Raw genomic sequence first — 144179 nt, 5'->3', positions numbered from 1 at the left:
GAAGTCACACAGAAACAAGTATAAAAGGAAGCTAATCTTTCAGATAAGCGATGATCATTAAATTAGTTCCAACATCTCTGTCATAACTGTTGAATGTTACTTCAGAATAGCTTCTGGAAAAATAATTGGAATGGAACGTCCAAGCAAAAGATAGAAGCAAAACTTTTCTTGACTTCTACAAGTACTTGTTTGAATTTTAGGTATGGAAAATAATGCTACATTAGGATAAAAAGGCTGGAAAAGATAGGATCTTTCTTAGGAGGCAAATTTCTATTATAGTATTATGAACATGGTGTTTGGAGATAATGGTGACAAAACTGCTCACAAATAAAGCATGTGCTTTTTAAAAAAAGTATTTTTGCCCCTCATGTGGAGATAACTGTGGAGACAGAGAAAGGTTTTCCTCTAAGGGGGTTACAAGTCATTTAAGCACATCCCTTCAGCTTATTTCTCTGAGCAGTTCATAGCGCTGTGAACATTCCTTTTACTGACAAGAACATGCAAGGCTAGTCTGGGTTTATCTGTTACTTTGTGGATTATACTGGTGGCAATTAATGAAGCAAGGAGGATCAGCTATTAGAAGGAGTTATGTGAGATGGTTGACCTGTGGCCTATACTTCAAGGATTGCTTCTTTATCGCTCTCATACAGATTTACAGTATGCCATGTTCTCCTTGGGCTAGTGATCCAACCATTTCAAGACGTCATCAGAGAGCTAGAAAGAGGCAGTAGTTCCAAGGAAGCGACAACCCTAAATCAAAAGATGCCGAAATTATCAATCAGGCCCAATTAAAAGGGTTACTTTGTTTGCAAGAAAGCAAAACACTTTGAAACCCAATGTCAAAAGGTAGTACAAGATTTTTGAAAAAAATCTGATCATAGTTATGCTAATACAAGCACTTTATTTATTTATCTTTTTCTCATTATTGTTATCTGCCTTCAAGACATTTCCAACTTAAGACAACTCTAAAGCAAACCTTATCTTGGTAAGCATGAGTGTTTTTAGCAACATTTGTCCAAATGGGGTTTGTCACCCCACAGAGTTGACATAGGGAACATTTCAATAAAATCCCCAAATAATCAAATCTGCAAAGTCAAATCCGCAAATTCTTTATATAAATTCTTTATTGAATTCATATACCACCAGTCTCCCAAAATAGGATTCAATATTGGGTTGTTGTGAGTTCTCCAGGCTGTATGCCATGTCCCAGAAGCATTCTCTCCTGACGTTTTGCCTGCATCTATGGCAGACATCCTCAGAGGTTGTGAGACCTTTGAGGATCTCAACAACCCAGTGATTCTAGCCATGAAAGCCTTCAACAATACATGGATTCATGGTTGCTTACTATAATTTTAAGAGATCAAGCTAAAATACTAATGTACAAATGTTAAGAATGAAATACAGTATTATTTATTTATTTATTTATTTATTTATTTATATAATCGTGTTAGGAGTGACTTGAGAAACTGCAAGTCGCTTCTGGTGTGAGATAATTGGCTGTCTGCAGAAACGTTGCCCAGGGGACACCCGGATGTTTTACCATCCTATGGGAGGCTTCTCTCATGTCCATGCATGGGAAGCTGGAGCTGACAGATGGGAAGCTGTGATAGGAAATGTGAGCAAATCTTTACACCGGGATTGTGATCAGTTGACAAAAAGTGAGACAGATGCTATAGTGTAGGGTCACATCCATCAAAACTGGTGGATGAAGTGAACTAAATGGAGAAGATGAAACGACACTCAACATTAGCTGAAGCAGAGAAAGCAGGCAATTCCTCAGTTGCTTTAATTGACCAAGGTACACTGATAGGTAGAAAAAGATGAAGGCAAAAATTAAAAAATAGTGAGTAAAAAGAACCATATCTTCCAACTTTTTATGAATGAAAACAGACATATTTGAACAAGTTGGCCCTCCATATTTGTGAGTTTGACTTTTGAGGATCTGGTTATTCATGGATAGTATTAAAAAGGCCTCTATAGAAATCCTAGGTCCTCCAGTATGGCTCTATTGGTCAACTTCCCCTTGACATAAACCTAGAGATATTTTTTTCCTAGAGATAAATTTTTCCTAGGAATCTTTAGGTCCACCAATGTGATATTTCCATCAGAAATTGGTCATAGGGTTGTGCTAGAGGATTCATAGAGAATTGATGTTCTTTCGGTGTGAGCAATCTCTGTTGCAATACAAAACATCATGGAGTGATTTGATATTGATTGGTCAATTAAAATCAATTGGCTTTGCAAAAGAGCTCATGGAGATAAAAATATAAATAAATAAATTTTATTTATAACCCATCCTATCTCCCCGAGGAGACTCGGGGCGGCTGAATGTTGATGCTGGTTTATTGATACGCATCAGCACAACTGCCTGCATTTTTCAGCATTGCTGGAAGTGTATGTGTCTATGCAAATTGTTATCCTTTTTTTTTTCATGTCAGGAGTGACCTAAGAAACTGCAAGTTGCTTCTGGTGTGAGAGAACTGGCCGTCTGCAAGGACGTTGTCCAGGGTACACCTAGATGTTTGATGTTTTACCATCCTTGTGTATGGCTTTTCTTATGTCCCCACATGAGGAACTGGAGCTGACAGAGGGAGCTCAACCTGCTCTCCTCAGATTCAAACTGCTGACCTGTTGGTCAACAGTCCTGCCAGCACAAAGATTTAACTCATTGCGCCACCAGGGGCTCCATTATCATAATTATATGCACTGAAATATTTAATGTTACCCACTGTTTAGGCCCCAAAGCTGTGGGTGCAGCTTTCTAAACTTTATTTAAAAACCAGTGATTGAAGGAATGAAGACTTTTATTTTTAGCACGAAGAATTGTGTGCCCTGTTGCACACATGGCAGAACAATCAAACTTCCCCAGACCATTAAGCTGCCTCTTCTCTGTTTCAATATTAAAACAAAGGGTATATTTTCCGTTCTGTACTGCGTTCTGGGAATTAAGCCCACAACTCCAATTAACAGAAATGAATTCCCCACACAGAATATTTACCCTTAAGAGTTGGCTTGATATAATGAGTCATGTGTTTTGTGTTTAAGCTCTTAATGCCTAGAGGATTAAAAAAACCCACTTCTATTTTGATCACTTCATGTTTTCATCATTTGAAGGGAGCAGAGCGGCACTTTCTTACCCCTGGCAATTAAGCATATACATTACTAGATTAATAATGTGCAATAGACAGCTGCCTTTCTCTTTGCTCCACATCCATGTCTGTCAAGAAAAGAACAAGAATTAGATAGCTGGAATTTTATTTTTTTTAATTATTTACTACTCAACAAATATTAAAACTATAATGAAGGTTGAAAAATGTTTCTGAGATAAGCCTGCAAAACTAGTGATAGTTAACTAGAACTTTCTGGGATTTTTAATGATATGTTCAGAGCTTGGAAAAGCAACTTTATGGGGAAAAGCTCCCAAAATTTCCCACTCAACTTAGCTAGCAGGGCCACTGGCTAACCTTGTAGGCTGTTATATTCTAGGGGTTATCCAAAAAAATCACTGTAACCTTTGAATAAGTTGACCCAGGTTTCTAGGGTAGTTCATTGTGTGTAAGAATCAATATCTTATGGATTTGCTTGTGAACTTTCCAGTACTTTCCCCACAGTTTTCATTTGTAGAGGCTGAAACTAAGAAATATAAGTTACAGGTGATTTTTGTATATGGATTGTATGAGGCCAACATGGGACACCTTCATGTACATAGCATAAATAGGCTAAGAGATGCTTTAGACCACTTCTTCTTAAACTATGGATTCCAACTCTAAATGGGGTCCCCTTAGTTCAATGTTGGGATCACAAAAAATGGCAACAGTAAAAAGTTTCTGAACATCACTTATTTACACAAATATATTAGCAACAACATACAGTGTTTACAGTGGGCTCTGCAGAAAATGCATCAGCTACATACCACATAAAGGAAAATAGGCTGTTTAGGAAGCTTTTATTTATTTTTAATACATGTTTGATTTTTATACGAATTTTATGAACCCATATACCTGGGATCATGTAAAAATGTCTTGAGCCTAAAGGATTCATGAGTTGAAAAGGTTTTTAAAGCCCTGCCCAAGTTAGCAGTCTGGCTGCTGCTCTTAGGACCAACTGAAGTTTCCAAGCACTTTTCAAAGGCAGCTCTACATAGAGTGCATGACAGTAGTCCAAATGGGATGTAACCAAGGCATGTAGCACCATGGCCAGATCCGATTTCTCTAGGAATGGGCACAGTTGGTGCACAAGCTTTAATTGTGCAAAAGCACTCCCTGACACTGCTGACACCTGGGCCTTCAGATTCAGAGCCGAATCTAGAAGTAACCCCAAACTGCAATCCTGTGTTTTCAGGGGGAGTGTGACCCCATCTAATACAAGCTAACTCCCTATTCCTAGATCTGTCTTCCAACTGACCAGGAGTACCTCTATCTTGTCTGGATTAAGTTTCAATTTGTTTACCCTCATCCAGCCCATTACAGCTGTCAGGAACTGCTTCCTTGGAATTAGGTGGAAAGGAATAATAGAGTTGGGTATCATCTGCTATTATTCTTATTTACTTTATTTATACCCTGTCTTCCTCCCCAGTAGCTAACAGTCACACACTTTGATCAATTTAAAATAAAGTAAATAAAAAAAACAAAAAAAACCAATTAAGTATCGATGACACTGCATTCCAAAACTCCAGATGACTTCTCCCAGCTGTTTCATGTTTATGTTGAACAGCATGGGGGACAACACAGAGCCCTGAGGGACCCCACAGGCCAGTGGCCGAGGAGTTGAACAGGAGTCCCCCAGCACCACCTTCTGAGAACGTCTTCCAAGAAAAAATGGAGCTACTGAAGAACAGTACGCCGAAAGCCCCATCCTAGAAAGAGGACTCAGGATACCACGGTCAAAAGCTGCTGAAAGGTCCAGGAGAACCAACAGATACACATTCCCCCTGTCAAATTCTCTGCATAGGTCACCAGAGCTGTCTCTGTCCCATAACGAAACCAGACTGAAATGGATCTAGACAACCCACTTCATCCAGGAACCCTTGAAGTTGCAAAGCCACCACATGCTCCATTACCCTAGCCAAAAATGGGAGACTGAAGATTGTAGTAGCCAAATACTGTGGGGTCTAGGGAAGGTTTTTGTTTTTTTTAGAAGTGGTCTTATCACAGCCTCCGAGGACTGTGGGGACCCTGCACTGATACCAGAGAAAGACCATAGTTACCAACTATGTCATCACCAGTTTGGCAGAGAGATTCCAAATAAGCCATCTGCCACCTCAATTTTCTGATTGCTTTTAAAATGTCCCAGTTTTTCTCTTCCTCTCACATGCTACCCCTTTGTCCTGTCTTACTTCCATTTGTGCAAAATGAGCTGACAATTCAAAGGTTGTTTGCACTCAGTTAACAAAGGCTGCACCTCTCCTGTAAAGTTTGACACCACTTTAACTGCCATGGCTCAATGGTATGGAATTATAGGAGTGACAGTTTGCCATGCTCTTTAGCCTTCTCTGCCAAAGTACTGGGGACTCACCAAACTGCAACTCCCATGATCTTATAGCCTTGACCTTGGCAGTTAAAATGGTGTGAGACTGCATTAGTTCTACAGTGTAGTTGCACTCTTAGTGGGGGAAGGGGTGGGAAGCGGGACAGAATCTTGTCCTTCCCTGTAGACTATGGTAAAAGTAAACTGCTGCAGCCTTTCATAGCTTATGACCTTCTTTATCAGTAAGGTTTGCCATTTTGACCACACCTTGATCTTATTTGTCTCAGTTTTCATCTGTGAAATACTGGAGAGCATAAAATATCTTATTATTTATATAGAGTTGCAGCACATAACAGGGTGAGGTAGAAGGATATGCAACATGTGTGCTATTTTTAATATATAACATGTATTAATGTGTTTGCATTGTTTTCAATTAATGCTTTAGTTGGATTGTTGTAGAATGCTTATTGAAAAAATCATATTACAGATTATTTTTGCTTTTTTGTTTTAACTTGGGTGTGACCCTGGATTCATCGTTGAGCCTGGATCCCCAGGTTTCAGCGGTGACCCAGGGGAGCATTTGCACAGCTTAGGCTCATGCGCCAGCTGCGCATGTACCTCGGGAAGTCTGACTTGGCCACGGTGGTACACGCTCTGGTCACATCCCGCCTTGACTACTGCAACACTCTCTACGTGGGGCTGCCCTTGAAGACGGCCCGGAAGCTTCAGCTAGTCCAGCGCGCGGCAGCCATGGTACTAACAGGAGTGGGACGCAGGGAGCACACAACGCCCTTGTTGTTCCAGCTCCACTGGCTGCTGATCTGCTACCGGGCCCAATTTAAGGTGCTGGTGTTGGCCTACAAAGCCCTAAACGGTTCCGGCCCAAAATACCTTTCTGACCGCATCTCGGCCTATGAGCCCACGAGGGCCTTGAGATCATCTGGGGAGGCCCTTCTCTCGATCCCGCCAGCCTCACAGGCACGTCTGGTGGGGACGAGAGATAGGGCCTTCTCGGTGGTGGCCCCCCGGCTGTGGAACACCCTCCCTGTAGACATCAGACAGGCGCCCTCCCTTATGTCATTCCGCAAGAGCCTAAAGACATGGTTATTTGAGAAGGCGTTTAGCTAAGTGCTACACCAATTGGCAATTACGACTGGAACGGAATATGGATTACGAGATTGGTTTATGATTCTACAATGAGACGGCGCGGATGAGTTAGTGTAATTATATTGTTGTTGTATTATTGATAGTTATGTTGATATTTCGTTGTGCTATTGCTTTATTGTAAACTGTTTTTATATGTTGTACACCGCCGTGAGTCGCCCTAGGGCTGAGAACGGCGGTCAACAAATGCAGTAAATAAATAAATAATAAATAAACTTACACCATATTAGAAGGGGGAAAATCACAGCTCATCCATTGGTGTCTTTAGTTTTTTTTAAAAAGCATTAGCCATGGATTTAAATAAACCAAACGGGGAAAATTATAATGTGCCTTATACTTCCCCCTTCCCCCTACAGTTGACAACAAACACAACAACAACAAAAAGACTGGAGAGGCTATTGCTAGGAGAGAGTAAAAAGGAATCAAATTAACGTGGCACCTCAGGTCAAACTTCCTCCCTAAAGAAAAACCAAAAAGAAAGTGGCAACGCTAATGACTCTTTTTCTATTTAAAAGCCTCTGAGTTCTTAAGAGCTTGGAGGAGATGGAAGGAAAGTATTAAATTTTCATTAAAGGGACACTGCCAAATTGGACATGGAGTTTTCTTTGAAAAGAAAGGAAATGAGTTTGTGGTAGAAATGAGAACTTGTACTCTTAGATAAGTGCCAATCTGCATCTCCAAGCAAAGATGTGTTTACTCATTTTCAAACTGCATCCAAAGAAGTTGCAAAGTTTCAGTTCAAATAGATTTGTAGTGACCTCCATTTACCCAGTATCCTCCATAAAAGAAATAGGGGTCAGTCTGATTAAAGACATCTTTTCTCTTAACATTTTGAAAAGGAATATGCAAACAATATCACTTAGGGAGGCTCAATGTTGGGGTAAAAGGGTTCGGCAGCAAATAGAAAGAGGAAATCTAACTCTTTAAATTCCTGACTAGAGAGGTAGTCAAAGTGCCATATACAGTTCCTCAGCAGTGTAGTGTAGACTCCTACAAAGACTTTTCAAATGCAATTAAAATTACATCTCTAGCCAGTCTTACAAATGGGTTAGCAGCAGAAGACCCCCATGAAAGTCAGAAACTACAAATAAAGAAACTGGTTTTTTTTTAACCCGAGTAAACACCTTGCTATGACTTTCTGGGATTTCCTGCACAACTCTATGTTCAGTCTCTGCTGGAATGTGACCACATAATTATGTTGAAAGATCTAGAGATCCCTAGAGAGATGTCCTCTCTTGAAATCTCTAAATTCTTCATCATGAGTGGAGGAAGTTTTCCAGAAATTTACACTGGAGGAGCTAGAGATTCATCGAGAAACTATTTTTTAATAAATCCATGAATAATCAAATCTGCCAAAGTCAAAACCACTAATCTGGATGGATGTCTATATATCTCACAAATCCAACTGTGTTAAGGCTGAGGAGCACACAGAGTCCTCTGCAAGCAAAATATGCCTCATTTTTCTCTTCTTTATTTGGGAAGTCTGACTTGGCCATGGTAATCCACGCTCTTGTTACATCTCGAATAGATTACCGCAACACACTTTATGTGGGGTTGCCTTTGAAGACTGTTCGGAAGCTTCAACTAGTCTAATGATTGGCAGTCACAGAGAGCATGAAATTGATATTGACCCTATGTCACTGTCAATTGGCTTGACCTGTACTATTATTTTAAATTATTTTAAATGAATGTTTTAATAATTTAATGTTTTAATTACTGTTTTATTGCAATTTTTATTCATGAATCTGTTTGATGGCATCAAATTGTTGCCTATTGTAAGCCACCCTGAGTCCCCCCTTCGGAGTGAGAAGAACAGGATACAAATATGTGAAATAAATAAGTAAATAAATAAGGGGCCTCAAACAGTAAATGTTACATATGCAAAAATCTGTACAGTGTAAGCAGGATTGCATTTCCTCACTATAAAAATATGCAGGTGGGGGTGAAAATCCTGCCACTACCTTTTGTATTTGGGAGGAAGGAATCAACTGTAGCTGCTTTCCAAGCCGGATTCTTTGCTAATTTGTTGCTTTTCCATTTTGCTAATGATTGACAAGCTAACCTTGCCTACCCCTAATTTAATGCTGTCTTTTACAAACTGTGATCCTGAGACCTGTGGGGTTATTCAGACACTTATTAGTTGTACCCCAATGAGATGATCACTAATGACATATAATCTCCTCTGCAGGCAGCTAGTCCTTAATTATTGCGACTTCCTTCTCCAGCAATGCAGAGCTACAACTCAGTGGTAATGGGCTATTTGAACTCTTCAAGGGAAGGGATCAAGCCCTGTTAAAATAGCAAATGCCTACATGAACTTGCCATAGAATTTTCCACAGGAATATATAATTCTATAATAATAATAATAATAATAATAATAATAATCACAACCACAACAATATTTTATTTATATTCCTCCTTTTCTCCCCGGGGAACTCAATTCTATGTACAAAGATTTTGTGATATATGTGCTAATATGGAAGGTCTTCTTAAACCAGAATGCTATTTTCTGGTTTGAACAAGTGAACTGACATGGCTAAACAGATATTAAATTTATACTGAGGAAAGGTAAATAACACAGCACAACTGAGGAATATATGTATCAAAATATCATTGGAACTTGCTGATTGCCATAGTTTAAGCAAACCAAACGATCACTTAACTGAGGATGCCCTGCAGAAATAGTGCAGTTTGATACCACTTTAACTGCCATAGTTTAATGCTATGGAATCATTAGAGTTGTAGTTTTACAAGGTCTTTGGTGCCTCTCCAAACTACACATCCAGGATTTCATAGCATTGAACACTGGCAGTTACACTAATGCCAAACTGCAATAGATGTATATTATAGGTAAAGGTTTTCTCCTGACGTTAAGTCCAGTCATGTCCTACTTTGAGGATTGATGCTCATCTCCATTTTTAAGCTGAGGAGCCGGTGTTGTCCATAGACCCCTCCAAGGTCATGTGGCCAACATGAGCACCATTACCTTCCCACCAGAATGATATCCATTGATCTACTCACATTTTAACTGCTAGGTTGGCAGAAGCTGGGACTAACAGCAGGAGCTCATGCTGCTCTCCAAATTTGAACCAGTGACCTTTTGGTCAGCAAGTTCAGCAGCTCAGCAGTTAAACCCACTACGCCACCAGGGGGCCCCATTTATATAGTACAGATACATCTTAAGAACCATTTATGCTGGGAAAGAAAAAGATGGAAAAGAAAAATGTATCTCTGGTGGCATGTGGTTATTCTCTGAATCAAAGCTTGGAAAATATGCCTTTATAAACTGCACCTATAATGCTTGTGGGACAGGGGGAAAAACATTCTGCAACGAGCCTTAGAAGTATATTTCTTGATCACCGGTTCTCATACTGTGGATTGCTGCTGACTAATATAATCAACCCACCTTTAGAATATCTCTTGGGTATTGTGAATGTAGCATAGAATAAGAGTGGACAGATAGAAATATTAATTACTAGCTGTTCCTTGTCATGCGTTGCTGTGGCCCAGTCTGTGTATATGTGTTTTGTGGGTGTATATATGTGTATATTTGTGTATTTATGTGGTTATGCACATGCGTTGTAATGAGTTGTTTTTTGGGTTTTTTTGGCTTTTTAAGTCTCTTCTGCTGTGTTTTTCAGTGTTTTCATGAGTGACTAGCTTGACTCGCCACACATTGCTGTGGCCAACCTTCCCTCCCTCTTTGTCTCCTTCTTTCTTTGGGGGGAGATGTAGTACATGCGCTCTCTCTCTCTCTCTCTCTCTCTCTCTCTCTCTCACACACACACACACACACACACACATGGGTGTGGATATGCCAATGTCTGTGTTGAAAGAAAGTTGTGGAGAGCACCTACATGTGTGTTAATTTTACTATATTTCCTTAACTCTTCCCTCAAATGCACACAGTCACATGGGAAATAAGTGGCTCTGTTGGAGTGCATGGTGGGGATGATATTGCATGTTTTAATTCCACTATATTTTTACAACTCCACACACCCAAACACACTTAATTCTTGTTTTGCAACCTGTGTATGTTGCCAAGTTGTAAACGATAGACAGAATATTATTTTCAATTCATATAGCAGTTCAAAAACATGCAAATGTGAGTAGAGCAATAGGTACCACTCTGGCAGGAAGGTAAGGGCGCTCCATGCAGTCATGCCAGTGGCCACATGACCTAGGAGGTGTCTACGGACAACACTGGCTCTTCGGCTAATGATGAGCACCAGAATCCCAGAGCCGACACGACTGGATTTAATGTCCAGGTTAAAGTTTAAAGGTATAGGTTACTTTTAACCTATACATACACAAACACACACACACTCACACAGTGTGGATATGCTATTATGTGTTTTGTTTTATGGACAAATTGTGGGCCTGACTTCGGCCTCCAACATGAACACAGAGAAGAAATAATGCCCATAGTCTGAATCCAGTGGCTCAAGAGAAAATAGTGCCACTGCGTAATCATTGGGGGAGTACCACATGAGGCACACCGTTCTTAATGTAAGCTTGAGGAGTATGCATTATGTAAGAGGAGAAATAAAATAACACACAGACCGAGCTCAAAAGAGCGTTAGAGCACAAATTGAACGCTACTTGTTAAACAAGGTTAATTTGTTCCTATTCCACTTGAAATGGCTTCAAACACTTCTAAACTAGGTCATTTGATTGCTATGAAAGTACATGTCCAAGGCAGCTGTCTTTTCAGCAACAAGTTTATTGGAGAGTTTTGATTGCATCCCAAAAGCATGTGAGATATTTCTGACCATATCAAAGAAAACCTCAACTGCATTATCAAGGCGCTCTAATGAGATGGTTTGTTTAATTGAAATGCTTCAAATTACCATCTGGTACAGCATGAAAAAATCATTATTTTCATTAGAGGAACTCCTCGTTAGCTGGAAATTGAAGTTACAAAATAGCACGGCATGATATACTTGGAGTATTGTAAAGTACACTCAAATTCAGGTTATTAAGAGACTTTTACATATAAATGGTGCTTCGGTATTAGTTAAGTCATTGCAATCACCCAATTTATACATTTGAGTTTATTTTTCAAATCAGCTATAGCTTGGGGAATGGAGTGGCATGGGGATTATTCTGCAGATCTGTGGAAGGCCATAGGTATTTAGTGGGAGGGGAAGAATGAGCCAATATCAAGACATTTTAATATGCACAAAATACACAAATTATACTAATTCCTATTACATTATGATTTCCAGAGCTTAGAAAAGTGTCTTTTCCAAGCTCTGGCTAAATTCATTCTTCGGGCTTCAGCTTTGAGTGATCACATAGAAAAGCTAATGCTAGGCAAGGGAGGAGATGTCCCAGCTGAATCTATCCTTTATCTTCTGAATCACAGTATAAAAAGCATTTTCAAAATTATTTTTCAAGATTATATATAGATAAAGCCTTTGTAGACACATTAAATATTTTCATGTGCTGGTTCATGATCTGGAAATAGGTCACACTTAGAAAGACTCCTGCCCTGAAACACCAAATACATCTTTTTTTTAAAATATCTTTATTGAGATTTTCTTGTTACATATGAAACACCAAATACATCTTAATACAGATTGACCACCCCTTATTCAGAATTTTGAAATCCAAAATATTGCAAAATCTGAAATTGTCCACATAGGAGGCTGAGATAGTAAGACCTTTGCTTTCTGATAGTTCATTGTGCACAAGCTTTGTTTCATAGGCAAAATTATTTAAACTGTTATATTAAATTACCTTCAGGCTAAGTGTGTAAGTTGTATATAAATCATAAATTAATTTCATGCTTAGACATGAGTCCCATTCCAATCTCATGATGTGTATGTATGCAAGTACAGGTATTCCAGAATCTGAAATACAAAATGCTTCTGGTCCCTAGCATTTCAAATAAGGAATATTCAACCTGTACTCATATAGACAGAACTGTGGAAGATAAAAAGTATCCAGTCAGTTTAGTGCATAGCACTGGATACGTTGTATTGTCGAATGCTTTCATGGTTGGAATCACTGGGTTGCTTGGGTTGTATGGCCATGTTCCAGAAGCATTCTCTCCAGGCCCATAGTCAGGATTTTATTTCCGGGGGGGGGGGGGGGGGGGCTAAGTTTGGTTCGGGGGGAAGGGGGGGGGGCTGAGTCCGAGTGAAAGAGGGTCTACCCTAGCAAACCTTTTGTATTGTTACCCCAATACCCCCATGCATATGGAATATATTGAGCATGGTGATCAGATCATGATATGAATAAACATAACAGTTTAAATAATGTACCAAGGCCTTCTCGCAGACCACCATGAGAATTTGGGGGGGGGGGGCTGAAGCCCCCCAAGCCCCCCCCCCCCCCCCCCCCCCCCGGCTACATGCCTGATTCTCTTGTGATGTTTCATCTGCATCTATGGTTCCATAGATGCAGGTGAAATGTCAGGAGAGAATGCTTCTGGAACATGGCCATACAGCCCAAAAAACTTACAGCAACCCACTGGATACATTATTTTGCTTACTTCAGATTCAGTGCTCAACAATGAAATATCCATCATACATTTTGGGCAGTAGAACTCAAAAGACTCTAAATGAACTGCCTGCTTGTTACGTTCTCCAATAACCCTACATCCCAGTATGCTTCGACAGAACTTGACAATGTAGTGTAATCTGAGTATGAAACAGATCCTTCCACATATTAAGGTGGCTCTTCACTATATGACATTTGGCTGGCTCTAGGTACAATGCATTTTGATGTCGCAGAACAACATCTTGTAACAGCTGGTAATGACAGACATAAACCCATTGTCCTTCCCAGTTTACCCAATATCTTCCCATTGATAAGTTTGCAGGAACATTTAAAGGGTCACAATTGCCCCCTCTGATCTTGGTATTAGAGTTGTGCGTGGAATTTGTTTATCATGTTTCATTAATTTCTTTCAGTATTTTGGGAACACAGAACAGGACGGCCCCTCTCGGTATGAATATCAGCTTGACATGAAAGCAAGTAAGAGCAGATCCTGGCTCCTGGCCTGCTTTTTAGCATCACCAATTAATCTTTTTATTATTAATCCCCCAGTAAACAAAAAGGAAACCCTCATTCCTGGAAAATTATTTATTTATTTATTTTGGTTATTTCTACCCCGCCCTTCTCATCCCGGAGGGGACTCAGGGCGGCTTACAAAGGCACAATTCAATGCCAGCGTCAACATAAGAGTAGAATAAAAACAATATAGCAGCAATTAAACAGTTAACAATCAATTTCTACATTGCAACAATAAAACCAATAAAACCAATAAAACCGATTTCACCTAATTAACGCTTAGCGTTCGCCATCTCATAGTTACTCTCCTCTTCCAGGAGGTCATTGCTCTTCCTTACCTGAAAGTGGTAAGCCTCCTAAAATGCCTTGGAGATTGTATGGCTGGCTGCTGTGATGTAGCCCGGGAGAAGAAAGCGTGCTTGCCTGCAGCCAAGCACCTCCCAGAACTTGCCTTATTGCCTTGGAAAGAGAGTATGTGTGTAGCATGCAAGCCCAGAAAGCGCCCGCGCCTGCCAGTACCTACAACCGAGTGCCTGACCATGGTGGTCCATGCCTTAGTTACCTCTAGACTGGATTATTGCAATGCACTCTACGTGGGGCTTCCCTTGAAGACGGCCTGGAAACTTCAATTGGTTCAGCATTCAGCAGCCAGATTAATAACTGGTGAGAATTACAGGGAGCAGACAACCTTCCTGTTTAAGGCGCTCTACTGGATGCCGGTCATCTTCCAGGCCCAATTTAAGCCCTGAACGGTTTGGGACCCGCCTACCTTCGTGACCGCCTCTCCTACCACTAACCTGCATGTTCTCTATAGTCCTCTGGGGAAGCCCTCCTTTTGCCTCTTCCTTTATCACAGGCAAGACTTGTGGAAATGAGGGAGAAAGCCGTCTCCACATGGCTTCCCATCTTTGGAACTCACTATCTGGTGAGATTAGGCAAGCCCCCTCCTTAGCAGACTTCAAGAAAGACCTGAAAACCTGGCTCTTCCGTTGTGCCTTTGGAGATTGACCATTTATCCCACTTCTGTTGGCCCCATCTATAGTGTTGCCCCTATGATGCACTTTCCCCCGCTCTAAACTGAAAGCCTTACCCCACTGTTTTCTTGGGCTCTCCTCACATTTCTCTACTCCTACTTTACCCAGGGTTTTATCATTTTATCTCGTCCATTTGGCTTGACCATCCTGTTCGATTTTATATTATGTTAATTTGCTTTACTGTTTTGCTTTGCTACTGTAATTTATTTTCTGATGTAAGTTTTGTTTTTTGCATTCTGTATGTTATTGCATTGTATTGGATTTTTTGGGCTTGGCCTCATGTTAGCCGCCCCGAGTCCCCATTGGGGAGATGGTCGCAGGGTACAAATAAAGATTATTATTATTATTATTATTATTATTATTATTATTATTATTCTAGAGTAGAAACAGCAGGTAAGAGGAAGTCTCCTTAAAGTGCACGCTGGGAAGGGGAGCCTGGGTGGGAAGCCCCCTGCCATTATGGGTTGATAGAAAAAGGATTTTTCCACACCCCAGAGTGAAAACAGATTTCTGCTCTCCCGATTTTGGGAGGTTTCAAAGAAATGGATCCACAAAAGCCAGGACACAAAACAGGTCAAGGTTTACCCCGAATGCACAACTTTGCTTGTAACTTCATTTGAGAGCAGGGATTTTGTCTGGTTTGAAAAAAATCTTGACTTTCCCCTTTCTCTTTCCTGTATTGGAAGCAGCAGGACTATTGCTTGGAGATTAGTATTAGCTCTATTTAACAGTACCCCTTTTTATCCCATTTTATGTTGAATAAAGAAGCTTCATTTGTTAGCTTTAAAAAATTCTGAGATTTTAATTCTTTATCATCGCTCTCTAGAGATCCCAGTTGGAGTCCTCTCATCATCACTGATCAGTTGTGAACTTTTTTTGTTGTTTGCTCTTCACTGTTCTGTGCTTTCATCATTTTAGACAGAACCAGCAGGCATCTCTCTGCTGCAGAAACAGAGCACGTCCCTTCCGCACTAGGAAAAAACATACATATAATTCACTCAGGCCCAGCTCTTTATAACTTCCCCAAATGATACTATTTGCATTATATTAAAATGAATGTATTTCCTGTTTCAATCATAAGGGTAACCGGATTCAACTAGAGTCAACAACCAATTTCAACTTTATTTTCTGTAAATGAGAAAAGCAGAGTTGGCAAGATAATTAATCTGTAATTGAATGAAGTTCCATTTATCCATTACTGCGTGATTTCAAGAACTTTTTTTTTAGCCTCCAGTGGCGCAGTGTGTTAAAGTGCTAAGCTGCTGAACTTGCTGACCAAACGGTCGCAGGTTGGAATCCAGGGAGCAGTGTGAGCTCCCACTGTTAGCCCCAGCTTCTGCCAACCAGGCTTCAAAAACATACAAATGTCAGTACATCAATAGGTACCAATTGGGCGGGAAGGTAATGACCTGCCATGCAATCATGCCAACTACATGACCTTAGAGGTATCTGTGGACAATGCTGGCTCTTCATCTTAAAAATGGAAATGAGCACCAACCTCCAGAGTCGGACACAACTGGACTCAACCTTTACCTTTTACCTTTTTTGGATTACCTGCAATTTAAAAGGCTTTGGGAATTTTTAAAACTTTTTTTAATTAAATTTACAAGAAAACGCAATTTAAATCTATCCAATCAAAACAGATTTATTCAACCAGAGAAGTCAGCCATAGCATTTGGTGAACCAACCTGGACACAGCATATTATTTGAGAACATAGAAATACTGGACCACTCTAACAACCACTATGTCAGACTACACAGAGAAGCCATCAAAATCCACAACGATGTGGACAATTTCAACACAAAGGAGGAAACCATGAAAATGAACAACATCTGGCTACCAGTATGAAACACTCTGAAATCAGGACAGTACATAAAGAACAACACTCAGAAAACAGGGGAATTTGAGACATGAAACAATCAGGGCCAGCTAATACCTCCTTACAAAGGATCCTCCAGGCAGGAAGCAGCCAGGCTTTGAAGCTGCAGGGCCATTCAATGCTAACCAACCTGGCTAAATGCAACACTCACACTTGCCTCCAGCAGACAAGAGTTCTTTCTCCCATTCTGGACATTCCATAGATATATAAACCTCGCTTGCTTAATTTAAGATTAATACATACCCACAAATAATATAATGCAAACAATTTGAATATTTTGACTGAAATTAAAATATTTGGTCATTTTTAAAAGCTTTTAAAAATTAAAGTGGAAGTTGCACTAAAAGCATTTGGGAGAAATAAATCACCAGACACAGATGGTATAGCAATCGAGCTGCTTCAATGTACAGAGATCGAATCTACCGTACTTCTAACTAAAAGCTGTCAACAAATATGGAAAACAAAACAATGGCTCATAAACTGGAAACACGCAATATACATTCCAGTCTGCAAGAATGGTGACACCAGGAATTGGAGTAACTGCAGCACCATTTCATGTCCCAGGCAAGTAAAGGGATGCTCAAAACCCTTTTATCAGATACAATCATAATCATAATAGTTTTATTTCTTGCCCAGATGTCATACTAGATGGTTTCAGTGTGAAATATAATGAAACTATGTGATTGTATGGGCTGATCAATCCACAGAGAAAAGGATACCAATGCCTATGGACTTAAGAAAAAATGCACAGTACCCAAAGCTAGCCATGTGATTTTGTATGGTGGGAAGAAAGCCTACTTTCCTGGGAGTAAAAATGCAAAAATAGCAAATGAAATAGCTAACAGCTTGCTATGATTCCACAAATCTTCTGCTCTGAGACACACAGCTGTATGAAATTCATATTGAACTGGATTATACTATTTCAATGTGGACTCAGATAACCCAGTTCAAAGCATATATTGTGGATGATCTGCCTTGATATTCTGGGTTATATGGCAGTGTGGAAGGGCCCAGACACCTCTCTCTCTCTAATGGTCAGACCAATTTTGATTGAGTTCCTTTTACACATGCGAAAGTTCCTGCAGTAAAACTCTCCCTGTGTTCAAGGACCATAGAAATAGTTTGGTTTTGTTTGTTTACAATATGTAGTATTACAATGAAAGGGATTTTCTCCTGTAGATGGCACTCCAGAGCTAAGTAAAAAATGCAAACCCTTATCTAGTATCCTATCTTGTAGATTATTTTGTGTGTGCCTTCAAGTCACCTGGCAACTTATGGTGACCTCCATTAATGCAATAATGTTGTAAGATGCATCTGCACTGTAGAATTAATCAGTTTGACACCACTTTCACTGGCATGGCTCAACCCTATAGCTTCCATTCAAGTGCAAACTCAGATTGATGGTTAGTTTCCAAGATCAGATGGTATCCAGTGCATTTGGGGTATTTAGACCTAGATAGTGAAATATCAAAAAAGATAGCCATATATAATGAGTCAATTGTCCGCCTGCTGTCTTATTCAAAATTAATTGGTTATATGTATCATTATTTACATAAGCATCCATATAAGTCTGAATGAGGGTAATGTTGTCCAAATACATAAAGCTGTTCCACCAAGATGATCCCATATGCTCCTTTGTGTGTATATCACTGCAAACTCTAAGTATTATTTGACCTTCAGGCTAAAATAAAAGTCTGCCTTAGATATATATCTAAAGGCCCTCCCGTACAGCCATATAACCCAGAATATCAAGGCAGCTAATCCACAATACCTGATTTGAACAGGATTATCTGAGTCCACACTGCCATATAATCCAGTTCAATGTGGATTTTATACAGCTGTGTGGAAGGGGCCTGAGCAAAAGCTGCCTTATTTTACAGCAGTGTTTCAGAAGGTTTCCACAAGTTATCATTGTAGATCATGGGTAGAAAGTGACCTGCTAACTACAAGTAGCTCTGAACAGGAATTCGGGAGCCCCCAAGGCAATTTCCCAAATTCTTTGCCTCATGTTCTTTAAAATGAAGAAGGGATATTTTCAAATTTCACCTGAATATTAGGGAGAATGTCTTGATGATAGGGATTATTCAACAGTGGAGATTGCTGCTGAAGAGGCTTCTTTTCTGGAGGATTGGGAGTGTTTTGGTTGTGTGTTCACGCATGGCAGGAGGCTGGACTGGGTGGCCCTTATAGTCTTTTCCAACAATTTAATTCTATGATCTAGGGTACTTTCATTATATATTCTTGCATGGCAGGGGGTTGCAGTAGATTGCTCCTGGTGAATCTTCCAACTTTAGAATTCTATAAAAAAATACACATTTCCTCCTCATTTCCATTTAGAATATTACATATGCAAACCAACTGGAACATCACCATGAGCAGCAGAAAATGAACTTTTCATTCTAGGCTCAAGGCATTTCAGAGAGCAGTCCATCTTCGGGGGCTCTGTATCCAGATCCATAAACAGAAATGATATTTAAAATGTATAAAGGAGTTCAGATATTTTAAAATATTGTTGTGTTATGAAATAGGTAAAACAATAAACTCAAATTCACATGGTGTCTAGAAGACCTGAACACTGCATTACAAAAATGTACTTTTTTCCATTTTTTCTCCCATCATGGTATTCTAGCAGTGAATGATGCTGAAAGACACCTTGAAGACATCTGCCCTTGCGCTTTGCTACTCTGCTGCTAAATACACATGCCCAGTGTGGAACACATCTCACCATGTTAAAACAGTGGATGTGGCTCTTACTGAGACTTGCCACATTATCACATGAATGTCTATGCCCAAAACCACTGGAGAAATATTACTGTTTAGCCAGTATTGCAATACCTGACATCCGCTGGGAAGTAGCAGTCAATAATGAAAGGATCAAAGCAGTGACATCTCTGGCCCACCCCTGTTCAAATATCAGCCAGCACGCCAAAGCCTTAAATCAAGAAATAGCTTTCTAAGATCTACAGAGATACTTGCAGGAATACGTCAGCAAGTGAGAGTCCAAAAATGGCAGGCTAAAACCTGGAACCTCAATCCATGACTGATACCGAATGAGAGACTCTCCCCTGAGCACACTTGGAAAGTGCTGAACAGACTGTGCTCTGGCATCCTGAGATGCAGAGCCAAACTGAAGAAATGGGGCTATAAAGTGGAATCCATGACATGCAACTGTGGAGAAGAGCAAACCACAGACCACTTATTACAATGTAGTCTGAGCCCTGCCACATGCACAGTGGAGGACCTTCTTATAGCAACACCAGAGGCACTCCAAGTGGCCAACTACTGATCAAAGGTCATTTAGTATAATGCCAAGTTTTAAACTTAGTTTGTCTTTTTAAATACATTACAACTGTACTCTCAATTTGCTTCTGACATGATAAATAAAATAAAGTGAATGGTGGAACATGACTGTTCATCTATTTACACTTGCAGCATCAAAAATTAAACATTAAATTTAATCACAATTTATTACATTGCTTCTGTTAAGGTTCATCTCTTGAACAGAGGTGTGACATCTCTTTGACCTCTAGGATTACCAGTCCAAGACTGCTCTACTCTTTCTCCATTGATACCATCCTCTGATGATTTCCTTTTGTATGCCTCTCCTGCTAAATAGTTGAAATTCCTTTTCTAAGGCTTAATTAAATATAGCAAGAGTTATGCACTATTATGTGTTGGTCTCCTTTTCATGTGAGGAGTGACTTGAGAAACTGCAAGTAACTTCTGGTGTGAGAGAATTGGCTGTTTGCAAGGACGTTGCCCAGGGGACTCCCAGATGTTTGATGTTTTTACCATCCTTGTGGGGGGGGGGGGGCGTCTCTCATGTTCCCGTATTGGAAGCTGGAGCTGACAGAGGGAGCCCACTCTCCATGGATTCGAACTGCTGACATATTGGTCAGCAATCCTGCCAATACAGTGGTTTAACTAATTGAACCCCTGGGGGCTCCTAATATGCTGGTATTTTATATTCTTCTTTTGCGTTTGACCCACAATTGAAGATCACTGGACAGCAAATATTTGAAAAAATAGAAATAATACATTTTTAATAACCTTTTGTGTTTGTGTGTGTGTATAGAGTTGTCTATCAGTTTATGGTGACCCATGAATTCTATAGAGTATTCTTAGGCAAGCAATATCAGAAGTAGTTTTCTAGTTCCTTTCTCTGAAACATAGTTTATTGTACCCACCAGTATTCATTGGTGATCTCACATCCAATATTAACCAGGGCTGAACTGTCCAATCAGTATGCTCAGTGGCAATATTGAAGTCTCTAATGAAATGTCTTTAAGACCCGATTTTTTAAAAAAGGTTCAAAAAATCACATGAACAAAAAAAGATGAACATATACAAATTAAAAACACACAGGTCTTATATTTAAACACCAAACGTCCCTAAAAGAGTTTTCAAAAACTTGTGAAACTTTTTTTTTTACCCTGAAAGGAACTGAAGGGCCATTGCAAAGAAAGCCCACATTCCTGGTGCCATCCACTGGGTCTCAAGATGGCTGCACTCTGATCATATTGTCATGCCAGTCTCCATGCTAGTTATCCACAAGAGTTGGCACTTGGTAGAGAAAGGTGCTGACAAAAAGGCCTTTTTGGTTCTCCCATGTTCTGAAACACTGACTTTTTCTTGTTTGTGCAATTGAGAAGCTAGCCTCATGCTAATGGAATTTTGAATCAACAGAGGGCAGCAAAGAATGAAAAAATTTCTGCCTGCATTTCTTTTGGTTCTCTTGGCTTTCTATACTAGTTCTATGCCAATTTTCTTTCAATGAGTTCTTAAATCCTCTCCAGCAGGAGGTCGTAACTTGAAATTCTTCATTATTCCTGAAATATGTCCTAAGAACTTTAATATGATTTTGATAAGGGAACAATTCTGCTGTATATGTGTGTGTGTGTTTAGAAATAACATTTGGGAAGAAGTAATGAGTGCATGCATGTAGCTAGTTAATATTTCCAGTAATTGCAACAGTTTTGTGGACTGGGATCCATTAAACAAGTATCCTACAAGCAAGATATCATCCAGTGTCTCCCTCCACTAGATCACTGCTAATGCATGAGTTCTATTAGGAAAAGTGCCGAGAGAAAAAGAAATCATTGCAGTTGGGCAGAGATGGAAGTTTTCCATATTTTCATCATATTAAACACATTTCCAATCATGTACATTGCATGTTTTAGTCCCTGCACAAGTTGCCTGAGCACATCACACAACATCAGAAAGACACATCCATTGCAGGTCTGGCAATGAATGGTCATTATGGAAAATGGGGCAGTCTCCTCGGGCAACCGCTGCTGAAAGAGGACATGATATTAGGTAAAACTATCATGCAGCTTATCCTGTACATCCTTCAATTTGGCTTTCAAGTGGAATTCTCAGGTCAGTAGAGAATGCTCTTCTATTGCCAGTGCTGTTATTCCAGCTGACCTTTATACCATGAGACTATTATGTTCACAAGCATCACAGTATCTTGAGTATCCCTGCTATCTTGGTATGCACCATGAGTGCAAAGCTCTTGGGAGTGTCTGCCTGGCCTGGCCTGGCCTGTCTGTTCATCCATCTGTCCTGGGTGGCTTGAGTCCAGGCTATCTGAAGGACTGTGTCTCTTCTATCTCAGCCAATATCACAATGACTTCCTCCTCATTCAGAGGGTTATATATTCATCTTGTCTTTAGTGAACATCTTCCCTCCTGTCTTAGTACCCTAACAACCACAATTAATACTGAAGTTGTCACCTCATCACAATTTTTCTACGGCTATTCACACATAGGTAAAAGGTAAAGGTTTCCCCTGAAATTAAGTCTAGTTGTGTCCAACTCGGGGGGGGGGGGGGGGAGGTTGTGCTCATCTCAATTTCTAAGGTGAAGAGCCAGCATTGTACATAGACATCTCCTAGGTCATTTGGCCAGCATGACTGTATGGATCGTTGGTACCTTCCCATCGGAGTGGTACCCAGTGATCTATTCACATTTGCATGTTTCAAACAGCTAGGTTGGCAGAAGCTGGTGTTCACCCCACTCCCCAGATTCGAACTGCTGACCTTTCAGTCAGCAAGTTCAGCAGCCCAGGGGGCCCACACATAGTTTGCCTAAAAAACAGACCTGCACAACATTTGGTCCACATGCAACTCCCTAAAGGATGTTGGCCCAGTAGCCCAAAGAGGCTACGACATGACAACTCTTTCCTGAAGGAATGTCATGTAGGAAATGGGGAATGCTGTTTTTGCTCCACCAGAGGCAAGGGAGATCACCAGACTCACTGAAATCAGTGCTCTAGGATGCTTCCACACCATCTTCAGGATGGATCCCCACATCAGCCATCACATGACATTGTGTGATTTCTGGAGGAGGCTACCCACTACTGGGGTAGAAGCATCATTGTTTGCTCCCCCAGAACTCGGGAGGTTTCCCATGTTGTACTGGCTCCAATGGAACGAGCATGAGGCCTCTCCAGGAGGGTCATGCTTCCCCCATGTGATGCCATGGCTATGGAATCATTGGTATGGAATCATTGTAGTTTTATAATGTCTTTAGCCTTTTCTACCAAAGAGTGCTGATGCCTCAACAAACTACCAATCCCAGGATTTTATAGCATTGAGCCACAGCAGTGTCAAAGTGCATTAATTCTACAGTGAATGACACAAACAAATGGATTCAAATTGCAAAAAACAAATTAGATATGCAACCTACACATTATTACAAACATCCTGATGATAGGAGCTGTCTCATAGGGTGGTGGACTCAACTTCATTGGGGATTACTTAACTGTGGTTGAATGGCCATCTCTCAAGGGTGCTATAATTCCTGCTTTGCAGGTGATTGCTCTAGATGTCCCTGGGGTCCCTTCAAGCACTATGATTCTCAATAGAAAGACAGTCATAATAGGCATAGGATATGCCCAGAATAAAAAATAGTAGGAATACTAGCTGCTAGAATGCTCCCCTGTTTAGCTTCTGAACTTCTCAAAGGCATGATGTTGCCTACAGTGAGAACCAGGACATGGGACCAGAGGGAGCTTTGCTCTGATGCAACAGGGCTCCTTTTAGGTTCTTAAGATGATAAAGTTGAGTACTTGTCTCCTAAGACACCACTCTTTGAACCACCCCTTCTTTTTGTGCAAAAGGCTTAAGCCATCATTGCTGGCCTCAGGACCAAAGTATTTACTGGAGAGCAAGGCAAGAAGCTCCCTTCTCTCCCACAGCTGAGCATACAGCTGAATTTATAGTCAAATCAACACGGCACTTTTCTTCAAAGCTGCTGACAGCCCCACCAGTGATGCTGCCTGGTGCGCACTTGGGTTCCAGCTACAAGCGATCTACCTCCTGCAGACGTATCAGTGCAGGCAGCTGAGTAGCAGATTCTCCCAGGAGGAGATGAGGCTGGTTGGGACAGTAAATAATTAGCTTTGCTGCCGTTGGCTACAGGAATGATTATGAATTTTTAAGCGCGGCAAGCGATTGAAGAAGTTTCTGTTTGCTTTCCTCCAGCCAACTTGCAAACCTTTGCTCCAGGAGAGAGAATATTCTCCCCCAAGCAGCTAGACACACAGGTGGGAAAACATTTAAGGTGCAAGAAAGCTGAGCCAAGAGTAGGTTGCTCAGAATTAAGAGAGGGGACTGGGGGTGGGAGTGGAGGGAAAAGGGGTCACAAATGCAAGGGAGATTCCACGATAGAAATACATTTTTTTTTTAAAAAAAGGTTTCTTTCTTGTGTAGTCTTGGGTCTATCAATTAACAGATTATACTCTAGGCAGTTTGCTCCTGGGAAAATAAAATTGAGTGGGTTGTTATGAGTGCAGCCACTCATGTTTGGCAGATTTTTCAGTACTTTTTTATTTGCCTTAAATCTTTTAAAATTAAGTGTCGGTGAAAGGCAACTTGTTGACAGCTTTTGAAATGCATTTTTTTTCTAAATCTCTGTATAAAATGTTTTCAAGATGTCCTTGTTTCTCATAGATTCTTTCCTGTAGGGTTCAATATTATATTTCAATGCCATAGGATCAGATACATGTAACATGAAGTCCAAAAAGGCTAAACCAAGGAAGATAAAGTGGCTTTAAACCTTTACATTCTATAATAGCTTGGGATGGGAGGCTCCATTCTGGGTTAAATTCCAGGGTGACAATGTAATTCTTATTAGCAAGGGTAAACCCAGCCAGGATGGTCGAGGTTAATGGGAATTGTAATCCCATACATCTGTAAGGCAACTCGGCAACCTGTTCGAAGAGTCTGCCTTGGCTGAAGATTGCATTCAAGTTTGTACATATGATAATTCATGTACTACTTTATGACATCCATAAATATGTCATACATTCTAAGGCATGGGAATTGTGGTTTTGTGAGGAACTATTTGGCAGATATGGCAAAAGACTTCATCAAACTACGACTCCCATGATTCCATATAATTTAGCTATAAAGTGGTGTCAAACTTTTTTTGTTTCAGGAGCAACTTGAGAAACTGCAAGTCACATATGGTGTGAGAGAATTGGCTGTTTGCAAGGATGGTGCCCAGGGGATGCCCGGCTGTTTGATGTATAACCATTTTGTAGGGAGGCTTCTCTCATGTCCCCACATGAGAAGCTAGAGCTGAGACAGGAGCCCACCCCGCTCCTCCGACTCAATCCACCAACTTGTCGGCCAGCAGTCCTGCTGGCACAAGGGTTTAACCCCTTGCGCCACCAGGGGCTCCAAACTGCATTTATCCTACAGTGTAGACCAGTGGTGCCCAACTTTTTTTTTTTTACTTGGAACAGGGACCACTTTGACCAGGGACGACTCTCCAACATTAATACTAAAAGGATTACGAATCAGGTTTTGGTCAACTTTAGATTCGGTTTGGTTATTTGGGATGCCGATTCAGAAAATTGCATTGGATAGACCACATCAGCTCTAGTTTCCAATATAGAAAACATGCCATCGAGTAGTTGACATCTGCTCGCCCACAGAAAATCATATCTAATAATCTAGAGCTGATGTAGTAGTAGTAATCTTTCATGGATAATCAATCTCTCCTCTCCTGACATCCCCATTGCCTTGGTACTATAAAAGGGTTGCTATAGGTTTTTCAGGCTGTATAGCCATACAGCCTGAAAAACAACAACCCATGAAAACCTTCGACAATACTATAAGAGGGCTTAGCGAGACCAGTCACTCTTGTTGCTACATGTTTTTGAGGCAACAATGTAGAAATGGTAAGGCTGCAAACCATATTTTCGTTCTTGCAGACCACTGATGGTCCATGGACCGCAGGTTGGGAACCACTTGTGTAGACCCTTAGTGGGTTTACTGTTTTTGAACTAACAACTGGAACTCGTTTTACCCTCAAATGCAAATGTACGTTATCCTATCAGGATGAGAGAGAACATGAATATTATCCATAATATTCATAATGGTGGGTCCTAAATATTTTCCCTACTGCAATTTAAAAGTTTTTTTTAAAAAAAAGCATTCATTCCCTGTTTTTATTAACTCCCCAGTTCTAAGCATGTTTTATCTGGAACCAAATTTTATTGATTTTAATAGGAAACATGTGCTTAGGGGTGCCTCCTGGGTTTATATATGTATTAAGAGCTTTTCCACTGATTAAAATAAGTATTGAATTTCAATCAAAAATGCTTATTAGCACGAATGGTGCTGATCACATTTCTCAGAAATTATAACTTTTCAACAAAGAAAAAATTAATTCAGATATATTCTTCTTTTTAAGAAGACTGCAAGATTGTTTCCTTGCTTGCTTGATTTTTGGGTCCTGCCTTTCTTCAAGAACAAGGGCATCTAGTGTCACCCCAATAGGTCCATTTGGGTTTTGTAACATGTCTGAAATGACTCTCTCAGGAAATACAGACTGTTGGCATTTATTTTAAAGTTGGCATTCTAGATACAATGCACCTTTCAATCTTGGTTCTTCACAAAGCTGAGTTCCACCTCAGAAATAGGATCCAGGTTAAGTCTTTCTTAAAATTAGATCAGTGTAACTAATTAAGAAAATACTTAATTGGTTTCAGTGGGTGTATTCCGAGCATAACTAAATCTGGATTAGCATGACACATCACATGCACAAAAAAGAAGGTATGTGCAATCCCAAAAGATGGCAAAAGAGAGCATTGATTTCTATAACAGGGCATGTGTTATATTTACAGACTTTTTGAAAAAAGACATAATTTGAACAGAATTACAATATATTTTGCCTAAGTGCAGAAGACTTAGATGCTGTATGTCCATTGATTCTGATGTGAATGGTGAAATGTTCCTCCATGTGGGCCTTGGTCTTTAAGATAATTTGGACCCAAATCATATTGTTATAATACACGACTTGAAACCCCTCAGTGGTGCAATGGGTTAAACCCTTGTGCCAGCAGAATTGTTGACTGAAAAGTCAGTGGTTCGAATCCAGGGAGCGGATTCTGTCAGTTCCAGCTTTTCATGCGGGGACATGAGAGAAGCCTCCCACAGGATGGTAAAACATCTGGGCATCCCCTGCGTAACATTCTTGCAGAGAGGTTTATATATCTGTGGAATGTCTAGGGTGGGAGAAAAAACTCTTGTCTGCTTGAGGCATGTGTGAATGTTGCAATTGGCCTCCTTAATTAGCATTTGATGGATTTGTAGCTTCAAAGCCTGGCTGATTGCTTTGATATATAAAACTCACTTGGCTAGTTTCAACAGACCTCAGAACCTCTGAGGATTCCTGCCATAGATGTGGGTGAAACGTCAGGAGAGAATGCTTCTGGAACATGGCCATACAGCCTGGAAAACTCACAGCAACCCAATGATTTTGGCCACAAAAACCTTCAACAACATACCTCCTTAATATTGTGATTGTGATTGATTTTAAAATGTATTTTGTTCGACTCCATGTTGTATGTTGTTGGAGATCTAACATCAGGAGAAAGATATTAAGTACATAAATACATACACAAGCAAATGCAAGCAAGCAAACAAACAAACCATTGGAATTGAGTTTTCAGAAAGAGGATACCTTCAAAAGTAGGTTTTTCTCTTGGGAGTAATGAAATGGACTTCCAAAAAAGGGAAGTATTATCTGTAAAAGAATACACATGGCTATTCCAGTCTGGATCAAACCTCCGGGGTTTTTAAAAGAGTTTTTTTTTCTTAGCATATTAATAGACTAGAAAGTAAAATAACAGAAAGCTTTATGCAGAAGGGGAATGCACAGATGGAGCTAAACCAAACATTTCTTTCCCTTTCCTTTTGGCATAGGAAAGGCATAGGACTTGTTCCCATCAAAACCAAAGGTTATGCCCTGCGTTGTGCTGCCTGGGGAGAGACACTTTGATGTGAAAGAAGATCCTAGTGCAGGACCGGATACAAATGCCTCTGTGGAAACAAGAGGAACTTCCAGAAGCAGGAAAAAACATTATCGGGGAGAGGGTTTATTTATCCCTTCTCCATCATCACTCAGACAGTCTGGGTGGTTTCCTCCTGCAGGTCCTAGCACTGCAAAGAGACCTCTATGTTAATCATGGGGCAAATGTTGACAAATGTCACATGTCTGTCAAAGCAGAAATATCCAATCTCATGGCTGGAGCTCAATAACTAATGCAAGATAAACCTTCTTCTTCGTCTGACACAGCTGTTCATTGGGAGTGGCACAATTGATTTCAGGAAAAACCAGACAGATTTTTTTAAAAAACAACAAGTCTTAATTCCATTTTAGTTGTTAGCTATGTCCGGTGGCATATCCTATCTTACTTAATGCTAATCGTAGATTAAATTAATCACTAAGAAGGCAGGAAAAAAACTAAGAAATGAGTTCATTTGTTTATTCTTTAGTGTTTTAGTCCACCCAATAACCAGAATTTGTTAAATAGGGTGTAAAATATTGATAATATAGAACATTGTGATAAATGTAGTGACTAGAGACAGCATATAATAAAAGAAGTACAACATGACAATACATTCCAAGACCTGTTCTGGAAACCTGAAGTAGATAATAGTGAACTGCATTTATGACCATACTTGAACTGGAAGTCTACAATTCCATTAGTGGACCTCTTTAGGTTCATCAGGTTTTTTCTTTCTTTCATGTCAGGAACGACTTAAGAAACTACAAGTTGCTTCTGGTGTGAGAGAATAGGCCATCCGCAAGCATGTTGCCCAGGAGATTCCCAGATGTTTTACTGTCCTGTGGGAGGCTTCTCTCATGTTCCCACATGAGAAGCTGGAGCTGACAGATGGGAGCTCACCCCGCTCCTCGGATTTGATCCACCAACCTTTCGGTCAGCAGTCCTGCTGGCGCAAGGGTTTAAACTATTGTGCCACCGGGGGCTCTCAGTGCTTTTTTATGGTGTGTTGAGGCCAGAAAAATACCATAGAATCTCACTGGAAGAGCTAAAGTCTGGGGGGAGGATTTTCTTTGGAGCATAGGTAGTGCTCCATAGATGAACACTGAACTGGCGGATAACGGGACCTGTACTGTAAAACTAAAAACGTGTTTGTGTGTGTGTGTGTGTGTATGTGTGTTGTTGTTGTTTATTCAGTCACTTCTGAATCTTTGTGACCTCATGGACCAGCGCATGCCAGAGCTCCCTGACAGCCATCACCACCCCCCAGTTCCTTCAAAGTCAAGCCAGTCACTTCAAGTGTGTACACTGCACCAATTGGTTTGTGAAGTGAACCTAATTTGTTGTACGCCCTTAACATTGTTCTGATGAATATAATAATCATCATTTTGATTTCACATTTGTCCAATTTTCTTAGTTCAACATGATGCAAATTAAAGCTATCATTTTAGTTTTTGTTTTTTAAAGGAGATTTTGAATGGTTTTTATTCTGCACATAGTATCATGCGGTTTGTTGTTTATTCGTTCAGTCGCTTCTGACTCTTTGTGACCTCAAGGACCAGTCCATGCCAGAGCTCCCTGTCGGCCATGGCCACTCCCAGTTCCTTCAGAGTTAAGCCAGTCACTTCAAGGATAACATCCATTCCTCTTGCCCTTGGTTGGCCCCTCTTCCTTTTCCCTTCCATTTTCCCCAGCATCATTGTCTTCTCCAAGCTTTCCTGTCTTCTTATGATGTGGCCAAAGTACTTCATCGTTGCCTCTAATATCCTTCCCTTAAGTGAGCAGCTGGGCGTTATTTCCTGATGTATGGGCTGGTTTGATCTTCTTTTATTTATTTATTTGGTACACTTGTATACCGCTAATATCTCAGCCTGTGCGGCGACTCATTGCGGTTTACAACATATTTAAAATACAATATTCACTTTAAAAATATAAAATAAAATATAAAAATACATACATATACATACATAGTATTGGGCCACCAATACAAACCGGAACATCTCATAGTTAAAGTCGTAATCCAATTCGTTATCCTTGATTGCTAGTCCATGATCAAAACATCATCACATCGGAATTAGTTGAAAACTTGCTCGAACATCCAAGTTTTCAGTTTTTTCCGAAATGCCATTAGCGAGGTGGCTGATCTTATTTCAGTATTTTATTTTAGTCCAAGGCACTCTCAGAATTTTCTTCCAGCACCACAATTCAAAGGCCTTCCTTCACTTTGCCTTCCTTATGTTTCAGCTCTCATATCCATAGGTGACTACAGGGAATACCATTGCTTTAATTATGCGGACCTTCATTGCCAATGTGATGTCTCTTCTCTTTACTATTTTATCAAGATTGGTCATTGCTCTCCTCCCAAAAAGTAAACATCTTCTGATTTCCTGGCTGCAGTCTGCATCTACTGTAATCTTTGTGCCTAGAAATACAAAGTCTGTCACTGCCCATATGTTTTCTCCCTCTGTTTGCCAGTTATCAATCAGCCCGGTTACCATAATCTTGTTTTATAAATATATATATTTAACTGCAACCCAGCTTTTGCACTTTCTTCTTCCATTTTCTTTATGATTTTATATATCTTAAAGTGGCTGGGAATTGTTTTTAAAAGTCTTCATTTGAGGCTGAAAACAATGTGGGCACTAGGTGAGCCTCTCTTTAAAAGAGAATATGGCAGTTGAGATGTGCCACAAAAAAGCCTTCTTTCTTGTTACTACCCACTTTCGCTCACTTGCCAAAGGCAATTCATCTCAATATAAGCCTCAAATGTTATCCGCTAGGGACCTAAATGCAAAAGTATACAATATGCAAATTACAAACATTATAATAATTCAAAATACATTAATTGAAATGCCTAATGATGGTGAAAATGTACACATTTATTTAATTCTATTTAAAAGAGAAGTTTAAACAAATAAATGTATGTTCAGAGGCTTTTATTTTTTCAAAAAAATATGCTAGATATACCCAGGAGTGGAGTTCTGGGTGAATCAGGGAGATATTGTTCTTATTTTCAGATTTTGCCCTAAATTTCAGACGAAAGGCCTTTAGAAAATATCAGGGAAATGGCAGAATATACATTTAATATTTGTTAAATGTATGTTCTGCCATACATTTAACAAACAGCAGCAGTTTATCCATCTGTAAACTACTGGTGCTGCTAGTATTGTGTGCAGTTCTACATAGAAATAAAAGAAAACCTACCTTGTTTGAGAGGTAGATTGTGAACATACGCCTCGGTGCGGAGCTGAGCTACTGAACTTGCTGACCAAATGCTGAGTTGCTGAACTTGCTGACCAAAAGGTGGATGGTTCAAATCTGGGGAGCGGGGTGAGCTCCCACTGTTAGCCCCAACTTCTACCAACCTAGCAATTAGAAAACATGCAAATGTGAGTAGATCAATATGTACCACTCTGGTGGGAAGGTAATGGTGCTCCATGCAATCATGCCAGGCATCTATGGACAATGCTGGCTCTGCGGCTTAGAAATGGACATGAGCATCACCCCCAGAGTTGGACACGACTAGGCTTAATGTCAAGGGGAAACCTTTATCTTTACTTTTACACATTCACCAAAGTGGTTTTTGTGGCCTTTTAATACCTTGAGATGTCCTGGACTGTCCTTTCCTCTGGAGATGATGGTAAATTATATCTTTCCTGGAAACCCACCAGAGCATCATTTCACCTTTTCAGAAGGTTGCTGGAGCTCACTGACCAATTTAACAGAAAAGGCCTTGGCATGTTGGCCACTTCCTAAGTTTCAAACAATACTGATTAATGACTTCAGTATCAATGCAGCCATCAAACTGTTCCAGATTTTAGTTCAAATGTTAAAAATTCTTCCTTCATGCTGAGTACTATCCACAAAGTATATTCAGCACATTGGACAGCTATCTTAAAGTCCATTTTGTTGCCTGAGTTTGCGCTCCAAATGACAGACTTTTCCAATCCATGTTAAAAATCCAATGAATATTTCCTAACCCCTGGCATGGAAGATCACCCTGAAGGCAGCAGGTTAATGTAGATCAGTGTTTCTCAACCTTCCTAATGCTGCAACCTCTTAATATGGTTCCTCATGTTGTGATGATCCCCATAACATTATTTTTGTTGCTACTTCATAACTGTAATTTTGCTACTGTTATCAATCGTATTGCAAATATCTGATACACAGGATGTATTTTCATTCACTGAATCAAAATTGGCACAAATACCCAATATGCCCAAATTCGAATACTGGTGGGGTTGGGGGGGATTGATTGTGTCATTTGGGAGTGGTAGTTGCTGGGATTTAGAGTTCACCTACAACCAAAGAGCATTCTGAACTCCACCAACAATGGAATTGAACCAATCTTGGCACACAGAACTCCCATGACCAACAGAAGATACTAGAAGGGTTTGGTGGGCATTGACCTTGAGTTTTGGAGTTGTAGTTCACCTAGATCTAGAGAGTACTGTGGACTCAAACAATGATGGATCTGGACCAAACTTGGCACGAATATGCAATATGCCCAAATGTGACCATTGGTGGAGTTTGGGGAAAATAGACCTTGACATTTGGGAGTTGTCGTTGCTGGGATTTATAGTTCACCTACAATCAAGGAGAATTCTGAACGCCACCAATGATAGAATTGGGCCAAACTTCCTACACAGAGCCCCCATGACCAAAAGAAAATACTGTGTTTTATGATGGACTTTGGTAACCCCTTTGACACCCCCTCACAGCCCCCTCCCGACCCCCAGGTTCAGAAACATTGATGTAGGCCTTGCAGAGCAAGCTGTTGTGAACAAATCTTTCACTGACAACATTTTGCTGCCTGAGATGAATGCCTCAATGTTTCATGGCAGAGCTGGCTCTGGCTAGATAGTTTTCCATTTAAATTGTTTAGCAGCAGCAGCCATCAAACCATAAGTTAAAAAATTCTTACGAATAGCTCCTCACTTGAATATGAAAATCATAGGCAGGAGATGATAAAAATTTGAAAGAGTAGAACAGCAAAGAAATGAAACCAAAAAGGCAAATTACTAGAAAATGAATCAGTTCCCCCCTCCTTTTACCTGAGTTTGATGTTCTTCCCTTTAATCTTTCCTTATGAAGAAGCGGTGACTCTTAGCAGCCTCAGGGGTCCATAAACAACAGAAGGTGATGCACCACCTGCTCATTACTGGATGACAGGTGAATCCCCCACAAGCTTTATCTTTAGGATGTGAGCAGATCAGTGGAAAGTTGCTTCCACACATGTCCAACCCACCAAAGCACAACAGCATAAATATGTCAGGCTGTGATGGGTCCGTCTATATTGGCAAATGAAGCAGTGAACAACATTGATGTGCTTTATCATAATTTAACCAATCAGCCTCTCCTCCCACAAATTCTCCCTGTGAGATTTTGTACTTCCCAATCATATCACACAGCAAAGAATGTGGTTCACTAAGGAATCCAACAGAAAATAGAAGACTGGTTCAAATATGGTTGTGGCCTTTTGTGGTCACTCTGAAATGTGCCATGTTTGTAGGTCAGCTGGGGTACATAAAGGCACTGTTTGCTACTATTACAAGAAACAAGGCAAATGTGTGCCAACCCTTGTGACTGACTCCAATACGGACATCATTATAATTGCCATATCTGTATAAGCTGGAGCAAACTTATTCAACTTAATTAAACCCTATGGAAAGAAGCTGATAGACTCCACATCAGCTTTAATGTGAACATCTTTGAAATGGTTGTAAAGTCTGGTGAAATTTCAAACCTGTAAATGGCTCGGGAAGTTCATATTACCTCAGAAGAAGCCAAAAGAAAACTTTTCTTAATAAATCTTACCAACCCAACCCCGCAATAAGGGTTGAATGGGATCACCTTGAAGGCACAAAACAACAAAGTGTAAATTCATTAAACAATAACCAATATCAGTCCAACACATTGTTCTTCAGTAATATTTTGCAGGGACATGAGAAATTAATCTGGGCCCAGACAATTACTACACTATATTTAAAAATGGGAGCCCCCGGTGGTGCAGCGCATCAAATCACTGAGCTGCTGAACTTGCTAACTAAAAGGTCAGTGGTTGGAATCCAGGGAGCAAGGTGAGCTCCAGCTGTTACCCCCAGCTTCTGCCAACCTTGGAGTTCAAAAACATGCAAATGTGAGTAGATCAATAGGTACCACTTCTGAGGGAAGGTAGAGGTGCTCCATGCAGTCATGCTGGCCACATGACGTAGGAGGTATCTATGGACAACCTTTACCTTTACTATTTAAAAATGGGGAAAATGAAAATTGTCTAGATATTTCCCTCATTTACTTATTTTTTATTTCAGAGGGCTACGCCAATAAGATATTTATAAGACAAAATTGGGCCTGTAATTTATGACAACCAGATTTTTTTCCATCATAATTTATACTCTGCTGTTTGTTGGATTGATGCATGTGAGATCCTTTTAAGGGAAGGTCCTAAAATTCTGCCCAAGAGCCCTTCCGCACAGCCATGTAACCCAGAATATCAAGGAGGATAATCCACAATATGTGCTTTGAACTGGGTTATCTGAGTCCACGCTGCCATATAACCTAGTTCAAAGCAGATAATATGAGATTTTATACAGCTAAAACCACTGAGGAAAAAAGATCACTTAGCAATGTATTGGTCTTTTGAGATGACCCCCTTACTGTTTAAAATATTGTCATCTTTTTCAGAGAATTGTACTTCTGCATTTGGAGCTGCCATCTTTTCTCACAAATCTGAACTTCAAAAAGTTCTCTAGACACTGACAATTCTACTTGAGTGGCAAAATAAAACTGAAGTAAATCCAGAATTATCTAGTCAGGTAGATAAACAAGGGAAAAAGTACGGCACAGCGAATGTCTGAGAGTATGTACATATTGCAAGCAAAACATTGATTAATTAATGGGTTGGCTAGACCTTCATGCCATCCTAAAGTAAGAAGATATTGAACAAATGTGTGCCCTTTCTCTTTAGTGGGAAAGAAAGTGTTAGATTCTACATTAAGAATGTCAATGAGAGTTGCAATGTTCAAAACATCCTATTATTCCCTAATGTATGGTTAAAAGTTTACTCAGGCTTCAGATCAAATACATTTTGTTCTCTAGGACTGAGAAACATTTTGGCCACATTTGTCACCTTACTAAAAGATGCAGGGAAGGACAGGAAGACATTTGGCCACTATGGGAAAGGAAAGCATTTGTGCAAGTGAAAAAGAATGCAAACCTTTTCTCTAAATCCAAGCCCTTCTGCTCCTGTTTTTATCTCTAAAAGAACCATTTTAACACTTGGTCAATGACCCATTTTCTGACTGGCATTCTCTCTATAGTTGTTGAATGTGTAAAAATAGGAGGCATGCCAAATCTCAAACCCCCCAAACATGGTTTCTGCACTAAGCAAGATTTATGGCAAAATATTAATTTGAAGAAAGAATATCACTATTTAAGCAAATAATCCCACCTTGAATAAATTAAAGAGTTTGAACTAATTAGATAGTTTTGATTGAACCAGAGGAGAAGTGGGCAGAGCATGGCCAGGAGACATGGGTTGGCCACGGTAGTGATGATGATGGGAAATCTGGCCAAATGGAAAAGCAGAGGATTACAGATACAGAGGAAGAGGCCTGTAGGCTAATGACTGGACTCTCTTAGACAACAAGAGAATGAAACAAAATGATAGACTATGCTATTTGCCTAGCCTCATCAAGTTCTGCAAGACCAGGAAGAACTTCTGAGAAAGCAGCAAATGTCACCCTAAATGAATTACATGTGGAAATCAGTATGTGAAGAAGACATTCATTAAGTTATCAGGCGTTTGGTCAACATTGCTGTGGCACCAAGGAGAGGAATAATTGCAGTCCTGTAAAGAGGGATAATTTCTTACTTGGGCACAGTAGCATTTCAAAAGATCTTATGAGGAATTGCATCTGGGTGAACATTGGCTAGTGAATATTTCTATTTGAATTATTAATGTTTAAGGGACCTGTTAAACTAGACTTGAGCCAAATATCAATACATAATTATATATGTTATATTTTCAGCTTGGTGGCTAAAGCAGTGACTCTGTTGAATTATCTGAATTTAATTCTGAAAATAATACATCTCAGTTGACTGTCCATCGTAATCCATAAACATATCAACTATGGTGATTTTATAGATTGCAGTCCTGGAGTTTAAGGCAAGCATCAGCACGCAACATTTTTTGACAGTTTCTCTACTGACAACTATGGCGAGTTTCCGAATGAAGCAGATAGCGTTTGAGGACCAGGACATCCATAGGAATACCAAGTTGCTTGTTTATAAAGCCACTAGCGGTCCCCTGGCCCTTGAGCGCTCTAACTGGAGGTCAGCTGTGATCAGCAATGCTGCAGAATTCGAAGAGGTACAAATGGAGCACGAAAGGGAGAAACATGCCAAGAGGAAGGCATGTCAAGCCAAACCTGACTGGAACTGCCTTTCATCTGGAAACCGATGTCCTCACTGCAGGAGAACATGAGGATCAAGAATAGGGCTCCATAGCCACCTACGGACCCACCGCCAAGACACCACACCACAAGGATTACCTAAGTAACCACTCCATATATATGGTAAGTGTTTCATTAACATCCAATTGCCAACCTGATTCAAGTAGAAGTGGATAGCTGATGTAGCCACCATTTTAATTTTAATTCTCCACATTTTCCATTATGTTGTGTCATGCTTCACACTGTGTAGATAGATTCAAATACCCAATATTACTTGGAGATTAAATCAATAAGAACTCATGGAATAAGCAAAACTTTGGAAAGTTACTTTTTTTAGCTGAAGTCCCCATTCTGGCTGGTTAATTTGAGAAATTCTAGTCTCCAAAAGTAGCATTTCAGTGCTCTGGAAATGGAGGTGAGCTCTACCAGTTGACATTTCTGAACTCACTTATATTTGCTGCCTCCTGTTCTGGAGCCCATACCAAAAGCTAGAACTTTCCACACTGTCTCAAGTTTTCAACCCAGTGGCTGGAGAACAACACTGGAAACACTTTATAGAGAAGGCAATGTGGGCTATCAATGATTTGGCCCTTGCGATAGCCATATATAAATTATATGAACAAATGACTGCAACATTGACTATTCTACAAAAGTTCAACATCACAGCACCATCTGTCATACACTATTTGGAAAAAAATGATATTTGTGGCTGTTTTAATTTTTCATTGCTTTAAACATGTGAACTCCATCAGCTTTGAGAGCTAGTGTGGTCTAATGGATGAAATAGATAGTAAGAGCATGATAATAAAGATCTCTCCTCATTTAATAATTTATGGCACCCTAGATATGATTTAGTCTTTCGTGGAATTGTGGTTTACACACAGAGCCTTGCACATATAGTGGTTGCTCCATTGTATTCTAGTATCTAGGGAAATTGTGTGACTGCAAGAATTTTAAAGGAAAAAGAAAGCCTTTGAACACAATTTGAATCTACCACATGTGCATGGAGTTTGTATGGAAGTTGTTGACTATGGTGCTTATAGTTTCTGTCACTGAATGGAAACAAATTAAATGTAATAATCGCCAGATTTAGAACCTATGACTCACAGGTTTCGGGACATGTTTGATGCATCATTAGGGCTATAAGAAAGAATGTTTCCTGGACAAGAAATTGTGCCTTGCTTTATAATGCTTTCTTGCTTTGTTACTATTGCTTTTTAATCATTCTAGTTGTTGCCAACATGTTTTGTAATTGATATGAGCATAGTTGTCATGGTATGGCAGGCTGTAGGTGATAAACCAATAAATACAAAGGTTTAGTTGGATTTTGTCCATCTAGAATCTGCCTTATCTGGAAGGAGTACAAAGGATTCATGCTGGGTATTTACTTGGGCAAGAACAGCATCCCTTGTATCTGACTTCTTGGCTTGTGAGTTATGTTTCCTGGCTCTTACTGTAGCTGTCCAGATCTATCTGAAGACATTAGTACTCAGGAAAATGCTTCATCACAGTAGGGATTTGTCATTCATTTTTATTTGAAAGAAACCCCTGGTGGAGCAGTGGGTTAAACCCTTGTGCTGGCAGTACTGAAGACCGACAGGTCGCAGGTTCTAATTGGGGGAGAGCGTGGATGAGCTCCTTCTATCAGCTCCAGCTCTCCATGCGAGAGAAGCCTCCCACAAGGATGTTAAAAATATCAAAAGATCTGGGTGTCCTCTGAGCAATGTCTTGCAGATGGCCAATTCTCTCACACCAGAAGCAACTTGCAGTCACTGACACACACAAAAAAGAAAGGTAGGCAAGGCACAGCCCCAATTGGTGACAACAATTACATAAAGTGGGAAAACACCCTTTGACTCTGGATTTTAATAATTGTTTTAATATTGCTGTTGATTTTTTTGTGGGTTTAATGCATATGTTTATTTCTACTCTATTTATGTATGTGTATGGAACCAAACTGCTTCCTTTCTGTGAGGCCACTCTGAGTCCCCTTGTTGTGGTGAGAAAGGCGGGATATAAATGTTGTAGTAGTAGTAGTAATAATAATAATAATAATAATAATAATAATAATAACTGTGCAAGGAAGCTGCTGAAACCATGGATCATATCCTCAGCTGTTGCAAGAAAATCGCACAGACGGACCACAAACAAAGGCACAACTCTGTGGCCCAAATGATTCACTGAAACTTATGTCACAAGTACCACCTACCAGCAGTGGAAAATGAAAATGCAAAAATACTGTGGGACTTTCGAATTCAGACTGACAAAGTTTTGGAACACAATACACGAGACATCTTGATTGTGGAAAAGAAAAAAGTTTGGATTATTGATGTTGCCATACCGGGTGACAGTTGCATTGAGGAAAAACAACAGGAAAAACTCAGCCGTACCTCAAAATCAAACTGCAAAGGCACTTGCATAAACCAGTACAGGTGGCCCCAATGGTCATTGGCACACTGAGTACCATGCCAAAAGATCTCAGCCAGCATTTAGAAACAGTAAACATCGACAAAATCACAATCTGTCAACTGCAAAAGGCCACCTTATTTGGATCTGCACACATCATTCGAAAATACATCACACAGTCCTAGATGCTTGGGAAGTGTGATTTTGTGATACGAAATCCAGTATCTATATCTCATTTGCTGTGACATACTGTGTTTTTGTGTCAGTAAAATAATAATAATAAATAACCATTGTTTGCTTCTTTTAATTATGTTTCCCAAATTGTGGTTCATAGTAGGGGATGAGGCCCCTGAACTCACAGAAGTTTTCCACTCCTGTTTTATTTCGGCCTCAAACTAGGAGACTTTGTAACTCCAGTACTGATGGAATGACCACTGTTTAGTTTCATCCTATGTGCATAATAGAGAATCCGCCTAAGAGACTTTACTGCATGAAACAGAGCAGAAAATGAATCTATCTCTTGTCAAAGAACATATTACTTAAAACCTGCCAAGTTATTTTGCACATTAGATCAAAAACGCCACAGGTAAAAATGTAGTAGCAACACGTTAAACCATCAACTCTTTGTTGCTCTTTTCTGATACCCAAAATTTGCTGTCTGACTCATTTTGCCTTATTGCGGTGCCAGTCCTGGCATCACTATACACTGTGTTACAGACTAGATTAGTTTTCAGGGGGGAAAACTAGTTACACAGTGCTTGCACAATTCCGCAGATGAAGAAATGGGTCCTTTATGACTCTTTGCTCTCCCGTCCTGTGGAAAATTGACCTCTGAAGGCTTGGTTCCCAACTGCTGGTTTTCCCCAGCCTTCTTTGTCTTCCTCCACTGGTTGTTAATGAGTCTGCACAGCAGCCTTTGCTCTTAAGCCATAACATCTTAAAGTGAAAATGACTGGGAAAATTAGAAGGGAATTTCACATCAGTTTTGCAGGTCAGCACAACAAAACCTTAAGACTTTTACTCCTCAGCCAGAGTGCCTTCTTCCAGTACTCGTACCTATTCTGCTGTCTCTGGATTTTCTCAGCACGATAAAATAAGTTGCCCATCGGCAGAAACAAGTGATCCCAGGTGGTGCTGTTTCTAAAAAAGGCTGTCCCGTTTCAATTTGACAAGTGCTTCTGGCATTTGAAAGTAACAAGGGAAATCCCTGTATTGAGATAATCTAGGATTAGAGAGAAGTGTTTCAAGCAGGTACCGGAGGCAAAGGGAATGAATTTGGGTTAAACCCGCAGCCAAGGTAACTTTTACAGTCATGTACAAATGAAGGCATGCACATATTTCTTCTGTAATTATCTCAGACTTACAGTTAATGGTGTAAATTTTATTTCTGTGTTTATTGTGACTAATTAATGAAGTGATCATTTCACATACTGCTGAACTATTGCATTTATATATGAGAATAAAGTCATCACCAACATCATTAACTTTCCTTTGTCTTTGATTCTGCTGTTCTTAGGATATGCCACATCTGCAAGCAGTCCACATGTTATGAGCAATATATGTTTTGTAGGTTTGTTCTTAAGTTGAATTTGTATGCAAGTCAGGAGAGGTACTTTTTAAAGTGTAACTTCAACCATATGAACACATTAGCTTTGGATAGCATAGTGAAGGGTTAATACCCCTGTGGTGTTTGTTTTGCTGTCTGTGACCCCTTTCAGAAGATTATCCCTCACTTTCTGTCTTTGTGATTGGATTTTTAAAAATTAATTTATTATTTATTTGTGGTATTTGTATACAGCCCTTCACAACCCCGAAGAGGACTCAGGACGGTTCACAGTGTTGGCAACAATTCAATGCCATCAATAAAAAAAGAGTATAAAACATCAAAATTGACCATCCCCCGATAAAACATTAAACATTATTGAATACAGCACATAAAATCACATATCATACAAAGACATAGTCCATAAATAGTCCTGGGTCACCGCACTTTCAACTTTCACTTTAACTTTAAATATTCATATGATGGGCCGAACACCAGGTATTCAGCTGTCTCCTAAAGGTCAGGAGGGAGGGGGCCATCCTGATCTTACTTGGCAGGGAGTGCCACAGCCATGGGGCCACCAGCAAGAAGGCCCTGTCCCTCGACCCCATCAGCTGCACCTATGAGGCTGATGGGGCTGAGAGCAGACCTCCCCAAAAGATCTTAATCTACAAACTGGTTCATAGCTTGTTGTGGAAACAAGGACTGGTGAAAAAGCTTCAGCAGAGAGACCCTTTTCCCTATGTTAACTCTTTCAGGAGTAAATTTCCCTTCTTGGGGTGGGGGTTAATACCAAAATAAAATTAAGGAACTGCATTAGCGCAAAAGGGAAGAGTCATGAAAATGTGTGGAAGTACCACCATAGATTTACAAATTGGTGCAATTATGTTAAAGAAGAGAGGTGCAATATTGAAGATGCCCAACCTGGTATGTACCATATTTGTTGTTAATAATAATGGGGTTGTAGTTGAATTGTGGGTTCATGTGATAAAGTTCTAGGTCAAATGCACAACAGTAAGGGAAGACAGAGTTATAGTTCAAAAAATCCATATGATGCCATTCTTGGCACCCTAATACCATATTTTCTTGAGTCTCCCAACTTTTCTTGTTAAATTACAAATTGAGGTACACATTAGAGTCATTGGAGTGTTAGAATTGTGCACCTAAACCTATCTGTGCTGTTGGGTAAACGACCCCAGCTGGGGACAGAGAAAGGAGAGGCAGTGGTGACCGTGAAAAAGCTGGTGGGTAGGGCAGACTGAGGAATACAGCTTCCCACCAGCCTTTTCCTGGCCACCATCACTTTGCATTATACTTGAGTAAATATGGTAATTGTTGAAACACAAGGTTTTTAGACATCTGAAGGGGTTGGTCAGCAGATCTATTTTACTCAATTTAACTTGAGAGATATTTTTTATTTCAGTCCCGCTATGAAATCATACTTCAGTTATACATTCATTGGGTCAGGCTGGGGGTTAGGTGTGGGAAGAATATTTTAGTTTAAATATTCATTAGCAAGTTGGTGGGAAGCCTTCCTAACAGGAAATTCAACTGAGAATAATAATAGACCAGTAATAGTTTTGTACGCTTTTTTTCACCAGTGTTCAAATTATTGTGGAAAGTATTGGGGAAGAAAACATCTCTACAAAAAAACCTATTTATTTTGCAGAAAAGGATGTATGTGCTGACAAAGACAACCCCACATATTTATCTCTACAAACCAATTTCTCAACAAAGGTTTGGAAATTTGAATACCAGGAGAATAGTACTAAAATACTATGGAGAAAGTTATCAGAACAATTTGTCCTCACAATAACAAATGTTGTCTAGTACCATCAGTTTGCCACAATCACGATTTCACATTTATACCACTGCTATGAGTCATTTTTTTCTTGAGGTATTAATGATGATTCTATTGGTAGAAATGCAAGTTCTGCAGCAGTTCACAGAACTAAACTAAACCCAGACTTATTTAAATCCATTGTTACACTTCATTCGTATGGAGATTCGTGGCTGCAGATTTTAATTGGTAATATTGACTGCTGTTTTTAATTTCAGCCAACCCCTACCACACCCTACTTGCATGGATGGTTTGCATATGTGAATAGTATAATTTGGAGCTGCTGCTTCATACACAAAATTACATATGGCAAACACAAAAGAATGTAGGAGAGAGGCTTGATTGTTTCAATTATTTTTATTCTCCACCTCTTTGTTAGAAGTAGCAGTGATCCCTCCAGACCCCTCCAAGGCCCATCACAATAACAATAAGCCAGTACTAAATGATTTGTCCACCTCAACCCTTGCCATCAAATTACAACATCATGCAATGAGACTTGCTGTCAAGCAGCTAAACTTTCTTTTGCTGCTATCTCCCATAATGCCTTCAAGCACAAAAAATTTTTCTAGATGCTTCTCTTAATGCTGTAGAGCATACAAGCTGTGTAGATGCAGGGAACACCATGCATGTAGTGTATCTGGAATTCAATAAGGTCTTCGACAAGGTCCCCCATGAGCTTCTGGCAAACAAACTAGTCCAATGTGGGCTAGGCAAAACTACGGTTAGGTGGATCTGTAATTGCTTAAGTGAATGAATCCAAATGGTGCTCACCAATGCTTCCTCAGCATCCTGGAAAGAAGTGAGGGGTGGAGTGCCCCGGGGTTCCCTCCTGGGCCCGGTCCTGGTCAACATCTTTATTAATGACTTAGATGAAGGATTAGAAGGCATGATCATCAAGTTTGCAGACAACACCAAATTGGGAGGGATAGCCAATACTCCAGAAGACAGGAGCAGAATTCAAAATGATCTTAACAAATTAGAGAGATGATTGGCCAAAACTAACAAAATGAAGTTCAACAGGGACAAATGTAAAATACTACACTTGGGCAGAAAAAAATGAAATTCCAAGATACAGAATGGGGGATGCCTGGCTCAATAGCAGTACATGTGAAAAAGATATTGGAGTCCTCGTGGACAACAAGTTAAACATGAGCCAACAATGTCATGTGGCAGCTTAAAACGCCAACTGGATTTGGCCTGCATACATAAGAGTATAGTATCTATATCCAGGGGTGTTATGCTACCCCTCTATTCTGCCTTGGTCAGACCACACTTGGAATCACACTGTGTGCAATTCTGGGAGATTTGAAGGGAAATGTTGACAAGCTGGAATTTGGAATTGAACCTGTATTGCAAAGCCTTTCTATTCAGCTGGAGGGTTGTTAGGATTGCAGTACCGATAGTCTGGAATATTTTAACTAAGCCTGTGTTTTTATTTTAGTGAATTGGTTACTAAAGCTGTGCAATTTATTATACTCTGTAAGCCATTTTGAGTGGCCCTAACAAGTAGCATACAAATCATTCTGTAACTAAACAAAAGCAGTGAAGAGATTTGATGTTTGTAGGTAGAATTTCCTATACATGGGAAAATGTAGCAAAAAGTGGGAACTTTCAATAAAATGTAAATGTGATATAGAATAAGGACCATTTTAGCAGCATAATGATTTGTGATACAAAATCAACAACAAATTTGTTAAACCTGCAGTCCAAACATTTTGTAGCTTTTCAATGGGTACCATTTGTACTATTTTTAATGGCAACTTCCACTAGATGGCACTAAGTAATGGGCCTAACAGGTTTCTGATGGGGTTGGGAGATTCCCCCAAATCACATTAAAACCAACTATTCCAAGTGGTTCTTGAAGTTTAACAGTGTCTTCTAATAGTCTATCTAAAAGGATGAGCACAATGTGAAGGGATACATCCTCTTCATGAAAAAAAAAATCATTCTGTAACTATAAAATGATCATGATGTATCCAGAATAATAAAATGGTCTTTGAAAAAAGTTCATTTTTAAAAACACCTTGCCTCTTTAATATCAAGTCTATTGTATACTACATGAGGTTACATGTATCTATATTTGCTCTATATAATTGTATATTTGTTTGCTGAGTTTATTCTGTTATGTCTTTACATTAATTTAGGAGCTACCAGAACTGGTTTGTTTAGTATTGTGGAAAACAGATCTCTTTATTTGCTTTCAATTGACTGTTTTGTATACTTGTCTACAAATGAATCTTTTCCCTCAGAAAACACATATTTGTAAATAGAGTTCATTCAAATGAATGCATTCCTAAACATATTCTTCAACATCACTATCATGTTTCCTTATCCCACCTATCCTCTGGACTGGTGCTCAGAGTAGTTCACAAAAGACAGAACATTACAATAAAATGCCTTAAAAACATACACCTTAAAAACATACACAGACGTACACAATTTGACGCAATTACCGCATGGCCATAAGGAAGGCTGGGCAAAGGAAGAAAAACACTTTTGAACTTTGGTGCTGGAGGAAAGTTCTGAGAGTGCCTTGGACAGCAAGAAGATCAAACCAGTCCATATTCCAGGAAATAAAGCTCAAATTCTCACTAAAGGGAAGGATATTACAGGCAAAGATGAAGTGCTTTGGCCACATAATGAGAAGGCAGGAAGGCTTGGAGAAGATAATGATGCTGGGGAAAATGGAAGGAAAAAGGAAGAGGGGCCGACCAAGGGCAAGAGGGATGGATGTTATCCTTGAAGTGACTGGCTTGATTCTGAAGGAACTGGGAGTGGCCATGGCCAACAGGGAGCTCTGGCATGGACTGGTCCTTGAGGTCACAAAGAGTCAGAAGCGACTGAATGAATAAACAACAAACCGCATGACACTATGTGCAGAATAAAAACCATTCAAAATCTCCTTCAAAACACAAAAACTAAAACGATAACTTTGAATTGCATAATGTTGAACTAAGTAAATTGGACAAATGTGAAATCAAAATGATGATTATTATATTCATCAGAACAATGTTAAGAGCGTACAACAAATTAGGTTCACTTCACAAACCAATTGGTGCAATGTACACTCAAGTTCTACAAACACACAGAACCATACACACATGAAACAAAACACATACATGTTCCTAGTAGTTTTTTCCACAAAAGGTCTGAGTCCAAAGCAGTGGTTTCTCTGGTGGAGCTTCAGCCATCAGTGGAACTAGGGAGCCTTACCATTGCAGTATTTCCCCTTCAAAATCCCTGATGAGAAATCCATCTGATGGGGTTCCATACATCCCTCCCTCCACTGCTACTGGATTAACAATTTAAATAAACATTGTAAATATATCCACTGAAGTTACTAGTTTGCCTTAATACTCTACCTATAGGAGATCGTGAAACTAGAGAAGACCAAACAGACTAATGGAGTGGAATTGGAATGAACACGGTCTGCTCTGACAGTGCATAACATTATAGTGGGAAATATATATTCCCTCTCTTATAGAAAGGATGAGAAGGTGTTTTGGATTGCAGTCCTCATAACCCCTTGCCAGTGGTCACACTGGGTAAGGCTTGTATTAATGGAAGTCCAAAATACTCTCAAGGCTGACTATTCTGCATTTTTGCTCTACAGGTAGTACAGAGACAACCCTTTCTCCACTAGCCATCTCAGGCCCCTTCTACACTGCCATATAAAACCCAGATTATCTGTTTTGAACTGGATTATATGCCAGCATAGAAGGAGCTTCACTTGCATAGAGAGAATTCTCTGCAATTCCTTGTATAGGATGTGAAGTTACTTAAACACGTCTTAAATAAAAAGTTAATTTAACATGACACACTATAGTACCCTGAGACAGTATTTTTCCACCTTGAATTATTCCTGACAAAAGGGAAATGATGGGACCTATGTTCCCAGTTGTCAACTGTTCTTTTGCATTGGATTGTATTAGACTGTCCTGACGTGTGCTATGCTGGTCACAGCCTGAGTCCCATGTAAAAGGAGCAGCCACCTGGGATGAAGCATTACTTGGAAGAAGAACCACTGACAACATGCTTGTTGTGAAACAGCTTGCCTCTGCTCTATGTTGCAAGCATTTCCTTTTGAATGATGCCCCCAAACCATACTTAACCTCTCTAAACTCAGTCTGACAGCTTAAGAACTATGAACCCTTTGGGCTGTTATATCACTTGCATCGCAGCTTTACATGGAAATGAGCGTAAAGATGTAATAAAGCTCAAAGTTTAGAAGTGCTGGGGCAGAAATGGCAAATGTGAAACTGGGAAAGGGATTTGGGGTTCACATAGCAGAGCATATGTTTTGTATTCAGAAGATCAGAGCGCCAACACTTGGCAACTCCACTTTAAAAAACCAAAATATAAACATATGGTGGGAAGGGTTTGATTCATGAAAATTGCTACTACCATCAAAATTGCTACTACCAATCAAAAAGTAGCCAATCCAGGATTGGAGTGGCAATTGGTCTACAGTCACACAAGGTTGTATAGAAGTGGGAATTTCAGCAGAGGTTGTTTGTTTTACCTGGTTGTGAGGCAAGCAGCATCTGCTGAAATCTTCTTTTGAACACAATATTCAGCCTTATAACCTTACACAAGGCAGCCTTGATATATTTTCTAAGATGCAAGAACAAAAATGTATGCAATTTTGGCAATGCAGGTCAATACAGGCCTTATAGACATTGTGTGTGTGTGGATTCTCCCCTTTGTGATTAACTAAGATGCTTTGCACCTCTGGTCCTATGATGTCACTTGAGAGTAAATAACTTAAACTCAATAGTCCTTCAGTCCAATAGTCTAAGCTACATTGGCTAGAATTACAGTGAGACTGACATAAAGCTACCTGTTAGGGCAATGGCTCTGTAACTCTAGTCCTCCCATTCTTTTGGACTTGTGAAGCCCCGGTCAACTTGGCCAACAGGCAAAAATTCTGGCCATTGAAATCCCATATGTCTGGATGGCCAAAGTCTGGGAACCATTGTTATAGAGAAGTGTTTCTCAAACTCTGCTCCTCCAAATGGTTTGGACTTCAGCTCTCACAGTTCCTAACAACTGGTAAGATGTTGTTGTAAATAAGAAATTTCCACACCTCTGAGCCTTCCAAGCACTACAAATCCCTCTGTCTCCCCTCTCCATGCCAGCTGAAAATGGGCCAAGATGGTGGGCAGGAGTGACACAACATTACTGCTGACATACCAAAACACAAAGGGATCACTGATAGATGGGTTCAGATGAAAATTGATCTCCATCCATATATAATAATCTTGAAGCCAGCTCAACACATCTTTCCTTATGGAAAGACGGGAGATCTCCCATCCTTTCTGGGATCCTTCCTCCTTATATCCTTCAATAAGACCTGCTTTAAAGACATCAGACTTAAGAAACTACCATTTCTAGGATCGTTTGCCCTCAACACCCTTTCAATGAAGCTGAGTTAAGGGAGGCACCATTTTAAAACACTCATTTCAGTGGGAGCCACACCACTTGAAGGAGCACTAGCCATTCTTAAAAAAAGATACAAATTGCCTCCTCATTTTATGGTAGCTTTAGAAATTGTAAGACACATCCTCTATCCCACACTGAAGCTTGCCTTGTGTGAAGGGCACCAACGGTGGCAATTTCTTACTTGTTTAGAAACTAAACTGCTTATTTATTGCTATTTGAGTAAAAAAGCAAGCCATGCCATGTAGAGTTGTGAGCGGCACTGAGAATTTGGATCACTGATCTGTCTCTCTCAGAAGCCTGCTCACAACAAAAAAAGGGAAGCCCAGCTTGGCTAAAAGACACATCATGACTTTCTTCTGTTCTGATTGGCTCAACAGCCAGGGCTCATAGGGAAACCCCGTGCAGATATGTGGATGCCTCTCTGTGCTCCACGTGTAGCCAAAAGAAATAGAAAGCAGTCATTTTTGTCAGCCATGTGGTCTGTGGCGGTGGAGCCTGTGCCATTATGGCTGGCTGAAAGGGCTGAACCAGCTGCAGCCCATTTGTAAAAACGAAAACATGTACAACCATACTTGGTACATCTGGCTTGGGTGCACCATTCCTGGTATTGCTTAAGAAAAGTGCAAGACAAAACTCAGTTGTGTGGTTTTGAAGCCTTGCACATACAGTACAAAACAGCATCGAAAGTTTCATATAATAAACCAGACTATCTCAACCTTATATATCTGGTGACAATTATCATGATGCTCAATCAGTATGTTTGGTAACAATGTTGACTGCGGATGATGATGCTATAACACAACTAATCTGAAGAGTCCTATGTAAACATATGATTTTAAAAAACCTGTTGATGCAATCCAGAATTTTGCACTGGTTGGTAGGATGGCTAACATTTCATGGAAACTCTGCTTTTTAAAGCAGGTTTATCCATACGAAAAGTTAACCTTATGCTTTTTTTAAAAAAATCTCAGTTTCATCCAAAGGTTTACCTACTGGTTTCTGAAGATGAACAAGACTGTTTGGAAGCTACAAATGTCCCTACAGGTGGCAGCCAGGTTTCTAATAGGAGCAGCGTACAGGGAGAATACAACTCTGTTATGTCAGCTCTACTGGCTGCCACTCTGCTACTGAGCACAATTCACAGTGCTTTTTTTTGACCTATAAAGCCCTAAATGGTTCCAGCCCAGCTTACCTGTCCAAATGTATCTCCTTCTATGATCCACCACAGATTTTAAGATCTTTTGGGGAGGCCCTGCTCTCGATCCCGCCTTCTTCGCACATGCGTTTGGCAGGGACGAGAGACAGGAGTTTCTCAGTGGTAGCCCCTTGGCTAGAGCAGCCCCCTCCCTCCTGACTTCAGGAAGAAAATTTAAACCTTGTTATGGGACCAAGCTTTTGGCTAACAAGCTGATGCAATATGAGTATATGGAATTGTGAAATGACTAATGGAATGACCTTGGATTTGACTCTGGATAATGTGATTTTAATAATTGTTTTAATGCTGCTATTATTTTTTGAGTTTTAATGCATATGTTTATTTTTATTGTATTTATGTATATGTATGGCATCAAATTGTTGCCTTTTATGAGCCACTCTGAGCCCCCCTGCTGGGGTGAGAAGGGCAGGATATAAATGTAGTAAATAAATAAATTATGACTCCATGACAGGCCTTGAGCAGACATGGGGGATTTTTTTTTAGTCAATCACAATATGATATTTATTGTGTGCAAACTGAGCTAGTGTTAATACCAAATGTATAGCCAGTGCCCCACTATAATTGGCATCGCATCGGTGCCCAATGTAAGGCATTGAATTTTGCCATTATTTATGTGTAAAATGCTTTGAGTCCCACCAGGGGTAAGAAAGATGGTATATAAACACTGTAAAGAAATAAAATAAAATGTCCTGTGGAACATGGAAGGATTGATACCTTTTATACCATAATTCAATCTGCTCATACTCTCATTTAAGACCTTGGTGTTAATATTCAAAGCCATAAATAGTTTATGATCTTGATATATAATGAGACATTAACTCTATAAATGTCTGTCTGAGGTCTGCTGGGTGGTTCCTTTGTGTCCATCAGTCAGGGCAATATGTTGTGGTAAGGTATCAGATAGAGGCTTCTATGCTCTGGTACTCTAATTTTTGAATATTCCCCATTGGCACCATCACAGCTTTAAGCCTGTTTACATTTTGAAAAGTGTTTTTAAACTGGACAAGTTGGTTTTATTGTATGTTGTCTCATAGATACAGAGATGAAGATATTTTTAAACAAAATAAATAAGATAATAATAAGATTGAGAACTGCAGTCAAAGAAGCACACTTTCCAAGAGAGAAGAACGTGTAACTAAGATTTGATCCTTTCTTTTGCCCCCGGATATGTCTCCGTGCAAATCTTGTAAAATCAGCAAGTGTGGTGGCTGATCTTTTCAGATAAAGAAGCACTGCCTGGGCTAAGTCTATCTGAAGGCAGAATCAAGCTCCGTGGGCTTTGCTTGTCATATTCCGCTCTCAGCCAGAAATGTTGCTCGACCAGCATAGAAATATTCCACTTGCATCTTATCGTGCTGTTGGCATAACAATCAGATTTTGATGTTTGTTGTCTCACGGGCATCCAGTGATCCATCCTGGCAGAGAGTAGCATTTGATATGCAGTCTTAAGTGAAAGAATGACTGAGGGGGAAGGTGCAGTAAACAGCAGAAAACTGCTTGCAAAGTTAGCACTCTTAACGAAGTCTAGCATTCTCCATCATTAAATAAGTCCACGTAAACACAGTATAGTGCCCTGATCATGAGTAACTGGTATGCTTGTTATTATTTGATTTCAAGTCAGATTCAACTTTTGCTGACTTCTATGAGTGAGAGACCATGAAGAGGCCCAGTCAGCCCTGCTCAGGCTTTAAAGCTATTTAACCTGCATGAGTTTGCATGGTTTGGTTTGGGTTTTGTAAGAACTTATTCTTTCTTTTACTTCTTCGAAAAAAGCTTTCTTTTGGGTTCCTCAGGTGGAGAAGCTTGGGAAAGAGTCTTCTTTGTACTCTGGGACAAAGATTGTTGTCTCCACAAAGAATTAGATATTGTTGGGTTTTTTTATTGAGCTTATTGCCTGTTGGCCATTAGGGAAAATGATCTGAATGGGGTTTTTTGGGGGGTGGGGGGGTGGGGTTAGTAGTTAGAAAAAACAAAGGAAATCACTGGTGTTTCCACCTTAAAGGTAGGAATGAGCAACATGCAACCCTGCAAGCTTTTTGGATATATCTCTTATTTCCCATAACCAACATAACCATCAAATGTGAATAGGAGTTGGAGTCCACCAATATCTGGAAACATTCCTTCTCCCTAGCTAATGTGAGTGTGTTTTTAACCAAAGTCTTATTAAGACATTAGGCTCTACCCTCAAATCCCCTGTAAACCTAATCTGTACTCCTCTCCATTTTCCATCTAAGTTCTACAACTTTTTAAAAATGTTGGAGACAGACATCAGTTGTTTCATTGTCCTTTTATATTAATGTATGTATTTGTTTGTGGGACTTCATCTAGTCTTCCTAGACTGAATATTCTGGAGTAGCCTATTCTGGAGCTGTCCTGAATACAGCATGGCGAGTCCACAATTACCTACATGAAAGTGATCCAAAGTCCCTTTGGAGTCCAGACAGCTGGCAAGTCTGAGAGCACATCAGCAGAAATGCCATGTCATCTTGTTTCACCAGCCAGAAGCAGCTCCAACCTCCCCAGCAGAGCTTTGTTGGTTACGTTGCTTCTGGTGAGGCCTAGCCATGTGATCTCCAGAAGGGATGTTGCTAGCAAGACTCTGCTGGTCTTGGAGCTGCTTCTGACTGGCAAAAGAGCAGTGGGTCTTTTTTATTTATGGACACTGGATCAAAAACATCAGGATCATTCTGGAGCTTCCTGGAATCTCTAGAGTAAAATGTGGTTTTTCTTGTACCAGATTACTGGCTAGGAGCACCTCTTCTACAGAGCCAGCTGTATGTTGTGTGCACTGTTCTCATCAAATGAGTACATTTCATTTGGCCCATGTAGACATGGGACTAGGCAGGCTCCTGGGGTTTTTCAGATAGCCACATTAAGTGTCTCCTAAATCTTAACTAATGACAGTAAAACTAGTATTTTTGATCATCTCCCTATTCCTTTGGTCCTATCCATCATTAGAACGCAGCCCCAATAATTTCTCTGGAACTGAATTCAGTACTTGGGCTGAAAGAGATTCCCTCTTTGCTTTTGTTGCAAAATTTTTTATCTTTAGCAGAAAGTGAAGGGGAATCTTCATATATAGAATCAAAAGAAAGAGACAGAAGTTTTATAACGTGATGTCACTTTTTGTGTATAGTAAAACTTTTCCTGAAGCCAAACACTATATACACAATGCAATTTTTGAAAATTTGTTTGAGTGAGAAAGAAAAAGAATGTTTCATTTTGATGGGAAATGGAAATTGAGGGATTAAAGGCCTCAGACAAGTGATTTGTAATTGGTCTCCTGGCTGCCCTCCTTCCTTTAGTGGAGAGAATAAAATGGCACACAAGGACTTTATTAGCTGAAGCTTTCTTTCCTGACCCTGGGATTAGTGGAATACTTTAACCTTGACACATTCATTCTATATCCACTAAGCTTCACTTTTAACGATCTTGTCTCTTTTTGCCTCTTCATACTTGTCTGCTTCTGGCACATGCCTTCTTAAATTAAAAAAGAGTTGTGTAGTGTCCCCTGCTTGAAAGTTAAAGCAACTTCCCCCTTCTTTCAGATATTCAACCTATTCAAAAGCCTACAGAAGATCAGAAAGAGACCAGAGGCCCATCATGCCATAGTAGTTGGGTTTTTTAGGGAACCTAAGTGCAGATATAGATAGAATGTCAGCTCCTGCTTTTTCAGATGCTTGCCAACTTGGCCAAGTATCTTTTGTCTTAGCCTTAGCAGTTTGCCCTGTTCTGCTTGTACTTGGGTTATTGACCTAGTTACTTTTCTTTCAATCTCACCTGCTTGATTCTGTGAAAAAGATGTTTTGTGACTAATAATACCCAGTCATCAGATTTGTAAATGGACTATAGCTTGGTGGTGGAGTATATGTTTTCAAGACAATGGTTCATTTTCTTGCAACTCTACATCAGCTAGAAACCCTTGAAAGTTACTGCATATCAATGTAAACAAATACTGGAATACTATCTGTCTCAGTATAAGAAAGATCCCTACATTCCTCTTAGCCTTTCTGTGATAGCCATTTGTGAATGAACAAGCCCCTTACTTCCCATGGCACTCTTTCAAACTTGCAAATGTTTCTACTGGCACAGGACTTTTGCTGTAGATATGGAAGTTATAGGACTCCATCAAACATATTTCTCATTGTCTATCACTAGTATCTGGCATTCAGAAATGTTGGCACTGAACATGTATGCTAATACCCATTATTTGAACTATCCTTCATGATTATTTTCTACTCTGTTTTAGAGACAAAAACAAGAGTATGCATTTCACATATGAATACAATCAGCCCTCCATAATTCCTGGATCCTGCATCCACATATTCAAGCATACACAACTTGAAATATTTTTTAAATATTCCAGAAGGCAAACCCAGATATTGCTATTTTATAAAAGAATGCAATTTTATATAAGGGGCACCATTTTACTGTCTCACTATATGTAATGGAACATGCGCATCCATGGATTCTGGTATCCATGCTGGTACCTTGGAATCAAACCTCAGAGGGCCCTTCTTACCTCATACTTCTCAACTCATTACTTTCATTATCTGATGGATCAGTTTTAACATAGCTATTTATTTATTTGTGAATTAGAATAATAATAACAACAATCCCCCAAGACTGGACCACAAGTTGGCTTACAAATTAGAATAATTACATCCCCCCTGCTAGACAAGTGAAGTGATTAAGAAGCCTCTTAATGTCTATAGCCCAGTTCCCAAACTGGGGTCTTTTATAGGAAGGATGGATGACGAGGTTGTAAAAGAAGTAAGGTGATGGTGGCGTACACAGATGGCGGAAGGAGGAATGCTTAGCGAGACATCTGAAAGTTAATTGCGGAATAAAGAAATATCCCTCAAAGGTATACATTTCCCCTGTGCACTGATTTATTATAATTACAGAGTTTATCTATACCTTTTTTCTTTATCCAGCCACATATTTGAGTTGCTTTAGATTAAAGTATATGTCTTGTTAATTATGGCATTTAGTTCTCAAAATGTAATTGGTGTCTGGTGCTCTTAAGCTCCTATAACTCTTCTTGTCACTGTTTCAAGGGGGCCTGTTTAATTTGCCTGGGGTAAGCTGAAATGGAAAGTACCGTCTTACTTAAGTAATTTGACTTTTTTCTTGTGGCTTTAGTGATTTAATATCACTCTGGTGTGGAGAGGGAAGGAGAAGAAAAGGAACAGAATTTGGGAACATTGTCTGCCAAGATTTAATCAAGCCTCATACTCTGTGCCAGTAACAATTTTAATGGCTTTATTATGTCCTCTGAAAAGATGAAAGTCACAATGTTTGCAGTAAACAAAGCAGCACTGGACATCGAGTAAATTGACTGGATCAGCCCGACAAGCATTTTCATGCACAGTCTTCCTTTCAAAAGCCATGTGCAATGTACATACAGCGATGCAGCAGTGGCAGCATACAGAAATCTAAACCTGCATAGCAGCAGTCATTTGAGTGAGCAAAATGTTTTTTTCAGCAGCAGCAACCACCAGCTACATAGAAGATGGGATTTTTTCTTTCCAATTTTATCTCAGTTCAAAAAGGGCTTTGGTAAATTTCTTGAGTGCATATTATGATGTTGAGACCACCCAATAGTCCCTAATGTACATTTCCATGGAATGTCACAATCTGGATAGATTTAGCACCATGTTGAGAAGGAAAAAAATCTCAGCATGGGGGAGAACTCAATTTGGACCATAATTCCCCCTGTCTTTCTCAGGTAGCAAAATTATGGACAGGCTGACCCTGATTGAGCAATCTCTCTACATAGGGGAGGGCTGTTAGTGCACAAAACCAGTGCAACTACATTGGTGTAGGTTGTGACAGCAAGACGAAAAGGGATGCAGACATTTGAGAAAAAGGCTTCTTGGAGCCCATTGTGATCTGGAAAAAGTGCCACTGCTCAGTTTTTCACTAGCAGGATTCAGTAAGGTGAGGTGTAGACACTATTCACCCAGGAAGCAGGACTCACTAGTGGCCCCCATTTCAGTGCAGCAAGCAGTCCATTCTAGAAGTACTGCTACACTGTGAAATTAATGCAGTTTGACACCACTTTAACTGCCATAATTCAGTGCTACGGAATCCTGGGATGGGGCACCAGCACTCTTTGGCAAAGAATGCTAAATACCCTGTAAAACTAGAACTTCCAGGATTCCATAGCATTGAAATGGTGCCAAACTATATTAATTCGACAGTACCCAGAAATCCCAGCCAGTTTACCAGCTACTAGGAATTGTGGGAATTGAACTCCAAAACACCTGAAGGGCCAAAGTTTGTCCATTCCTGGTGCAAATGCACCCCAGATCTTACTTAAACTTCAGAGATACTGTCCAAGGTACTGAATTTCTTAAACCACTAGTCTCAATCTAGGGATGGAGATCATATGATACACATGTGATAGGATGGCACATTTTTCTTCCAATAGCATGCCATTCTACATATAGAAAATGATAAAGAATGACAGCTAATGCACACTAGATTATTTCAGGCTGCTCTGATATAGAACTAGGACATTTTATACTGATACCACAAAGCCAGAGGCAGCCCTAGGTAATTTTCAATGGTAAGCAAGCAGTATTTTGGTGCCCTCCCCCCAATCAATAACTGATATATATATTCTGTTCATCGTGGGAGTTCTGTGTGCCATATTTGGTTCAGTTCCATCACTGGTGGAGTTAAGAATGCTCCTTGATTATAGGTGAACTATACATCCCAGTAACTACAACTCGCATATGTCAAGATCTATTTTCCCCCAAGAGCGCCTCAAGAGCGCTACTGGGCAAAATAAAGTATACTGCAAATGCTTACTTTGCATAATGGGTTGAGCCGCCCCTGCACAAAGCACCCAATATTGTGTCAAAAACCTCCTTTAGAAGACTGGTGAACTTTCCTTAAACTCCTAAGCAGGCCATAACATTTTTAAAAAGTTACGTTATAATTGTCTCAACTCCAACTAATGAAAATCCTTTTTATTTTTAATCCAAGATAATTTTGTGTTCTGTATTACAACATTTAAGTAACTTGAGAAAGCTAGAAAGGGATTCCTAAATAAATCTTTTGACCTGCAGGCTACTCATAAAGAAAATAGTGTATATCAGACAGACACACAAATCTTTATTTTATAATCACTGTGAACTTTAATTTGATAGAGTTTGAAATCAGTTTGAGGTAAATTCCATCTCAGAATTCAGTAGCTACTTTTTGGCAGTCTTTCCTGACGTTTTCCTTCCCTGTTCCGCCCCTCAAACCACAGAAATGTGAGTGCAAATATACATAAGTAAATAGGGCTGTTTCCTGTAACTTCTTCAATGTCTTGCTAATCTCAGCACAACCTGTGAAATTATGAGATATGTGTTTTGCAATCCAGTATCTGTTTTTAATGCCAGAACTCTTTCCTTAGTTGTAAAATGCAATCCCTGGTTACTGTAATATCTGGTTTAATTTCTCTTCCTTCTTAACCTTCTTCCTTCCTTTATTCTTTTGTTTATTCACATGGCTATCACGGTACAACCAGAGATGGCGGACATTTTCCAACATTTGCAGTCTCTTACATTGGAATGGTTTAAACCTTATTTTATATCTCCTCTCAATATGAAGAAGTGTGTGAACTCTGGAAAACTCTTCGAAACCACACTGAAACAAAATTATTTCCTCGTTTTATTACCGAGGTTTAACAGGTGTAGCTGTATAGAAAGGACTATGTTGTGCCTGCCTGTTACACAGGCATTAAAATACAATAGTTAGAAAAATATGGTCCAAATCAACACTAACATTGATGAATCCATAAACAGTCATTTAATAGAAGGGGCCACAGTGGAGCAGTGGGTTAAACTGGTAAGCTGCAGAACTTGCTGATCAGAAGGTCAGCAGTTTGAATTCGCGGATGGGGTGAAATCCCATTGTTAGCCCCACCTTCTGTCAACCTAGCTGTTCGAAAACATGCAACTATGAGTAGATCAATAGGTACCACTTTGGCAGGAAGGTAACGACGCTCCATGCAGTCATGACCTAGGAGGTGTCTATGGACAATGCCGGTTCTTCAGCTTAGAAATTGAGATGAGCACACACCCCTCCCCCAGCAAACTTGACTAGATGTAATGTCAAAGGGAAACCTTTACTTTTACTAGCATTCTAAGTATTTCTTGCCTAAGAAAAACTGATGAAATTTACAGGAACACTCTAAGTCTGTAGGTGACTTGAAGGCACACACACCATAAACTGTCCCCATTCATTTAAAAAAAATTTCCAAGTGAATTTTAAGCAGAATATGAATAGAGTTGAAAATATAAGTACATTGTGTGCAAATTGCTGAAAATTTAGATTATTTTTTAGATTATTTGGTTTATTTTTTCAAAATAAACCGAAACAAAATACCCACATATCTCTGACCCAGGCATGTAGCCGGGGGGGGGGGGGGGTTGAGTGGCTTCAGCCCTCCCCCCAAAATTCTCATGGTGGTCCGTGAGAAGGCCTTACTGGTATATTATTTAAACTGTTATGTTTATTCATATCATGATCTGATCACCATGCTCAATATATCCCATATGCATGGGGGTATTGGGGCAACAATACAAAAGGTTTGCTAGGGTAGACCCCCTTTCACTCGGACTCAGCCCCACCCTCCCGAATCAAACTCAGTCCCTCCCGAATCAAAATCCTGGCTACAGGCCTGCTCTGACCAGATCTATTCTAAATCAGACCAGAATCTCCTGTGAATCAAGCAGAATTTCTTGTGAATCAAAGCAGAATCCCTTGTAAATCAAGCCTATTGTCAGAGACTACTAATTAAGACTGTAACAAAAATGAATATAAGAAATGCGGTTGAATCTTTGATTCATTGGCACATAGAGTATTGTTCTGAATTCAGTTATGCAGATATTAGCTGAATCACAACATCCAGTTAATGTGGTGGAATTAAGCCAACATACACAGTGGAGGCACAGTGCCCTGCTTAGTGGCAGCTTTTGTTTCCTTTTCCTGTGGTGAGTCCTGCTTCGGGCAAAGATGTTGTCTGACTCACTTGGCAAAAGCAAAAGCCACCATAAACTGCCTCAATGGGACTTTCCAACTATCAACTGCTGCATGTTTCCATAGCTAAGTCAGATAACCACTCTCTATAAGTTAATAAACCAGCACAGTCATATTTGAAAAACACAGGCTGTGCTTCTGATGGTAACTTAATGGAGAATTAATGCAGTTTGACACCACTGTGACTGCCATGACTAAAGATTATGGAATCATGGAAGCTGTAGTTTGGTGAGATGCCAGCACTCTTTGGCAGAGAAGACAAAAGGCCTTGTATAGGTACAACTTCTGGGATTACATGTCCTAAAGCCATGGCAGTTAAAGTGGTGTCAAACTACATTAATTCTACAGTATAGCTGTATCTTTATGCAAACAGGATTGGGAAGAATATTCCAAAAATGTTTCTCACGTGTTGAGAAGCCCTTATGAGAAGGTGGTTGATTTGATGAGAATTTTCATAATTTGCTTCTTATTCTACACAAAATTCACACATGGTCATGTTTGTTGTGGAAAACAGCATTTTCTGTACAGGAAATGGCATCCCACCAAGGAAAATACTGCAGTTCATGGAGGGGAGTAGGTTATGGAGGAAATAGCATTTTCTGCACAGAAATATTGTTTTTCTGTGCAGAAAAATCTTGTCTTCCATGCAAAGTCAACATGTGAAAGTTTTATGCAAGATCAGACACAAAATGGACATGGTCTTTGAAAACTGTCCACACCCTAAATATTTGCTGCATGATAAAGATACTTCTCTTCATGCCATCTAAAAGAAGCCAATCAGTCAGGCAATTACGTTTTTTTCCAGCACTGAACATGGATGGGCTGTCCAACTCAGGATGTCAGGCTAGCTTAAGAATGGGAAACAGCTCTATTCTCAAATGAAAGGAAAGTCAAGGGGGCCAAGAACAAGAGGTAGGGGCTCGCACTCCTGCTCCTCAGCAACTCCCTCATTTTTATGCTAAGATGGTCTCATTTTAATGCTAGGACTGGTCCAACACAACAGGGCTTTAAAAGGTGTGTTGAGATACAATATAGATCACAGCCTGGATCACCAAAGAATTGCTTCTGGCCCTCTTCCCAAAATAATCCCAGTGATTCTTCAATATTACTTCACATGTTATAGGACTGATTCCCTTCGAACAGGTTCTGTGAAGAGCTTGGAAAAGTTCACTTTCGGACTACAACTTTCAGAATCCTCAGCAGGTTGCAGAGTAGCTTAAGAAGTTATAGTCCAGTGGTTCTCAACCTGTGGGTCCCCAGATGTTTTGGCCTCCAACTCCCAGAAATCCTAGCAGAAATCCTAAACTGACTGGAATTTCAAGGAGTTGTAGGCCAAAATACTGGGGTCCCACAGGTTGAGAAGCACTGCTAGAGTTGAAGTAATAAGGTACATTTTAAGCCCTTGTGCACTATAAATTATAGCTTAATATTCCTCTGTAACTTCTAGGCAACATCCTATGGAATCTTGGCAGTGTCAGTTTAGGGAAGGAAATTTAGGATTTTTAGCTAGAGATTTGAATGCCTCATTGAACAACAAAGGCCAGGTTTCTAGATACTGTAGTCATATTCCTTAATCTGGAATATACTGTACAACTTCTTTATGTTTTGAACATAAAGGAGTTGTATGTTTTTAATGGAATGCTTATAATTGTTTTAATTGTGTTAATTGTAACTCTGTGTTTTAATGTATTGTTTTTGGCATCTAGTGACTGCCTGCTGTAAGCAGTCCTGAGTCCCTCTTCGGAGGTTGGAAGGATGAGATAGAAATGCCCCAAGTAAATAAATAAATACATTTATCAGTGGGACCAATATCTGTGATTTCATTTATCCACATCCAAAAAAAATATGCCCAGTCACAGCATTCTTTTAGTGTGACTCTTGGTATTCTTTAGCTGGAAATGTGTCTTTCAATATGGTTTGCTATTACCAGGACGGTTTTAAATGGTGTATTTTAATATTGAGATAATTTTTTTAATGTTTATGTATGCGTATATGATCTTGTCCTGGCATTAAATGTTTGCAGCATATATGCTGTGCTCCGCCCTGAGTCCCCTTGGGGGTGAGAAGGACAGAATATATATGTTTTAAATAAATAAACAAATTATCCAGAATTTTGCGTATTCACACAAAGTCTGGAAAGGTAATCCCTATGAACACAGGGGTTGAAATGTAATGCAATACAGTGTTCCCTCACTTATTGTGGGGGTTCCGTTCCAGGACCACCTGCAATAAGTGAAAATCTGCGAACTAGGGATGCCATATTAATATTTATACATTATTTTATATATTATTTTCTTACCCGCGCTTCCTTACCTGCCACCCGGCCCATCCCAAGGGCACCTACCTGCCTCCCTGGCCTCCACAGACCCCTGCAGAGCCTTTGGAGCCATGCAGGCAGCAGCAGGCCAGGGAGTTGGGCCTTCCCTGCCGCACCACAGGCCGCCACAATTCTGTGGTCTGTGGAGGCCAGAGAGGCAGACCTTCCCCACCACGCCTCAGGCTGCTGCACTTCTGGGGTCCCTATTCTCCAGTGGATATAAATATTTCATATTTTATATTTTATATTAATATTTTCAAAACCCCACGAAACAGTGAGTAACTGAATGGTGTGAAAGAGCATTAGATTTGGATCAAAGTTGGAATTGAACATTGTTCATGCCCTGCTCCAAACAAAAAGCATAAAAAGCCTTTGATGTAAAACATTTTGTCCAGAGTTTTCTGAGCTTTTGCATATCCATTCAACTGGGAAGTACTACACACATGAAAAGGCAAAGGCATTTCTGTTGAACGTGTTCTGATTTTCATTTGCCAATTATGACAAGTTACAAGTAAAAGCAAACAAGGCAACCATTGATCTGGCACATCTCCCAAAAGATGTTTGCTAAGCAAGTCTAGACCATAAATGATTGGTTTCAACACTGGCAGCCCTTACACTCAACCTTGTCCAGATGCACAATGGAAGAAACTTGGCCTGTTCCAAACATTTCCCTCACAGCAGTCTAGTTTAACTAAGCTCAAAAGTGAGGTCAATACAGCCATTTTGGATCCATTTTATATGTTCAGAGTAGCTGCTAAAAATGTTTACTTAAGTAGAAAGATGGCCAATATTATATTGTCTAGTTGAAAAAAACGGAATCCTACACATTGAAGATTAGCACACTAAGTATGTAATAGGACTCCTATCTTTAGTAGCGGCCTGACTTTTATTTCCTTCCCTGCCTTTTTCCAGAACATGGGGAATTCACTTTCTCAGATTGCACCCCTAGAATCTGCATCCAGCTTGGCCAGTGGCCACTCTGGATGGGGAACTTCAAAAAGTTACTTTAGCACTAGAACTTGCAGAATCACCAACTGATATGGTCAGTGAGAACACTGAACAAGTATTCTGGTATTTGCCATAAAACTCAGGAAAAGTTACTTTCTTAGACTGCTACACACACCAGCCACCATTTTGGAGATGTTGGGAACAGGGAGCCTTTCCAAGCTTTGCTTTGAAAAACAAGTATCCTGAACTCAAGGTTAAGCAAAACTAAACTTATTAAACTATACAAATGAGAACCAGCATGACATTGACAGGTCATTTGTAATAATAATGTCTGTTTGTTAGCATGTTTTTTCCTGTTTCATCTTTTCATTTTTGGTACTGCAGACCACGATTTCTGATGTAAGCATGCTGCTAAGAAACAGCTTCAAAATGAGGAGCAGAGGACGAGAAATTGTAAGTACCATTTATAAGATATTTAAGTCAGGAAAATCTTCTTATCCATGTCTGCATTAAAACTTGCACTTAGGATGTTAATTCAGAGGAGAGACTGATATCCTTTTAACATAACACTATTTTTGCTTAAGTCCTGCATGACAACATGCTTGTCACACAAGTGGCCTTTTGAGCCATGCACCAATTCTCAGACATATGGGAGTGATGAGGGCAAATGAGGAAGGAATGCTTCCTGAGATGGTGTGTGTGGTGCCGACATCACTATGCACAGAGGGATACCTATAAGGTAGGGAGTTTGGGTTGTTTTTACACACATTCCTGAAACAGAAAGGAGGGCAACAGCACACAGCAGAAGAAAAGGGGCAAATTGTGAAAGTATTTATTTTAAATAGAAGTAAGCAAGCACAGCTTTCCAGTTGTTACTAGACTGCAGTTTCCAGGAGTCCAATGATGAAGAATGGTGGAAGGTATAATCCAACAATATTGAGAGGGCCATACTAAGTCTATGAGGCAGTTTTGAGAAATCCAACAGCTAAATTTTTTTAAGTTCCACCATTCAATGGGGTTTCAGTTGTGAATAAGGAGTCCTACTGATTTCAGTGGGTCCAATCTAGATAGGAGAAACATTGGTATTAGCTTCCCGGGTCCACATGCATTTCAAAGAATTGCCAAAGGCACAAAAACTTTTGTATCAAAATATGATTAAAGGCCAGATAAATAAAAGTGTAATCTGCAGAGTCTGATGGGCATGACAGTATACTACTATAAAAAAGTAAAGAAATAAATTTAATAGGTTCTTGTGGGTTTTTTCGGGCTATAGAGCCATGTTCTAGAGGCATATGCCTCTAGAACATGGCTCTATAGCCCGAAAAAAACCCACAAGAACCTAGTGATTCCAGCCATGAAAGCCTTCGACAATACAATAAATTTAATTCTTATAAATCATCCAGACTGTTTTAATGATTGCTCTGTGCATTGCTGTGATACAGTATTCCTAATAAAATGACATACTGACTCAAGTTGAATCAGAAGCTGTGCTATTCTTTTGTGAAGATCATATTTAGGCACATGACTACCTGGCTTTGTATTTCTACACAAAAGTTACTGGTACACATAAAAGAGAAGCACCTGGCTTACATCTGACTCACCTTTGCAGTTGCCCTTCTGATTAATTGGGTGGAACAGAAACGTATATGCTGACAAGATTCCAGTAAACACAGGTGAGAATATTCAGAAGACTTTTGTTGACATATGCATCATGGGATATGCTTTTAAAAAGAGATTTCACTTTTAAAACGTAGTTAGTTACACCTATTGTTCTATGCCACTACCTCAAAAGTAGATAATTACAGTTGCAATTTTTAAAAGGTGTGATAAGACCTCTGCAACTGCAGGATCTAGATCTGCAGTTTCACTTACCCCCTTGATCCCTGTGGAAACCATCACTATGTTTCTTGATGGTGGGCATCTTAGCTACTTCTGTTAGACCCAGACAACCCTGGAGAGGTACATTTCATTTCAGAAGATAATGGGATAATTTAAACTGATCTGGGGAATGGGAATGAAAAGTCCTTCACAACACTTCCAAATATTCTGCGCACAGACTAGAGAGAGGTTGTGGCTGCTAGATCCTAGTATTGATGATAGTTTTTCTGCAGAGATGGTGGGATAGCCCTGCTTCCTGTTTTTCTAGCATGCTGCAACACCCGATAGTGGAATTGTGCTGTTGGAATGACTTTATTTTGGGAGCATTGAAGACCCAGCTTGTACCATTCTTTTCCTAGGCATCAAAAGTTCCTAGGAATCAAAAATTGGTGTTTGTCAGAGCCATGCCTTTAAAGATAGGCAAGATATATACAACAGTCCAGGATCTAGCCGAGTAATCCACAAAGATGCTAAAAAATCAGAGGAATAAGCAAGAGGGAACCCCAAATATCCCTTCCAGGGTCAAGAGCCCATTACTAACAATATCCAGGCAGAAGGGTTAAGTCCACAAATCCAAATTCGATGTGTGAGAGCTGTCCAGATTCCAGAGTGCATGAGGGCCCAAAGTCTTCACTCAAGCACTGACATTACAGCCAGTCATGCAACAAACTCTGGTCTCTTAAATCTTACTTTCACGGGTGTTCCCTGTTGCTGGCTCTCTTCTCAGCTAACTTCACAAAGGCAAGAACAATTAACCTCTCCTCAGCCTGCTCAGCAGTCTCTTGTGTTTGGTCAGCAGGCTAAGTAGCCATTCCTTCTATAGATGATCCTTCAAGATGTGGCTGATGGAGTTGCTGTTCATTGCTAGCCTCTAGTTTCAGAGCTGAGCCTTCCTTCAGCAAACCTTCATCCCCACTATCCATGACTGTTGCTGGCTGCACTGCTATAAGGGCTCCCGCTAGTCACTGAAAGAGCTCAGTGAAGGGCCTACTGCCAGCTGCTAGAAGAATCTGAGTGCAGATGCTGCAAGTAACTTCCCTGCCTAGTTACCTATCTCCTCTGAATACAGGGCAGCATCAGGTGCTTGAATAAGGGCTAGCAATTATCATGCTCCTTGTCTTCTCCAGTTGGTTAATTGAGCGGATTGGGCTCAAAGGAAGATGGCAAACAAATTGAACAGGTGTGACAACAGTAGAAGGAAGAAGCACCTGGGAGATCTTTCCGAGGGTAACAAGATGGTTTCAGCTGAACTGTCCTTTGTGTACAGCTAAATTGACAACCTGACACCAAAGAGAAGGATTTAGTAGCTACTACAGGACAACAACTCGTATGCTGCTCTAGAAAGACCATTGTGAAGTATTTCCTTAAATAAGTAATAGCAACATGGAAATAAACACTCAGGTTTCAAATCTAGAATCGTACACCTTCTTAGACAATGCAATCCAAAAATGTGCCAAAAATGTAGAAAGTTAGGATTGGATTTTTAAAAAAATCCCTTCAGCCAGTAGAAATTTATTTCTGCTAACAAAATCCTCATCTCTTTGTTCATCTCATAAATCTGTTGACAAAGTAATCTGCTAGTCTGTGACCTATAATTGTTCAGCAGAATACCAAAAAATGGACTGGAGAAGAATGACGTTACCAGGAGAAGCCTTTAGTATTATTCCATGTTCTGAAGGAATCATAGTCATGCAACTGTATTAGTTCTCTAGAAATCTTCCTGAAGCATCTGCTCTCTGAATATGACATTCATTTTTTTGTTACATGTGCTTAAAAAATAGTAATGGCATTTTAAATGAGACAGATGTGGAAGGGTTACATCTCACCAAAGACTGAACATTCAAATGTACCATCAGAAAGTAGACAAAATAAGAGGTTGTATGCATGGGTAGATGATGGGATAACAGTAGCAAGTAACAATGCCTAAAACTATATGGGCAAGTCCAGAATTTGAGGCAATCAATGGGGGTTGTTACCATTTGTGGAAATAATTCCCTCCCCTTGTAACCACATCATAGTATCTCATCAGTATTCCATGTGGAGGTTAAAATCAGCACTGGGTGCTGTGGGTAGACTTCAAACATGAACCTTCAACAACATGGATGAGTACAAAGAGAATCTGAAGGGGGTGATCAAATAATTCATCCCACGTGGTTTAGACCAGATGTAGACTCAAACAAAAGGCTTTGACAGCCACTCACATGAGACTTGCTCCCGAATAAGATTTATTTAACCTGTTCTAGAAAACTTTGCTGCAGATCCATGGGACAAAGGACAGTTGAGGTGTGAAGTAATAAGAGAAAACAAGCAGGTTTTGAAAGCAAAATCTACCAAGGAATATTCACAGAAAATAAAGGTGTGACAGTATATTTAAATAGCAATCCTCTTAGGCACGTTTTTCTGAATATATATATTCATCAAACTGGACTAGGAATCTGTACTAGTTTGCCTTTATTCATAGAGCGGAGAGAAAAGAGCCCTAAAAGACTTTATTTTGAAAATGAATGAATTTCATTAGGAACCAAGTGCCAAATCCAGAGCATGGAAAAGCTACTGTTTGGACACAGCTAAGACATTCCGGGAGTTGGAGCCCAAACAGTAATATTTTCCAAGATCTGGAAGTAATCCAAAGACCGTTTGAAACACTGTTGCTTTAGGCCTGGACACATTCAAAGCTCTTTGATTTTCCAGCATGGATCATCGGTAGTTAACTAATATATTTTGTTGCATTTGTTACTTTATAAAGTTCCTCCCTTCTCCCAATTCCTCTTTAAGCTGTTGCCAAAAACAGAGGGGCTGGAGGGGCGGGGTGGAGAAGAAGAGAAACCCCATCCTGGAAAATGAATGAAGGTTTCTGTGTCTTACACATCTGGGGCCTATTAGTGAGAGAAGAACTGAAGGCACTTTGAATAGGCAACTTCAGCCTTCCTTCGGTAAAGATCGGAGTGGAGGGAGGGGGAACCCAATCTTGGCAACTGACAAAACCTGAGTTTGGAAAAGCAAGCTGCCACCACAGCATCCATCCTGAGAAGTGCACTGCTGGGTGAAAGGAAGAGCTGTAGCCTCAGAAGTCAAAGCCATACGAAGAGGCTGTGGCATGTTAAAACACCCCCTCCCCACAAAAATGTTCTGCCTATGCATTATTTATTGCTTTCCTATATTTATATAATATTCAGCTTCCTGAAAGTAATTTGTTTTGGATTGTGTAATGCTGGGCAGAACATCAAAGGTATGTTAATCAGTGGCAATAAAACGCGAAGGTTTTATGGTCACTGAGGTATTAAATATTGCTAATAAATTACAGGGTTAGCATTTTAAATGAGCTATCGGTAGAGAAGAGCATCAACACCAAGGTCTAAAAATACTAATTGCCATGGCTTGACTTAATAGTTATCATAGGTTCCAAATAACTTTTCTCCTTCCAAAAACTATGAGTTTTGAACACAGGACATGTATTATAAAAATAAATACATAAACACCTGGCTGTATTTTACACCTTTAGCCCTCAAGTTATGCTGTCAAATTAGCCTACAAATAACTCATTCTTACATGCTACATGTTTTTTTAGAATTATGCTGTAAAGTAGTTTCTGGGAGAATCCTCAACTGCATATGTGCAAGAAAATGACTGTTTACTTACCATGGATTCTGTCTAATCCAAAGAAAAGTTGTCAAAAGTATGATAGCTGGGACCCTACGAACCCTATGCTAGCTGCGCAATGCGCATCAGAATTAATAAAGGGAAATCCTCTTGGAGTGTTGCTGGGGCTGCTTTATTCGAAGGACGGAAAGTGTACTGGCGGCCAGGGAAGGTTTTTACAATGCCCTAGTGTGAACAGAATGGCAGGAACCAGATCCCCCCCCCCCCGCTTCCCCTCTTCTTCTGCTTTCCCCCGTCTGCTTTCTAACAGTGAAGGAGCTGGGGCTCCGGGAGGACAGGACATGTTAGCCGTAGTCCCCCTCCTTCTTCTCCTTCGCAGCTGCATCTCACACGCTGCGCTGTCTTGAGCACATCTTCCCTTCATGAATTCTGACCTGCGGTGCGCAATCAGCATTGGGTCCCAGCTATCATACTTTTGCCAAAAAGTTAAAGATAGAAAGCATATTATGGGCTGCACCGTAGTCTAAGCAGATGAATGGACTCAATGGCATTTAGTTATTTGTTGGCTTATGTGTTTGTTTTGTGCCTTCAATTCACCTGTCGACATTGTGAGCCCATGAGTTTAACTGGGTTTTCTTAGATAAAGATTACTCAGTATTGGTTTTGCCAATTCCTTCCTCTGAAATATAGCCTACAGCACCTAGTATTCATTGGCAGTCTCCCATCCAACTACTAAGCAGAGTGGACCCTTCTTAGCTTCCAAGATCAGATGGGATTTGTACCTTTAGGGTAGTTAAGCTGCTGCGGTATATAAATATTAAAAGGAGGAGGGGTTGCTTTGGCTAAGTGGTGAAGTGCAGGTGATTGTGTAGGCATAAAGTGGAGTTACACCTATGTATAACTTCATAATCCTTTTCATTTCTGCATCACTATGCACAACAGCAAGTGAAACAAATAAAAATAGGGAAACCTATAGTGAAATGCTGTCACATTGAAGTAGGGCCGTTCCATCACTTTTAATGAGTGATTAGGTTGTCTTGGGTCCTCCTTTCACCCTACACAGCTACAGCACATTGATTCCATTTTAACATATCCTCCAATATTTTGCATATTAAAATTAGGACACATGTAGCAAAGCAACATAAGAGTGTGACAGAAGTTATTAATGAGGAAGAATGGGTAAGCTATGAGAGGCATCAGAAGTTTGCAATGGCTTGCCTGTCACTTCTTTGAGACTGTCCCTGCTAAAACTGTCCTGCTAAATCAGGACAGTTGGAAGTTATGCTTTAATTGTCATGGCCGTATCCTATGGAATCCTTGGATAAATATTTTGAGGAGTCACAGGGGCATTCTGGCTGAGAATTCTAAATATTCTTCACTGAATGCAAATCGCAGGACTCCATATGATTTTGCTATGGCAATTAAAGTGGAGTCATAAAGCTACAGTTGCATAGTGTGAAAGGGTCCTTTGTTCCTGCCCAGCTGTCACCTAGCCAGCAGCCGCTCATCTGAACTGGTTCCATCCCCACTAATACATTATTTTGCAATAAGAACTGCAACTTTAAGATGTGCTTATTAAGTATGACTTTTTCCTCTCCCCTTTATTTTTTGTGTGTGTCACGCCTTTTAGATTTCAAGAGAAGGGATGTGGGGCTGTCATTTTATAAGTTGATACTGATCACTTCTGAACATAAGAATGACTGCACCAGTTATTCATATGCCCATAGGTGTCCATATGAGGAGAGGCAGATGGACAACACAGCTGTGAAGTCTTGGAGCTGCCTTTCCCTTTCCTCTGCTTCAGTTCCCCCTGTTTAGGTTTTCCCAATAGTGTAGGTGCCTTCTTTTGTATTAGTTTTTGGGTGGAGCATTAAAAAAAACCCTAGAGACCAGCGTTAGTTGGTCTATTCCATTTGCCTATATAGAGCTCTTTTGCTGGACTCCTCTTTGGCAGCAGAGATGTGGGCATTGTCTGGTAATTCTAGGCCCAAACAATTCAAAACAGGCATCCTTAGCACCTGCATTCAGCAGTATTCTTATACCAACAGTCTCAGAGACAACAGAAGCATTTGACCAGTTTAAGATTCACAAGAAAGAAGATTAAGACAGCTTATAAGCAGCAACTTGTAAACCATCACTTTGCACCAGAGGCAGAAGACTCCAGAGAGATGACTACAGCCAGCAAAATCTCCTTTTGTAAAGTATTGTTTTAAGTCCTGGGTGGAGTTAACCTTTTATTCATCTTGTTTTCAGTAAACACATTTGGTTATCTTTTCACCTTGTCTAAAGTGCCTCTGTGTTAAAGGGCCTTAATCTTAATAGAAGGTATACAGATAGCCCCCGAGTAAAGCCATTTTATAGTTTTCCCAAAGGCTTGGGCAAGCCATCACAACAGCCATAGATGCTCAAATTCCTGTTCTAATAATACATATCTTGAAAAATTCCATTAAAGCAGTTAAAAGACAACCTAGAGTTACCCTGAAAGTGACAAGCATGCAAGTGCTCTAGAATCCATGACAATTCTGCATTTTGGAATCCTCAAAACAGTAATATTCATTTGTGTGACAAATTCATTAAAATGCCATCACAGCAGCAGAGATACAAATACTTTGATGCTAATATTTCAGTAGTTCATTTGTGCTAGACATGCAATAACACTTACCACTGAAGGGTCAAGAATACTCAAGGGCGGGCAGAAATAATACACTTACATAGTTTGGGTGGACCAAAGTGTCCTCCTTACTTGTCTACGTATTCTGGCCCTTCTGGGCCAGGATAGGTAAACTAACACAGTAAACTAACACTGCCAGAGATGGTTCTCTGTCTCTTTTCTTCTCAGAGGTCCTTTCTTGGTTTTGGTCAAGATTTTGAAGCCAGATTAGGTTAGTACCCAGAATAACTTCCCTATCTTAGAACGGAGTTTCCAGTTTCCTTTAGCTTGTTCTCCAGGCCATTGGTGTCTTTACTCCTTAATCAGAATCTCTAACTGCTGCATGCACTGTCAACTGGTAGACTGACATGCACATTTTAGCTTTATCCATTTTTGACATCAATGAAAGGGGGAAAAAAGCATCTATTTTACTGTAGCAAATCTTAAAGAGTGATAGAATCATAGAGTTGGAAGAGATCACATGGGCTATCTAGTCCAACCCCTAGCTATGCAGGAGAAGCACAATCAAAGTACTCCCAACAAATGGCCATCCAGCCTCTGTTTAAAATCTTCCAATGAAGGAGCTTCCACCACACTCCGAGGCAGAGAGTTCATATGGTCAGGAAGTTCTTGCTAATGTTCAGATGGACTCTACTTTCCCGTAATTCGAACCCATTGCTCCGAGTTCTAGGGCCATTTCACACAGCCACATAACTCAGAATATCAAGGCAGGTAATCCACAATATTTGCTTTGAATTGGATTATCTGAGTCCACACTGCCATATAATCCAGTTCAGTGTGGATTTTATACAGCTTTGTGGAAGGGGCCATGGTTTGCAGGGCAGCAGAAAACAAGCCTGCACCCTCTTCCTTCTGACAGCCTTTCAAAAATTTAAATATGATGATCATCATGTCTGCTCTCAACCTTCTCTTCTGCAGGCTAAACATACCCAGTTCTTTAAGCCATTCCTCATAGGGCATAATCTCCAGACTTTTGATCATTTTAGTTGCTCTCCTCTGGACACTTGCAGCTTACCAGTATTTATTTATTTTTTGAATTGTGGTGCCCAGAATTGGACACAATATTCCAGGTGAAGTCTAACCAAAGTTGGATAGAGATACACCATGACATCCTTCGATCTATCTATTGGAGCCCAGTTAGAGATAGATTTACTGTATTATTTTATTTACCAAAAATAGAAAGTAGTTATCAGTCTCTGATCATTATCATATATGATATAATCTAAACTCTTTAATATTACTTAGAAGCAGGAGGGAAAATTTTAAAAATTGAAATATGTATACAATTGAAACTGCTCCTCAAAATTGTTTCTCAATTCAATTATTTTTACTTGTGATATAGTTTTTCACATTGGACTTCAAAACAATCCAGCCTGAACCCCAACATTTGAAATAAGCTTTTTTTTAAAAAAAAAAGTGTGATAATGTACGAGTTGTTAAGATCTTTGGGGTTGTTTGATCTAATCTCCTGGGATAAGGAAGTATTGACAGCATTGTTAATCTAGTCCTGGAGAGTTATAAAATCAATGAAGTCACAGACTCAGAGACACCCGCTGAGACGTATGAAAAACATTGAGTGTCTGAAGAGGCAACCATCATAGAAAGGCAGACAGACAGAAAACAAAACATTTTGGCAAGAAAAATCAATGTAAAGATGATCAAATGCTATCACTCTTTGAAGATAAAGAAATGTACATACAGGTGAAGATATGTTATAAGGGAAGCAACTACAAATGATATTGGCTTCTTGAGTTATAAAATAAAAAAGCCTAAACTGTATACATTATTTTAATACTTGATTAGTAAATGTTGTCCACCATCCCAAGTCAAAGTGATCCCATTCAAATTCAGGCCTCACAACCTCTGAGGATGCCTGCCATAGATGCAGATGAAACATCAGGAGACAATACAATTCCTTGCAGAAATACACACATTTTTTAAATATGATAATTGTGATTTTGTACAAATAAAACCTCACTGTTTTCCAGGCAGCCACATCTTTTTATTGTGTATTATGTGCCCTGAAATCTTGGTTAACAAATATCTTGCACAACAAAAATCTTGCACAAAAACCTTGCAATCTTGCCCAACAAGCTCATGTGATTGTTTTTGCATGAGATTGCTCTTTTGTACGCAAAATAGATTTTTACTGCCCAAGATTTCTGTTTTACTTGTAGAAAGCAGCAGTCTTGCACAAACACACACAAAGCTGTCTGGAAACAGTTTTCCATGCACAGGAAAATTATGGTAAATTTTAAAGTATTTTAAAATGTGTAGAATTTCATTACATGGACATTGCATAATTTAGATATTGCTTCACTTTACGTTCCCTTACTATTTATCCCCTCTTCCTTCCCCCATAACACTACTCCTAACACTATTAACCTGTAAGACATAGGGTAGGCCTTAGGGGCTCCGTCATAGAAACTGATTCTTTAAAAGGACTCCACAAGTCAAAGAGATTGGGAACTACTGGAATCCAACTGTTAACTCTAAGTAGAATCCATGTGTAATCCAAGAATTAATATATATTCAGTGGGTCTTTTATAGTTGAAGCAACAATTGGCTTTAGATCTTTATCTGAAATGTAAATATTACTGTACCCACAGGTCCTAATATAGATCCCAACTTCATATTCTTTCAGACATGTTCTGCACTATTCTTGTGACGGAGTTAATACAGTCCCAACATCTCAAGTCAGGTGGAAGTGTACCAAGTGGAATATAATCATCATCACTTTATTTCTTAATTAGTCGCTCTCCACCAAGGTGCTCCGAGCGACTTACAATTTAAAACAGTTTATACACAATATAAAACATTCAATATAAAAACATTCAATATAAAAACATTCAACATAAAAACATTCAACATAAAAACATTCAGCAGTGACTATGGCAAAATTTGATCTGGTTACTTAAATGCACAACCAAACAGCCAAGTCTTGAGCGCCTTTGCAAAAGGTCGCAACTCCGACATTGCTCTAATATATGGAGGCAATGAGTTCCACAGAATTGGAATCTTGAATATAATGTCAAGATCTTGCAAATTTCATTGCGACATGAATTTCATATGCTTTTATTTTGACTATAAGTATAAGTGTGGCTGTGTAACCAACCCAGAAAATGTCTCTTTTTGTTAGGCACATAGTAATAATAATAATACTAATACTTTATTTTTAATCTGCTATTCCGTCGTGCCTGGGAGCTATAACTCTTAGTGAAAGAGGCATGGGCATGACATCTTTCACCCAGGGGATTGCTTCTTGCCCTCCTTTAGGAAAACTGGAACTCCCAAGGACCAAAACACTGTAGATAACTCAAAATAGGTTTTATTGTTCAAAAAGAGTTATCCCTTTAAGGCAATAAGCTGGAAGTTTCAAAGGGGTAAAGGAAAATATACATTACTGTCTCTGGTTGTCTTGGGTCCAAGGAGTTTTGCAGCTGGGAAGCTTTTCCAGATCCCTCTTTCTCAATGGCTGTGAAGGTCGAAACAAACACAACCCCAAGTCCAATGGCCTATGTTGAAGGCACAGAGTCTTCCTTTTGATGTCAAAGGACCGGTTTGAAGGCGCTTGGGTCTCCTCAATGTTGTCCAGGGCGATCTGGACATGAAGTAAAAACCTTAGAATTTTAAGAGAGGAGTGATAGGGCCATTCTAATTTCTGCAGGGAGGGAATTCCAGAGGGATGGAACAACCATGGTAAAGGCCCCCTCTCTCGTTCCCACCAAAGGGGTAGGACGAGAGCAGGGCCCCCTCTGCTGATCACAGTGCTCAAATAGGTTTTTACATGGGGATATGCTTCCTAGTTTCTGTCCTAGTTTCACTCTTCTTTCATTTTCTTCCTTTGCTCTCCACTTACTTTAATTGCTACAAACTAGATCAAAAGTTTGTGGCAATTAAATAGTTTGCACTCAACTTAGCAATGGGGAGAAGAGATGGCTGAATTTTCCCTTCCCAGTCAGTCTGGGCAAAAGAAAACTGCCGCAGCTTCTCCTCATTAGTAACGTTTGCAATATTGACCACACTGCTGTTGCTTGGCCACATGTCCCTGATTTCATCTGTGAATTGTTAAAAAGTACACAGTTGAATTTGATTATTATTTCAGAGGCCAATGTAAGCCACTTTGAACAGAGCTTTTATGCTAGAAAAGCAGGATTGCAATAAACTGATATTGAAAATAACACTAGATTTTAACATTATTATTGTAACAGAGGTTTCTTTTCTGTGCAAACTTTAAAGGAACTGGCTAAATGGAAAAGCACTGTGAGCTTAAAGAAAGTAACCAGAATATTGATTTTGCTTATATAGTTTGGCAATATAAAACAAACTCCCTGCGTGAACTTACAAATAAGAGCAAATGCCAAACAATATAATCTGCGGGGGAAAATGCTTTGTTTTAAATCAGAATTCCTATTGACTAAAGATTTGTTAGTCATTTTTCCATGGATTGTTTTTTAAAAAGTGTTATAACTGAAGCTTGAACGGACTTTGTGACACTTAATGAGAACAGGAGTAACGCATCCAAAGAAAGATCAAGACACAGAAGCACAAATGAACTTATCTGAGGCCAAAGCAAATGGGAGCTATTCTAATCAACCAGACTCGAAATCAAGGACTAGACTAGAGCAAATTAGATACAGCACAGCTGATCTTAAGTCAATAATCAACAGAGCCCAGGCATTTCTCAAAGTCAATGAGGCAGAAAGATTTAAGGCATGACAAATCCAACACAGCAGAGCAAGAGCAAAGCCAAGCTTTTCCCTTCTGCCAGCAACAGAAATAGCTTCACTGAACAATAACACAATTCCCAAATAAAATGCCAAGCTTCCCCCGCCTCCGAAGAGATGACTATTTGTCCCCAGTCAGAATTCCGAATAGCTTCGGAAGCATCATGAAGATGAACATTTTGAGAGGAAAAGCAAATAAAAAAAAATCATGTACACTAGCTGCAAATTATCATCCTTCTAAAGTTGCAAACGAACTTTTCGATTTCATCATGGAATGTCTGTTTAGAGGACAACGGTTTGAGAAATTAATGAAGCCGTGTGCCACTATTCAAATATTTCTGAAACCAGGATCTGTGCTCATTTGGAAGCTGTTAACCTAGCAAAGGAGCCAAAGCATTCATTAGGCATTGCAAAGATTAAGAAGATTAAGTGGACTAGCGAGGATTTTAAAAGAACAATCCTGTTCACCCTGCTCTGTTTCTCTGTGCAAGATATGTGCACCATCTGCATCCACACAAAATGGTAACATATATGTGGGCCCTTCCACACAGCCCTATATCTCAAAGTATTAAGGCAGAAAATCCCACAATATCTGCTTTGAACTGGGTTATCTGAGTCCACACTCAGATAATGTGGGATTTCCTGCCTTGATATTCTGGGATACAGGGCTGTGTGGAAGGGCTCTGAGTTACCATTTTTAGATTGCAAGCCCCAGAATCCTCCAGACTATATGGTTCACTATATTACTAACTGGGGATTTGGGGAAGTTAAGAGTCTAAAATATAGCAGCAACCAGACCTGCAAAGTGTCAGCAATCTCTCCCATGAGAGAAGAAACGCCAATACTGTGAATTGCTAGAAATCAATTGCAGTCCTGAGTTTAAAAGGGGGTAATGAATTATAGCAGCCATGGGGCATCAGAAAGAAACCAATAGGAAGTAGCAATTCTTAAAATAAAGTGCAGAATTAAGTAGTTTTCTTCCCTTACTTGGCCTTACTTTAAATAAGTGGTTCTTAGCCACGAGGACAAAAATCTGCTCCACCAGCCTCCTTCCCCCCCCCCCCTTTTTTTTATTTCCACTCCTTTCGTGCCGCCTGCCACTCCATTGTTGACCAGCCCCAACTCCTAAGATAGACTACATCAGTTCTATTAAATATTAATATTATTAAATATGGTTTTCTATGGACGAGCAGATGGTGACTACTGGATTGCATATGTTCTGTATCAGAAACTATAGCTGAAGTGGTCTATCCAATGCAATTTTCTGAATCAGTACCCCAAACAGCCAAACCAAATCTAAAGTGGACCAAAAACTGATTCATAACCCTTTTGGTACTAATGTTGGTGAGTGGTCCCTGGTCAAAGTGGTCCCTGATCAAAATGGGCCCTGGTCAAAAAAAAAGGTTGGGAACCACTACTCTAAGTAGTGGGGAAATGAAGCTGAGATGCAATGAATTGATGTGTGAACCAGTTATGAACATAAATCTGGATGCTTTTGCTTCTGGAAACATGGGAGCAACTTCCTAGTCAGTCAATTCCATGCTTCTAGTGCAGTGTTTCTCAAACTGTGCTCCACCAGGTGTTTTGGACTTTGGTTCCTAGAAATCCCAGCCAGTTTACCAGCTGTTAGGAATTGTGGGAGCTGAAGTCCAAAACACCTGGAGGAGTACAGTTTCAGAAACACTGCTCTAGTCCATCAAAAACCAGAGTTGTTGTGGTTGTTGTTGTTGCTGCCATTTTTATTATTATTATTATTATTATTATTGACACAAAAGCACAGCAAACAAGATCTATATGCTGGATTTCGTATCACAAAATCACAAGTCGAACACTTCCCAAGCATCTAGGACTGTGTGATGTATTTTTGAATGATGCGCACAGATCCAAGTAAGGTGGCCTTTTGCAGTTGACAGATCATGATTTTGTCGATGTTCATTGTTTCCAAATACCGGCTGAGATCTTTTGGCACGGCACCCAGTGCGCCAATGACCACTGGAACCACCTGTGCTGGTTTATGCCAGAGCCTTTGCAGTTCGATTTTGAGGTCTTGATAGCGGCTGAGTTTTTCCTGTTGTTTTTCCTCAATGCGACTGTTACCTGGTTTGGTGACATCAATAATCCAGATTTTTTTTTCTTTTCCACAATTGTGATGTCTGTGTTCCAAACTTTGTCAGTCTGGATCCGAAAGTCCCATAGTATTTTTGCATGTTCATTTTCCACGACCTTTGTGGGTTTACTACTCTAGCAGGTGGTACTTGTGACATAAGTTCCAGTTAATCATCTGGGCCACAGAGTTGTGTCTTTGTAGTCCGTCTGTGAGATTTTCTTGCAACAGCTGAGGATATGATCTATGGTTTCATACGCTTCCTTGCACAGTCTGCATTTTGGGTCATCTGCTGATTTTTCAATCCTGGCTTTAATTGCATTGGTTGTGATGGCTTGCTCTTGGGCTGCAAGAATCAGGCCTTCTGTCTCCTTCTTCAAGGTTCCATTCATGAGCCATAACCAGATCTTCTCCCTGTCAACTTTTCCTTTAATCTTCTCAAGGAACTGCCCATGTAAGGTTTTGTTGTGCCAGCTGTCTACTCTGGTTTGGAGTACAGTTGTTGTTGTTGTTGTTGTTGTTGTTGTTGTTGTTGTTAGCAATAGCAGTACCCTGCTTTTCTTTTGAGACTTCCTCAAGTATTGGGAACAGCCATACTTCTTGTATGGCTGCTATTGTGATGTCTCAAGTAATTTAAAAAATCAATTAAAATAAATTAAGAAATTAAATGAAATCAAGAAATCATTTTAAAATCCTCAACTTAATTACAGTTAATGAGGGTATTAATTTATTAACTGATATATTCAGTTAATTGTAATTTGTGTTGGAATATATTCAATTAATTTAATCCTCAGTAGGAAATAAGATTTAATGAAGTGAAATCAATTTAATGAAATACAATTTTATCATAAGTTGATGCTATTTGCGTTTGTCCAGAAACTGTATATTACATGCAAATATGTTTGAACCATGTCTTTATTTTATAGGTTTTTTTTAAAAGAAGTGGGACTTAAATATTTGATCAACTTGGAAATGACCTTCTGCTATAATTGTTCACTCTGAAATGGCATATGAAGTTTATTCAATATACAATTTGTTTTCAGTATTGTAGTTATCTGTAAAAGTGTCACATGTTTTGGACACAGGAGATAACAATAACTATGTAAAAATATGTGACAGTTATCACATTTAGCAGTGTTCAGAAATTCTAGTACAGTAGGATATACGGCATACTGATCTCAAGTAGCAAACATTGTGGTACTTAGAGTTAATGTTAGTAAATAGCAGATGAACAAAAAGAACAATTAACAAAGGGAAGATGGACTAATTGGTGAACTGTAATAGAGAGGCTTGATAGACAGTCATGCTGTCTATTCTCAGGAGAGAATGCTTCTGGAATATGCCCATACAGCCTGGAAAACTCACAGCAACCAAGTCATGGTGTTGGATTACATGAAGTTAACTGAGAATGTGAATCTATAATGAGTAAAAGAAATACTCACTTTTGGTGAGTAGGAAAAAAAATTGTGATTAAAGCTCAGATTAAGAATTGGGGGACAGAACAAACAGCTGTGTTTGTTCTATCAGGTATTTGGGGCATTTAACAGGTCACGGCTGACTGATTTTTAAATATTGATAATATGTTAGTTAATTGTCACTATAATTTGTTATTCTGCAGTGATGGAAAGCATAGCTTTATATTACATATATATTGACCCAAATCCAATTATTGGTCACATCAAGAGACACCTCCCAACTAATTATTGAATGCAAGTCAACACTTAAGGAGATACTGATTCAGTGGGATAATCCCAAACATTGTCTTTATTTTTGCTTTGTCTTTATATTTAAACTATCTCTTTTGTATAAAAATTGTCAGGCACAACAGCAGAGATAATTAAGAATGTCTCTCAATTATTTCTAGCCATGTGTGTTCTCAGTTTCACAACTGAAGGCTTTTCAAGATCAACACTTTATTGGAGGTTCCCATGTCAATGGAGTGGTTTTCAGGAGGTGCATGAAAACAGATACGGGTCTACTGATATCTGGCCAGCAGAAACAGATCGAGGTTCAGCTGAAATGCACAAGCCTAGCAGACAATGCATACTTGCCACATTCCTTACGTACACCCTCCAACATTTCACATATGGAAACTGGGACACATGTGGCCAAGCAATATCAGAATGAGGTCAAGATAGCAACAGTTGTTAATGACAAAATAAGAGAGGCTGCTTTTGCTTCAGCCTCCTGGGAAGAGAAGTTTCAGTTCCTTCCCCTCCTCTCCCCCTGCTGAGTTAAATCTGCTTTTGCAGTTTGAACTAATTTTGCACTAATTAATATAACATGATGATAAAGCGGAGAGTGGAATGAGGAGAGATAAACTGGAGCATTTTGAAAGCAGCTAAAAAAAAGGGATGACAGAGGATTAATTGGGACTGTCTCTGCCAAATTGGGACAGTTGAAGGATATGCATATATTTGGCTGGAATCTGTTATAAATTTTCTTGAATACAGTTGGTAAGTCCCAACTCGACCAGACCCACTGAATGGTTAAATAGGGAGGCAACATGTGTATAAACCCACTGGAGTCCATTGCCCTGCTTTGGTTAAAACTAAGCAGTAGGATATATACTATATTGTCCAATCTGGTAATCTTGCTTCATATATCTATATACACGTAGCCTCGTTCTTGTGTGATTAGGCACTAAAAGCTAAACACAGGCTTGATGTGCAAGTATGATTACTGAGGAAATCCATCTTTGAGGAAATCCTTTCTGTGAAAGAATGCAAGTTAATTAGAGGGAAAACAGAATGGATTGGAAGCAATCTAGTTTGACTCTCAGATTGTTATGAAAGTGTAAAGACTTGCTCACAGTTTTATTAATCAACAAAGAATTGAAACAGGTGCTATTGTTTTTAGAACATTTGTTGGAGCAGCATATAGCAACAGTAAATATAGAAGCTCCTGCAAAAATATGTTTATATGGGGTGTACAACATAATTTATAAGGAAATGAGAATTTTTTTTAAAGATGGTGTTTCATTCATAAGCAACTAAAGTGATACTGACTTCAATTATTCTGAAACTGACTTTTTAAAAAATCAGATTTCTGGGATGCCTGGGAAGTCTTGGTAAGACAATGTTTGCCTGTCTTGCTAAAGGGCTATTATATTGCTGATTAATGTCTCTTTTCTTTTCCTTTCCTTTTCTTCTAGTGGCCTACTTGGAATAGTAGCGAGGTCTGGATTTGTCCCTTTCCTGAGGGTATATGTCATGAGCATTCAGGAAATGAATAGGCCAAAGAGAATGAGCATTCAATGGATATTTGTTTTGGATGAGATTTTGAAATTAATAACTGCCTTTCTCTACACTTTTTAATTGCAGTGAATGGATCTATTCATTTCAACAGGGCAGGGAGAAACAAATCACAAAGGACTTCGCTTAAGTTAAAAAAAGTCTCCATTCACTATATATATGCCTCTCTTAAAATGCTCACTAATTTAGCTCATGACAACACACAGAAAGCTGGGAGCACAGCTGGCAAGACTGAGCAAAAAAAGTTGTGGGTTGACAACAAAATTGCTCCAGATATTCAGATCTTGAGAACTGGAGGATACTGAACAGGAAAAACATATATTTCTTTCTCTTTCTGTCTTCCCTATGGATAGCATAGCTACCTAACTTTTTTAAAATGACATTAATATTACAAACCAAAGAATAAAATATCCATGTTTTAAAAATTATAGCAGTCACACTGTTGTTTAATCATACCCATATGCCAGTATTTGTGCTCTTTCAGTCATGTAAACATAGCACCATGATTTTACTTTAATTACCATGGACATATCTTATAGCATACCCTCCAACATTTCAAATGAAAGCCAGGACATGTGTGGCTGAGGAATATCAGAGTTCAACCCAAGATGTTAAAAATTATTAAAGGGAAATAATAAATGTGCCAGGAGAGATGTGGTGCTTTGGTTTTGTCTAAGGCTATTGGAAAGGCCAATATTTTATCCTCTGTCCTCACTGAGTTATGTCACTTCTAGTCGCTTCTGGAGCAACATTTGAGTGTGGAGAAGAGCAAACCACAGACCACCTACTACAATGCAACCTGAGCCCCGCCACATGCACAATGAAGGACCTTTTTACAGCAACACCAGAGGCACTCCAAGTGGCCAGCTACTGGTCAAAGGACATTTAATAGAATGCCAAGTCTGCAAACTTTGTGAGTGTTTTTAAATACAATACAGCTGTTTGGTTCGCTCCTGACATGATAAATTAGTACTTAGTTATGTACAACTGATTTTGTACTCCGTAAGCATCAAAGGAAGTAAGCCAAGAATGATGTGAGAAGGTTTGGGGAAAAGAGAGAAACCACTTTTTCTAAGCCAACATACTTGCATAGAATTATGTGAGAAAGAACTTCATTAACAATTACAGGTCGAGTGCATCTTTACACAAAAAAATACCTTCTAGATCCAGGATGCTACGATCGATGGACCACTGATTTAATATAGTAATTCCTATACCCCAAGGAAAGAGCTTCAGAAGAGACGCTACAGACAGACACTCTGCTTACATGTGGTTTGGAAGGCTGCCAAAATGGGGCATACAGAAGCCACATTTTCCGTCTTAAAGTGTCACCCTTCAGGTAGAGAGTACAAACAGCAACAAAAACATAATCTCCTCCCCACATGAAAGGAGGAGAAGGGAGTAAATAGGCAAAATGCCAGCTGCTTGCTGCTTTGAGACATACCATGTCACACCTTAAGTTTTGAAGTTCATAAATAAATCCAAAATGTTGACACTTCAGGGGACTTGTGGGTGGAAGCCAGAGGGTTCCCTCCTTCCTTCTCTCTCACTCCCCCTGCCTCTCTTTTAAAGCACTAATTAGTTTATTCAGCAACAGGACTAATGAATGAGAAGGAAATTCCTTGAGGTCTCACTTATGGTTTCCCCTCCAATGCAAATGTTTGCTGTCGAGACTAGAGATGTAAATAGTGCCTGAATGAATATATTTGTATTTCTCACTAAATTACTGACCCATCCCTGAACACTTTGTCATCCATGTCTTCACTAGTTATTTATCCGTGGTTTCTGAACATTATATAAAAATATGTAATAAAACTTCTATTTTGCCTGTTTGCCCCATGAAGATCCTCACAGTGTACCCCTAGTTAAACCTTTTTTAGTTAGAGGGATAAATATTTTCTGCACAAGGTTTTTTTTTTTTGGGGGGGGGCAGTCTAGACAACAACTTTGTACTTGATGCTTCCATTGCCCTGTCCCTTTAAAAATCCCTTTGGGGCGGAGCCTCAGACAAGGCACTTCTGGTTCTTGGAGGAGTCAGCCTTTTTGTGACTAGAAGGTGAAATAGAGAGGAAAGCCAGAAGGTCTACAAATAGCACATCCAGTCGGATGTATTCCAGTTGGAGCTGTTTTCAAGTCCAGTCAGAGTTAAATATTGAAACCATCTTAGAGACAGTTGGACACAATACAAGAAAGAGACAACAAGAAGAAATAAAGATTCAAGAGCCCCAGTTCGGCCAAAACTGTGTCTATTTCTCAAAGACTTTACCTCTCCTCATAAAGACTTTGTAGTGAGACTCAGGAGGAGAGAAAGTCTAAAATTCTTGTCAATTAATAAATTCTTCTTTGATTCAACTATATAATCTGTAATCTGTTTCCTGTGCAGCCAGTTTACCTTCCAAGTATTTAAAATAGCATGGGGGCAGAACAGTGCCCTATCTCTTCATGGAAACTCAAGGCAGTTGACAACAAACAGCAGCAAACATTCAACGCCATAAAGTGCAGGCAGAAACCAAAACAACCAAAGCAACTATAAATCAAAGAACATATTAAACATCCATATTAAGTGGTAATGGGAACATGATGACAAATTAAACATTCCAGATCATCCAGTTAATTCCATACAAAGTTGGCATAATCACATTTCCTACTTCACTGGGAAAAACAAGAGCCATAATTTGTCTTCCTCTTGTAGATTTCACATATAAACAATGCACATACTAAACAGACAAGTGTATTATGGCCTATTTTTACCGAAATTAATAAAATTGCAGTTTTGTACTGACACTCCTTTTAGCGCTATTCACTTTTTTATTCAAGTGTCTGAACACTGTACAAACGCAATGCCCTTCCTAATGCTAGTAACAAACCTCCAAAAACACTAATAGAATAGGCAAAGTCTCATGTACAGCAGAACATTGATGTAGACAAATAAAATGTAAATGCCTGTAATGGAGGAAATAAAACAAATTTAAACCTACAAATGCAAAGAGATTCAAACTCTTCTATATATGCAGATTTGATACTGATAGTTCATAAAGGAGTTTGGAGAATTTGTCCCCAGAGTAAAGGATGACTACACTGTCAATATCCAACTTCTGTACAGAGGCTTGACTCAATATCAAATTGCAAATATTTCCAAGAGTGTTTCTCCAAATGGGTGCAATATATTTTTGAAAAGGGTGAAATCTGTATAAAGTTTGTTACATAAAGTCATGCAATTGCCATGATAGGCGGATTAGGCAGTGCTTGCATTTTTCCATTGCTATGTACTACAAAGATTGAAAAGGTGAAATGATACTTTAGACTCTGAAGATAAACTGGCACAATATTCAATCCAACACTGATAATTTTGGGAGTAAAATAACAACTAGCGAGGATTTTAAAAGCTACTCTGCTAGTTTTAGAACTTAGCTTTGCAAGATGCCAAGTGGCACCTTTGGCTTCTAGCACCAGACCCCAGAAGAGTGACATTTTCAAAGTCAACCTCCAGAATCCCTTGGCATCGCCAGCCAGAGTTTCTAAGAGCTATACTCTCAGAAGGCCATAGCACCTTCACTACCAGATCTTTCATGTCATTGCAAGCCTGACAGGGTAAAATCCGAAGCTCAAGGCCACTACTGGAGCAGTCTGCATCAGCACTGCCAACTGACCTCAACAAATGCAACCCTAATTCACAAGACCTATAATGTCTTGGCCTCAGACTTTCATTCTCACTCTGAGCATTCTCACATTCTCACTCCCTCTACGTTTTGCCTGTTTCCATTTCCTGATGCCAGGCTTTACCTTTGTGTGTTTTTTTAAATGTTATGTGTTTCTGTCCACTCTAATGCTTTGGCCATATCAAAGTGAAATGTGTGCAAGGGGGCTAATGGAAGCAGATTTCTGTACAAAATTACTTTCATGGTAGATCCTCTTTCTTCTTTAAAATGCTATAAGGAGGGTCAGGAAACAACATGGAACGAGTATGTTATCAGGAAACATAGGGATCCCTGAAAATTATCTTCTGTCCTTTCTCTTATTTTGGCCAACCACTTTGGCCCAGATCCTTTGACCTTCTGAAAACTATATTCAGATGGAGTTGCCATGGGAAATAGCAGTCAGGGAAGTCAACATAAACCAGACCTGTTGCATGTTCTTCAGTTTTTTTTTCTTACTCTGAAACCAGACCATTGCTTTTTCTGATTTCATTCTTGTCTTTGACCTGTTTGGGCTAAGATATTTGTTGTTGTTGTTGTTGTTGTTGTTGTGGTTGTGGTTGTTGTTGTTGTGGCTACTACTGCTGTTATAGCTGTTGTTTACCTGTCTCTCCTCACAGTGCAAGGTGGGGCACAACACAGTTAATGTACATTATCAGAAAATAAATTCAATAAACTGCATATATTAAAACACATTTCTAAAAACACACATAATAAAATACATGGAACAAAGGTTAAAATACAATGTCATAGAAGTAAATTTAAAATTCATGGATAAAAATTGACTGGGCCGGCCAGCCATGGGTCCCCAACTCCAGGTACCCTAGAGTCATATCTTGCTGTGACTTAATGGAGCTGAATATTGATGTTTAGCTACACTAACATGGTTGTTGCAGGTACCTAGTGGCAAAGTGACCCATACATTTTTCTATGCTACGATAGCCTGGAACAGACTAATGAAAACTGCTGACATTGTTAAGTGACATTTTAACATACAAAACATTTGCCACCAATCAAGTACAAGACATGCTTTGCATAAACAAGATAAAGCTCTATGCCATGCTCAACTTATTATTATATCCATCACAACATGTTAGTAAGTGTGACTCAGTCAGTGCATTTGGCATGCAGGAAATAAAGATTCCAAAGATAAGATATTAGGAGTGAATCAATAGGGTTCTCTTTTACATATCCCTAAAGTCTAATTAACTTCAAAGTAGTTGATATGAATATAATTAAAGAGAAGAACAAACAGCAAAAGGGGGGTGGGAGAGACCTGATTTAATATTATTGCTAAAATGACAGTGCAGGGCTATGCACTAAACCATAGGAAACCATGCCATCAAGTTAACATAATTGTTAAACAAATAATAATAGTGACAATGTATAAATTATAATTGTAGCAACATGGGTGTCTGTCAGTTTTTTTAAAAAAATACAGCCATGAGGGAATATTTTTAAATGGCTAAAACGAGGTAGTGGTGCTCTTAATGAGCTGATCTAGACTATAAGGCAGGACACACAATTAGCATCTTGAAAGTGAAGTGGCAGAGCTGCACTGTGTCTCCAAAAAGAGATAAGAACTATTATGCTACATATCTTTCTGAAGAATTGACCTTCATTTTTCTGAGGCCATCTTTGGAAGACAATATACATCTTGACTTGGGAACATAGCTTATCCTACCTAGGAAAGTAACTTTTCCAAACTCTGAAAATATATTGTGTACATTACATTTTATTTGTAGCATGTGACATTGACTCCCTGAGCTGCTGAGATGTTATGGAACCTTCATAGATATCCCAACTACTTGGAAAGATAAGGAAAAGTTGTCAATTTAATTAGAAGTGGTTGCAACATGTTCTTTTTAGAAGAGTGGCAGGTTTGGGGAGATGGAGTCTCTCTAGGTAACATGGAACTGTTTCTACCTCCTATAGAGATGTTTTGATTGTACAGCATATATGTGAAACATGAGCCTAGAAGCTATTGAAACTTTCCCATTATTTCTGCCTTTCTAATCTTTCTAATCTCTTGACCAAATCTTGTTTCTTTCCAGTATGTCATATCTTTTCTTTCTTTCCTTCCTTCCTTCCTTCCTTCCTTCCTTCCTTCCTTCCTTCCTTCTTTTTTTCTTTCTTGCAACATAGATATCTTAAGCATTGAACTGATAAAGGTACAATAAAATCCACAAACAATTAAAAAACAGAGTTGCTGTGAATTTTCGGGCTGTATGGCCATGTTCCAGAAGCACCCTTTCCTGGCGTTTCACCCACATTTTTGGCAGGCATCCTCAGAAGCATAGATGTGGGTGTAACATCAGGAAACAATGCTTCTGCAACATGGCCATACAGCCTGGAAACATCACCAGCTGGAGGTCAGCTGTGACCAGCAGTGCTGCAGATTTTGAAGAGGCACGAATGGAGGACGAAAGGGAGAAGCGTGCCAAGAGGAAGGCATGTCAAGCCAACCCCAACCGAGACCGCCTTCCACCTGGAAACCAATTCCCTCACTGTGGAAGAAGATGCAGAGCAAGAATAGGGCTCCACAGCCACATACGGACCCACAAGAATATTGGAAGACAACCCTCCTCGGAAAACGAGGGATCGCCTAAGTAAGTAAGTAAAGTAAGCATACAGCCTGGAAAACTCACAGCAACACAGTGATTCCAGCCATGAAAGCCTTCAACAACACAAATTAAAAAACAACACTAGTAAGATGTCCAATGGCACAATATCATGTAATATACTACATATAATGAAAGCTAAGAGAGCATATAGGAACAGGAATGAAAAATCAAAATGTATAGTAGAAATATAAATAAATATATGCAAGAACAAAAAGATCTTGGCTTAGCAGGGGGGAAAGCAACATTACCATTAGGTGTGGTTTTGCAGAAAAAGCATTCTAAGATACAGGCTTTATCTAGTAGGGGATGGATATGATGTTTTTTAAAAAATGAAGCCATACAGGTTCTACGTGGCCTCACTTGGGTTGATGGAATGGAATATAGACCTCTTGTCTAACACCTGGCAATTGACTTTTGAGTGTCGTTCCTCTCCCCTCTTTATCCTGATTTTTCTATTTTGTAAATTGGGAGTTTATTATTTTATTTGCTTTGCTATTGTCACAATATTTGTGGTTCAAGGGTTGTGATAACATTGCTGCCATATTTATAGGACAAGCACAGTCCCCTAGGATTGTTAACAGTGGTAGGAAAAGTAGGTGCTCCTTCATATGATGCCACATTAATGGCACAAGAAGACGGCATCTTCATAGGGAGCATACTACTCCTCTGTTGCGCCAGCTCCACTGGCTGCCAGTTTGCTACCGGGCACAATTCAAAGTGCTGGTGTTAGTCTATAAAGCTCTAAACGGTTCTGGCCCTACTTACCTCTCTGAACGCATCTCCTCCTATGAACCGACTAGGACACTAAGATCATCTGGGGAGGCCCTGCTCTTGGTCCCCCCTGCATCACAGGCGTGCTTGGCCGGGACAAGAGACAGGGCCTTCTCAGTGGTGGTCCCTCGGCTGTGGAACGCCCTGCCTGCAGATATCAGATCGGCCCCCTCCCTGCTGGCGTTCCGGAGGAAAGTGAAGACCTGGCTGTTCGAACAAGCATTTGATTAAACAGTCTAATTGAACATAGGAATACGGAATAATGGATGATGAGACTGGATTCTGATTTTACTATTGAGGCGCTAATGATTGTTATTCTGATGTTAATGATTTATGTTACAATTGTTTTTAATTGCCCTATACTTGTCTCATGATGTTTTGTATCGATGTTGTTCACTGCTTTGAGTCGCCTGCGGGCTGAGAAAAGAGGTATATAAATAAAGTAAATAAATAAATAGTGCCCAACTATGTGGTGGGATTGGAGCTGATTTTCAATCATTCCAAACATCACTTTCAACTCCCACTTGGATCCAATTTTTATGGAATCATCAGGTTTTATTAGTGTAGAGAGTGGCTGTGCGAGAACAAACTGCTGCACTTCCATGTGATTTGAAACATCTTGGCATTATTTGGGGGGCAAAACTCACCCTAAATCATGACAATTTTAATGTAAATGTGTTCTAGGAGGCTTTGGGAGTGGGCTACAAAAGTGTATTGGTGGACCACAGGCAGCTCATGAGCCACACTCCTACCACATAAAACACCTTGTTCAAATATCTCCCTTCAAAGGAAAGTTAGGTTTTCTCTTTATTTGTTGCACTTTTTGGGGCTGCCAAATAGTACAACTTTGAATTGTCTTTGTCTTTTAACAGCATTATTTTTTAATGAAATTATTATTATTATTTTACTTTACACTGCCTCAGAAAATCCATTGACAAATGCACTTAATAAATTAAAAAGAAATAGTAAAGGCGTGGGTAAGTACACGGGAAGCAGACTTTCCATAAGAAAGTGAGGCTCAGGGTCACGTAGACTAGATTTGCATAGGTCAAACTCAAAACCAAGATGTTGAACTTTGGCCCAAAAATCCACTGGAGGCAAATTGTTAATGTCAAATAAAATGCGGTAATAAATGCCTTCAGAGTTAGAAAGAAGGAAATGACTTCTTTCCTTTTTCATAGTGTTGACCAATGCCTCTTTAAGAGCATGATTAATAGGTATCAGTGTATTAATAGCATAATAGCATGGGAAGTACTAAATGGATAGTTGCCGTATTTAGGGTTTATGATTTAGACACACACACACACACTCACTGGAATTTTCTTACCAAGTGTTAAATGAGAATTTACAGTGGTGTTAATTGAAGTGGCATTTCTCTGCTGGCTCCTTGCTGTTAGGCAAAATGAGGTTCTTTTTGCTACAGATTAAAAGTTTAATAATATCTTCTTTATGTTTATTCCAGTTTAGTGCCAGTTCAAAGAATAATTATTACAGTTGGCTGTTAATGGATTAGACTGGCCTTGCTCTCTTGCTGAATCCTACTTTTTATTCCATTGGCTTTGTGCTGTCTGTTGTCGTTTTCTAATTAGCTGACTCTTTTTTACCATTTGAGGTTTGAGGGCTATTACCAAAATCTCAAATTAATGTGTATGTTTCTCAGGATGTGTTGTTAACTTGATTTTGCACTGAAAATCAGGACACAAAACTGCAAATGAAAGAAAAGGAGGAAATACTAATTAAGGGTGTGCATGATATCATTTTGATGTACCATATTTGGGGTGATTGGGTGATTCATCAGCTGGACTCCTGGAAACAGGGCAGGTAGGGGAGGGGGGGGCTGGAGGTCAGCAGTAATGGAGCACATGGCAGCCAACCTTCGTCTGTATCCAGTTGCCATGTGAGAAGAGCAACTGCATACAAGTTGTCCCATCCCCAACCCCCAATTAGCTTTGCCAATCAAAAGAAGAAAGCAAATCACATGTCTTTTTGCAAAGCTGGTCTAAGTGAGCTTCTCCATTTTTCTGTGGCATCCTGGCATTTGAGAGAGAGAGGTTGTGTTAGCTCGCTCCATGTGTTCTATCTCAGTGCTGTTTAAATATTTTTGGGTGATTTTTTTTTTTGCTTTAATTTGACTGTGTGTGGGATAGGTTTAGGGCAGCGTTTCTCAACCTGGGGGTTGGGACCCCTGTGGGGGTCACGAGGGGTGTCAGAGAGGTCGCCAAAGACCATAAGAAAATACAGCATTTTCTGTTGGTCAAGGGGGTTCTGTGTGGAAATTTTGTCCCAACTCTAACGTTGGTGTGGTTCAGAATGCTCTTTGATTGTAGGTGTACTATAAATCCCAGCAACTACAACAATGGCAAGATTTATTTTCCCTAAACTCCACCAGTGTTCACATTTGGGCATATTGAGTATCTGTGCCAAGTTTGGTCCAGATCCATCATTGTTTGAGTCCACAGTGCTCCCTGGATGTAGATGAACTACAACTCCAAAACTCAAGGTCAGTGCCTGCCAAATCCTCCCAGTATTTGCTGTTGGTCATGGGAGTTCTGTGTGACAACTTTGGTTCAATTCCATTGTTGGTGGAGTTCAGCATGCTCTTTGATTGTAGGTGAACTATAAATCCAAGCAACTACAACTCCTAAATGACAAAATCAATCCCTTCAACCCCACCAGTATTCAAATTTGGGCAAATTTGGGTATTTATGTCAAATTTGGTCCAGTGAATGAAAAGGCAGATTTGGGAAAACAGGAGTGAATCACAGAGTCTGCGAAGGTCAAGTAGACACGCCTGGAGGCGTGTCCCGAAACAATTTCTTTAGTTTAAAGTGTCTTCCCCCGGGCTGTCTTGCCAGATCAAGCATCGTTTAGACTGAGGCATCACCTTGGCTGAGTTCCCGTTTCCCATGGCCTGCATTCCCAGAGGCTTCTAGTTTCCAAGTACGGTTAGTGAGATACTAACAGGTTCCAGGTTTTTATAGTGTTGCTTTTGTTATTTTGATCTAGTTCAGAGATATTCCTGACTGCTGAATTTTACTGTGGCTTTTTGACTTTGCATTTTCTTCTATTGTATTACCTTGGAGACTCAGAGAATGAAGCTGATAGCATAAGCTTTTGTAGACCATGTCTTCTTTCTCTTGATTTGAATCCATGATTTGCTCCTTTGCCTCAACCTGCAAAATAATGGTTTCCTGCTGCCATTTGCATACTATCAAAACAATGGACAAAAGAGGACACAGATTTACATAAAATGTGGATATGATTATTTCCAGGCACATTTAGGAATAATACTGTTATTTGAATACAATACAGTATTTTTCATTATCATAGAGAAAGTGGTGGTCAGGTGATCCTTATGCCTAACTGTTGATGAGCAACATCGAGTTCCTCTAGTTCTTTGACTTTAAGACTGCCTTGGTCTGAACACTCTGCTGCACAGATGACACCTTCAAATAGAGGATTTTCCTATATGAAGCTGAACTCATGGCCATCCTAAACCACCTGAAGTAACAGGAAAGAAAGGTAGATTGCCCTAGATAACTGTTGCTTCAGGCTTTGCTCTTCTAAATACTGTGAGAGTCAGTAATAACTAACCATCTAATTAGGCAGAATGAGATTCTCACTCAGAGGCAACAAACATAAGATATCAAGGAATACCTTGATATCTTCAGGTTCAGTGAAAATCACAATCCTACTACCAATGCTGAAGTAACATCAAGCTACCAACTCAGTTAGCTTCTCCGCAGGTATGAATTAGTGGGCATTTTATCCTTTGCCTCTGACATTTTGCTGCCTAAAGAAAGCAGTCATACCTAATAATCAGAACAATTTCTTCTTGACTTTGCCCCATTGTCAGCCTTCTTCTCCACCAGCTGGATTGAACCTGCCATATCTCACCAATGTGACTGCACAGTGTCATGTGGCTAAGTAGAAACCAACATATGGAAATATACTCTGCATATTTTGACTTATTCAGGTTTTGGATAGTTTTAGAAATCACTTTTACTTGAGTAAACACAATGCTGATCTATATGAGGGGAATCTCACATATCACAGTTGCACATTCCACCCTGCAATAAACATATTTCTCCAGTCACCTGCTCTCAGCAAAACACCATGGCTTCACAGAGCCACATTCCAGCCAAACTAATTTTCTTAGTTTACAATGCACCTCTTTATCTGTCCTTTAGGCACATGTAGCTAGGTAATAAATAGGGATACAGCCTTAGGCCCAGAACTACCAGTAGGCAGCATGGAATCTGATCTAGATTGGGGTGGGTGGTTGATTTGTTTTAATGCTTAACATTATAAGATTCAAAAATTGTATAATGAATGAGTTAGCAGAATTATTATTGCTTGTGTGGGGCTGTATTGTATTATGTATGGCTTTCGCTTAATAATGCATGCTTCCCCCCACGCAGCAGCGGGAAGAAGAAGAAGAAGAACCTCACCGAAGAGCAACATTTTGAAAATAATTTGTTAAGGATGCAAGGTCGGTGAAAATAACTATGCACATTTTCCATCTTCCATATTCAAAATGTGATCTGTGCCTCAAGAACAAAGGAGCAATCCCATTTTTAAAGAGGCATTATAATTTATGCTTTGAAATATCATGTATGTCTGGACTTTGAGTGCTTTGTCTTTGATAGTTCGTTTATTGTCATTTGTGTGTAGCGGGTTTGTTTGGGTTCCCCCACCTTTTCCTACAGTTATGTAAATTCAGTGGCATACTTTAAAATTTTAATTTCACCGCTTGCCATGCGTTCAGGTGCTAAGAATAAGCCCTTCACTAGATAGGCTCATTTTTTTGTGGAGTGGGGGATGGGAATGTTTGAGAATGATATCCTTTGTAGTTTGTGTTATTGCAGACAATAAAAAGGAGCCGATCCTTGGCAATGAAATGCACAATGCCCACATCTAAGAGAATCAAGCAGTCAAGAGCCAATATTCTGACCACAGATAACTATTTATATATGCTGCATCTGGAAGAAGGTTTCTCTCCCTCCCACACCATCTTTCATCCTCTGCTAGCAGCTGCTACCAAGCCGAATGTAAAATTAGAGAGATCGGTGAAGATCAGGGCCGGCTCAAGGCATTTTGTTGACTGAGGCAAGAGGCCAGAGGGAGTCCACTGCCCAATTCCAGGAGGGAAACCAGACTGGCAACTGATGACATATTGACCTTCACTGCCCTCCAGAGCAGTAGGCTAGGCCTTTTCTCCCTCTTTCTCTCCCTGCCTTTCGCTGTGGACTTTATCACATAATCTGCTATTGCTGCATTAGCGCAGATAGTGAAAAAATACCACGTTGAACACCTTTGATATTACACCTCTCCTTATTTGCACTGATTCGCCATTCCATGGTCTTGCTTCCACATACCTCTATAACCCCACTTTCCTTCAAAATGGAGACTATGGTCAAAAAATCATAAGAAAACTAAAAATCATAAGAAAAATCATAAGAATTTGAAAAATGTCTATGAAGGAACTACCATAATTTATGGCATATAAGACTACTTTTTAACCCAAGAAAATCTTCTCAAAAGTCAAGGGTTGTCTTATACACGGGAGTCATCTTATACGTGGGAGTAGTATTATACGCCGGGAGTGGTCTTATAGAGCGAGTGCTGAAACCCAATCCGAATTAGAGAACCTGTGGTTGCTGCATATTGTGGGGGGAGCTCAAAAAAAGCAGTGGCCACGCCCCTGCCGTATGCAGCGACTGTATGAAAGCATTAAAGGCGACGCTGTACAAGTACAGTAGAAGAAAATCCATTCATGAGGATTCATGGACTTAATGCAGTCCCGATGGTGAGGTGAAGGGGCGCCTCACCAGGAAGGTGTAAGTGAAGGGCGGAGCAAGCTGCAGGCGTCCGGGGCACCCTGGGTATGGAAAAAAAAGATAGAGTGGCTCTGGGCCCAGAAAAACACATCTCTTTTACCTGTCTGGCCCGCTCTATTATCGTACCTCCTCCTCTGCCTCTCAGATCTCACTCCTGAAGACTGCAGTGAAGCGGTGCAGGTGCACATGTGCGAGATCTGAGAGTCAGAGAAGGAGGTACAGTAATAGGAAAATTACCATATTGAAATAAAATCTGATGCTTTTTAAATTTTTATTTGCTGTGCATTGGAAGAGGGATAGACTTATATGGCGAGTATATCCCAAACTCTATACTTTAACTGGAAAAGTTGGGGGTCATCTTATATGACCAGTCGTCTTATATGCCAGAAAATACGGTAGATAGGGTCACAATAATTCATGACATAGTATTCCTGTTTTTATATAACCATGAAGTAAACAGGAAGAGAATCAACATATTTGAAAAGTGATGTTGGAGGAGAGTTCTAGAGATACCAGGGACTAAAAACAAAACCCCAGTCAATCCATGACTTGAAAATGGTTTCTTTTAATTCTATAAGAAAATATTGATTTTGATTTTTTTTTTTTATAAGGAGAGCATTGAACATCAAGAAAAACATCCGCTGCAGGCACCAGCCAAATCTTCTGAAATGCCAGAAATACAGCTTAATGGTGTAACATTAGAAAATTAGAAAATGTTGACCGTTTTTGTTACCTTGGCAGCCACCTCTCCACAAAATGCAACACCGCCTGAGCTCTGCGAGTGTAGCATTTTTCCATCAGCATTGCCTTCGAAAAATCCTGCGAATCTCTTGGAAAGACAGGCTGACAAATGTCAACATGCTGGAAGAAGCAAAGACCACAAGCATTGAAGTGATGCTCCTACGTCATCAACTCCACTGGATTGGTCATGTTATCCAAATACCCGATCGCCATCTGCTAAAGCAGTTACTATACTCCCAACTCAAGAATGGAAAACATAATGTTGGTGAACAGGAAAAGAGATTTAAAGATGGGCTTAAAGCCAACCTTAAAAACTGTGGCATAGTCACTGAGAAATGGGAAGCCCTGGCCCTTGAGCATTCTAACTGGATGTCTGCTGTGACAGCAGTGCTGGGGAATTCGAAGAGGCATGAATAGAGGGGAAAAGGGAGAAACATGCCAAGAGGAAGGTGCATCAAGCCAACCCTGACTGGGACCACCTTCCACCTGGAAATAGGTCTCCACAACCACCTACGGACCCACCACCAAAACACTACACCCAGAAGGCCATCATCCTTGGGTTACGAGGGATCACCTAAGTAAGTAATAAGGGAAGCACCATTTTGCTATGCCAATGTATAGCATGGCATTTGAGTATCCATAGATTTTGGTATTTGCAGGCAGTTCCAGGAACCAAACACCAGCAAATACAGTGGAGCCACTGGAATATTTAGTAATTTGGAAGACAATAGAAAAGGTATAAGAACACATTACAGATTATTATAGATTGATGTGATAAAAAAGAGATAGTCTTGAAGTTTTTGTTTTGTTTTGTTTTTTTGTTTTTTTGTCGTGTCAGGAGCGACCTGAGAAACTGCAAGTCACTTCTGGTGTGAGAGAATTGGCCGTCTGCAAGGACGTTGCTCAGGGGACGCCCAGATGATTTGATGTTTTATCATCCTTGTGGGAGGCTTCTCTCATGTCCCCACATTAGGAGCTGGAGCTGATAGAGGGAGCTCATCTGCCTCTCCCTTCAATCCTGCTGGCACGGGTTTAACCCACTGTGCCACCAGGTGTTCCACGTCTTGAAGTTGAACAATTTGTTCATAGCTGGTGATTTCTAGGGCTCTTGGAGGTCTCTCATTCATAAATGAATTGTCTTTCTTTTTTAAAAAAAAATAATCTTTATTAGAAATTTTAGTTTACAATAAAAGAAGAGAAAAGAAATATAATAATAATAATAATAATAATAATAATAATAATAATAAAGTACAAAGTAAATAGATCCATGTCCTCAAAAGCAAAATAAACCTTCTAAGAGAAAAAAGAAAGGGAAAAAATGAATTGTCTTTCAAGGCAAAACATATGAATGTGAATGTGGACTAGAGTTCCATAGCATTTTTACCAGCAGAGAAATATGGAAATAGGATCCAGGACTTGCCTCCCAACATATGGCATAGATACAGAGAACGTATCTACAGTATAGACAAAAGAATATCACAGTTGATATACAGAATAGCATATATAATCTCTGCCACAGACATGTATTAGAAACAAAGAGAAAAGATCTGCCTATCTTTCAATTTGAAGTGTGCCACTGTGAACCACCTTAATTTCCCCCCTTTCCATCTCGCTCACTCACTGTTCAAAAGAAGGGAAATAAATAGTTGAATATTGAAGAGAAGCAGTAGTGAGTCTCTGTGATGAATATGCCAAGAGTAATCCAATTTGCATGGAAACATAGATGCTGTAAACATTTATGCATGATTTGGGAGGAACTGATCTAAATGTATAAACTAAAGGTATGCATTATTACAGAAACAGCATAAACATTGATTCCCATAACTTCTCCCCAGTAAGCTGTCAGGTATAATTAATTCCTGCTTCTAGCCATATTAAATTGCAAACAAGCATAACATGTTTGAAATAAAGCAATAATTTAAATAAAATGCAATTAGTAAGCTGCAGTGCCTTCAGTCTAGGGCAAAGTGACCCTCATTTCAGCAGCCCAGCAGTTAATGAAGCTGGCATTAAAGGAATTCTCTCTCTCTCTTTCTCTCTCTTTCTCTCTCTTTCTCTTTCACCCTCTCCCTCTCTGAACATTATCCTCATTTTCACGCAAACTTCATGCTGAAGTTAAAATAGAATTCAATTAAACATGTTTCACAGTCTGCAGAAGCCGGAGATAGCAGAGCTGTGCCCCATAGAAGTTAACGCCTATGCCAGACTGAATCAAAACAATAAAAGAAAATTGTCACTGGATGATTTATTGGGGGCGGGCATTATGAAGCCCTTATCTGAGCCCAGTTTACATGAGACATGTTGGCTTAAGGGAATGACCTAATTCACTACTGGTTGATTGTTGACTCTCAGCTCGGTTTGAGCCAGTAATTTATTCTCTGAGAACCATATCAAAAGGAGGGGATTTAGTGGTAAAGATCCTACAATGTACTTGCACAGAGGTAAATCTACACTCACAGAATTAACTTGGTGGCTATACTTCATACTTCATTGGAGCCCCTGGTAAACCGCTGAGCTGCTGAACTTGTGGATCTAAAGGTCACAGGTTCAAATCTGGGGAGCTCCAGCTTCTGCCAACCTAACAGTTTGAAAACATGCAAATGTGAGTAGATCATTTGGTACTGCTCCGGTGGGAAGGTAACAGCACTCCATACAGTCATGCCGACCACATGACCTTGGAGGTGTCTATGGACAACGCCTGCTCTTCGGCTTAGAAATGCAGATGAGCACTAACCCCCAGAGTCAGATACGAATGGACTTCATGTCAGGGGAAAACCTTTACCTTTACCTTTATTGTGCCACAAATGGACGACATCAATGACATAATAAGCTGTTAGCCCCAGCTTCTGCCAACCTAGCAGTTTGAAAACATGCAAATGTGAGTAGATCAATGGGTACCTCTCTGGCAGGAAGGTAACAGTGCTCCATGCAGTCATGCCAGCCAAATGACCAGGGAGGTGTCTATGGACAATGCTGGCTCTTCGGCTCAGAAATGTAGATAAGCATCAACCCCCAGAGTTGGACATAACTGGACTTAATGTCAGGGGAAAACCTTTATTAATTATGGACTTGGCAAAACGATAGCCACCAGGCTGGCTTTTTATTGTATTTTATTGTATTTTTATTGTATTAATGTAATGTTTTAATTGTTATAATTACTGTTATTATGTATTTTATTGTGTGAATTGTAGGCATCAACATATGCCCGTTGGAAGCTGCCCTGAGTCCCCCTTAGGGGGTTGAGAAGGGCGGGGTAGAAGTACCCTAAATAAATAAATAAATAAATAAATAAATAAATGTACCTTTACTATACTTCACCACCTTTTTTGTTAAATCCCACCATTGGACCAATGGTTCTGTATCGATCAACATACCTTTTTATTGTCCCTTTGCACAGTGAGAAATAATGTACATTAGCTGTTTCTATAATCCCGATAGAGAAAGTGGAACTTCCTGGGCCTACTTTCCTAGGCTTTTCCTAGCCTAATAGGTAGGGAATTCATCACACCTGATATAGATCCATTTGATCAAGTGACTTGTAGATCTCTCCAATATTTGGGAGGATGGGATTTAATGTCCCATTGCTGAAAAATTGTATCTCGTGTGGGTTATTTTCTCCCACTCATTATACAGTTTTGTATGTTCCATTTGAAAAAGTGAAAATGTTCTGCTATAGAAAAAGGGGCTTAAATCCAGATGTTAGTACAAACTACAACAAACCAATGGAAGCTTAGCAGCTCAACATTTGTGTAACATATATTTATTCAATAATCTAATTCCAATTGCGAGACCCCAGTAAATCCATAAAATAAATATAACAGCTGACATGCCAAGTTTCTTCCCATTGATTAAGTGGGTTGACTCTAACTGGGACTAACAGTGGGTTGCAACCAATATCTTTGTTTTATGTATTTGGAATACCTTACAATTTTCTCCTTTTCTTGGAAAAGAACATTATTTATTTTAGCCACATATACTTTTCACAGTATTACATCTTAGATAATATCTGCCTAGCGGTATCTAATTATACTGTAAGGCTTAATGTGTAATGAAGCCTCCATTTATTTTGCGGTAAGATTTCCAGCTTTTGCTACTGAAAACCTTAACTGTGCCAACAGAGGCATCAGAGTGGCAATAGTCATTGTAGCCACATTTTAAAAATGGAAATGTTCCCCTGCATTTTACATGGTAGAGTTAAAAAAAATATTTTGCTATGTTCATGACTCATTGTGGCTTGCCAACATTTCAGCTAGTTTATTTCACGGAAAAAAACTAAGTTAATTATACAAGAGGTACTGAGATCTTAGATTTACCTCACATTAAACTATGGTCAGGTTTAGTTGCATGCCCCAAGTCACTTCCAGTCGCTCTGTTGTGAGAGAATCAGCTGTCTACAAGGATGTTGACCAGGGGACACCTGCGGGGAGGCTTCCCTCATGCCGCATTATCACAGGATAGCTATGCCCTACACCACTTGGAAAAATTATATTATTTAGCTGGTATTGCACCACCTGATATCTGCTGGCAAGTGGCAGCCAATAATGAAAGGACCAAGGCAGTGACATTTCTGGCCCATCCCCTGTTCAGATATCAGCCAGCACACCAATGTCTTAAATAAAGAAATAGTTTTCTAAGATCTACAGAGAAACTTGCATTAACACCTTAGCAAATGAGAGTCCAAAACTGGCAGGCCGAAACCCAGAACCTCAAGCCATGGCTGATACTGAATGAGAGTCTCCCGTCCGGACACACAAAAGATTGGGCAACTTGGAAGGCCCTGAACAGATTGCATTCTGGCACCACAAGATGCAGAGCCAACCTTAAGAAATGGGGCTATAAAGTGGAGTCCACAACATACAAGTGTGGAGAAAAGCAAAACAAAGACCACCTATTACAATACACTCTGAGTCCTGCCACATGCACAATGGAGGACCTTCTTGCAGCGACACCAGAGGCACTCCAAATGGCCAGCTACTGGTCAAAGGACATTTAGTATAATGCCAAGTCTTTAAACTTCATGGTTTTTTTAAAAAAAACAACAACATTACAACTGTACCCTTGGTTCGCTTCTGATACAATAAATAAAAATAACTGTAGTCATGGGAAAATACTTCTTTTAAAGCAATGAAAGACCCCTGTATGACACAGATATGACACAAAAGAGTGCACAACAGATTATGTGAAATATTTTTTTCTGCTCCTCAATACATTCAGGATCTACAAAAAAGCATAACTTTTTAATCCCCAAGGCAAACGGAAAGCTGTCAGAGTATCTGCCAGTTAAAAACCAGTCAGACCTAGAGAGATGTGGTAGAAACTGTCATGAATGACTCTGTTCTATAACACTTTTGTTAACTTGCTTCAAATTGGACACTGAAAACAATGTTAGAAGATGAGGAAGGGTGTATTTGGCAGCTTCTCTTCCATCTGCTCACAAAGGCTCAGAATTTGCAAATGGTCTCTTTTGGACTACAGAGCCCATATTCGACCAGTGAGCATGATTGTGATGTTTGAGATTTCTGGGAAGTGTAACCTCTTCATTTAACAAACTTCAAGATCTTTAAAATTCACTTCCAAAGAAATGTCACTTTTATATACCCTCACAAAATTAAAATACAGTTTAAATATAAACATTGAAATATTATGATTGGATTGTAACTGAAATATCACATTAAAATTAATTTAAAATATCCACTAAAAAGGTGGAAGCCATGTTTAATATTTTGCATTTTGTGCCAATTCAGCAAAAATAAATAAACTTCCTTTTTAACCAAAGCATGATAAACAAAACACAATGCAATGTAAATATTACTTCTCTTCATTCAGTGTTCAATTCATTATAGTATATTAATCTTCTTCTTTTTCAAATCTTAAAAGATAAAAAGTAGTTGAAATGCAATACAGGAATACACAGTATTGAAAAACCCATACTTAAACAGATCCTAACAGAAATGGTTTAATTTCTACAATAACATGTTAAGTAAAACTGGACTCATTTCTGCGTCCCCAATCATTTGTGTTAATAAAATCAAAACCATTTGATTAAGGAATTTTATAAAACTGGCCTATAGCATGGAAGTACTTATGTACTTATGTACTAACTCCCTCATTGTACAAGCATGATTGCCTTCCAAGTGTAGTGTCTTAACAATGGGTATGTGGGTGACTGTGGATATTCTTGATCCGCATGTTCTTCCACAGGTGGAAGGCGGTCCCAGTCAGGGTTGGCTTGATGCGCCAACCCAGTTGAGTAGTCTATCAGCTGTATCCATGATTGAGCAGCCCTTTTTAGCATCCACTCTGCTCATCTCACATGGGGAAGGGGCTAGAAAGGGTCCCCTAAACATAGTTTGCTTCTCTTATCCCAGACTGGACTGCCATGTCCAGAGGGGTCACCACTCTGCAGCCAAAAAAGGCAAATGAACTCTGGGACATGGAATGTACAGACACTGTTGGACAATGCAGACAGTGAATGCCCCAAATGCAGGACTGCTATTATTGCAAGAGAGCTGGGGTGCTTTAACATCTACATAGCAGCACTTTAGGAGACCCAGAGAGCAGGAACAGGACAGCTGAAGGAAGAAAAAGGAGGCTACATCTTCTTCTGGAAGGGACTGCCTGAAGAAGAATGAAGAATACACAAAGTTGTCTTTGCTATCAGAAATGACCTGGTGAAGCACCCGAAGCACCCATCGGCATTAATGAACGACTCTCAACCCTCTGAATTAACTTTGCCAAAAACCAACAGGCAACCATCATAAGTCCCTTGCACCAACACTAGATGCTGATGAAGATATCAAGGAAATGTTTTACTATCATATCAGATATACCTAAGGAGGACAAAACCATCTTTGAGGAATTTTAATGCAAGAGTCGGACAAGACTTCGACCTGTGGCCAGGAACCATAGGAAAAGGCAGGGTTGGAAACAATAACTCGAATGGCATACTGCTTCTCACCAAGTGTGCGGAACACATCCTTGTCATCACTAACATGCTCTTCCACCAGAAAAACAAGCTCAAGACATCATGGAAGAACCCCAGTCAAAGCATTGGCATCTCTTAGACTATGTAATTACACATGCCAGAGACTGCCGCAACATGCTTCTCACAAGAGCCATGATAAGTGATGATGACTGCTGTACCAAGCACAAGTTAATCCGATCCATGATGGCCATCAAGATTGTTCCCAAACACAAACTCCAAGGAAGAAAGATATGGTGCAAAATGAACACCCAAGCATTGCAGTATTCTATGGGACTTCTCAGTTTTTGATAAATTCAATGTACTGTAAAGCTAATAATCAAAATTTTAAAAGTTGTGTCTGATTTCCTATAGAATACTCGCCTGCCGTAGCTCAAAATTATCAAATATGTTAAACAAAATGTGAATAAAATATTTCACATGCTTTTATGTTTCATCACTGCACGTATTTGAATTTCAACATGATACTCCAGTTTCACCTAACACATGCTAGCAGAAACAAGCCTGGGACAGTTCTGAATGCTGCACTGAAACAGCCATATTGAAATCGTCACAGTGGAATATCCTAGACCCTACTGTCTTATCCTCTCCCCTATTTCAATGAACCTATAAATAGTCAACACATTGCAAATCTAATTCCTTAATGACTTTATGCAGTGTGTTTCATAAGCTTTGCATTTCATAGTGTATTCATAGGACATAACAGCCTTCCTTTCTCCAAAATGACAAGCATATTTGTTACATTGAAGGGCCAATTTAGAGTTTAATTTGATATGGCACTATATTCATGTGTACCCAGATAATTACCTTGGTAAATCTGACATGCACTGTGCCTTTGAAACTACACAGAAACTGCAGATGTTGTTCTTTGACTATGAAAAGCAAAACAACAAAATTCACTGGTTTCCAAACAGCAATACTGCCTCCTGTTCTGTTTCCGAGTATAACTTCAAGTCCTAGCTTTAATCTCTAAATCTCTAAGCAGCTTGAGACCTCAGTACTTTAAGGATTGCCTTCTTCCACATATCTTCCTGAGTATTAAGATTACCTTCATAGTTTTTCATTTGGGTAACCTTACTGTCAGAGGCGACAGTGCAGTGCTATATTTTGAGTTGCAGGCACTCATCTTACACACACACTCAAAGAGAGTCCAAAAAGGCAGGCAGCTTTCTTGATGTCAATGAGTCAATTGTAGCAGTGTTTATCTCAACACTAAGCAAGAGTTTTGTAAAGCTAAAGGGTCACAGTTGCCCATTCAAGACGAAATCATCTTACACAATAAGAGAGTTTGTAAAAATATCTGGTGGCTTAGATAATCCACTCATTCTCTCTCCTACCCCAAAATTGTGAGACTTGCTGCTACACTCAGAAAGAATAGACAAACTGGAGAAGGTGTCAAATATGGCATCATTTTTGCTCATGAAAAATGCTCCAGAGCTTTGGCCCTATTAACTCTGGCCGCACTACAAGTGCAGGGATGGTGGTCAGGAGGTCCACTGCTATGAAGACATGGCTCTGCTGGAGGCCAACACTATCCAAGTTGTAATAATGGCATACAGAATAGCAATAAAATCCAGAGTGAATGTACTGGTGCATCATGGTAGATCTATCATCCACCCCTAGTCAAAGGTAAGTCAGAGACAAGGATGTCAATAGTTAAAATTCCATTATCACTAACAAGAGGGAGCCATGGTGGTGCAATGGGTCAAACCCTTGTGTCGGCTGAACTGCTTACCTGAAGGTCAGCAGTTTGAAATGGCAAGACAAGGTGAGCTCCCATCTGACATGGTTAAAAAAAAATCACAATCCAGAATATGATGTTACCTCTTTTCTCCATTTTACAAATAAACCAGCAGAAAGTACAGAGTTATTTTTATGTGGGGGAAAATATTATTTTCTCCATGAAAAATGCTGTTTTCCAAGCAGGAAACTCGCTTTCAGCACAGAAAATGCCATCTTTGTACATTTTTCATATAGAGTGTTAATGCAAAGTGTAGTATTCTTGTTGATTTAGGATTCTCCTCATCAGCATTTTCCAAATATTCATTCACCAGTCAGAAGGTGGCCTGGGACTCTGGAATTCAAAGTAGCCTACACAGAATGCCAGTGATAATAATAATCATTATTTAATTCCTACTTTTATTCAAGTTTGGAATTCAGTATTGCTTCCATAGATTGTGGCTTACAATAAGTTCACTTTAATAAGACTACCATGTATCAGAAACAATGTGAAGGCACAAAACAACAAACATAAAACCCCAGTGAAATAAAAAGGTATTCATTTCATAAATAGTTAGTTTTGACATCTGGAAATCTTGTTACAAAAGAATTCAAAAATCAGAGTGCCAAACAACCAATAAGGATAAACAACTGACTCCAAAGGCCTTTGTGTAAAACTAGTGAGGTGCATGGCTTAATCTGGATCTAGATCACCCAAAATTCCTAGTCCAGTACTAAAATTATTTTAGGAAAGCTTGCAAATTTAGTAAACCTTGCAAATTCAGCCATTCTTTAGCTGAACTACAAACTCTATGCATCACTTCCACAAGTAGGTTTTCAAAGTTGTTAAAAGTAGATCTGGGGAAAGTATGCATGGTTGTAGTGCGGTTGAATGCAAAGTTGGGAAAACGAATCTTTAGCCAGATATTGTCTTATTTTTATTAGACTTGTTCATTATCTGAAAGACCGCTCTAAGCTTGATAAAGTCATGATCATGCTTAATGTTTTATCAGGCCTTGTCCACCCATGGTATCGCCAGGGCATAATCCTAAGAACTGGACGTTAACCCAATATCTCAAGACCTGGGATGCTTCAAATTTGGCAAACCTATTTGAGATATTCTCTTTCACTCTCCTCCTCTCTCAGCCTGACCCACCTCACTGCATTGTTGTGAGAATAAAATATTGAGGGGCATGTGTGTGACATTTACACCACCCTCAGCTCCTTGGGGGACTAATAGGATAAAGATGCAATACATAAATAAATACTGACCAATGCACTTTTTGTTCTCGCTTACGTCTGTGCACAGGGCTTTTCTAAGGTTCAGATCTCCAATAACAAAGCAGCTGCTGTGGCCATGAAAGCAAAGCATGTATGTTTATTAAACAAAGACAGCGGGACTTCCAAGATACTTTTAAAAATGTAATTTGGTCTGCCAAGAGTCCTAGCACATGGTGTATGCAGATGTCGTCAGCTTTCATGCTACAGATTCCTAGAGCAGTCTTCAACTATGAAAGGCAAGAGAATATTCCATGCACAGGAATAGGGGGAAAGGGTGATAATTTAGGATCGATTTTATTTGGCAAGATTATTACCCATGTGTTTCAGAAATTTTCCATTTTTCTCATGCAGGATTTACTACTTCCTGAGAAAAGTTTAGTTGTGGAGATTTTTAGGTCATTTGTACATTATATGTTGAGTTTTATTGATGCAAGTGGGATCCACCAGGTATTGGTAATGTGGCTGATTTCTATGCAGCGAATTGGGTTTTTAATACAAACTTGTAAGGAAGGAAGAACCTGAGCACCCACAGATTTTGGTATCTACAAGTGGTCTTAGAATCAAACTATTGTGAATATACCAAAGGCCCACTGTACGTGGAATCTAGAATCTAGAGCAAGCCTGCACAACCTGTGATCCTCCAAGTGTTTCAGGCTCCAACTTGCAGAAGCCTTAGTCAGCTTGCCAATGGCCAAGAATTCTGGGAGCTGAAGTCCAAAACATCTGGAGAACCATAGGTTATGCAGTTCTGATCTAGAGCAATCTGTGGTGACTGTCCAGGGTACTTGAGAAATTGTGTAGACACCAGGTAATGCCATTATAATTTGATACCTCTCTATTCTGGTCACTTCTGGCATGCCAGTGTGGAGAAGAGCAAACCACAGACCACCTATTACAAAGCAGTCTGAGCCCTGCCACATGCACAATGGAGGACCTTCTTATAGAAACACCAGAGGAACTCCAAGTAGCCAGCTACTGGTCAAAGGACATTTAGTATAATGCCAAGTTTTTAAACTTTGGGTTTTTTTAAAATATATTACAACTGTACCCTTGATTTGCTCCTGATATCTACCTATATAATAAAAGTCAGTGTTTGTATGTGGAGGATGTAGGTGTTTGTGGAAGCTTTCTGATTGGCTGCCACTTTGATACAATTTGCAAATGGTTTCTGATTGGCTAGCCTGAACATTCCAAGATTCTGAGGTGACGGAGAGGAGAGGAAAAAGCCTGAGGCTGTGTCAGAAAATTACCAATACAGACCGAACTTGGCACACAGAGCCCGCAAAACCCACTCTACATCCTACTGCAGTTTGGAGGAGGATGGATCATGGATTATGGGACTTGCAGTATCTTCACTCAATTCCTGATACCACTGCAACCCTCATCCAATTACCAATAAAGACCAAACTTGGCACAATGAGTCTCCACGACGTACTCTACATCCTGCTGCGGTTTGGAGGAGGATGCACCATGGATGATGGGACTTGCAATACCTACACTCCCTTTACAACTGCCAACAATGATGGATCACTTCACTTTATTTCTTAATTAGTCACTCTCCACCAAGGTGCTCCGAGCGACTTACAATCTAAAATAGCATTTACACAATATAAAAACATTCAACATTAAAACATTCAACAGTGACTATTTGGCAAATTAGATCTGATTAGGACCACAATTCACACAGAGAGCCCACATGACCCACTCTACATCCTGGTGCAGTTTGGAAGAATTTGGAGATTGATGATGGGACTTAGAGTAACTTCACTCACTTCCTGAGACCACTGAGACCCTCACCAATGACTGATCAAGACCAAAGTTGGCATACAGAGCCCCCATGACCCACTCTACATCCTGGTGCACTTTCGAGGAGGACAGATCATGGGACATCAAGTACCTCCGCTCACTTCCTAAGACTGCTTCTATTTCTTTTTCTGCTTCAGAAGTGAACTTACATGGGTTCTGCCAGCAAGAGTAATGCCAGAATACATCTAATTTGGGTTCACTTGAAGGAATGTAGCCAACATCCATGTTTTAATATGTTCAACAACATGTTTTCTAGATTGACAATTGGTAGAAAAAAGAATGTTGATTAATATAAAGAATTCAAGGCAATGAAATGCAAGAGTGAAAAATTAAGGTTACTTCTAGAAGTGATGTGAATAACACATATTGGTATTTATTTGTTTCTAACAATGAAACCCTCTATTTAGGTAGAATAACATGCCATTGAATTCATTGAAGACTTCTCCCAACTATTAATTTTCTTTTTTTTCTCTGTACAGAAAAAAATGTTGTTTTCAAAAAAAAATATTCAAAATATAATTCCTGGGAATGTCACAGAATCATAGAATCATAGAGTTGGAAGAGACTTCATGGGCCATCCAGTCCATCCCCCTGCCAAGAAGCAGGAAAATCGCATTCAAAGCACCCCCAACAGATGGCCATCCAGCTTCTGTTTAAAAGCCTTCACAGAAGAAGCCTCCACCACACTCCATGTGTGATCATTCATATTAAAGTTTGCAAGTTAGCCTTTTAATGTGCGTTAATGTTAATTTAATGTTCAGATTTATATTTTAGCAAAGTTTTAATGCATATAGAACTTCAGTGACCTTCTTTATGCAAATATTATATAATAGTATTACAAATAAATAAATAAAAACAAAATAATGAACATCAGTTTTCCGAGAATGGGTGGGATCTATAAAATTCCTTTCTCTCTTTTCTGATCATTACGATACACATATACGAATTTACAAAATATTACAATCGGTTATTCCAAAAATATTGCCTTCACACACTATAAAATGCTGTATATACATATATGGGCAGCCATAGCTATGGCCACACAGATGAACCTTTATAACAACCATAATGTTGGTCAACCTGGCATCATCATTAAAAGGTAGAAAGTTCAATGAACAATTTTAGTATCTGTTGAGACCACACCTTATTAAGTAATATCTTTTTGCTCAAACCTCTGCTGGTGTTAATTCCTTCTCCCTCCCCTTTGCCATTCCAAACACCAGAGATCTTGGCAGCTGTCTCTAGGTTTTTTAGAATCGATATTGTCATGTCATCAACCCTATGGGACAAAATATACGGAATCGTATTCTCATCAGGCATCCAAATAATTTCATTGAAGAGGGACACTTTGTTAAACTCTTGTCTTTTTCGCTATGATAGCTGACACGTCTTCAAATGCCTGCCGACTTACACAGTGACAGCTGTGTGGAAGGGGACAGCGTATCACAGGCAGTGTGCAACAAGAGATAAAATGATGGTTTGGACTTCAAAGAAACTGATTGTAGCCATTCTGAAGTCAAAGGGTTTACTGCAGCCATTGCCAGTTGGTTCCTCTGTGCCCAAGCTGGGAGTGGGGGAGGTCTGAGCTCCCAAGAATTTGGAAATTATCCAGATATTTGAGGTGCTATATATTAATCTGGGAAGAGGCTAGGATGAAGAAGATGGCAGTTAGAAAGGAGCCGACAGTCATGATATTTCCGTTTGACTTGTATGGGTCAACTGCAAACTGTTCTTGGATATAGTGATGGATTAATTACATTTGCATGCCTCAGAAACATCAGATCAGAGGAAGGGCTTGTCTACACTGACAAAAAATATTTTGTACTGCATTTCCCCTGTCTGCGGTGACCTTAGAGTGACCCTGCTAATGCCACACACATCACACACATCATGGTGAGATTGCCATAACCATCATGGCAGGATTTCATTGGTGAACTCACCTTGGTATAGGGCGGTGGTCCACATCTAAAATCCTTCACATTATTTTTATCCATATGCTGTGACCACTCAGCTTATCCTCCTCAGTCATGCATTCAAATATGGGTATTTCCTGTTAAATGGGGGTGGGGCTTACGGATATATTGCTATATAAATAAATATATACACACATGCATTTTCTTAAGAAAAAAAGAAAAGGAAAACAACCACACCAGCACGTCTAAAATATAAAATTCACACTGAGAAAGAACCAGGTCTTATTGGAAACAATCAAATACTTCCTGATCCCAATCACCTCCCACCAACCTGTTCCACCCACCATTAATTCCTTTTCCAACTCCATAGCAATACAATGTCACCTTGGAGGGAAGGCCACACACCAAAAATATTTTGGAAAATTGAAAGATAAAAGGCAAGCTTTTTTGAACCAATTTAAAGACCAAAGAACCACATTGCAAATGAATAATCAAGAATGTTGTATGTCCGAATTTCAGCAGCTACAAGGTGAGTATTCTATACCTAAAAATACACCCAGCCCTACACATACAGTCAAGTGGGGAGTCTTCATCCTTACTCAAATGTAAGCCATTGCAGAGAGTACTGGGGTCATTTTTTGTCTCCACATCCTCTAGTACAGTGGTTCCAACCCTTTTTTGACCAGGAACCACTTGACCAGGGACCACTTTCCAACATTAGTACCAAAAGGATTACGAATCAGTTTTTCGTCAACTTTAGATGTGGTTTGGTTATTTAGGGTGCTGATTCAGAAAACTCCATTGGATAGACCACATCAGCTGCAGTTTCTGATACAGAACATATGCCATCCAATAGTCGCCATCTGCTCACCCACAGAAAACCATATTTAATATTCTAGAGTGGATGTGGTCTATCCAATGTAATTTTCTGAATCAGGACCCCAAATAATCAGGAACACGCCTAAAAACGAAAACACCAAGGTGACCCCACTTCCAGGCGCCACATGGAATGGCTCCGCTCAGGGGAAGGGAGGAGGAGGAAAAGCAGCAGTCAGGAGACTTGTTGTCACGCCTTTCATGAGTAGTCAGCCTATCCCCTCCCAACATCCCCATTGCCTTGGCACTATAAGAGGGCTTTGCGAGACCAGTCAGTCTTGTTGCAATGGTGTAGTAATGGTGAGACCACAGACCATATTTTAGTTCTTGGGAACCATTGGTGGTCCACAGACCACAGATTGAGAACTACTGCTCTAGTAGGTCACATCAGTATGTTCATATGACTGGAACTGATGCCACTCCTGGTTTCATTTCAGTGTCTGCAGTGTTTTAAGAAATTGTAAAATTTGTTGGTGCCTGTGGCTTTCAGGGACATAACCACTTTATTCTGCAGAGGCTTTGACACATTTGGTGTAGAAAATGGGATGGTCTGTGGTCTAGGGGCATTCTGAGTTTCAGAATTCACACAATGGGATCCACAAGCTGCACACAATCCATCACTGCACTTTCCCCACCCACTTACGTCAGGTCCAAAGATGAAAGATTATGAGGAACAGTGATGAAGCATTGTAGAAGTTGAGATTCAAAAACATCTGGAGGCCACCAGTTTAGAGAAGGCTGGTTGACAGATTCCAGCCAGAGGACCTCCACAATTATCCATGTTACAAGATTTCCAACTGACCAGGTGACTGTGTGCTGAATTCTTTGCATTGTGTCCAACCCTTTATCGGCTTTCTTCAAGCAATCTTTCACAACTGATTGGAATGTTGTTCTGCAAATATTTTGTGGAACCAAACAAAGTTGGAGCCACCATAACATTGTCATTCTTGCATTATTATAACGGGGAGCATAATCCATACAATGTATCACCTAAGATAAGCCTCTCTCTCTCTCTCTCTCTCTCTCTCTTTCTGTAGTTAAACGCCATACCTGGTTTGACGGACCAGCGCTTTTCAGCTAGTCAGCACCTGCTCAGAACACTTGATACACTCTTGATCTCTTTCAAGTGCAGCCAAAGGATCAAGACTTAATTAGTAGAGAAATATCTCTTACACAGATCAGCCCAATGCAAATTCCCTGAGGGACAGAGATTTGTCTCTATTTGGCATCCACACCCCAGCTATACTCACCAGGCGGCTTGTGTGCTTTATTGTCATCTGGCAGACACAAGTATGCGCTGTACAATGCTCTGGAGCATTGCTCGTGGCAGAGGAGACTTTGAGTCTTCAGGTAAAGATGAGGCATGTTTTAGCAGCGTACTTATGCTTCTTCAGTGCCAAGCCAAACAAGACAGGGCAACTTGCCTCCTATGGTACTCTTCACAATGATCCATTTCTTGACTCATTTGTTGGCTTAGTTAGCTTCAAAACATTTTTAATTTTTTTAATCCTAAGAATAAATGTCCTTTGGCGTAATACATTGCTGACAAGTTTGTCCTAGGGCAGCAGCAGAAGATTAAATTATACTATAGTGCAGAGAAAGAATATATATTTTTCCTCCAAAAGAAATTTGAAAGGGAAATTATTGCATTAGATTTTATACGCAGCTTGGATGACACATCTCAGAGAGGTCTGATGGATTTAAAAAGACCAAGATGAAGAACAATATCCTTGCCAAGTTTATATTATGTGATATTATTTCTTTCACTCTCTTCTTTTTTAAAGGAAAGCCTTCCTCTTTCTTTGCATGCAACACTTAAAAAAAACTTTCCAGTGCTTTCAAGAAGAGGAAGAATAATCTAGTAAATTGAAATATCTCACATCATCATCATTGTCATAATCATCATCCTTGTCGTCATCCTTGTTGTCGTTTTTGCCCAGGGCTGCCAACATGCCATGATAAGGTAACAGAACAGGGATTTGTAACGGGGCCACTTTGTTGCTCAACGGTCATTAACATTCTGCTTAGCTTTAGACATCTATTCCTTGAAATGTAGTCTGTAGGCAAATCCATTAAAGTGATTTCTGATTGAATGGTGTGTTAGATAATTTGGATTAAGATGGGTGGACAAATATTTAGACTGTTGAAGACAACAAATGTCTTCAAACAAAGACCTAGAAATATATAGGGGGGGGGGGAGAGAGTTGTTGTTGTTGTGGTTGTTGTTCATTCATTTAGTCGTTTCTTACTCTTCGTGACCTCATGGACCAGCCCACACCAGAGTTCCCTGTCAGCCGTCACCACCCCCAGCTCCTTCAAGGTCAATCCAATCACTTCAAGGATGCCATCCATCCATCTTGCTCTTGGTTGGCCCCTCTTCCTTTTTCCTTCAATTTTCCCCAGCATAATTGTCTTCTCTAAGCTTTCCTTTCTTCTCATGATATATATATACATCTTTGTGTGTGTGTGTGTGTGTGTGTGTGTATGAGATTACCCTGGGAGATCCTTCGTCCCAGGAACTGTACTTCTATAAGCGAATGAGGAATAAAACAAAAATCTATTTTTTAGGCACATAAACATTAAGTGAAAGAATTCCAATGTATACAAAGTTCTGAATAAGATCAACATTGATTTCTGTTGGAATCAATATTCTAAAGGCTGCTCATACCCAAACAGTTAAGCCTCCCCTGACCCCCTTTTGCCTCTGTATTTTTTCCAGGCTGAGATTTTGGTCTGTAGGTGCCAACTAGAATCATTTTTTGGTGGCAGTTCAGCATCCTATCTACTGTGATCTTGGGAAGAGTCAATCATTTCGCTGTTTTATGCCTATTCCTTTGGCAGACTTGATCAATCAGTGGAATCAGCTAGCAGATGACACACAGTTGGGCTATGTTATGCTGCGATAGGAAAACATTATGTTTTGTAGGTTTATTATGATTGAGCACAGCTGCTATTGGGGAAAATTTTGGCTGAATCTTATCATATGAAGTCACAGCCTGCATAAAATTTTGCTTAATTAAATTGGCTTGAGATTGTATTTATGCATGTGTATGTGTGTGTATATATATATACACACACACATACACAAGCATACATATATATTCATTCAAAGGAATATCGGGAATATCAGTATGCAAAAGGATATTGTTGTACCTTAGAGGCTAATCCTTAATTTTCATGTTGTTTGTTGCCACAGCACCAACCACAAGCTCCAAAGAACTCCTTGCTGTTGCCAGGTGACTTTGCTAATATCAGCAAAGGTGCCCAAAGTATCTGTAGGAAGGAGGGGAGCAATGGTGATAGGATAAGTTTGGGAGCTTGTTTATAGAGAGAGAGAAAATAAATCTATTTAGCACCACATTTTCCTAGTCTGCATTGATCATCCAGTCATGTACATTGTGGTGAGATGGCCATAACTGGCCGTAAATTTCCCTCTGCCAAACTCATCTTGCTGTTACAGAGAGGCCCACATTTCCAGTCCTGAATATTATTTTCAGCCACATGGCCACAGATATTCTGCTTTCCCTCCCATCATATCATACTTGCAAATAAATGTATTTTCCTTTAAGCCAGGGGCCCCCAAACTAAGGTCCGCAGGCCAGATGCGACCCTCCAAGGTAATTAACCCATTCCATGCTCTAAACTTTAGACTTAGGGTAGCCCCAAGTCTGAAGCGACTTGAAGGCACACAACAATAACAATCCTAATGAACTTGACTATCTCATCAGCCAAAAGTAGGCCCACACTTCCCAAACTGGCAAGTTTGTGTTGGTTACAATTGTTCTTCATTGTTCTTCATTTTAAATATTGTATTGTTCTTTCTTCTTCTTTTTTGCACTACAAATAAGTTATGTAAAGTGTGCAAAGGAACTGGATCGTGGGTTTTTTTTCTCTTCAAACTATAGTTCAGCCTACCAACAGTCTGGGCTTTGGCTTAAAAAGTTTGATCATCCCTGCCTTAAGCAGATGTGCACTGGTATATCAATATTAGTTGGTGGGCAGGATTTAAAAATGGACTTAAAGCTATCCTTAAAAACTGTGGCATAGACACCGAGAACTGTGAAGCCCTGGTCCTTGAGTGCTCTAACTGGAGGTCAGCTGTGACCAGCAGTGCTGCGGAATTCAAAAAGGTACAAATGGAGGGCAAAAGCGAGAAATGTGCCAAGAGGAAGGCACGTCAGGCCAACTCTGAACAGGACTGCCTTCCACCTTGAAACCAATGCCTTCATTGTGGAAGAACATGCGGATCAAGAATAGGGCTCCACAGAAATGTACATTGCAATGACAAACATTCAGGGCAGCTAGCTAGTAACATTTAAAATTTAAAATACTATATAGAACTTCATACTAAAACTGTCTTTTGAAAGAATAATGGTGCAGCAAGAATGATTTGTTTAGAATAATAATGTAAAGTGTCCAGTCAAGTGACAATGTGTGTGATATTTTGTAGCATTTCTTATTTATTTATTTGTTTGTTTATTTACTGTATTTGTTTCCCGCTCTTCGCCCTCCAAAGGGAGCTCAGGGCGGCTCACAAAATAGGCACAATTTGATGCCATACATACATAATACAACATATACATTGAAAACAGTAATAAAAACATATAAATCTTAAGTCAGTTAATTAAAATTACACAAAACTTCCACCATTACACTTGGAGGGCCATCTTACATTGACAATGAGGATTCGCCTAAGTCTAATATAAGTATCCATACACATGAACCTTTTAAAAATAAAAATAATAATAATAATAATAATTTTGAATTCAACCCAGGAATGAGCCACTTCCTAGTGGGAATGCTGACCTCCCACTAACCAGTTCTGGCCACCATTAACTCCTCCCTTCAACGAGATGTTGAAACAGTTCCACCTAGATGCGCGGCAACATGCCTAAAAGTACGTATTTTCTGTAATATCTCTGGGTAAAAGGCAATATTTTTTCTGAAATGGATTAAAACTCAAAGAACTAATGCCTATGATTAAAGTATGGTTTTTAGTGCACAAAGACAATCCCTAGGAGTCATATTCCAAAAATAGCAGTATTTCCAGATTTTGAGTTTTCAGAGTCCTAATACATATGGAGCTTCCGTCCCGGTCTACCGTTAGTCTTTCATTTGGTTGAGGGAAACATTCCATATTGTTGCTGCTCCATTCTATAATACTATGTTGTGGCTATAAAATTTACAATCATGCCAGCAAATAAATGCTAGCCTACCTGATACATCTAATGACCAGATTGTATTACCAAGGAAATTGCCTGCAAACTGTCACAGACATCTGTCAAGATGCTGCCATTCCTAACAGAGCCATCCATTGTAACCAATATTTCTTAGACCAACTTAGCAAGGGAACTGAAACAACAAGATGCAAAATAAATCTCAAAGCAACCTCCTGCATTATACAATTTAGTTTGTTATAAAAGAATAGAAGAGTTCGGCTCTGGTAGACCAAATCAAATTGGCCTGGTTGAAGCACAGCATATCAGATTCAAATCCTCAGTATTTTTCCGTTTATATCTTTGGTGAGCATCATTTTCCTGCCCTTAGAGAAGGCATCAAAGAATAGGCCTTTTGGGCCGGAGCAGCAACAAGAGTGAAAGAGAAATGGCAGCTTTTGGAGGGTCATTGGCTCTTTTCGATTAAAGGGAAATACACTGAAAATTGAAATCACAACATCCCAGCAGCATCTTCTGATTAGCTTGGGAGAAAAGCTGAATGTCAACCATTTTCTTGATCTGCCTAAGCCATGCGGTTAAATGGAGCAATCTGGTCTGAAAGGGATTTGTACTTTTGTTGCCTGCAAGGGAGGTAAAGAGCTGGTTTTAATCCATCAACAATGCTTTCACTCTTGGAGATCTCAGGGATTAATCGCACAGACTGGACATCATTTATAACTTACCTCTCGCCTTTTACACTGCCATATTCTGTCATTCAAAGAAGGGTGTTCTTTATAAAAGGAATAATTATCATCTGAACTTGATAAAATGGATTTTATCAAGGATGTTTATCTCAGTGAAGTGTTTTACATATTTATATATGTCATATTTAATTCTATTTACCTACAACAGCAGCTTATTATCTGAGGTATCAGTATACCTCAAATAATGAGGCAGGTGTGCTCCTAAATTTTAATTCTTTAACAGAAAATGTGGTGCCAGAAGAAAAAATAGGGATAGGTTCCTATGCCAAAATAAAGAAAGCTCAATTCAATATATTTCAACAAAGTTTTTATTCAAAACACTGTGCACATTAAAACAACCAAGTAAGCAGGTTTTTTTATTGTGTCAGAAGCAGCTTGAAAACCTGCAAGTCACTTCTGGTGTGAGAGAATTGGCTATCTGCAGAGACGTTGCTCAGGGGATGCCTGTGGGAGGCTTCTCTCATGTCCCCACATAGAATAATAGGATCATGGAGTTGGAAGAGACCTCGTGGGCCATCTAGTCCAACTCCCTTCCAAGAAGCAGGACAATCGCATTCCAAGCATTCCCTGACAGACAGGAGCTCATCCCATCTTGTGGATTCAAACCTCAGACCTTTAGGTCAGCAGTTCACAATGGTTTAACCCATTGTGCCACCACAGCTCCTTTGGCATCTGGTGTTTTTAGATCTTAGCGGATAGGTAAACCTTGCACGAGTCACAAAACAATTTGAACCTGCCTACATACCACTTGAAAGCTTCATCCAAAATGCATCCATGGATTACTGTATAGAATCCTATATACTTCTAGAAATGTAAGTAAAACAGCTCATCCAGAAAAACTGGGCCACTTTATCTATGAGTCAATGTAAGTCAGCATTTCTCAACCATGTAAATATCTGATATGCAGGATATATTTTCATTCACTGGCCAAATTTGGCAGAAATACCCAACATGCCCACATTTGTATACTGGTGGGGTTGGGGAGTGGAGATTTATTTTGTTATTTGGGAGTTGTAGTTGCTGGGATTTATAATTAATCTACAATCAAATTCTGAACTCCATCAATGATGGAATTGAACCAAGCTTGGCACACAGAACTCCCACGACCAACAGAAAATACTGGAAGGGTTGGGTGGGCATTGGCCTTAAGTTTTGGAGTTGTCGTTCACCTACATCCAGAGAGCATTATGGACTCAAACAATGATAGATCTAGACCAAACTTGGCATGAATACTCCATGTGCCCAAATGGGAACACTAGTGGAGTTTGGGAGAAATAGACTTTGACATTTGGGAGTTGTAGTTGCTGGTATTTATAGTTCAGTTACAGTCAAAGTGCATTCTGAACCCCCCCCCCCCCCAAACAATAGAATTGGGCCAAACTTCCCACACAGAACCCCCATGACCAACAGAAAATACTGTGTTTTCTGATGATCTTTGACACCCCCTCATGACCCCTCCCCTGCAGTCCCAACCCCCAGGTTGAGAAATGCTGATGTAAGTACTGTACCACACTTCCTTGAGTAAAGTGGTGAAGAACAAGAGCTTGGTCCATCCTAGGAGAACCTAAAAGGCTCCTAGAATAGACCCTGTCTATTCTCTCTGCTGTGACAACACTTTTGTCCATTTTGAATGTCTAGGCAGGAGAATGGAAATGGTTGTGACTTGCTTCACTGAGTCAATGCTGGAGCTTTCCCCTCTCTACTGAAAGATTCTATGGGTCATATCAAAATCCATTACTTTGGCCCTAAAAGCTGCCATTGACTTATACATAGTTAATAACTATACATGAATATATTTGCTACTTTTTGTTTCACCAGCCTCCACTTTTCTTATAATTTCAATTTGGTGGCCAAATCCATAGATTTGTACTTTTTTTTAATATGCCTGGGGGCATCAGATGAAAAGGGGACATGAGAGAAGCCTCCCACAGGATGGTAAAACATCCGGGCATCCCCTGGGCAACGTCCCTACAGACGGCCAATTCTCTCACAACAGAAGTGACTTCAGTTTCTCAAGTTACTTCTAACACAAAAAACAAAATAAATCAGATGAAAAAAGACTGATTTTCTTGCTATTTTGCTGTGTATCCCCTCCCAGTAAGAGGCACCTGCTATTACTATGCCTTACTGTAGGCAGACAGAGACAACTAGAGAAGGATTGGCTGAGAAGTATCCCATTCTTTCCCAGCTCAAGCTATATTGCAGTGCTCAGTGAAAGCTGCCAATTGAATATCTGGGTTTCTCCAGTCCTTACTCCCCTCTCAATGCTATTTAAAAAGCTTCTGGTTCAACAGAACACAAGGAGGAAAAGAGGAGAGGCAGAATGGGAAAAGAAGACTTTGTGAAAAGGAGCTTCTTTGACAGGTTTTTTAAAATGAGGTTTCCCATTTTACAGATGGGAAGCAGAAGATCAGAAAATGGATCTATCCAGACATTCAGTCTGCAGAGGAAACAATAAGGAGTTGTTGTTCATTCTGTGTTCAGGAGCCAAGTATCTTTACACAAGGAATCATTTCTCTTTCAAGAATGACACATTTTTGGCACCCAAAATCTCAGTATATTATGCTGTGGGAATGCCATTATCATCCTAATTCACAAGGCTATGTGCTTTTCAGCATTCTTCACAATATGGCTGCTTGTGTCTGCTCCTCAAAATTGGCTCGTTATGAGTTCTGATTGTTCCCTGCAAAAATGTCTCATTTTCAGACTTTGTATTAATCAAAGTGCCTTTGCCTCTAAAAGTACCAAACATCAGATTGCTAGTTGATTTCAGAACCAACTTTGATGTCCAATTAGATGTGGACATCATGCTCATATATAAACATTCCAATTTATATTTCTCAGTTTGAAGCAAAGATTTACATTAAGATCATCATATTGTATCAAAAGCAAACCAAGCAAACAGTTGTAATGTATTTAAAAACACAACGTTTAAAAAACTTGGCATTATACTAAATGTCCTTTGACCATTAGCCGGCCATGTGGAGTGCCTCTGGTGTTGCTATAAGGAGGTTCTCCAGTGTGTAAGTGGCAGGGTTCAGACTGCAATGTAATAGGCTATCTGTGGTTTGCTATTCTCCACACTAGCATGTTGTGGACTCCACTTTGTGGCCCCATTTCTTAAGGTTGGCTCTGCATTTTGTGGTATCAGGGCGTAGTCTGTTCAGTGCCTTCCAAGACTCCCCCCTGTGTGCCCCTGTGTGCCCAAGGGGGGAGTTTCTCATTTGGTATCAGCCACGGGTTGAGGTTTGGGTGTTAGCCTGCCACTTTAGACTCTCACTTGCTGAGGTGTTCCTGTGAATATCTCTGTAGATCTTAGAAAACTATTTTTTGATTTAAAGCGTTGGCGTGCTGGCTGATATCCAAACAGAGGATGGGCGAAAGACGTCCCTGCCTTGGTCCTTTTATTATTGGCTGCTACTTCCCAGCGAATATTTGGTGGTGCAATACCAGCTAAACAGTATAATTTCTCCAGCAGTGTTGGATGTAGACATCCTTTGATATTCAGCAGAGCCACAACCACTGTTTTAGCGTGGTGAGATGTGTTCCACACTGGACATGCATACTCAGCAGCAGACTAGCAAATCTGCAAAGGCAGATTCTTCACTATATTGTCAAAGGCTTTCATGGCCGCAATCACTGGGTTGTTGTAGGTTTTTCAAGCTGTATGGCCATGTTCTAGAAGCATTCTCTCCTGATGTTTCACCTGCATCTGTGGCAAGGCCAAAAAACCTATAACAACCCAGATTCTTCACTGTGTTTGATTGTGACATGAGGGACATGAGGGGACATGAGAGAAGCCTCCCTGCAGGATTGCAACACATTTGGGTGTCCCCTGGGAAACGTCTTTTTAGACAGAAGCAACCGGAAGCTATTTGCAGCATACATTTAGATGTAGTCATACTTAAAGCAGATCCACTGTTATCAACAGGATTTAAGCTACTCTCAATCAGAACTGAGAAAAGTTTCTTTGTTGGACTAAAACTGCCAGAATTTTCTAGCCTGCATGACCACTTTTTAGATGTCAGGTCTAGAAACCCGTGTGTGTGTATCATTAAACGTTACCAGTTACTGTTAATGGCAGCTTGAATGTTTCTAGATCAAAAAGCTGGAAATCAAGCCCCATGAGGAATGTTTTCAGGAGTTCAGTATGTTCAGGTTGGAGAAAAGAAGACTAAGGTGATATGATAGCTATCCTTAGACATCTGAAGGGATGTCATTTAGATGATGGAGCTAGCCTGTTTTCTGCTTCTTCACAGACTAAAACATGAACCAATGGATTCAAATTACAAGAAAGGAAATTCAACCAAAACATCGGGAGGAATTGATTTACTAAAAGAACTTATCAACACTGGAGTAGACTGCTTGGAGGCTGATGGGCTCTCCTTGTTTGGAGACGTTTAAACAGAGGCTGGATAACCATATTTTGGGACTTTTGATTCCAAGTGTGGAAATCAGTATTCACTTGTATATTTCTTAGAAATGGGGAGAATGCACCTATCTCTTTTCCAGGTATTACAAACTAATTTAGGATTGTCAGCATTCACATATGAGTGTCTACATTTGCACATATTGACATTTCACTATAACAATTGTACTATGCAAACTATGTTAAGGAACAGTCACGTCTTGTGAAAAGATATGTGTGCCAACATGACTGTTCCAGAAATAGAAAAAGCATAGGTGTCTCAAATACAATTATGAAAAAAATGCTTGTCACAAAGAGAGCTGCACCCGCATCAAACACTTCCATTTTTCTATGGGTGTCCCCTGCTATTGGGTTCTGTTGACAATGATTAAAACCCGTCTCCAGCAACCTGTCATTGCTATCATACTTGAGAAGAGGAATTGAGATGCAGATTGATCTAAATCCCATTAAGCCATTGGGCCCTTTGGATATGAGTGTCTGCATTTGGAAGGAGGCAGGAACAATGGGTGTGTGTGTGTATGTTGGGTGTTTATCCATGTATACATCTCTCCTACACATACAGAAATGCTTTTCTATACTGCACATGTATATATGGATAGAGAAAGAGAACGAATAGCCATCCAGGAGAGTGTTTATTTTTCAGGCTACTTTGTCAGCTGCTACTATGCACCCGTCTTATAAATATTTCATGCCCAATATTTAACATTATTCTTTCCCCAATCGGATCAGCTTTGAAATGCTCCTCAAAGTGAATTCTCTCCTAACAATGGCTTGACGCAAAAGCCTTTTTTCCTCTCTTAAGAAGAAGAGGCTGCACATGGTCTGCTGCCATAGCAGCATGAATAGTTCCTATTTAATGGAAAATCAAAGATACTTTACATTAATTCAGTGAGTGGCAGTCAGTCGGGAAAGGAGGGATGGAGAGCTGGACACACGGGCACCTTTTTGCCACAAACATGGAAGAAGAACGTACCTTCTTTTCTCCGGTTCCATGATTACTACGCAGCCTATATTTGAACCATAATAAGAAGTGACAAGTTTATGTAAATGATCCACACAAGGATTTTGCTCTTGTAAAACAGAGCAGTTACTCTGGGCTTTCTAATTATTTCATGCCTTGTGGTTCTGTGATAGGGCAGAGATGACTGTACTTGAAAAAATCTATTGTGATTGACAAGCCACTGTCCCTCTGGATCTCATTAAGGTCTGTACTTTGTAAAGGGAGAAGAAAACCCTATCGGGCAAAAAAAATCACCCTAAATATTATTTTATTTTATTTTAATCCCAGTGCCAGTGGCTTTTTCTCAGTTTATTTGTTGGGAGTTCTGTGTTTGTGCAAAACTCTTCAAGGATTTCTGCTTGTTCACTTGTTCCCAAAAAAACTGCTTGATTTCAGCTTTGGATGCTTTTGATGTTGTTTTCTAAACTTATATACTTTGCAGTATGTACAATACCCAACAAGCACCATTTTAAAATATATTGTTGCCACTTTTCAGATGTAATTATCATTAGTCTAAGTTCAATTGCCAGTCCCAAAAGAATAAACATATTGAATCCATGGGAATTCGATAAATCAGCACTTATTTATGTTTCATTGGCTAAATAGATCTTTTCCAGTTCAGAATAACAAAGACAGCCCCTCTTATTTTTTATACTTACTTTCATGCCTACTTACATTCATACCCCATCTTACATTCATACCCCAGATCACTGCCATAAGTAAGCAGGCCTTTTTTCATCTTCGCCAGGCAAGGAAATTGGCATCCTACCTTTCGGTAGAAGCATTGGCAACAGTAATCCACACAACAGTCACCACGAGGTTGGATTATTGCAGTACCTTATATGCTGGCCTTCCGAAGTCAACGACCCAGAATATTCGAATGCTCCAAAATGCGGCAGCCAGGCTGCTAGCGGGATCATCTATAAGATCCCATATTACACCGATTCTGCAACAACTGCATTGGCTACCAATAGAACATCGGATCTCTTACAAGATACTGATCCTGACATTTAGAGCTCAAAATGGCCAAGGACCTTTCTATCTTAAGGACCGCCTCATTCCTTTTCCCCATCAGTGGTCACCTCGATCCACCAGGAAAATCTCCTCTACATACCGGGTCTTAGGGAAGCACATTTGGAAGCTACAAGGCGTAGAGCTTTTTCGATCTATGCTCCAATTCTGTGGAACTCATTGCCTCCATATATTAGAGCAATGTCGAAGTTGCGACCTTTTGCAAAGGCGCTCAAGACTTGGCTGTTTGGTTGTGCATTTAAGTAACCAGATCAAATTTTGCCATAGTCACTGCTGAATGTTTTTATGTTGAATGTTTTATGTTGAATGTTTTTATGTTGAATGTTTTTATATTGAATGTTTTTATATTGAATGTTTTATATTGTGTATAAACTGTTTTAAATTGTAAGCCGCTCGGAGCACCTTGGTGGAGAGTGACTAATTAAGAAATAAAGTGATGATGATGATGATGATGATGATGATGATGGTGATCTTTCATGATGGCACTGAAGATGGCATTCAGACCTTTTTAGCATGTTAAACACATTGATTGCAATAGTATTCTTTCTGAAACTTTTCTTTTAAAGGTAGAACAAGAGACCTCTTCCACAATAATCAAAAGAATGCTTGACAGATTGCCAAGACTCTGCAGCTCCCGATAATGATGGTCTCTCTGAGTCTGAGGAACTTGGGACTTAGGGTTCCTATTCCCTGGCAGGAGGTTGCAGATGCTGAAGACCATTGCCATCATTCACTGAGCAGTGGTTTTTAAGTAGGAGACATTGATCTAATTAGGGACATGGGGTCTTAAAATAGCTACCTAAATCTCCCTATCACTCCCTGGCAGTTGTATTGCTTTTAACCATCCTTCTTGGTGACTAGCAGTACCCTTGGGCACTTATCAAATTCCTATCCCCAGGAAAGAGGACACAACATTGTAGTAACCACTGAATCATTGCATTAATCTTTCACACAAGCAAAGTGGTGCTCAAAATTCTACAACAAAGACTTTTATCCTATATAGTATGAGAACTGCCAGAAGTCCAAGCTGGATTCAGAAGAGGAAGACACACAATAGATTATATTGCAAACATAGGTTCAATAAAGGAGCACACCAAAACATTTCAGAAGAAAATCAGCCTATGCTTTACAGTTTATATCAAAGTCTTTGATTGTGTAGATCATGAAAACTTAAAGAAATGGCTGTGAAATGGCATTCAATTATTCTAATACATAATCTTGCAAGCAGAGTTTACCGGTCCATGGAAAGAGAAGGACTATGCCATCTGAATTGCATTTAAGGGGACAGTGCACAGTTACATCTCTGTGCCTGCATCCAACAAGCTTAGAAATGTTTTAGCCCTGAGAATTGTAGGTTAGACTAACTTCACCCAGACTTAACATATTCTCTATGAAAGTTCCCCATGCTCCATGGACAAGTCAAGTGTAATGTATCCTAATTTCAGAAGTAGAGTTTCAGAACAAGAGCTGACCTATTTTGAATTTTTAACATTAGTAGTTAACCTTCTCTGCATGAGTCTTACCCCAGACAAACCGCCTGCTAGGAGCTTCTGTCCTATTCTACTTTGAAACGTGCAATTATGGCACGGCAAATGATTTTCTTTCAGAACTTGACATGGGCATTATTAATTTGTCCTAACTCTACTTGGTTGCTTTCCTTTTCATCTTCATTATACAACTATACCTTCCTCAGAGGTCTTGTTTACATAAAACACTGTGCACTTGGATGTAGTGACGCTTAATGAGTTTCAGCATAGCTATTACAAAGTGTGCTCGCTTTTTCTAATTATGAGTCATCACCAGAATTTGCTAAAAGAAAAGCAATGTTGTGCCAAAGGTATTCTCATGCTCTCTCTCTCTCTCTCATTCTCTCATACAGTTTGAAAGCTCTGTTTCTCTATGCTGTGTTATCTACTATCTATTTAAATATCCATCCATCTATCTATCTAAAATAACTTCATACATATTGAAGAACTGTACATTATGAGTTAAAATAATGCTGCAGGCTGAACCACTGGAAGGATTATCCCAGTTTTTGTATCTCTTAATTTAAGAACATTGGTTCCTCCTGTATCTTGAAGACTTGCCTAAGGAAACAGCACAGCTAGAAGCCTGCAGCCAAATATTTGCCTGGTTATTTCAAATCAGGCTCCATCTTCCCTTAGTTCTGAAGCTTCTGGGTGTGTGCAATTTACACTCTCCTCGTAGACTTTTTAAAACATGCACACACACACACACACAGAAGAACATGGGAATTACTTCCTTTGATCCCAAGACTTGCATGTGAATGGTATGTGTACCTATTCAGGACCAACAGCACCATCCTTTTGTATCTGAAAAGAGCTTTGTACATTCACAAAAGTAAAATAAACTACTACCAGATAATGTCAAACTACTGTTCAGTCCAACCCAGCTATGTTAATCCTGACAAGCAATGGCTCTGCAAGGCCTCAAGCAAACCACCCCACTACTATTTGTCCTTTTTATGTTGTTATTTGTACATTTTTTACACTGCTATTCTCTCTGGTTCCACAAATTACAATTCCCACAAGAATTCCTCAGTAAGATCAATTCTGCCTCAGGAGACCTGCATAGGGCAATGATTGTGCATGATCTAATCATTTCATCCATCAGAGGATGGTTGCAGATTTCACCTCCATGACCACCCAAAGAATGTATATTAAAATCTGCCAGTTGAGATCCCTCATCAAACATCAGCTGTCATGATTCCATAGCATTGCAGCATGGCAGTTAGAGAGGTGTCAAACTGCATCAATTCCACAGTGTAGCTGCACCCTGGGATACAGAATAATGGGTTTAAACTAGAGGAAATTCTCACCAAACCTTAGGAAGAACTTCTTGATGATAAGAGCTCTTCAACAGAGGAATATGTTGTTTCAAGTGTGATGGAGTCTCCTTCTTTAGAGGTTTTTACACAGAGATGGCCATTTGTCAGGAGTACTTCAAATATGGATTCCTGTATGGCAGGAAATTGGGCTGGATGGTCCCTGTAGTTTCTTCCATCTCTGAGTCTATGATTTTATGATTCTATTAGTCCATGATTCTAGAGAAAAGAAACTAGAAAATTGCTTGATTTATGGGAAAGGTAATTGCAGTCATGCATTTGCCATCTATGCAAAACAGATTAGATTTGTATCTCCCCAGATTAGTTTGGATGGTGCCTCACTGTCTTATAATAAAAGTCTGGGAATTTCCTGCATAGTATGTAATATGCTTGAGGCCTCCAGTTTTCAACATTTTTGTACCAAAACACTGAGGGTGTATTCTTTGGCTTCACTCACATTGTGATGTCATGCAGGGGCTATGAAAAAGATGGAGATGGAAAACACCTTTGAGTTACTCAGTGCTCATCATTTCAGTTTTGATTTCAAATTAAGCCTTAACCATGCTGGAATGTTTTTTTCTTCCGAAAGCTGGTACCAAGGAAAGATTCATCAAAGGCCAGTTGTTAGCATAACTCACTGAAATTGTGTTTTCTTTTCTGCATAATCAAGTCATTCACCCTTTTCTACAATTCAAGTTTATTTCTTTAAAGTAGCTGTACTTGTAAAATATTGTACAATCAAATCAACTTTTGGACAACAAGATTTCCCTGAGACAGTAGGAGAAGACTTGATCATTTAATAACTAAATCGTTACCTTTTCCCTCACATTTCCCAAATGAGATTTTCCCAGGTCCCTCTCAGCTTTCATTAAACTACAGAAGTGGTTCTTAACCCGTGGGCTGTGGACCACCAGTGGGATGTGAGGACAAAAAACTGGTCTGCGAGCATCCTTCCTGTTTATTTATTTATTTATTTTATTTCCGCTCCTTTCACACCGGCACCACCTGCCACTCCTCCCTGTTGCTGACCATGGCATATGTTCTGTATCAGAAACTAGAGCTGATGTGCTCTATCCAATGCATTTTTCTAAATCAGCACCCCAAACCAAATCTAAAGTTGGCCAAAAACTAATCTGTAAGTCTTTTTGGTACTAATGTTGGAGAGTGGTCCCTGGTAAACTGGTCCCTGATCAAATAAAGGGTTGGAACCATTAGACTACAGGGAGATCCCACAGAACTGCAAGTACAGACTGCCCTACATATTCACTAATTCTGGTTTCACAAACAACACTATCCACAACTTGAAAATATTTAAATAAATAAATATTCCCCCAATCAAACCATGATTTTGCCATTTTAGATAACAAACATGATCTTATTACACCATTGTATAAAATGGAACTTGAGCATCCATTAATTCTGGCAATCATGGGGGCTCCCAAATCCAAACCCCAAGCCCCCACTGTAACTGAAGATTATAGATTTCAAATCAAACTCTTCATCCATATAGTTCAGTGGTCCTTTAACTTTTTAAGCACAGCGCCATTGCATAGTCCCTCAAACTGTTGGGAGGAATGGGACTATAATTTGAAAAAAAGTGAATGAATTCCTATGCACCGTGCACATATTATTTGTAGTGTCAAAAAAAAGTGAAAGAAAAATACAATATTTAAAATGAAGACTAATTTTAACCAACATAAATTTAGCAGTATTTCAATGGAAAGTGTGTGCCTGCTTTTGGCTAATGAGATAGTCAGGTTATTTAGGATTGTTGTTGTTGTGTGCCTTCAAGTCATTTCAGACTGAGGGCAACCCTAAGTCTAAAGCTAAGGGAAAGGGATGGGTCAATGACCTTGGAGGGCCACACCCAGCCCATGGGCCTTCATTTGGGGACCTCTGATCTAGCTCAACGTGGTCTACATTGATTGGTGGAAGCACTGCAGTTGCCATAATCTTTGCAGGGCATTCAGTTTGAAACAGTTTGCCTGTGATGCCTACCCTTTTCTACTGAGGGTGCCTCCAGAAGCATTAAGAATACAGGAGACTTTCCAATTATTTTTGTTTTGATTTTACCTGCATAGCCATAACATTGCTTGAAAGGCACTGAACAGACTGAGCTCTGGCATCATGAGATGCAGAGCCAACCTTATGAAATGGGGCTTCAAAGTGTAGTCCACGACATGCAAGTGTGGAGAAGAGCAAACCACAGACCACCTACTACAATGCACAATGGAAGACCTTCTTATAGCAACACCAGAGGCACTCCAATTGGTCAGCTACTGGTCAAAGGGCATTAAGTATAATGCAAAGTTTTTAACTTTGTGTTTTTAAATACATTACAACTGTACCCTCAATTCACTTCTGACATGATAAATAAATAAATAATTGCATAAATCTTAATACGATGCCAATCTAGTTCCTTTAAATTCCTTTCACTCTTCTATCTTCTTGAAATTGTCTGCAATTTTTCCTTCAGTATCAGTATCTCAGCATCTCCAATATCACAATATCTCCAATAACATGGTAACTGAGTAAGGTGCCTCACATAAATGGCTTTCTGCATTGGGCTGTCGACCAAGAAAACATCATCATTCACTAATTCTTGCAACAATTCACAGTAGCAAAAATTCTGGGGTTTGATCTTGTGCCAGGTGCTCTTTAGTGATAGGCTGCTCTTGAATGAAGCAAACACCAAGTTACCTAATCCATTTTTTACACTGGAAATATTTCTTTCAATGTTTATTTGGGTATCAAGGCCAAGCAAACTGCTTTATGGTTCATATGGTAGATGGCTTACCATGTGTATGGTAAATTGTTTATTATAGAGCTGTATGACAAGTTTGCAGTGCAATTTCATTTTAATTTAAACAGTATATTATTAACTAAACCACTCTTCCTAATGACTATATTTTTCTTTTATGTGCTCCTGTTACATGATAATAAGTGCCTTCATGAGCAGATTTTTGAAATGATTATTTGCTGGCAAAAATAAGAAAATGAAGTTCCCACACCTTCCTCATTTAGACAAATTTGTTGAACTAATCCAAACATGTCTAACTTCAAATATTAAAATCAAACTATGGAACTAAGTTGCCAGGATATCTTTTACAAAATTACTGCTATTGAAATATTGTTTTTCTGGTGCTAAAGCATGAACCATAAACCTTTCCTGCAAACTAGCATTCCACACAACTAGCACTCATTGTCCTTAGTTTCACATAGGCAATCACTGAGAAAAATGGAGGGGTGTGTGTGCATAATTTGTGCCTTTTTGCCATAGGGTTATCCAGAAAGCCCTACTACATGCTTATTCAGTAAATTAAGCAAATTATCTCCTTCCCAAAGGCTAATTAACCTAGACAGAGGAGATCGTAATTATGAAGTCTAGGTGGTTCCATCAAAGTAATTCAACCACAGAATGGGGGCCAAAAATATGAAACTAAAGGAAGCTCCAACACGGGCAAAATTGCTACTGAACTGGCCTGGCACAAGATTGCTCCACTCATTTCTCCAGACTGTGAACAGTCCCTTCAATGGAAAAAATATTCTTCATGGCATTGCTGTACTATGTCTGTTCTCATCAGTATGTGAAAAAATGTGAGTCTTCACAGAAAATGTCTGCTAGCACTTTCGTTAGGATGCTTCCATGCGAGGCATTGTGGCTGGACTCAAGCTCATTCACTTGTTCCATACAGTCCAATAATCGTATCGGCCAAATTGCTCTGTTCCTGTCCTCACTACTACTATGTCTCTGTCTTTTGTTGTTGCTGTTGTTGTTGTTGTTGTTGTTGTTGTTGTTTCTTTGGCAGATGTGTACCATTTTAATTTTCCTTCCGTTGCACAAATGGAATGCCCGCATAACAGTAAAGCATGTTAAAGTGGGAGGGCCCTTGCTTCAGCATCTAAAATGCTTAGTATGCTTACTTCTTACTTACTTAGGTGATCCCTCATAGCCTGAGGATGATGGTCCTCCAAGTCTGGTGTCTTGGCAGTGCCTTTGGAGTAGCTATGAAGCCCTATTCTTGATCCACATGTTCTCCCGCAGTGAAAACATCAGTTTCCAGGTGGAAGGTGGTCCTGGTCAGGGTTGGCTTGATGCACCTTCTTCTTGGCACATTTCTCCATTAAGCTCTTCATTTATGCCTCTTTAAATTCTGCAGCACTGCTGGTTACAGCTGACCTCCAATTAGAGAGCTCAAGGGTCAGGTCTTCCCAGTTCTTGGTGTCTATGCCACAGTTTTAAAGGTTGGCTTTAAACCCATCTTTAAATCTCTTTTCCTGTCCACCAACATTACGTTTCCCGTTCTTGAATTCGGAGTAGAGTAGCTGCTTTGGGAGACGATGATCGGGCATTCGGACAACATGGCCAGTCCAGTGGAGTTGATGGCATAGAAGCATCGCTTCAATGCTGGTGATCTTTGCTTCTTCCAGTTCTGCTGGAAGAACTTAGTATGATCTTGCAGAGGTTCCTAATCTCCCAATATTCCTTCATTTTGCAAAACAGCAGTGATGTTTCTGAATAGAAACATGCGAGGATACCTGTCACAGTTCGCACTGAAATTCAAGGCGGTGTCTCCATTCGTGTAGCCAGACTTCTTCCTCCTCAGTTAAACAGCTCTGTAGCTTATACAAATCCTGCATATTCATTCTATATGCTTCCTGCCAGATGCTGGAGACTCTCATCAAATCACAGAGAGAGGAGGAATTGTACGGTGTGTGATAAGCCAGGGGTGGTTGCCCTGTTCCTGTGGCCTTCAGGATCAAGAAGATGATGGTTCTTGGTTCCCTTCATTTATACCAGGAGGATTTAAGCTGAATCTGAATCCTGACAGGCACTTCCTGTCCCGCATACACACCCTTGTCAGAGAGCTCTACGGAAGATATCCAAAGAGGATTAGCAGTGCTAGGTGTCTGCCTGTCACTTGGAGTTGAAAATCTCAGCAGCACTAGCTGGATTTTATTTTTATAAAACTCCAGCCCACTAGTGCATCAGCCTCTGAAAGGGGGAACTTCATCGTAAATTCACTCAAATGATCACAAAGAAGCCTTACAGTCCTCATGTCAAATAATAATTTAAAGGCAAAGCAAAATGCCACATCCTCATTGAGAGAATGTCATTGGGATATGACAACTATATATAGTATTCTGATTCAGTGTACCCTAATGGGAACCGGTAGAGCAACAGTACTCAACCTGTGGGTCTCCAGATGTTTTGACCTACAACTCCCAGAAATCTCAGCCAGTTTACCAGCTGTTAGGATTTCTCGGACTTGGAGGCCAAAACATCTGGGGACCCACAGGTTGAGAACCACTGGGTATAGGAACCTGAATGTCTCAGTTTTCCCTAATACAAATTCAGGATCATTTATCTGAAAGAGACCAGAAATATTTTGGATTTTGGATATCTTGGAGATGAACCCAAGTCTGAATGCAAAACTCATGTACATTTCATGTGCACCTTATAAGGTAAGTTGAGTCGAGTCTGACTCTGGGGAATGGTTCTCATCTCCATTTCTTAGCTGAAGAGCTGGCGTTGTTCGTAGATGCCTCCTAGGTCATGTGACCGACATGACTGCATGGAGTGCTGTTACCTTCTCACCGAAGTGGTACCTATTGATCTATTCACATTTGCATGCTTTTGAACTGCTAGGTTGGCAGAAGCTGGGGCTAACAATGGGAACTCACCTTGTCCATGAAGTTGAACTGCCGACCTTCTGGTCAGCAAGTTCTACAGCTTAGTGGTTTAATCCGCTGTGCCACCGCAGCCCCTAGGCACCTTATATACAATGCCTAAAGGTAAATTTATACACAAAAGGTTTAATAATTTTGTGCATGAAACAAACGCTGTGTCCTATTAGAAAGTAAAGATGCCTATCTCAGTAACCCACATGGCCAATTTTGGAATATTTTGGAATTCCAAATAAGGGATCCTGAAACACTGCATTTTATCCCATGTCATATGTAGACTTCATAAAACCTCCAGATGCCACAAGTGATCAGGGTTTCGTTTAGTTGCTAGATCCTGTAAGTGTAAGACCTTCTGGTTCTATGGACTATATAGTCATAGGCCAGTCTGGATTTACAATACTATCCTAAACACTTATATTCCTCAACATTCCCCTGACTGAACTAGGGCATGTATTCATTGGATTTACAGTCTTACATTTTCCTCTTCCCGGTGATAATTTCACACAAGGATTCTATCACAGAACTGTAAGACCCAGTCATGGGCAAACTTTGGCCTCCAAGAGTTTTGGAGCTGTTAGGAATTGTGGGAGTTGAAGTCCAAAACTCCTGGAGGGCTGAAGTTTGCCCATGCCTGGTATAACCTCTTTATTGCAGCACTGTAGCCTCTAGATGTGGACCAACACCACTCACCCATATGAGTTTTGTGTTTTTCTTGAACTAAAAAAAAAAGACACTGGAAAGGCTTTATATGATTGGGATCTAGGGCCCTATTTCTGAATGCAATTTCTCAGTCCCCCACTGACCTGACTTGCCACACAGGTTTTTCTGTCCTTTTAGTGGGTGGATAGTGGGAGTGGGTTATATTTACATTTATAAATAAAATAAAAAATAATTATCCCCCAGAATAGTTTCAGTAAAGTCTATGTTTCTGAAAGATACACAATGTTTCATTAGCTATGCTAAAGCAGTCTGGCAAGTGCCAGAACAATGCGTAACAGTTCAGCTAATAATACCATCTCAGACCATGCGCCATATGATTATGTCTTAATCGTGTGCTGACTTGAGGCCCAGCTACCCAACCCTATCTCTTAACTCGTCCTTTTGCTGGAAGCAGAACAACTGACTCATAATCACATATGCAGCAGGAGCAGTTATACTACACCAAATGAAAACACAGTGCTCTTCTATTCTACTATTTCTTCATTTTTATAAACTAAATCCATCTTTTTCTTTACCTTCTTCCATTGATTTCCTGGAATCAAAATAGTGATGTTTTCTGAGAGCTATATCACTATAAACTTGAATAAACTTCTCTTGTTTGACACTAGAAAAAAATCTACAATTATGAAATTATCAGTTACTGTGCAATTCAAAATGTGTTACATATGCAGGATGACATCCCATATCCATTAGGGATACATTCCTAAACTTACTGTGGAAACAGGAAACCATGGATAATAGTAACTTCTGCTAGAAGATAATGAGCAACCTCCACTGGAATTTTCTAAGTTCTCCAGGGTAACGCTATACCAGCATTTCTCAACCTGGAGGTTAGAAGCCCGGGAGGGGGGGAGTTGCAAGGGGGTGTCCAAAGACCATCAGAAAACACAGTATTTTCTGTTGGTCATAGAGGTTCTGTGTGGAAAGTTTGGCCCAGTTCTATTGTTGGTGGGATTCAGAATGCTCTTTGTTTATAGATAAACTATAAATCCCAGCAACTACATCTTCCTAATGCCAAGGTCTATTTTCCCCAACTCCACCAGTGTTCACATTTGGGCATATTGATTATCCACATCAAGTTTGGTCTAGAGCCATCATTGTTTGAGTTCACAGTGCTCTCTGGAGGTAGGTGAACTACAACTCCCAAACTCAAAGTCAATGCCCACCAAACCCTTCCAGTGTTTTCTGTTGGTCATGGGAGTTCTGTGTACCAAGCTTGGTTCAATTCCATCATTGGTAGAGTTCAGAATGCTCTTTGATTATAAGTAAACTCTAAATCCCAGAAACTACAACTCCCAAATGACACAATCAATCCCCCACAACCCCACCAGTATTCAAATGTGGGCATACCAGGTATTTGTGCCAAATTTGGACCAGTGAATTAATATACATCCTGCATATCAGATATTTATATTACAATTCATACCAATAGCAAAATTACAGTTATGAAGTAACAACAAACATAATTTTATGGGTGGGGGTCACCACAACATGAGGAAATGTATTAAGGAGTCAGGGCATTAGGAAGGTTGAGAAACACTGCTCTATACCATAGAATTTCCTAGATGATGTAGAAAATTACTAGAGGGTACATATTATCCATTAATAGATAGGAGAATTACAAAGTAGAAGACCAGCAACTGGATGCACATGGTGCCATACGATAATGCTGCAATGCTGCTTTACTGCCTCAGGCAATAAAGCCCTTTATTACTGGCCAGCCCTATCCAACCTTTTTTACAGATTCTATAGGCATCTTTCCATAGACCCTCTCCAACAGCATTCCATGAGCTGCAATTGGCTGGCTCTGCCTAAAAGTTAATGCAAACGATGGAATCAGATCTGAAGGAACACATGAGAAAGAACAAAAGTAGAGGTTTCTGAAAAGCTTGCAATGAACTCATTATGCATCCTGCCAACCTCACACTTTGCACACTCCACATCCACTAGGAGATGTAAGTTGCTTCTAAGCTCTATTTCTGCAAAGTTAAGCAAAAAGAACACTGTATGAAAGCCAACTGAACATGTAACAGGACAGACAGCTTTCTCTATAGGCCCCGGGGTAGCAAGCTTTTACTTTTTAATGGATGTGTGCCCTTTAATCAAGGTGTTAGAATGAAATCCTTTTGAAGCAATGTTTGTGTTTGTCTTGTTAAACTTTATTATCAATTGCTGGCTACTAATGTAGCAGCCAAATATATGCAGACACAGATGAACAAGGGAGATACATATGCTAAATACCAGAAAAAGACATTTTCTCTTATTCCAAAGAATATCTGGCATATATAAAAGGCTGCATATAGGCAATCCAAGAGTGGAAATGTTTATAGGGCCAATATTTGTTGATGAAAGAGTTGAACTACCCAGTTATTCTGAAAGCCAATGCATGACTCATTATGTATCTTTCACAAACAGATATTCTTCCAAAAAATCTCAAATATTGACCTATGACAAACAATAGGCCTTACATGCTTACTTTATTTACTCATCTCCTATTTTCACACCAAGGAGTTTTGAACAACATTCAGTAAATAGGGAAATTTTCCAAAGAGTTGTCAAAGATTCCCCTGCCCTGACTTTGTGCTTGTCACGTTAACAACAGCCATTGGATGCATCTACACTGTTGAATTAATGCAGATTGAGACCACTTCAGCTGCCATAGGTCAATGCTAGGAAATCATAGGAGTTGTAGTTTTGCAACTACATGATTCCCTAGCATTGATGCACAGTCCTTCGAGGCATATCAAACTGCAGTAATTCTGTAATGTAGATGAACCCTTATATTCAAAAACCTAACTTTGTCAAACTCTGGAAATTAAGCAAGTGAGACCTATCCTATCACATATATCTATAGTACATGTCATCATTCAGGCACTTAATTTCTGTGTGATTGGGTGCTATAAAAAGGACATGAACAGTATCAAAAGAGAGCTGGCAGATCAATCAAGTGGCTGCAATCCAGAATAAACAAACCTAGGGTTGGATCCAAAGAACTGTCAGCGGAAGGAAAATAGCCATTAGCACCACTCCGCAGGAACGTGCGCAAAATGCCATGCAGTAAGAAAGAAGCATCTGTCAATTTCGACTTCTCTCAGTTACTTACTTTTCCATACTTAAGTTTGCTTTATCCAGATTAGTTTGTATTTTTTTTAAAAAAAAACTGCATGAAAAGAACATTTATGGACACTTCTGTGCATGTTTCTCCAAATGCAAGCATTTTTGTTTGCAATTTTACATATTGTGGAGACAAATTTTCTAATATGTTCCAGACTAACTTATTTTACATATTTTGTAAGCATTTTCATGTTGTGATAAATCTATCACACACCTGATAGACATGTGAAGGAACTTCATTTTGGTTCAAATGCCCATTTAGGAAGTACAAATTAGTTAAATATGCATTCAGCTGAGAACAGAAAAACTTTTTTTACATCCCTACACAGTGCTATAATAAATTTCCTAGCATTTATGTTGTTTTCATTAGAAGTTGAGTCAGGGTTTCACTATAAGTTGAGTCAGGGTGTAATGTTAGAAAAAGATAACAATTTCCGCTGCCTTGGCAGCCACCTCTCCACAAGTCAACATTAATACTGAAATACAGCACCGCGTGAGCACTGCAAGTGCAGCCTTTTTCCGAATGAAGCAGAGAGTGTTTGAGGACCGGAACATCTGTAGGGATACCAAGGTGCTTGTTTATAAAGCTATTTTTCTCCCAACCCTGCTGTACACCTGTGAAACATGGACTGTCTACAGATGTCACACTTAACTCCTGGAATGATTCCATCAGTGTTGCCTCTGAAAAATCCTGCAAATCTCTTGGGAAGACAGGTGGGCAAATGTCAGCATTGCTGGAAGAAGCAAAGATCACCAGCATTGAAGTGATGCTTCTATGCCATCAATTCCACTGGACTGGCCATGTTGTCTGAATGCCCAATCACCGTCTCCCAAAGCAATTATTCTACTCCGAATTCAAGAACGGGAAACATAATGTTGGTGGACAGAAAAAGAGATTTAAAGATGGGCTTAAAGCCAACCTTTAAAACTGTGGCATAGACACCAAGAACTGGGAAGCCCTGACCCTTGAGCTCTCTAATTAGAGATCAGCTGTGACCAGCAGTGCTTCAGAATTTAAAGAGGCATAAACGGAGAGCTTAAGGGAGAAATGTGCCAAGAGGAAGGTGCACCACCGAGACCACTTTCCACCTGGAAACCAATGTCCTCACTGCAGAAGAACATGCGGACCAAGAATAGGGCTCCACAGCCACCTATAGACCCACCGCCAAGACACTACACTTGGAGGACCATAATTCTTGGACTATGATGGATCACCTAATTAAGTAAATAAGTAAGAGTCAGGGTTTAATAGAAAGGGTTCTGAGCTTTGAATTTCATGATGAGTCCTAGCCTAATGAAACTTAAAATCATTCTTGTCATCTCATTGTGTCTGGTACATCATTTTACCATTCATTTTCATAGATCAAAACTAGAGTTCTCATCAAATACTTTCTGAACAATGTTAAACCTATGTAATTTCTTCGTCAACATTTGCCATCCATAATTCACATAGTTCTTGTGAGATGTTAGATTGCTCTCCCCTCCCATTGCCATTCATAGCAGACTCAGGTTTTATCCCTGTAGCAGGCATTTTCTTTCTCCTGACCATATTTCAATTACTTCTCATAAATCTAAGAAGAAACAGTTTGCATAATGTCCTCAGGAGAAGAAAAAAGATGGATGGAGTTTCAAAATAAACAAAAGGTGACAGCTAAATCTTCAAAGCTGTGGTAATACTAATTTTTGGTGTAGGTGTAATGTCTACAAAACCACACAAATTTGCCCAGAAGAGCAGGTTAATTGTATCTTCCCTCTGGACAAACAGACTTCTAGGTTTTTACCTTTTAAAAAAGTACTTTTCCACTGTAAGGCATGCAGTCCACTCAACTGCTTTGTAACTGATTCTTCTGCCCTGCATATATTCCCTGGATGCTTCAGGGCTAAATTATTCTCCTTCAGAAAATCTGGTGCCCTACTCTATGATTTTATGTCACACACTATAAGTGATTTACTAAGTTATACACAGACTCTATGTTACTGTTAAGCCTTGCAAAATAATTGCACGTTTCATATACGACATTTGTTTCAGGGAACACAATAGGCTTTGAATGTATTAATAAAAAACACTGAGTCTATATTGTTCAAAACTGAAAATGATTAAAGAAAGACCTGTCTTGTTTCATTACCAGCCATATGAAGAAACAGTGTTGATAGAAGATGCAACTTTCTTGTATGCTTCATTTTGCAATGCAAGTTTTCCAGTATTCTGACATATTTTTGCCAAATGGCAGTTTTCTTGGAAGCTTTGGATGCCTCTACACCAGGCATGGGAAAACTTTGGCCCTCCGGGTGTTTTGGAATGGTGACTGTTAGAAATTGTGGGAGTTGAAGTCCAAAACACCTGGAGGACCAAAGTTTGCCCATGCCCTCTCTACAGTTGAATAAATGTGGTTTGACACACATTAACTGCCATGGCTCAGTGCTATGGAATCATGGGAATTGTGGTTTTACAAGGTCTTCAGCTTCTCTTAGCTAGTGACATATCAAATTATAACTTCTGTGATTCCATAACACTTAGCCATGATACCTAATGTGGTGTCAAACTGCATTCATTCTATAGGGCAGATGCATCCTATGTCTCAGCCGTTCCCAATGTGTAGTCCATGGACCAACAGTGGTTTGCAAGAACTAAAGTATGGTCCGTAGCTTCACCGTTATTACACCGTTGCAATGAGAGCGACTGATCTCACAAAACCTTCTTATGGTGCCAAGGCTTATTAAATATGGTTTTCTGTGGGTGAGCAGATGGTGACTACTGGATGTCATATGTTCTGCTTTGGAAACTACAGCTGATGTGGTTTATCCAATGCAGTTTTCTGAATCAGCACCCCAAACAACCAAATCTAAATTGACCAAAACCTATTGGAGCTAATGTTGGAGAGTGGTCCCTGGTTTTTTTTTATAAAAAAAAAGATTGGGAACCACTGCATCTGGTCCATTTTTGGTTAATTTGTTGCTTTGCTTGATTTTTCAGGCTTTTTAAAATCAAAAATGCATATCCCACAACTGTTTCAATTCGTCATGGGACAGTCATGATTAAACCTCAGCTGTCTCATTACTTCTTGTGTTTTGATATGCCCTTGTTTCAGTCTCCTTATTACACTCTCCCCTTTTGTTCTCAGCTTTCTTCAGTTACTGTAAACTGAGTTCAAAGGGCAAAAGGAATTTGCACTCAATTAACTTAGCTGAGGGAAAAGGTAGGAGAATAAAGGACAGAATCTTGCCCTTCCAAGTAGACTCAGGCAAAGCAAACTGCTATAGCCTCTCTTAATGCAAGCTTTCTCCCATTAATAACATTTTTCATTCTGATGTTACTTGGTCTTACATGGCCTATTTTGCATGTATAAAATGTTGCAAGATAGGAAAATATTATTTGACTTAATTATAGAGAATTTGGGACCATGATGCCATAAATAATTGAAGTACAGAACAAGATAATTTATTAGTGCTATATAGCTCTGTTTTAGACCATTACAGAATGACTGTTTCTTAAAATTCTCTAATATTCCCCATTCATAAATAGTTACAGGATGGCCATACTTTGATACTGCACAGTTGCCATGGCTTCATCCTACAGACTCTAGTGGCTTGTAGTCTTGTGGGATATGTAGAATTCATGCTATAGTTTTAGCTTATAGAATCCTGGGATTTGTAGTCTTTTGGGAACTTTAGAATAATTTGCCAAAGAGCTCTAATATTCTGTATCCAGGTTGGTTTATCATGTGGTCTGGTATAGCTGGCTTCTCTGGTTGAATTAGTGTGCAGTGCCTTTCATGTTCTTTGATTCGTGTTTGGGTGCTGCATTTGGCGGTCCCTATGTGGACTTGTCCACAGCTGCACAGTATACAGTAGGCTCCTGCAGTGGTGATTGGATCCCTCTTGTCCTTTGCTGAACATAATATTTGTTGAATGTTCTTAGTGGGTCTATTGATTGCTTGTAGGTTGTGTTTCTTCATCAGTTTTCCTATATGGTCGGTGGCTCCCTTGATTTATGGTAAGAACACTTTTTCTCTAGATGTCTTTGTCATTGCTCCTGTGGCTTATTCTTGGTCTTGCAGCTCTTCTGTTGTCTGTCATAGAATACCCATTAGCCTGTAGAACCAGTTCACCTTGGGAGGGGGGGGGGGTTCACATATCTTGTTTACTAGAGCTTTATTTGTGCTTCTACTTTGACCTGGATGATGGTTGGAGTTTTTATGTAGGTATGCAAGGTGGATGGATGGCATCCTTGAAGCGACTGGCTTGACTCTGAAGGAGCTGGGGGAGGTGATGGCTGACAGGGAGCTCTGGCATGGGCTGGTCCATGGGGTCACGAAGAGTCAGAAATGACTGAACGAATGAACAACAATGACATCTATCAGTGTTCGTAGGTTTTCTGTAAACTGTGTGGTCCAATTGTTGATTTGGTTTGCGAATAACTAGGACATCTAGAAAGTGTAGTTTTTGAGAAACAATCCTGGAAACAGCACCAAAAAAGTTGGTTTTCACATGCGGATGACACTTTCACCATTAAGAGCCATGGAGAAAAAGAACTAAACAAATTATTGGACCACTTCATCAACATCCATTCAAACATCCAATTTACCAAGGAAAAAGAAAACGAAGGATAACTACCATGTCTAGTTTACCTTTCTTTTTTATTGTTCCACGTGAATGTGCATTTACACATTATTTTTTATTTATAAAGTACATTTTCTTATTTAAAAACACATAGGGGGTTGGGAGGCTGGAACAGATTAATAGCATTTCAGTGGGAAAATTCACTTTGAGATAAGAGCAATTTGAGTTATGGGCTCTGTCATAGACCGAATGAAACTCTTAACCCAAGGTATCACTGTGTTTGGCTGCATATACTGGAGGTGTGTCTGCTGTCTGTCAGGCTCCATGATTCTTTCAACATCTGTCCCAAGTGAAATATTTCACCAATGTTTATTTTGCAATCTTGTTTAAAACAGAGTGTTCCTCTGATATGCATACACACAAAGCAAGCAAAAGTAATGTGCTATCTCTAGCTGATCAATATCATTTATGTATGGGAGGAAACCAAATAAGCATTAAATGCATTCAAGCTCCAGGGCTGCTTCTTTCTGAGATAATATCAGATATTAGCCACAAACACTTGGCTCTTGTTATGCCGATTTTGACTGTAATCGGTTTTTAATTACATACATTTCTATCTCTCAGTGTTATTTTTTATTAGCATGGTAAAAATGCACAAGTCTTTTAACTGCTTAATTTGAGGGTTTAAGAAGGAAGGTTCCAGTTCCAAAATATTTCACTTCTCTTGTCAATGAGACCAGTCAGCTGGATGGAATTGTAATTTTTAACAAAGCAAAGTTGCTTGGTTTAGAACCTGTATTAGCAGCTACAACTGTGGCACTGGAACTATGTGATAATGGACCTTTGCAGTTTCCTGTTACAACAAATATGAATAACAATAACAACAATGCCTTGTTGGTTGGAGGGGGCTTGGCCCTGCTCTCCAGCCTGTGGTCCAGCTTCATGATTTCTAAGGTGGATTTTAGGGGACATTTATTGATTTGTTTATTTATTGTATTTTTACCCTGCTCTATCTCACTCTGAAGCGGAGTGGCTTCCAGATTGGCAACAATTCAATGACACAACAAACACAAACATACAAATACTATATACAACATACATTAAAATCAGTAACAAATCATAAAAGTCAACACAAATCAATACATTAAAATAAACTGTTAAAACAGCACAAAATCCAAAGTCATAATCCAGGAGCCATTCACAAGCCATTACAATCACTTCATGGCTGCCTATTGCACTGTGCTACTCTCCAAAAGCTTGGTTCCACAGCCAATTTCTTAGTTTTTTTCTAAATGTCAGGAGGGAGGGAGCTGATCTAATTTCACTGGGGAGGGAGTTCCACAGCCAAGGGGCCACCACTGAGAAGACTCTTTCTCTCATTCCCCCCAATTGTGCTTGTGAAGGAGGTCTGACCAAGAGTAGGGCCTCCCCAGAAGATCTTAGCCTATGAGGTGTTCATAGAGGGAAATACATTCGGACAGGTAATCTGCGCCAGAACCGTTTAGGGCTTTATAGGCTACAGCCAGCACTTTGAATTGTGCTTGGTAGCAGAATGGCAGCCAGTGGAGCTGGCGTAACGGGGGGGTTGTGTGCTCCCTGTACATCACTCTAGTGAGCAATCCAGCTGCTGCTCGTTGGACTCATTAAAGCTTATGAACAGTCTTCAAAGGCAGTTCCATGTAGAGAGCTTTGCAGTAGTCTATTCAAGATGTAACAAGAGTGTGGCCCACCATGGCCAAGTTTGGCTTCTCAGGGTACCGATGCAGCTGTTACACAAGTTTTAATAGTGCAAAAGCTCTCCTGGCCACTGCCAAGACCTGGGGTTCCAGTGATGAATCCAAGAGAACTCCCAAGCTGAAAACTTGATTTCAGGGAGAGTGGAACCCCATCCAACACAGGCTGTAATCCTATATTCTGTTTGGCCTTTTGACTGATGCTCTCTCCCAGGGGCTTCATGTAGATGTTAAAGAACATGGGGAACAATACTGAGCCCTGCAGGACCCTACAGGACAAGGGCTGTGGGGCTGAGCCAATGTCCCACAACAACACCTTCTGGGAATGGCCCTCCAGGAAGGACCAGAGCCACTGTAAAACAGTTCCTCCAAGTTCCATTACCATGAGGCACACCAGAAGGATATTGTCATTTATGGTATTGAAGGCCACTGAGAGGTCCAAGAGAACCAACAGGGACCCACTCCCCCTGTCAAGTTCCCTGCAGTTGTTGCAAAGGTACCACAACCATAAATGTGAATTGCAATATTTATAATACTGTAAAATACTTAACAGTTTGCTTGCTGATTTTTTTTCTTTCTCTAATTTCAATTAGATGGTGGAAAGTTTAAGACTTTGGTTTCAAGGCTGAAGCATTCATCTACTCATGTCTATCAGCCTAGCTATTTTGCCTTTTACAGAATGGAGGCAGGAGGAGAACATATTGTTTTGGAATTGAGGAACAGAATAATTGTTTTGACTTTTTTTGAGCTCAAACTACATCTTTTTTGTGGTTAATCTAGTCTGCCACTCTGTTTCCAATGTGGGCAGCCAATCCCTTTGGGCAGTTTAGAAACTGAGGATTAATTCTAAAACTAATGTACCAAAAGACATCACTCTCAGAAACACAGCAATGTTTCTGTATGATAGAAAGTGAAAGATCAATGTTGTTAATAAGGTAAGATGAGTTACAAGCATGGAGGGTGACAGTGACCCTCTATTATTTGCCTCTTTTGGATACCCTCACTTCCTTTCCAAAATATGATTACTCTAAGGTTAATCTAAGGCAGTTCAGATCTGTGGGATGGGGTGAGCTCCCACTGTTAGCTCTAGCTCCTGCCAACCTAGCAGTTGGAAAACATTCAAATGTGAGTAAATCAATAGGTACTGCTTCAGCAGGAAAAGGCAAAAAGATGCCCCATACAGTCATGCCGGCCACACAACCATTTCAGCTTAGAAATTGAGAAGAGCGCCTCCCCAAGAGCCAGAAATGAGAGGAGAAGCCTTTGCCTTTGTATGTGTATTTGTGACTCATTATATTTTATTGTAACAAGGCATTGAATGTTTGCCTGTGTCTGTTTATATGCTGTAATCCTCTCTGAGTTCCCATGGGGAGAAGGGAGGGATATAAATAAAATGTTATTGTTGTTGTTATTAATATTACTATATAACACCATTTTCTTGATTTTTATGACATGATTTTTTCAAAGAGGAAGAAGAACTTTATTTTTCTACCCTGCCTCGGGTCGGCTTACATGGGGCCCAAGCCCAAGGCAGAATACATTTAAAAACAAAGCAAAAACAATTAAGACAGCATAAAACAGCGTAAAAACATAACAATAATAGCTAGCAACAACAATAACAGCAGACTAATTTTGGAGGAGGGGTGGAGGAAAAAGGTAGGTGCAATTGCCCTATATACATTGCTGTATAATCCAGTTTCTGAATCCAGATTATTTGCTTTGAACTGGATTTTGAGTCTACACTGCCATATAATCTAGTTCAAAGCAGATGATCTGGATTCAGAAATTGGATTATATGACAGTGTAGATGGCGCCAAAGTGTGACTTGAATGGGGATTTGAACCCATGTCTCCTGAAATTATATTACAACATTCTGAGTGCTGTGATATGCTGGTTCTTTATACCACCTCATATTTGAAATGCATACTGCCACAGAATCTGGAGTTTCCATTAAGGCAATGCTCCTCAACCTCGTGCCTTCTAGATGTGTTGGACAGTCCATCCATCATAGTCCATGGCTAGACTAGCTGCACATAGTGAGTAATCCCACACATATGAAGTGTACCAGTTTCGGGCAGGAGGGGGGGACCTACCAGCACAATTATAGCAAAATATAGAGCTAATGCAGCTTGACACCACTTTAATGCTATGGAATCATGGGAGTTGTACTTTGGTGAGACATCAGTATGCTTTGGAAGTGAATTCTAAAACTACAACTCCTCTGCTTCCATAGCATTGAGCAACGGCAGTTGAAGAGGTGCATTAATTCTATTGTGTAGAGCTATACCCAAAGACTGCAATCATTACTAACAACCAGAAAGTACAAAGTATCTTTGAAACAGTGAATTTTTGCTTTAGGTTGAAAAGAACAAATGCAAAATATTATAATAACTGCCTAAAACATTTATAAGTATAATAAACATTTCAGTTGTAGAGTACACTGGTAAATAATGGTAGTAATCAATGAAAAACAGGATGAAAGATTTATTGTGTCTTAATAAAACTGGATTTTTTAAGTTTCACCTAAGGATGGATATATATATCTTGTTTCCCATATTGCTAATCAGAACAGAATCTGGATTTTTAAAAATAAATGTCTTCTGATGAAAGCCTACCCAGAATGCTCTTGGATTAGGAAGAAGCCCACATAAATGAATATGTGTGAACAAAACCAATGGACCCCATTGACACTGACCCAAACCTGTCAATCTTCGCTTCGGGAAGTCAAGTTATGAAAGGGAAAAGGCCAGAAGTACTGCTGATGAAGCTGAAGTAAATCTCTGTTTTGTGGTCAACAAATCCTTCAGATCTTTGCCCTGCAAGTATCATGAAAATACCAGAAGAAAGAAAAATGTTCTGCTTAAAGAGATTATGACAGAATTAGGGTTTCTAAACCAACAGCAGTTCATAATTTCTACAAGAAACACGCAAAGAACTAATATTTTAAACATCTCAGAAACTTCTTAGGAATTTTCTAAGTCCTCCAGTATGATTCTATATGCAAAAGGCAGACAGAGCTACCAAGCAAATGCATAAAAAACAAGTAGAAGTGTTCTAGGTGCAAATTATTATCATTTTCTCGCTCTCTGCAATGCTAGCAGTTTGGGGGATAAAGGAAATGTCATTTGAAGGGCAATATACGTATTTGTCTCCATCATATATACAACCCCAACTGGAAAGGCTTTGGCATGTACACATGCAGCAAAATGCCCATCTGCAAATTGGATTTAAACTGTAGTAACAAAGTTAATATAAATATTGGATAGCTTAAAATATTGGTATTGATAGTACCGCTATGGGGACAATTTCAAGCCACTAAATCTAAATGCTAGTACCTCATGGAGAATATCCACTCAACCAAGGGATTTATTTAAGTGTTAATTTACAGGATCAAGAACAGGATCCCCATCTCCTTCTTCATCTCCTCTGCCACCTTCTCGGTTCGAGAACAACTGGCTTATGCTATAATACTCTGCCTGTGTGTATGGTTCCACACATTTTCTGCTGGTTTTGCTAAGACAGATACTTCCATAGAAGTGTTTACAAAAACACACAATATAACATCCTGAAATGCATGAAGTATTTAGATTGCAACTTTTGGTGAGCCAAAAAAAAAAAAGGAGTGTTTGAGGCTGATAGATAATAAATAAATAGATACCGTAGTAGTCATGTTGGAGGAGTCAATAGGTTGGTCCAAAGAGTAACTTTTCTAGTCTCTGGCATTCTCAAGGGAGTACTGTTTGTGAATGCAGACGTTTCACAAGGCTATTATGTCTAAATAATCAATGAATTTATATAATGTCTATTCTGATTCAATGGCCATTATCATACTATTCTGACAGTGGGTTCCATACAGCTAGATGCTGGACGAAGAATTACTTTCTAATGTTTGTGTTTAGATGATCACAAATTCTAGCACTATGAGAAAAACACACTCCCCAATCTCCTTCTTCCAAACCAGGTAAAAAGGGTCCAAGAGGGAGAACTGAACTGTTCCATTTTTATACATAATGTGGTTTTGGACTTGAAAGGCAAATAAGAAAAAAAATGTTAAATAAATATAAATAAATTCATACGTTCATAAATGCATAAGATGGAAGGAGAGGGGAGAGGCTGTTACACATTAGCTAGGAAAGTTGTCAGAAAAGACATTTGGTGACAGGCATTTTGCTTTACAAGAATACCATTGCCATCAAAGCATTCCAGAAAGATATCCCATATTCAATTCAAGTTAGAAAAGGGGTATCTTGTTTTATTGGCCTACATCCTATACAATACTGGTGCCAGAGCTTTCCCTCTCCCTCTCTTTACACTCTAAAACAATGGTTCTCAACCTTCCTAATGTTGTGGTGACCCCCAACCATAAAATTATTTTCGTTGCTTCTTCATAACTGTAATTTTGTTACTGTTATGAATCATAGTGTAAATCTCTGATATGAAAGATGTATTTTCATTCACTGGACCAAATTTGGCACAAATACCCAATATACCCAAATTTGAATACTGGTGGTGTTGCGGGGGAGGGGGGTTGATTTTGTCATTTCAGAATTGTAGTTGCTGGGATTTATAGTTAACCTACAATCAAAGAGCATTCCAAACTCCACCAATGATGAAATTGAACCAGCCTTGGCACACAGAACTCCCATGACCAAGAGGAAATACTGGAAGGGTTTGGTAGGCACTGACCTTGAGTTTTGGAGTTGTAGTTCACCTACATCCCGAGACCACTGTGGACTCAAACAATGATGGAACTGGGCCAAACTTGGCACAAATTCTCAATATGCCCAAATGTGAATATTGGTAGAGTTTGGGGGAAATAGATCTTGACATTTGGGAGTTGTAGTTGCTGGAATTTATAGTTCACCTACAATCAAATAGCATTCTGAACCCCACCAACAAGAGAATTAGGCCAAACTTCCCAAACAGAACCTCCATGAACAACAGAAAATACTGTGTTTTCTGATGGTCTTAGATGACTGCTCTGACACCCTCTCACCTCACCCTTCCCCAGGGGTCCTGACCCCCAGATTAAGAAACATTGCTCTAAAACATCTTTTTTGCTTAATACTGGCTCCAGAGAGATTTTCAGGGAAAAGCAGTGGAGCAAAACCATCTTCTACCAGTTCCAACAGAAGTTGCATCAATCCAATTCCTAGCCAATGTTACACATGAAGGTTACCAATTGTGCCCCATCATTGACATTGGCTGGGGGTTTGGATTCAAAGAAAGCAAATCAATAAACTAATACAGACTAGCTTTATGTAGGATATCATTGCTATCATGATTATTTCATTCACAGTGGAACACTGTCTCCAGACTCATGGTCTGCCTTCCATACATATGCAGATAAGTTCCATTCCTCCAAAAGAAAGGACTGAGCCAAGTGGAAAAAAAGGAGAGCCTTTAGCATATCACACAAACTCTCTATGTTTTATCATCCAAAATAGGCCTCTCTGGAGCCAATTTAATAGGGTGTAATGTATACCAGACCCATGCTGGAATAAGTCATGCTCTGTTCTTCTCCTCAGATGTATTGCCAATAGGGAGCTCTATCTTCCTGACAACACTTTTTTTTATTCAGGGATGC

The sequence above is a fragment of the Anolis sagrei genome, chromosome 5 (assembly GCF_037176765.1).
Source record: "Anolis sagrei isolate rAnoSag1 chromosome 5, rAnoSag1.mat, whole genome shotgun sequence".
Taxonomy (NCBI): Eukaryota; Metazoa; Chordata; class Lepidosauria; order Squamata; family Dactyloidae; genus Anolis; species Anolis sagrei.
This window is presented reverse-complemented; position numbering follows the sequence as displayed.